The 121,896-nt window shown below is 47.4% G+C and overlaps 1 long non-coding RNA gene across 2 annotated transcripts; it reads right to left on the reverse strand.

Annotated features, from left to right (window-relative positions):
* Positions 1–23,898: 23,898 nt before the first annotated feature.
* On the reverse strand, positions 23,899–121,519 carry LOC144380884 (uncharacterized). 2 transcript variants are annotated; one of them, XR_013445186.1, is made up of 6 exons: positions 121,436–121,519; positions 106,763–106,818; positions 60,901–61,023; positions 57,913–58,111; positions 57,212–57,324; positions 23,899–24,305 (listed from the first exon to the last, which is right to left on the reverse strand). It is a non-coding gene; the product is annotated as an uncharacterized LOC144380884 (long non-coding RNA). The 2 variants fall into 2 exon arrangements; XR_013445187.1 differs by lacking the exon at positions 60,901–61,023 and having other exon boundaries at positions 121,436–121,512.
* Positions 121,520–121,896: the final 377 nt, after the last annotated feature.

Consider the following 121,896-nt stretch of genomic DNA (forward strand, 5'->3'; position numbering starts at 1 on the left):
TCTCTCCATTTCCCAATCTTCCTTGCAATTGTGTTAAACAGAAGCAGTGCCCACCACCTCTCAGCTGGACTCCTAAACCATCTTGCATATTCTTGCCCCTACAATTGGAAGTAAAAGACTCCAAGATGGCGGAACCACCAAATAAAAGGAACCAGGATCTTTGAGCCACCACTTGGAGGGCAGCTGGCCATCTTTTTGGACTGTGCAAATTGATATTTTTAAGTTTATTTGTTGCTGAAGCGTGATCTGTACTACTCGATCTTATACAAAGGTCCCATTTTAAAGAGGGTCCATGATACACTACTCCATGGAGTAATGGAGGAATCATTGAAGCAACTGGATCCACATATTACAAAGGTCCATGTCCTATACAGCCACGCAAGTGAAACTGCCCCAAAATGAGTTCAGAAGGATTGTATAAGGACAGGGAAGGCATATTATGAACTCTCTAGGGTACAGTTTTTGTGCGTCTAACCTCTTTATCTAACTTAGTACTCAGACATAATAGAATCCAGAAAATGCAGGGTAGCCTCATGTTGGGCTTGAACTTGGTGTAATAGCCTTTGGTAAATTCCTCCTAAGGTTCATGTCTCAGTTTCTTCCTTTCTTCAGTGTTAGTGGAATAAAGGCTCCCCTTCTGAAGTGTTCTTAAGGTATACGCAGAGCCGACACTCGGTCAGTCTAAAAGGAAGGAGTCCAAGAAGCCCGTGACGTCATTGGTGGAAATTATTTAAAGAGCCACAAGCAGGTACAATTTCAGTATGCTCTGACTCTTCAGGTATATATATTCCAGGCGGGGCTAAGCTCTGAGAAACCAAACTAGTGATTATCCCAAGCAAATCAACTTTTATTAAGAAGCTGTCAAAGAAAAGTAGGTGGCGAGATGGATTAGTGGACCGGGGGGGTGGGGGGGGGGGGAAGGGGTAGAGGCCATTGGTGAAAAGCAACAAAGATTTAGAGGATTTTGTATCCTTGGTCCTCCTTCTCATTATATAGCATCTCCCTGGTATGTGACTGTTGATAAATATTCATTGAAGGGGGACTGGACCTAATGTCATGCAAATCGCATGCAAAGCAACATGTAAATTGGAACCATTATATGAAGTCAATAGGTGAGGTACTATGCATATTAAAAGTACAGGACAACAGCACAGAAAGACCTAGAAGAGGCCCATAATACTAGCAGGGGACCTTCCATTCCAAAAGGAATCCCATAGTCAAAGAGAGAACATTGCTGCCAAAGAATGTCACCAAGCATGAAGCAGGGACCGGGAGGCCTAACAGAGAAAGGAAGGAGAATGCGGGCCGCTGTGTGCTCTCCCCATCCCTGTCAATGCTGGATTCCAAGCACGTTCTCCTGCATCGCCTTCCCATACTGATCAGACCTGATACTGATTGATTTGGTCAAATCCACTGAGTGACGGGGTCGGCAGTCTGATCCGCTTGTCCATTAGCCTAGCCATTCAGGATGCTTCCTTCAAGCCTTCTCACAAAAGAGCAAGGGACACCCAGCAGCCCGTGAGGCTGGTCACTTTGAACTCGCTGACACCACACGGAAGACGTTTAGAGGCTTTTGTGTCCCCTGAAAGTTCTCTCCCCATGAGTGTCTCATGCTCGCACACGATGCATGCGCGTTTGGCACCAATCTGCGGAAGGCCGTGAGGTACAAAGACGTGCCCAGAGACACTCCAATACGCACTTTTATGTGCCTCCACCCAAGTCCTCAGGGAGCTGTAGGAAAGTGGACCATCACGCCTGCTCTGGGCTACAGGAGGTCACAGGCTGTTTCTGATTGGAGCCCTCCGCTGTGTTTGCTTTCTGTGCCCCCACAGACCTCCTGACAGGACTGCAGGACATGGAAATAAGTCAGGGGTGACCCTTCTGGTGACCCATAGCCTCGCCAGCCAACTCCTGATTGCAACCTTCTGGCTCCAGTAACAGCCTTTAATGCAGGCCTTCTGGCTTCTCCGAGGCCAGAGCGGCGGCAGAGCTGGGAGGGGTGAATGCGCTCCGAGGTCCCGCGGTCTCTCTCCCCATGTGGGCCAGCCTAAGGTTGGTGGGATGGGGGTGGAGCATGCAGGGGGAGGAACAGAGGCGGGGGCGAGCTTCCGACTGCCCAGCAGGCAGGCGTTCTTCCTTGGGCTACTAACACCGTCCTGTCCCCAGTCTTACACCGCTACCAAGCTAGGACCTGCTGGTTTCAGGCACTTGATGCAAACCCAGAAGTGCACTTGGACAGCCATCAGAGATGTCCTGCCTTCCCATCCCTGCTCCTCTGACACGTGGACGTAGAAGCTAGTTCAGGAGATATAATAAAACATACATGTTTTTGCATACACAGTGCACACGCTGTTTGTGAGGAGAACACACACACACACACACACACCTGTGTATGGCATAGTCAGTGCAGTCCTGGTCACCCGGGCCACGTCGCTTTTCCAAAAAGGATCCCACATTAGACAATGGACACCAAGAGTCAAAGCGAGTCCCTGCTCTCTGCCGCCGTGTACATGGGGCTATCTGCCCGGCACAGACAGGGACAGCTCGTGGACTCTGAAATTGCTAAGTCCTCCCATCTAATTGTCTCTTTTTTTAAAGATTTTATTTATTCATCTGAGAGAGAGAGACAGAGAGAGCACAAGCAGGGGGAGAGGCAGAGGGAGATGGAGAAGCAGACTCCCTGCCGAGCTGGGAGCCTGACGCGGTGCTCGATCCCAGGATCTGGAGATCATGACCTGAGCCGAAGGCAGATGCTTAACTATCTGAGCCACCCAGGTGCCCCCTAATTGTCTCTTTTGACACATGAGAGACCTGAGACCCAGCAAGAAGAAGGGACCTGGTCAGAGTTAGTCATGTCGCTGGGTCTTAGGGACAGTGGGACTTGGAATTCCAGTGGCTGGACGCTCGGCCCTGTGCCCTTCCCACCACACACGTTCCCAGATGGCTGGCCAATGTCCAGCACCTCTGGTGGTTGCGTCCACAAGCCCTCCCCCTCAGAGCCCCTCTCTCCCGTACAGGAGTCTCACAGGTGGATTTATAGCAAGCAGATCCTAGATAAGCGCAATGACATCCTAAAGAGCACTTAGAGTAAGAAGCAGAGGTGAAGTGCGAGAGCCTGGGGGCCAAACACATTGTGTCTGTTCTAATAATTTCTGAAGGCTCTACAGAACAGACTTAGAATCCTCGCTAGACCTCCACTGGCCAAGAGGCCAGGTCTGATCCAGGATCTTCTGATAACCAAGCACCACCCCTCCCCCAGCTTCTCCAATCCAAATTCAAACATATCCTATCTCTTGGAAAATTTGCTTTTCGAACTCCAAGGTCCTTTTAGATTTAAGGAGTTGCAAGACAAATAGTATAAAAAGATGAAAGTTGCTAGAAGGAAGTCAGCCTTGATAAGCCATCCTTTACAGGGGTGTAAACCTGGCTCCTCCCTCCCTCTGGAGAAATCAGCAGGACTGCCCCCTTCCAGCCTCCCAACAGAAGAAAATTGGCTGCCTAAAACCCAGCTGCTTATATACATATTAAACACACTCTGTCAGGGTGATCCAGGCTTAACATTTGACCTGCTTTTATTTTTCTTTTCCTTTTGCAGAATTGGCGGTGCGTTTCCTTTTTTATTTAAAAAATTTTTTTTGCGTTCATTTATTTTTAAAGCTTCAAAGCAAAGTCCATGTCACATTTTCAGAAATCAAATGCCAAATTATTCTCAGCATGCCTTTCCATGAGCAGCATGGTGTTCAGCTTGAATGCTCTTCCGAATGTGTGCCTTGCTTTTAAAAACTGGACCCTCTTGCTGTACATGTGTACGTAGGAACATTGTTTACTCAGACCCACATCATCGAGGGGCTGCAGGGTAACACCTTCCCCAGAGTGCAGGACCCCCAGTTACCAAGTCTCCACAGGATTAGGTCATTCGGGTTTCTGAGGTGTCTTCTCCTTGCAGAAAAGAACTGGTAACCTTTTCAGTCCTGGTAGTTTATTGGAAAAGGACCTTTCCTTGAGCCCCAGCTTGGAAGGCTGAGCTGTTGCACATGGCGCCAACTTCAAGCTTCCCAAGTCATTCATTCACTCATTCATTCATTCATTCATTCAACCAACAAATAAACTGAGCAGATAAACATGACCCCTGACTTCACAGAGAACACAACTTAGTCAGGGAGACAGACAATAATCAAACACCCAAACTAATGGGGCATAGTGGCCGAGGAAAGGAAGGGCACAAGGTGAATCTGAGAGGTAGGCAAGGGCTGGTTCCTTATGACTAGGAAACCCTGGAGGCCATTGTAAGGGTTCTGGTTTCAGCCTAAGAACAGGGGGGATGTCACGAATCCAGCCCCCTCCCTTCTCCTGCCCCCATGCTCTCCCAGAAGGGGCACACCCTTCTGGTTTGAGTTAAAATTTTACTCCCATCCACACTAAAAGTCTCTCCCCCAAACCGGAGAGCGTCTTTCATGTTATGCCACCCACAACAGCCCCTGACACCACGCGCCCCACATGAAGAAGACAGAGTGGGCGTTCAAAGTCTGCAGATCAGCAACGGGAAGGCTCCAGAGAGTTGGGGGCCCCCAGCCTGGACCAGAATTCCAGCCCAGCCGGGAAACAAGTGCAGAGGTGATCCAACTGTTCTCTTGCTCTGTTTGGAAATTTGTCAAGATGGCACAATACGGTTAAGAGCCGAGACCGACTGTTCCAACGTGGGGCCGGCACCTATTCACTCAGGCAAGTCCATGGGTTAGCCGCCCACTCCCTGCACACCCAGACACGGGCTACCTACCCCTACCCCATGGAAAAGCAGCTTTGCTAACAGTCACCCTTCCCAGCTGAACAGCTGCACAGGAGGAAAAATGAGCCGCGGTGTCATTAGCAAAACGATGGGAAAATAGATAAGCAATTCAAGGAGCACCACAGGCCCCCTAAATGAACACATGAACAGCACTCAGTGCACAAGTGCAGAAACACAAGCATCCGGCACCACTGGGGGATTTTGCAAGTGACTTTCAGAACTCTCTAGACTGTGACAATCCTTTGGTTCGAAAACTTCTTCAAGAATTCAGCTCAGAAAACTCATTTTCCGCTATTCCTGAGCAGGCTAAAATTGTCATCAATTTTCCCTTTTCCCGCTGGTCTTCAGAACACAGGATCTGCTTAGAATGGTTTTAGAGTCAGGCTGGTGGCCAGACTGTGGGCCTCCAAACCTCTGCTGTCTGAGCAACAGAGTCCCTGTGCTTTGGGGTAGATGGTGCTATTTTCACACGTTGTCTGGATTATATTCTTTAAAGGTATAAGAGGTTTTGATTTTGTCTAGTAAGTGGTCTCCTTGACTGGAATCAAAAAGAAAAAGAGGGAGGAAAAAAATAGAAAGCAAACCAACTCACCTTTAGATCAGTCCCTAAACTCCTGACATTTGGGGTTGAAATCTTCCATCATTTTCTTAAAGGAGAATGGATATTATATGCCTTTCCCAAGATCTGGAGTGATTTATTAGGAAAAACAATGGCAAAAAAAAAAAAAAAAGGAAGAGAATCCCGGGATGTACCACCAGCCACCGAAAGACAAGGTGAAGCGTTATTTTTCTCTAAAGAAATAGTTTCTCCTCCCCACTTTCTGTCCTACTTAATGATACAGCCAGTCAGCCAGATGACCAAGCCAGAACACCAGGCCCCGTCTTGGGCCATTTCCCCTTCTTTCATTTTCTGTAGCTAGAAGTCCTTTCAATTTGACCTCCTAAAATTTTCTCTCGTCTTTCCCTATCATCACCATTTAATTTGGGCCACATTTATTCTCTCCAAAATATTGTTAGTTTCCCCCAAATATTGGTATCACCAGATCCCTCATTTTATCCAGCCCAGGCTCCAGTTGCAGGGGCTGACTCTCAATTTCAGCTCAGGTCATGATCTCAGGGTCCTGGGATAGAGCCCGGTATCGAGCTCTGTGTTCAGTGGGGAGTCTGCTTGAGATTCTCTCTCTCCCTCTCCCTCTGCCCCTCCTCCCCTGCTCACGTGTGCTCTTTCTAAAAAATATAAAATAATAAAATAAAATGTGATGCCCTATCCTATCACTCTTTATTCTTACCCACTTCTTTTTTCTTAAAAGACCCTATTCACACCTCTCAACACATCACACATGCATATGTATATATCATGTAACTATATATGATATATTTATATATTGTATATTTAGTTGTATGTGTATCATATATTTGTTGTTGGCTTTTCCTTCCAGAAAATAATGTTTTGCTCATTGCTGTGTCCCAGGACCTGGAATACAAAAGGAGCTCTGTAAATATTTGCTTAATAAACCAACAAATAGGTTTCCTTCACTCCACCCTCACGTACCCTTCCATCCATCCTCTGTATCTGTGAGACTCACTTTCTGAAGCAGATATTTGACCTCCTTCTTTGACACAAATGCTTCCGTGCCTTCTGGTCACCCACAGAGTAAGCCCCGTGTGCTGCCGTGGCGACCCCAGCGTGCCAGGGCCCAGCCCACCACTTCTGCAGCCTCCTTTCCATGCTCACCTCCAACTCCCCAGGCCTCACCAACCCAACACACCGCCATGTGCAATGACTATGGGTTCCCCCAACAGGCCATGCTCTTTCCATACTCAACACCCTCACGGGGGACATTTTCTAGGCCTGCAATGGCCCTCCTCCATTTGATTGCTGGGCAGACTCTGAAAATCCATCCCTCATCCACCCGGCGCCCTCCATCATCCCCTTCAGTATACCTGACACAATACTCCTGTTACAGGTGATAGAAACTTCGCAGAGCGTGGACTGTGCACTTATGTCTTTGTCTGCATCCTTCCTTGGCCTAGGAGCAAGGACCGTATCGTAACCATATTTCAGTAGACACTCAATGTTTGTAGTACTGGGAAATTCTTTTTTTATGTTAACATTTCTTATCACAAAATAAAGCGTAGGTTGTGAATGAGATAAAGACAAACTTTAAATCTCTCAATTCCGCTTCTCATACCCCCTCCCCCGGGACCTGTTATTTATTCAGAAAAAAATATAGGGAGAGAAATCATTAAAGGGGAAAAGCGAGGAAGATAAAGAGATCACTAAAAGATGCATTTCTCAGCCAAGTGAGGAAATAAAAAAATAACTGGCTTTTGCTTTTTTCGTTACATCAATTACATAACTGAAGCCTGAACTCAGATGACAGAGAACTTGGCAAAATGACTGCCCCCACCATGAATCCGGCGAGTGAAGCTGGCAGGAAGCCAAGACCGGACAGGAAATCACTTTGGGCTTTGACTTGTATTTCTCTGGAGTGGCAGGGAGACGGAGACCTAGAAGGGTGTTCAGGACACCTCAGACCCAGCGGCCCCTGCGCCCACACCAGCGCATGCAAACCTGATCCAGTCCTGCCCCTCTCGTCCCCAGTCCCCAGCTCTCCTATTAAGTGACTCCATCTGTCCCAAGACCCGTTTCCTTTCCTTTGCTCTGTTTTCTTTGATGAGCTCACGCTGAGCGCAGAGAGCGAGCTGGGAGTGCGGGCTGTTGGTTAGTGGCCAGGGCCACGGGCCACGGTTGTTACCTCCGCCAAGGGGCAAAAACAATATCCATGACATAAAATAGAAAAGTTTATTTCACTTCTGCACAAGGGAAAGTGGATTAAAGCTTTAAAGAAGAGAAGAGCCTGGACTGGAACATCCAGAGGCTGTGGGCTCTTCCCTGGAAGAGGGTGAAGTTTGAGAACAAGGCTCCGGTAAGGGCAGGACCAGCCAGGTGGGGGAGGGTATGCTTGGGCTGAGGGCCCCAAAACAGGACCCTGGAGGTGGGGGGAGTCCTGCCAGTCTGACTCCAGCATACTTGCTGACTTGCTGTCGCTTTGCACTTGAACAAGGAGGGCTTCTCTATCTTAGAAACTTGGAGGTGAAGACCCTGTGTTGACCTCTCTTCTAGTTCTAGGAAAGTCTGGAAATGGGGCATGTGATGTCCCTCACTCAGGCTCCAGAAAATATTTCTGCAGGATTCAGCTTCCTGTCAGCCTGGCCCAGGAGGGACACATATAAATTCTTTCATTCGAAAAATATAGTCACTGTTAGGGGCTCTGAGATATGGTAACGTACGGAAAAAAAAAAAGTTCCACAAAAATTCTTGCCCTCTAGGAACTTCGTTTCTGTTGGGGGTGGGGAAAGGGGCTAAGAAAATTTAAAAAACAAAGGAGTAGTTAAAATACATGGGAGTCCGGGCGGGGTCTGGGGAGGGGGTCGCCAAGAGAACGCTAAGGAGGAAGATACAATTGCAGGGCCGTATATGAAGGGGACTCGGTTGATTGATTTTGGTCCCAGAAGGCTGCACTGAAAAGGTGACAGCAAAGCTGGGAAGGACCACGTGAGGGCGGGTGCAAATCTATAAAGCAAAGATTTAGAATTATAACAAAGATTCCAGGGAGGTTCACATTCTGTCCTACCCTGAGGCACGAGGAGCAAATAAAAATAAGGAGGAGAAGAAACGGAAACCGCATCACCCACTGTACTTGTTGCCATCTGGTGGGCCCTGGAAATCATCAGTGTGGTTACTGTGTTTACACAGCCGGCAGGACACACAGTGTTCACTCAGGGCTCCCCAGAGCTGTCGGAACGGTCCCTGCTTCCCCGGATTCCTGAGGCCCCCGCATCCGGGTGCTCAGCTCCACCCCTCACAGGGTTCAAGAATCCCCTTGGGTTGTTCAAAGACCGGGGCCTCCAGGACCTCCTGAGACCAGGTCCAGATCTTTATCTACCGAGTCAGGGGCCTGGGTGTCGCGTCGGGGAAGGAGGGCTAGGCAAGCTCACTGCTTCAGCCAGGAACGAGGGCAAGGGGGCTGAGGGGGCTGCTGAGCTGAGGCTAGCAAGGGGATGAATCATGTAACATCCTAACCGCAGGCCTGAGCCACGGGAGGAGCTGACTGAATGTCGGCCATCGGTAATAATAAGCACCCCTAGGACTGTGTTCCAGGTTCCTGAAGCGCATACCTGCGTGCGAGGCACGTTACGTGCAGGTGGTGGTGGTGGTGGTGGTGGTTTGTCCATAGGATCCTATCTTTGGCCTCTTTTAGATCAAAGACACTGAGGTTTAGAAAGTTCAGCACCGCTCCCAGGATGGCGCAGTTAGTAAGTGGTGGCCAGAGCACGAACCCAAGCCTGTCCAAGCCTAACACGTGGGTTCTCAATCTAGAGGCTTTCGCCTCCACCTACGTTTAAGGGTAAAATAGAGGAAGCACCTTCTGGTCTTGTAGGCAAGCCTCTCTCCACTTCAGAACAGGAGGAAGAGGATAGCCTATAGCCTGAAGAACCAAGGAAGGGCAATATTCATGTAGCTAAGCCTCAGAAACTTCTGGTAGTTCTTTTGAGAGAGGCTATCTTTCTTTTGACTGCTGAACGTAGTACCTGGGCTACGTGAAGAGCGCGAGGATGGTTTGGATGGTTTGGACAAGTCCGGGCGCCATCACAGGAAGTGCCCAGTGGTCCTTAGTCACCCACATGTGGCTGTGACCCTTGACCCTCGAGACATGATCTGCAGAGTGTCTCCCATGAGCATTTGCAGCAAGGCTGGGCCTTGTTTCTCCTTTCAGTGGTACTGAAAGCCAACACAGGAAAGGCTCGGATGACTTCTGGCCTCTGTCAGAAAGTGAGGGGAAAAAGAAGCCTGGGGCTTGAGAGGGGCTGTCGGAAGGGGTTCACCACGTTAGTGCAAGAGCCCGAAGCCTGGGAGGACCCAGCTGACTCCCGGCGTCGTGGGCCATCCAGCCGAGGCATTGGGGACCAGACAGCCCTCTAACCTGCAGGCTGAAGTCATCAGGCAAGCGAATAAGGATCCATATTTAGAAGGAGAATGTTCCAGCTGACTCGAACCCTTTCCCACCACCTGCCACCCCCCCCCAAGCCCCCAGACTCAGAGCCGCATCCGAGACAGCTCCAGCAAGTATCTAAATAGACCTCTGAGGCCAGGCTGGGCCCATGCACCCACACGAGGAGGCGAAAGCAAATGCTTCCCTCCCCCCAGGACTGGCCAAGGCCAAGTCAAACAGGGACAGGGCATCCGAAGGCATTATTGACAAACTGGGTGTGTTCATGGACCCGTGAGTGGGCCAGATGGAAGCTCCAGGGCTGCACAGGGGATAGGAGAAAAGAACTTCCAAAATCTCTCTGTAGCCTTGCCCTCGGTTCCCCTGGAAGAATCCCAGGTGTCTCACTTCCCTCCCTCCCTCGCCTCCCTGCCCTTGCCGGGAGAGTTGGGCCTTCCTGCAGGCTGGCTGTTTAACGAGGCAGGTTGAGAATTTTCAGCTCTAACTCATGTGTTCTAATCCTATTAAATATGCACCGGCTTCTAAACTCAGCTTTTTAAAAACTGGCTTCCCCACCCCCACGCACTCCCCCGCCCCCACCCCCTTGTCTTACTTAGTTCGACTTGCTCCCTTCCAGCTTGAAAAGCCATTGCTCAGTTGTTGGCAGGGGTCCCACCAGCGTTTTTGCAAGGATTTGGGCTGTGATTCAGCTACCTGCAGCTGTTCCCCAGTTACCACCCACGTAAAGGAATTTCTGATATTAAAACGGGTGACAAACTTCCTCCCCCTTCCCCCAACACATTACTTTGATTGACATCCACAGTCCAAGCGGCCAAGTTCACCCTCACTGGGTTCTCCAGGTTCAGTGGATGATACATGTCATTCTACCCACTCTCCCGTGACTTACAAACACCTCCTTCTCACTCTGAAGGACACCCTCTGCCAAAGACCATTGAAATACCACTGGGGGAATATTTTTTGTAAAAGAACCTATTAAATCTCTCGAGAACTAAATTTTGGTCTCTCTGTATTTATCATCGAATGAAACCCTCTCCCCAGCATTGCAGTAAATCTTCCTAATTTCTCCCCGATGGGGGATATCTTCAGGTGTGAGTGGGAGAGGCAAAGACCCAGAGCTGAGGTTGGAGGTCCCAGCTCAGAAGGTTCCAGGGAGCCTTTCAGAGCTAATGTGGGGGTGGAGGGGGGCCTCCTGCTTCTCTCCGACAGTTCAGACTTGCCAGGGTGTTCCTTTGGACCAGATGGCATGGTCTCCAGCAGAGCACACTGAACGAATATCCACACAACTGGGCACAGGCCTGAACGTCCGGGCTCCAGCGACTTTCCTTTGTGTGCGTTGGGGTGGGGGGTGGGGGACGTGCACAGTGCAGATGGCCATGCCGTCCGCTGCCCATCCTCCTTCTGGCAGAAGTCCCATGTCAGCATGGGCTCATCAAAGGAGGACGAGACAGAGGCCAGCACGGCACCCACAGAAGCGTCAACACTCAGCATTCTGGGGACCTACCTTGGGAGTGGACACTCCAAAGGAGGCTTTTGAGCACTGAGCACGCTGGAGCCCCTGGATGCCAAGTCCTGGGCTTTCTCTGTGTTTCTTCATTCTGCTTGGCAGGCACTCTGCCTGGGAACAATGGAGTGGCCCCACCAGTCCCATAACCCCAAGGCTGTGTCCCCTTGCTTCTGGGCAGTAGCCAGTAATGCGATCCTTCAAGGCACAGCCACACCCCCTGTTGGGAATTCAGCCAATCTTGGGGCTCTTCAGGGAAGAAAAATTCCTTTCCCTGACCTCTGCAGGTGATCGGATTGAGGTCCCTGCAGCTTGAAATTTGATTTGATCTTTGATCTCTGCTTGCACAGCTGCAGTGGTTATTATAAGCCATAAAGGGTCCCAGCACCCTTTCTGGCTCACCTGCCCTCCAGAGTGAGTGCTTGGGGCCAGGTATTCCTGAACTGGGTTGGAATATTACTTCCCTGGTGTTCTCATACTGCGCTGCCCCCCAGTTCGGCCCTGCATTCTCATTCCCCTCATTCACGGGACTTAGCCCCAAATTCCAAGACCATGGACATTTTCAGGTCCTTCTAAATGAGAGCATGCAGTTTCAGGAAAGAAAAAGTGTTATGGGTTAGAACCAAATATTTAAACAAGGTCCTAGTCCCAGAAGAACACTGCATGGGTCTAAAGACATTGGTATAGAATTGTGGTCCTCAAAATGCGTTTTCCTGGATTTAGTCAACTTCTCTGTCATGTGAGATCACTCTGTGCAAAGAGATATGTCTAGGGCTGAAAGTTTAATCCAGTTCATCAGGCCTATGTCCTTCTTATTAGAAGTAAATGACATAATAACAGGGGATATTTATCAAAAGCTACTGTATTTTGGGCATGATGCTAATTCACCTGCCCAAACACTTCTAAACCTCACAAACTCTATGAAGGATATACTCTTATTGTCTCATTTTATAGACAAGGAAACGGACATTTGGAGGGGTAAGTGGCTGGTTTGAGATTACATAGGCAGGGAACAAACAGAGTTAGGGCTCCCTGGCAGATCTGTCTGATCCTGAACCCAAGTACTGAACCAAATTCATCTGCTGTCTCTCTCTGGAGTTCTTTGCCCGTGTGCTGCAAAATCACACTACCAGGAGAACCTCGATACCTTGCCTACATTTTCCACAGACCAAGGAAACCAAGATTAATTTTGTGGCTCCCTTGATTTTAATCCAAAAACAAGATCAGACTAACATATTTTCTCCTCTCATCTTTTATTTTTTTTTAAATATTTTATTTTAGAGAGAGAGGGAAGGCGTGCAAGCAGGGGAGGAGCAGAGGGAGAGGGAGACAATCTTCAACAGACTCCAAGCTGAGCACAGAGCCAGACCTGGGGTTCGATTCCAGGACCCTGAGATCATGACCTGAGCCAAAACCAAGAGTCGGATGCTTTACCAACTGAGCCACCCAGGCACCCCTCTCCTCTCATCTTTTAAAATTAAAATTGAAATTATATTCAACAGCTTAAAAGACTGATAAAAAGAGTACCACTTTTTAAGGAAACATCCAAATGGGTATAATTTGGAAACTTCTATACTAATATTGAATTCCTGGGTCCCCATGCGGATCTTACCTTTTGCATGAGAATTGATAAGAATATTTCTCTGTTTTTCTGTGACTAGCAAAGCCAAACACTTCTCTCGTGACTCTCAGATTCACTCAGCTTGATTAAATATTTTAGCTAGTATTGTCTGGGTTTTTTTAGTTCCCATTGAGTGCCAGGCATTAAAAAGCATTACAGTTGCTGGGTTTTTTGTTTGTTTTAGAGAGAGAGAGCAGGGCTGAAGGGGCAGAGGGAGAGAGACAATCTCAAGCAGACCCCACGCTGAGTGTGGAGCTGGACATGGGGGTCCATCTCATGACCCTGAGATCATGATCTGAGCCAAAATCAAGAATCAGATGCTTAACTGACACCCAAGCGCCCCCAGCCTTGCAATTGCCTTAAAGCTCTGATTATCTTTAGTTACTTCAAGGAGGGAAATTATTCTCTTGCCGGCACACCCCCCTTCCATCCCATTCCCCCTGTGATGGTTTTATTTCCCAACATTTACCTCCTTTCCCTTCTAGATCTCCTCCTTCATCTTCCATGTGGAAGAAGCAAGAAGAGAATTTTGTTGTGTTGTGTCTCATTACCCACTGAGATCCGGATCTCAGTGGATATCCACTCAGATCCGGATCTCAGGGGATATCCACCCAGATTTGGATCTCAGTGGAAATCCACCCAGATCTGGATCTCAGTGGATATCCATTGGAAGTGTCTTCTGGCATCTAAATCTTTCCACCTTCCTTCCTTTTATTTTCTTTACTGACTGGAGGTTTGTCTTAAGTTCCCCCTACTTTTGACTGATGACTGTCAGTAAGACTTTGCTAAGTAAAATATGACCATGTGCATTCTCTTGGCAGCTAACAATCTTTACAACCAAATTGTGACTAAGAGCTGAGTTACAACTTGGACAACTTATACAAGAAATTACATCTTTTAAAAGGAAATTACAGTAGCCTTTCCACTCAAAAGCTTTTTCTCAACTTTTTGGTATAAACTGACAGCAAACTTGAAAGAATAATACAGGGAGAATCTATATAGTTCCTAGACTCAGCAATTGCTAATTTTTTTTTTTACCACATTTGCTTTGTCTCAATGACGTGTGTGTGATTTTTTATTTTTGTTTTGTCGCTGGACCATTTGAAGACAAGTTGCAGACCTCAGAACCCGTCACCTCTCAAAAGCCTAGAATGTTGGCATTCTCCTCCTACGTAACCACATAACACTGGCGGACCTGAGGAAAACTCACACTGTTGCCTATCCTTTACCTGCTACCCAAACCGTACTAAAGTTCCCTAGTTGTCTTACAAATGCCTTTTAGAGCTGTTAGTTTTGGGGATGGTTTTAGTTTTTGTTTCTCCTTTTTACCTTGAATTAAAGTCCTGGTTTGCCCAGATATGTCTCAGTTTTAGGACTGAAAGTCTAGGAAACATCCCCCCTAATTCTATTCTAGGCAAACTGAGAAGGTCAGTCACCCCATTGGGGAGCCAATCAAGTTACACGCATTGCACTTGATTATTCTATTTAGTATTCGCTCTTTTTAAATTGCATGTGTAACCAGATTTTACCCAGAAAACTCAAGATGTAAAACTAGACCATCTTAAGAAATTTCTCAATACACGAGACAAACCTTGGAGAAGTCAGGTACAGCCTCACCAATACCTCTAGCCTTACAAATGAAAACAGTCACCTCCAAAGACAGTGTTTTTCTTCTGTTTTGCTTTGTTTTCTAACGGTCTGATTTGTTGTTATGCTTCAGGAGCATTCGTAGGAGAGTTGATTGGAGTCATCCGCTTAGACAACCGCAGCGTGTAAATGATCCAGCCAGACTCTGGACCTCGGCGTTAGTTACTAAAAGTGAGCTCTCCGAGGGCCGTGTGGAGGTGTGATCAAAGGGTGGCTATCGAGAGCCTGCTCATCTCCTACGTCACAGCCTTCGACAGCACCTTCCTGCTGGGCCCCACGTAGAGGAATATTGTGGGCCACCAAAGTGAGACCCAGTTCTGAGGCCCAGCCCTGCATACAACCGAACGGTATACCTCTGGTCCAAGCACAGCTCCTCTCCAGGCCCCTTCTCTTCTGCGAAGCCGTGAGTGGCTCTGGCCCAGAAGGCAAGGCCGCCTTCTTCCTGGCTGGCTTCACTTCAGGCCCTCCCAGGAACGAACACCTGGGGCACCAAGCACTCCCTCAGATTATAATTAAAATTTCCTCACTTTGTCTCCAGGAAGTCACCTCTGTGACGCAAGCCTGATAAATCCATGGAAGGTCAGGATACTGGCAGCGAGCAGGCTTTGAGAGTTTGCTCTGCCCTCTTCCTGCCCCAGAAAAGTTCAAGCGGTACACAAGGCCCTTAGCCCTCACGAGCAGCCCCACCTTGTCCAACTCTTCCAGCCTCTCCTGTCCCCCTAGGGACTGGGAAGCTCTCGCTTCACTCCATCCAGTATCTTTATGAAATGGTGGGAAGTACGTGTTTCAAGTAAGAGTTTAGATAATTGGCTCCACATCAGCTGTGTTTTGTGAGCTCGGACCGATGTGTGAGCTGCCTTCTCAGTATCTCCCGGTGGATGCCCGAGAGGCATCTCAACCTTCCTTCTGTCTGAAGCCCCACTCCTAATGCCCTTCCAACCGTTCCTCCCCCACCCGCGCCCCCCCCCCCCAGAGCCTACAGTGCATCACTACTCACCCAGCTGCTCAAGACAAGAGCCTAGGGATCATTCTTAAATCTTCTATTTCTGCCACGCCCCAAATCCAGTCCATTTACTGGGCAGGGGAGCTTGACCTTCAACGTATGGCTGAGTTTGCTCCCTATATATCAGCCCCTGGATGGTCCCCTTAATTAAAACCGCCACCGCCCCCTGCCTAAATGACTGGAACATCTGTATCTCAAGCTTCCCCTTCTGCTCTCCTGCTGCTTAATCACTGCTCAGCAACCACTGATCAAAACTATAAATCAGACCCAATCGCTCCCTTATTTGTCATCTACCAAGAGTCTCCTACTGCGTTTATGATCAATTCTCACCTCAGCCCATCCTCTTCCTCCGCCTTCCTCGACCATTTTGCTTCATTCCACTTTCTCCCCTGCTGACTGCACACCAACCACAAGGGGCTGCCCCTCAAACACATCAAGTCCGTTAGACCCTTTCCTCCTGCTTCCTGATGTCCTTGGCACCTGGGCTGCGCTTCATGTCAATGCCACCTCTGCCGCCTCCCGCCCCCCTCTGCCCACCACCACTGCCCCACATCGACCCTCTCCTGCCTCAGGCATGTTGTGTGTCTTGTGCACCTGCTGAGTGTCTGCCTGATGTGACCAATGAGAGCAGGTGCAGAGCTGGTTGTAGTCCGTAATGGATCTCCAGCGCCCAAAACACTTCCTGAGCCAAGAAGGCGCCCGATAAATCTTTATTGAATTCCTTAATTAATAGAACATAATTATTCCAATTAAGGCACAAGAGGATGCAGGTAATAAGCAAAAACGCCTCCTTCACGTTGCCATTTCTGTCACGGCTTTTAACTCCCTTAAATAGAAGATTTAACCGTTATGAAGTCTTACCAGACCAATCCATTGCACATTTCTGTCATAATTAAACATCACCTTTGTTCATTTTCTTCCTAGCCCTTATTACCATCGGTGATTATCTTGCTATTTCATTTGTTACTACCTCGTTTTGTCTGTCTCATCCGTTTCAGGACGTGAGCTCACGAGAGCAGGAAATGTCCTACGCTTGCTCTCTGTTGTATGTCCCCGGTGCCGAGCTGACAGACTGGCACAGAGTAGGTGCTCAGTACACATGGGTTGAACGAATAACTAAGTGGGAAAAATAACTGAGACTGGAAATCTCATTAAAGGAGATAGTGAGCAGTTCACGGTCAATCACTAGATTTTTTTCTTCTTCTTTGTACTCCACTAGAAGCCTAACAGAGCTTTGCACTTAGTAGGAGTTCAGTAAACATCCTTATACAGTTGAATTTCACTGAACAAGCAAAGTTTCAGAGGCTCCATGTCCTAATTAGAAAAACTCTTCTGGAGAGGATAAAGGCGGGGAGGAGGAGTTTGTCAGGAGACCCAGGTTCCCAGCTTGGCAGGACATAGACAAAGGGTTCAATGGGCTCATTTGCATTTCGTTCTGCATAAATATGCTAGCTGAGTGGTTGAGCTGGTGTCTCTAAGGATGTCAAATGGCAACGAGCTGTGTTTTCAAATAGGATACCCAGGATCTTACAAACGGTCAGATTCCCACCCTAAAGAAGATTCTTCATCTGCCTGGGTTATGGGGAGATACCCTGCCCCTGAGTAAATGTGTTTTGATCGGGACCTCCTGATGCCCTGGGCCCTGCCAGCCACTGTCCCCACGCTCACCCCCTCCCGAGACCTTGGCAAGCCTGGCTAAGGTGTGGTAACTTCCAACGAGGCCCCGTTGACAGAACTTAAAACAAACCTCCCTGTTCACACATGGGCCAGGGAGACAAAAAGAGCCAAGTTGGGAGACCAACTCTGGCCGGCTGAGGCTACCAGTGCAGGGGAGAAGTTTCTAACAGAAAACAGCCTTAAAAAAAAAAAAATCATCCTTTCTGAAGCCAACATGGAGTGCTGGGAAGGCTCAGAAAGACCATGGGATTTTTTTTCTCCCCAGTTAATCCAGTTGCCCTGATTTGCATGGGATTTGCATAAACAGCACGTTGTATTCAAGCAGCCCTCACTTCAAGGGCCAAGATTATGGTGGAGGATTTGTCCCACCCACAGTAGTTTTGTTCAACTTCCACTGTTTTGAAGCTCGGGGACACCTAAAATAGCTCTTTATATACTGGCCGAGGTGAAAAGGATACAAAATGATGATGGAGAAGTGGCCGGGACTGGAGCGGGGGATGCCGCGCTCCATCCTGGCTCCCAGGAGGGGAGGTAGAACAATAAGAACTTTCAAGTGGCTTCCAGTTCTGGAATTCTATAAATCTCTGCAGGGTGCCAGGCACTGAAGGGCAGGCCTGGCCAAACCCTGGGATGAAAGTGGGAGCAAGATGTATCGCTGCAGTCAGATCCAGGTTGAGCTAATATTTGTTGAAGGTTTTTCTGTGACAGCCAGTGACACGTGGGGAAAAGGAGGAGATGTGACTCCATTGGACAAAGAAAGGGATGGGCAAGAAGGAATGTGGAATTCTTCCATTAACCCCATCACCGTGGCCCAGGCTAGCCACGAAGCAGCGATAGGCCCTTTAGAAGAGGGTAACGTTTACAAACCTCTTTCAATTTCCAGTCATCAAGCTGGACCTTGTCCCTGAATGAGAAATGAGAACTCTCCTTGGCACTGGTCAAGAGTCGCTTTCCAATTCCCAACGTCGGGCTCTACTCAGGGCACTTCCAAATGGGCCTTTTCACCCACAGCTGGCTCTCCCGGGGCTGGTCTTTGAAATTTCCCATATTTTTTTGGCCTGAAGGAAGTTGCCTTGGCCCCAAGCTCTGTTGAGCCCACACCCAGATATTCCAAACTTAGCTTTAGCATTGTGCCAAGAAAGATCACAGAGCAAGATCATGGAGCCTACTGGGCTACCTCAGATAAAATAAACAATAGGTAATAACCTTCCAGGAGCAGATCGGTGAACCTGCAGGACACTCATGAAGAGAGACCAGAGAGCAACGTCCAAGGTCTCTGTTTCTCTCTCCCCAACTTCCTCGATATGGACACGGAGTACTAGTTGCTGATTACCTCGTGTGCAGCTGGGCACCTGATACACCCAGCTTCCAGGAGATCTGTGTGTCCCGAGAAGAGGTGAGAGGAGGCAGTGAGAGGGAAGGACTGGGGCCCTAGACCTTCCTGGCTTGGCCTCATCCAAGCACCACCCACTTTATCTTTACAGAATCATGTAGGTCGTCCCACGACTCCTGATCATCATGGTCAAGGGGAAGAAAACTGGAATAAAGTAAAACAGATGAGCAAAAGGAAAATACTGGTGTCCGATCCTAGCCCTAAGGCTTGGAAGCTATGGAATTTGCTCAGGTCATTCTAATTCTCCAGGGTTTTTACTTCTCTTCCTTACATAATGGGGATTTTAAAGTCTGCCCTACTTTAGACAGTCGAGAATCACAAGGGATATTACACAGGTGCTGATGGGGACAGCCACCTGTCACAAAGTGTGACTTCCCCAGGAAAACAGACTCGGCTAACATTTTTCCCAACAGGTCCACCAAAATGGAGTTATTTTGATCATCCTAAATCTGATTTCCCCTAAACGGTTTCTGATCAGTAGCATTTTCTTCTTTTTTTTCCCTTTGTTTGTTTCTTTCTCTCTTTCCTAGAGATAGATGTGGGAGGAAAGACACTCAGGATTCTGGAGTCTTTCTGTCCACACAGAGCTTCTTCAGCAGCGGGTAGAATACACACAGTATCAATAACTCCTTCTATCTCATTGTTACCTGACGGCTTAAGAACACACTTTGTGATTTGGTGACTGTGAAGCAGATTTTCTCAAAGGGAGGAGGATTTTGGCTTTTTAGGGTCTTCAGATGTCCAGGAACCAAAGTTGGCTTGTCAAGATGGGGAAAGGTAAGTCCTGTTCCCATTTTTGAGGCCGACCTCCTATCAGACTCAGATGCTCATGGATCACTTAGTCCAAATTTAAAGCTTCTAATAACTTCAATTATCCTGCTTCCCTTCTGCATTTTTTTCCTTTTTTTTTCCAAATTAACCCAGCGCCTCAAAAGACAGGAAAATTTCCCAATGGCTTTAAGCTGGTTTCTAGCTTAAAATCCAGTTTTCTTCTGAAATCCTTGGATTTCTACTGCAGGATGAGCAACATAGCTTAAGCCCCCTTCCGTTTACCCCCAGAGACCAATGTGCCCTGGTGATTTATTTACAAATCTTCAGGATGCTCTTCTCTCCACCCTGAATTGTTGCCAAAGTCCAGGAACTAGGGATATGGGGAGGAGAAAAAAAAACCCATATTGTTGCAATCCCCTCCTTCTCCTTGATCATTAATTGTATCCTGCTGGGAGCCCTCCTGTGCACTCTGGGTGAGCATGTGTCAAACACATTTCCCTCTTCCCTGCACTTGCCAAGGGTGTGTTAGCCTCTTGGTTTTGGAAGCCCCTCCTTGGGACCTGGAGAAAGTCAGACCAGAGGAAGGAGGGGGAGGAGAAGATCACAGGCATGCAGCAGGCCGGGGTCAGGCTCTGGGCTGGAGCCTGCAAGTCCGAACTTCCTCCCTGGACAGAGGGTGGGGGTGGTCAGCTCTTCTGTGGTGAGCAGCTGGTGACTGGGCAGGCAGAAGGGACCCACTATGGGGACCGGAAGTTAAGAGGCTGCAGACTCGGTTGGGGTTCTCCTTAAATGGTGGGGCAGCAAACCTTTCTCTAACTCCACCCCTACTCATTCTGAGGCCCCCCCAGACGATCCCCGCAGCCAAATGCGGCTGCTTCCCCTCCCAGCTGTTTTGAATTCTTCCGAGAGAGCAGAATAAGCAGACAAATCCTTCCTGGATATTTATTTGCCCCCAAGGGCAACAAGGTACATGACCAAGGGGCCAGGAACAGTCTATTGGGTTCTATCAAGGGAAGGAGCTTTCACAATCTGGGGGGCCTGGAAGCTCCGTTGGGGTTTTTGCAGTTGCTTGGGCTCACATGGAAGATTCTGACCTCTCACAGTTGCTCACCATGCTGAAGCAGGAGACTCAGATCAGCCTCAGCAGCTCCCCTGAAGGAACCGTAGGCGTGAGGTTGTCCTCTGTCACCAGGCTTAGCTCTCTCTTTCCCTCGGCCCCAACCGTGTGGAAGGACCTCAGATTATTCTTGCAGATCATGGTTGGCTCCAAGATAGAGGAGCACCGTCTCCCTTTCCCCAGGATCAGGAGAAGATGCTACTATACCGCTTTTCTTCGGCCTCACCATGACTTTGGCTCTTCGTCGTATCATGTACAATATCTTCAACCCCACCTCGGTCTCAGCCCTGCGTGGTCCTTGGATAAGCTCTGAGACTTGCCACGAAGGGGTTATCACTGTCTGGGGCAGCCTCCCAGCTAGAGTCCCAGCCAGGCTCCCAGGACTTGCCCCAGACCTCATCTCAGCTACAAGGACCATCCTATCTGAACATCTTGAGCTTTAGGATAGCCGGCCCTTATTTATCTTTAAAGAACTGAATGAGAATATGTATGTAAAACACATCACACTTCAAGGACACATGGTGTTCAAGAAATCTGATTTTATTATTGCAGACGAAGGGGAAAAAATGGCAGGCATGAGATCTGGAAGCTCCCATTAAGCCGGCCACAATTACCGGTGCCATCTCCTGGCCAGGCTGCCCCTGTCCTCGGGTTCAAGTTCATCTCGTCTTTGGGTTGAGAGCACACACAGGCCCACGAGCCACAAACACTTCACGATCCCATGAAAACTCAACCCAAATGGAGACAGGCAGAAAAAAAGAAGAAGAAGAAGAAGAAGAAGAAGAAGAAGAAAAGCCCAAGTCTGGCTCTCCTTGGACCCTTGCTTCAGTTGCATTTGGCACACCACCCACTTCTGCACTAACAGGCACAGCTGTTCTCCCCGCCACACTCAGCCCCAGCATCTCGTATGTCCCCACAGGCCAGCATCTCGAACCCAAGTCACAGCTGGCTCCTTGAGGCAGCCTGAGGCCTGACACCACCTGTAAAAAAAACTTTTCTCCCTGTTGAAAATGCACAGGGCCCCCTCTGCCCCAGTCCCCGCCACTCCCCCAACATTGTCCTACTACTGTTTCCGTGTAGCCTGTCTGGCCAAAGCAAACAGCTCTCTGGAGCTGCTCTCCAGTGAGCAGCTGCAATACAAAGTTGGCAGGCTGTTTCAGGAGGCCTCGGCCTCCCCCCTGCTCACCCTGTGAGCTCTCCTGGAAGATACAAGAAATGAGGCCTAACCTTTTAATTAGCCTTTGCACAGAGCCTGACCCCATTCTCTGGAGGAACTGGACCCCCTCCCCCCCGCCCCAACCCATCTTCCGCATGTTGGGCGCCCAAGGACTAGGAGAGCTTTCTGTCCTCTTGAGGAAAAGGAGAATGTCCTGGGCACACAGGATAGTGGGAGCTAAAGGAGCATGTGTGAGGCTCACGTGTAGGATGCTTATTACTATTCCGTACTCATGGTGCCCTGCCTGAGTTTGAGGTTTGGGGATGGATGAGGGTCTCAAATCTGGGAGTAATAAGAAGAGGAAAAGTTGGAAGAACAAAGGGAGGAGGAAAGGAGGGATGGAAAAAAGGAAGGATTTTTAACATCTTTATAGGTTAAGTACTGTGAAAAATGTTTTATATGAGTTTTCTCCTTTAAAATCCATAAGGCCATGGGTATTGATTATCCCTGTTTTATGTATAAGACTTTGGGGTCCCAAAGAGAAGTGAATTGCTCAAGGTCACAGCTGGTAAATGGTAGAGCCAAGACAAGAATCCGAGTCTTTGGGCTCCAAGGACAGAAACTTTCCATCAAGTTCTGCTGTAGCCCAGCAGTTTGGGGATTCCTCTAGAATATACTTTTTTGGTCCTCTCACCTGGAATGATGCATCCATAGGCTCAGGGGCCCCCATCTGGTCCAACAATCTGAAATGCATCATTTTGGCTAAGGTTGGCAGTCCCTAACTTTGGTGTTTTTAAGTGCGACTTGTTGGTGGCTATGGTGGTAATTGGGGTGGCAGGGGGAGTGGCAATGACCACAGTGGTGGTGGTAGTTAGGGTGGAGGTGGTGATGGTGGATTGGTAGTATTGGTAAACACAGTGTGGTAGATGGTGGGGATAGTGGTGGTATTGACGATGGTGGTGGTGATGGTGGTGATGATGATGGTGGTGGTAGTGATGATGATGATGGTGGTGGTAGTGATGATGATGATGGTGGTGGTGGTGATGTGGTGGTGGTGATAATGTTGTTGTTAATGGTGATGGTAGTGATGATGATGGTGGTGTTGGTGATAGTGATGTTGGTGGTGATGATGGTGATGGTGATGGCGATGGTGATGTGATGGTGGTGATAATGTTGTTGTCAATGGTGATGGTAGTGATGATGATGGTGGTGTTGGTGATGGTGATGGCGATGGTGATGTGGTGGTGGTGATTGTGGTGGTGATAATGTTGCTGTTAATGGTGATGGTAGTGATGATGATGGTGGTATTGGTGATGGTGATGTTGGTGGTGATCATGGTGATGGTGGTGGTGATGGTGTTGTTGGTGGTGATGATGGTGATGGCGATGGTGGTGGTGACAGTGATGATGGTGATGGTGGTGGTGATAATGCTGTTAATGGTGATGATAGTGAGGATGATGATGGTGGTGGTGATGGTGGTGGTCCTGATGGTGTTTGTGGTGGTGGTAATGATGGTGATGATAGTGATGGTGATGGTGGTGTTGGTGATGGTGATGGTGATGGTGGTGGTGATGGTGGTGTTGGTGATGGTGATGGTGGTGGTGACGGTGGTGATGGTGATGGTGGTGGTGATAATGTTGTTGTTAATGGTGATGGTAGTGAGGATGATGGTGGTGGTGGTGATGGTGATGGTAGTGAGGATGATGGTGGTGGTGATGGTGATGGTGGTGACAATGATGGTGATGGTGGTGGTGCTGATGTTATTGGTGATGGTGGTAACAGTGATGATGGTGATGGTGGTGGTGATAATGCTGTTAATGGTGATGGTAGTGAGGATGATGATGGTGTTAGTGATGGTGATGTTGGTGGTGATGATGGTGATGGTGATGGCAATGGTGATGTGGTGGTGATGGTGGTGGTGACAGTGATGGTGATGGTGGTGATGATAATGTTGTTGTTAATGGTGATGATAGTGAGGATGATGGTGGTGGTGATGGTGGTGGTCCTGATGGTGCCTGTGGTGGTGGTAATGATGGTGATGGTGGTGGTGTCGGTGGCATGCTCCTGTTGTTACTGGTGGTGGCAGTGAGAGTAACACAAGACATAAATAAACCAGGTAACTGGCTTTCTCAGAATCTAAAATCCTTCCTTGCCTCCCACTCCCACCTTTTGATCTTTTGATTTTGTAAAAAATGGTCAGAGTTCTGAACCTTTGTTTTTGGTAGCAGCATCTGTAAGATGATATGACAGCCTCTTTATTTATTTATTTTTGAAAGGATGTAAGGGAAACAGCTTCCCTTATTTAAACAAAACACAGAGTCCCCAAGGCTTTAAAACTGGAAGCCAACTCTCCAGGTGGGGCAAGGGTGCTGACCAAGCAGGGCCCACGCCTCTCCCGAGTCTCCTCCTTCCCTTGCCCTCCTCTTCCTCTGGCTCTCACAGCCAGGACCATGTCAGCCCAGCGCCGAGTCACTGTTCATCCTCCAGAGCTCTAGCCCAAGTGTGGCCAACCATCTGCTCCCTTGGTTTCCCTTCGTCCAGCTGAGAGACTGAAATTTCAATGAGGGAGGGAAAGAGAGACAGAAACACAGAGATAGAGACACAGAGAGAGAGAGAGACTGAGAAAAGAAAACCAAAGGAAAACAAACAAAGAAAACACAGGAAGTTTAGTGAGCATCCAGATTACAAAGCTTATTTTTCTGAACCTTCACAGCTAACTCATTCCCAGGCCCCCTGGCCGTGTCTCTCAGTCCACATCTTGTCTGATACGCTCAAGGTGCCTGGACTATTTAAGAGACACCTTCCGGAGTCCATGCTCCCCGCAGTTCCTGACTCGTCGCCACGTGGGGAGGGTCACAGCAGGTCCTCTTACATATTCCTCTAGTCCCCTGGTGCTGGTGGAACCCACGCAGAGATCACGAACCTCAGCCCCCCACCCACCCAGGGTGCTCCTACACAGCCCCCCTTGCCCAGCTATCCGGCAACACTGAAATGAATGGACGCACCCCTTTAGGTGATTGGCTTGGCTCTTAGAGTTGGCCTAACAGTGGAATAACCACATAAGCATAGAATCACTTTGTAATGAAATTAATTTCAGCCAGAAGGCTACCTCTCGGCCATCACCCAGGAACAGGACTGCAAAGCTTGGTGCAGGGGACTGTCTTCAGCCATCTTTCTTGTTCCCCGGTGAAGACAACATTATTGACAGAAGTCAAAAGAACAACAGACTTCAAGCTCAAAGGAGGGCAATTCAAAACTCCCTGGGGCTGCCAACGGAGTCACTTTAACGACAACTGAAACTCCTGGGGCAGCGCTGTGCAGCCCACTTTTCTCTTCCTTTCTGTTAGTGCTGCCTTCCTGGGCGGTCTGCGGGAGATGTTGGCCCTGGATGCAAACAGCCAGTCCTAGTTCTGGGGTTACCAGCAGGAGGGGTCCCCTTGGGGCAGTGCCAGGCTAAGGGGGCCGCAGGACCCCGAGCTCCCTTGCCCCGCTCCCCCCTGAGCCTCCCACGTGGACCACTCCCTTTCAGCCTCACCCAGTTGCTCCCTCTGGGGCTCTTCTAGAAACACTTTGATAAGGGACACAAGGATGAGAAGATGGAAAACAAGCCTGGGAAGAATATCTGGCATATGTTTTTCTTTGCCGTTCAAGTAACAATTTCTGCCTGGTCACTTTGGACCGCAGATTCTATTTATTTTGCTAGCCTCCTACCCTATTCCCATCCCAGGAGTGGGGTGGGCTGATAGTTTCTTTCAAGGCTGTACTAAAAATTCCAGCCTCCCTCATGATTCTAACCCCCTGGATCACCAGGGCAGGCAGCCTGTCCCTCTTTGTCACTCACAGGATGGGACGGGACGGCTCCCCAGGCCAGCCACCCCCCCCAGGGGGGGCCGTTTGGGGCGGCCTTGAAGCATTTGGAGATGCGTGAGACACAGGACATTCCCCCTTTCTCCTATCTCTCAAATGTGTTGCTGGAGGATTGCAATTGTTTCTTTTTAGCTGAAACTCCGACAAAACGCCTAAGTCTCCCCCAGGCTTATCACGCCCTGCCTCCCCATGAGTCCTAATCTTTCTGCAGAAGTAAAACTGTTTTCATGCCCCATCCCTCAGCTGGTGGTTTTCCTCCACCTCTCCCCAGTGAGGCTGGACGGAAGATGGAGCCGGACACTTGAAGGGTTAAGTTAGCCTGGCTTTGGAAGAAGAACGACGGCATTCCCCTGATCCCAGAAGGAGAATACTGAATAACTCCCTTGGGCAAGTCAGCTTGTTTGGTTATCTTGGAGTGTGTGCTGGGGCTAACTCATCCTGGCCAGTCCTTCCGGATGTAGCCTTGCTCAAAATCAAGCCTTATACAGGAGTGTTATTCCCCGGGGCTGCCTCCTCCCTGGCTGATAAAGAGTTTCATCATGGATGATTCAAGAGGTTGAGATGCAAGCTCTGGTGATAGCTAATGAGGCCTCCAGCCCCCAGCTGACCTCACTTTCGAGCTGTTGACAGGTTAAGTCAGGCTGGCCAAACAGCATCCTAACCAAGCCAAGACAAATGCTTGCACCCCTCCATGCCTCCAAGTCCTCCTCCTGCATTGCGATCCACCTCCAAGACTCCCCGTGGATCCTCTCCAGCTGCCCCTTCTTCCATAGACAAAGGAGCAGGCCAAGATGGATAAGGCTGATCCATTCTCCATGCCCACATCCCTGGCTACACAGACCTTGACATGGATCCTCATGGACCCTTCTTATTTCTTCCCAGATTCTCCCTCCCACTCCATCACTTAGGGACCTGAGCAGGTGGTTTTGAGTCTTGGGTTACTTTAAAAAGCATGCAGTAGGCCAATCTTCTTGGGGACAGAGACTTTAAACCAGGTGAGGGACACACACACACACACACACAGCAGCCCGGCCTGCCCTCCAGCCAGGGCTAGGATGGGAAATGGAGGTCTCCTTATCATCCACAGGGCCAGTGGCACTGAGGGCCCCCAGCTCCCAGGGATGGTCACCTCCTCAGATCCCGAGGACGGGACTGACCACAGACAGACAGCAAGGCAATGCTGGTCTCCGTGTGGGTGCCAGACAGACTGGCCCAGGACACAGCATTTTCTCCACAACCTCTAGAGTTAAGCATCGCTTCAGAAACCTTGGAAGGGAAGGGAAGTCCTGGGACCTGTGAGGAGGAACCCTCCCCTCCCCTCCACCCCACACAGCCAACTCTTGGGGGCCAGTGCTCAGACTAATGTGCAGCTTGGGCTGTGTCCATACTGGGCTCAAGGCTGCGACTGAAACGGCTCCAATCCTCGTGTGGCAATTCATGAAGTCCATGGAGTTAGACCACCCTCCCTGACTGCCGCACGATACTTTGTACTTCTTGAAATACTTTTCGTATGCATTGTCTCATCCTCATGCCATGTCTATGAGGTAGATATTATTATCCCTCTCTCCTTTACAGAGGAAGAAATTCGGGATAGTAGGGAGCAGAATGAGGACACTAACCTTGGACCTTTGACCCCAGATCCTTTGCTCCTCCCTTGAAGAGCGAATTTAATTGTACTTGGAAATGGATAATACTTCACTACGGCAACATGAGGAGGTGAAGACTGATAGGCACAATGATGAGATTAACAAAGACAAGGTGACAAAAGAGTGGAGGACATTTTTCATTTAGGAATTTTTTTAATTGCTTTATTTCAGGGTAGTGGAAATTTAACTTTCATTACTTTATGCAGTTAGTCTATGGTTATTGTAAAAAAAAAATTTAAGCACTGACAGGAAAAAGGAAAAAGTTAACCATTAACTACAATTCTAGCCACAGGATGTAGGTACATAAACACATACATCCATATCCTTGCAGAGCTATTCTTTATGCATATAAATATTACATATAAAGAGCATATGTTAATAAGTATTAATTATATATTCACATCTCTGCATACCTTCTTTTTTACTTGGAAACCTAGAAAAATCCTGGAACTATCTTTCCATGTCAGTAAATAGGTCTATATGATTTTTTACTGATCTCTTAGTGTTCCATTGTATTGATATTACTAGACACTGAACACTGTTTTCGTCTTTTTATAATTGCAAATCGTGCTGTAAGGAAGCTTCTTAGGCACAGATCTTTGTGCAGCTGTCTGATTATTCCCTTAAGATAAATTCCTGGAAATGGAATGACTTGGTCAAAACACACCTTCCAGGTTTTCAATGCATTTTGCCAAAAAGTGTGCCTTTTTGTAATCCCAGCAACAGTATCTAGGGGTCGGAAGGCTTAGTCAGAGAACATGTGAGGAGGAGAGAATAGCTGGAGGGTCAGAGTGCAAGGCTTGTTGGGGGGGACGTTGGTTGACATTAAGTAAAGACTGGACTTTGATTTCTAGGGATCAGAGAGTTAGGTTCTGAGCAGCGATTGAATTGGCCAGAAGTGGCAAAAACAGAAGGGGGAGAATCTGGAAGATGATAGAGCCCTGGTTGGGTGGATGGAAAGGGAGTACTGAGATGGGCTCCAACAGTGGGACAGACAGAGAGAGACAGAGCCAGACAGACAGAGTGGGGAGGGAGAGGGGGATGGAGGGGAAGAAGAAGGAGAAGAGAAAGGAAGGAAAGGAGAAAGAGGGGGAGTAAGCAGATGAAGCATGTCATATGTGGGAGTAATTAAAGATGATACAAGACTTTTGAGTCTGAGCAACGGGAGAGGAAAGAGGCTAACAACGCCCAAGGAAAATGGGGGAAAGTCAAATTTGTTTTGAATGGCTTGACTGTTCCTGTCCATGCAAAGCTGTCTCTCAGAGCTGGCTGCTTGGGAGGGTGACGTGGCTTAGAGGCGGGTTTAGAGCCTCAGAGCTCAGGGTAAAAGCTGCCGAGTAGACAGCCCTGCTAGGAGTGGAGAGCAGTATGAAGAGAGAACCAAGGACAGATCCTTGGAATATGGCAACTTCAGTTAGTGGGAAGAAATGAAAGCCAAAAAGGATGGCCAAGAAGAGCCAACAGAGAGGCAGAAAGGGGACACGGGACCTTGGGCAATGGGGCCTGAAGAGGAGAGGTTTAGAGGAGGGGTATGCTGTGTGTGATGCAGAAAGGCCACAGAGAAAAACATGGAGAAGGAGCCCTTCATCTGACCACACCGGTGAGCTCCTTATGGAATGAGAGAGAAGGCATCACCCCGCTTGCCACGAGGCTGGGAGGAGCTTGGTCTGAACCCTTGCTAAGGGCAAAGAGAGTAGTAAGACAAAACAGAGTTCACTGGGCCATGAACGGTGGCAAGAGAAGCATTCATAGGCTGGGTTCAACCAGGAATGTTTCCACCCATCGGGCCTGGCTTGAATTTTCAAAGCCCGACTGAGGGGATAGGGCTGAGGAGCAGTCTTTGTGAATTATCTAAATGAATGCCTAGCACACAGAGGATGCACAACCCATGCTCTGTTTAAGGCAGTGGTACTCTGGTAGCCCAATCACTTTTTTAAACATAAAATCCAACCCAGAAAAAGAAAGGGAGCATCTTATTCCCTGTGATGAGCAAAATTTCCTCCCTCTTCCTTCAACAAAATAGTGAAGGTCTTTGGGCTGACACAAATGCCACCCCCCTCCGAAAACAAAACACTCAGTTACAGAAAAATTATTCTCCCGGAGAGGCTGGGCATTCTGTTACAATCCCTGTACCTTGGTTCTCTCTGGAGACAGTTCCCTCCGTTATGTCCCTCCACCCCCAGTTTCAGAAGGTGGCCGGGGGGGCGGAGTGCGGGCAGCCCATCAGCTGAATCCCTCTGCTCTGCTTTGCCTCCTCCAGGACTCAATTGAGAGCACACACCAGGCAGAACAAAACAGTGGCAATTGATGACAAATGGGCTGAGCTGCCCCCACGTCCCCCTCCCCATTCCCTGTTACCATGGAGACACCAGCCAGCCGAAGCCAAGAGATCAGGAAATATCCATAAAGGACAGTCTGGTGGACACAGGTGTTTGGGGAATCAATATGAGCCAACAAGATCCTTTCGTCTGTGGAGGGTTGGAGGGGGAAAGGCAGTGAGATGGGGAACTAAGTAACACAGGTGGGCTTTGTCCTTGGGACTAGGAGGCTCTTTTCTCCGCACTGGAGTGGTGCCATTCCGATATACGTCGATGCCACACTCCAAAGCTCTGTTTTTGTTCCGTGTCCATTTCTTCTCTCTTCTACTTCACCTGCAAGTCTGAATAACCTCCGAGATGGGCAGCTGGATATATGCTCAAGAAGCCTTGAAATCGGGCGGAATGTTGAGAAGACTTGGTCACTGGAACCTGCTTCAATCACTCTGGAAAGTAGACAGGACCTGAATACCAACAGGATTCTCCCCCACTCTCTCCAGCTGGGAGAAACAGTAAACATATCCTCTAAGTGTACAGGCCAAAAGGCATCTTTTTAAAAGGGTACAGACATCCAAGTTCAAGAGCGAGAAGGAGGAGGCTTAATTTGTATTGTGGTTTACTCTCTGCTATTAGTCTTCTAACAGGAAGCTAACAGTCAAACATTAACTGGAGGTGTATCACAGCTCAATAGGTCTAGTGGACATTATTTCCCCCAAACAACTGTCATCAAACATAAACATGGGAGGAAAGAAACTTCTCAGGTACCCCTACTTTTTTTTTTTTTAATGCAAATAACATGTTCCTACTTAGGTGCTTTGAAACTCAGTCATTTGAATCATTCCAATTCTAGGTAGCTGCCATGATTCTTACAACAAGACACTCACTGCATTCACCCCAGCAGCTGGAGGATGGGTTCAGCCCATTGCTCTAGGCTTTGAGGTCATTGCTTTGTCACTGCAGTAGCTGTGAAGATCAAGATTTTTGCAGTTGGTTTTGCAGAGCACGAGTTGCCAAAAATCTAGCAAGGTTCATTTCTTGTAGAAGGCACTCAAAACATGCTGTTGATTGAACACTGGAAAATTCTAAGCCTTGCTATAGTAAAATTATAGCTGAATCCCGAGAAGCTCTTCTTTGCCCCATTGTATAACAGTTACGGGAATGAATGGAGATTGATCCCACTCAGCTGCAGGGTCGGACCAATGAGAGATTAGATTCTGATCCTCCTGCCACAATGGTTGGTTCAGGTAAATAAAATCTATGCCGTTCAGCAGGTGGCATTTTCCTGAGTCCTGAGGGAAAGCTTGCTAAGACTTTTGAGAGAATAAGTTCTTCACTTTGTCAGGGAGAGCCACCAAAGCCAAAGTCCTCACTCCTGGAGAGCATGGTTTGAAGATGACAATCCTAGAGCTTTGGACATTTGACCACCCTGAAGGAAATTGGCCTGAAGATAAAGATGGCACCAATGAAGACAGAGCAAAGAGTCAAAATGAAACCAGGCCCTTGATGACTTAATCTCTTGGATCAAACCAATCCTGAATTCCACTTTATCCATTCTTCTTCCAATGGAGTAGGCCAATAAATCCCCTCTGTTGTTTAAGCCAGTTTGAGATAGGCTGTCTTTTTGTTTACTTATTTGTTTTGTTTTCAAAACAAAGAATCCTTATAAATTGTTTAAAATTTTCTAAAAGTAATGAACAGTCCTAACCAACATACTTACCCAGACTGTTATCTGTTTGACAATTTTGCTCTTAACGACCAACAAAAGTAAGTTTTGGAGATCTGGAGACTGAGATAACAAAAGATATCTCCTGTTTGGAGACGTACAAGCTGGCGAATCCACCAAACTGTTTCAGCAGCTTATACCATCCAAGATATCGAAGCACAATCAACTCTTGATAGTTCTTGTTAAAAGGTGGGGGGAAAGTCAGGGAAGACAGTGAACATTTTGCAGTGCACTTTATGTACTGTGAAAAGCAGATCCATTTTTATATGTAGCTAAAGCTAATATTTAAATGAATTTGCATTCTCTGAGCATAAAATGTGGACCGTTGTGAAGAACAGATGTTGCAAGTATTCAAGCATTCCAGAAACTGATAAGGAATTTAAATTAGAAATGAATAATATAAAATGTAGATAATCTCAATGCCAGTTGCTGAGAAAAACTTTTTGGCATTCTACTGGAATTAAACTATCTTGGCATGTAGTTGAAAAGAACATGTTAACTGATCACTGGTCTGCAAGAAGACCCCCTAGTTACTCTGACCAGCTACACAAGTGAAAGTACTGAGAAGTTAATGCCAAATATTCTTTTTGGAGATTTAGTGATTTACTGGCTGTATTCTGCTAATCTGGGGATGAAGCTGTGCTTTGTTCTTTGACTCTCCACAACTGCAGAGTTAAGAAAATAAGAGATGTTCAAGAAATAACAGACGGATGGATGGATAGATGGATGGATGGATGGATGGATGAATGGATGGATATACAGATGACAGGTGGAGCCCTCATTGGAAAGAAAACTAATCCATACCACACCATCTAACCTGAAACATTCTTTTCAAAGGCAGGAACTCGTTTCTGATTCTGTGACTGCTAGTACAAAACACATCCTTTAATAACATTCATCACCCACCCAGGTCCTGAAATCTTCACCATTTCAGATATCTCAGCAAACCTCAGGGTGCAAGCCTACCTCTTGTGTCTTGGTCTTATGTGGCCTTAGCATCTGGCTAACACTTATATCTCTTCCTATTTTTTTTCTTCTCAAATGAGGACTTGTATGTACCTAGGAGTCATTGAATTCCAACCAAACTGTCGACTCCTCAAACTCTGTTAATAGAAACACCATTTTCTTTGCCAAGGCCCCAGCTTAGGAAATCACAATCGTTCCTCACTTCCCATTTGGCCCCCACATGCAACTTGCAAGTCCTAAAGAGTCCATCTCCTCATTGGTTCTCATCTTGCTTCCTCCTTTCCTTTTCTGCCACCACCTCCGACTGTAGGTTCTCTTTAACTTATCACTTAAAGAATATAATTGCATCTTATTGGGTCTCCTTATATCAAGTCTGAGCCATCACAAGAAAATATGATGTTGTTCCAAAGAACCTCCTTTTTGCCCCAAATTGAAGTCTTACACAGGATGGAAAAAAGCAAGGCTTCTTTGGAGAGAGCTGGGATGGGGGTGGAGGAGCAGGTGATGCACTGTCCCCTCCCATGACAGTCCCTGTGGCAATTCTGCAGCTCCCTACAGCTGGAGCCCCCCTCTGCTGCTGCCCCTGGTACTTTCCAGGGGAAGGCTGCTCTGAGCACATAAGGAGAGCACAGGACTCTGAGATGCCAGAGAGTGTGGTCTCCCTCCATCCTCAGTGGCCTATGATCCCTTCTAGAGCTCTGAAGCCATGGGAAGTATTCCCTTTTCCCCATCTCTGGATCTCATAGTGTCAACTAGATATACCCCACTTCTGAATTTCAGCTTTTGCTTGCAGCTGCTTTTTTTCTATAGGAATCGGGCTTGTGTGTGGGACCAGGCTAGGGAATGGTCACCATTCTGGTGGCAACTTAGGCTTGTCTCCTCATCTGTCTCCCAGGGACCAAAGCAATCCTATTCTACCCTTCCAGATAGTCAGACAGAAAGGGATACACACACACACACACACCTGGGAGTTTCACTGACCCACTAATTGATCAGATATTACCAGTGCTGGACTACTGCTTTAGTCCACGTCTATAAACAAGCCAGTGGAGACTTAGGGGTCATCCTCAACATTTCCCTTCTCTCTTCCAGTATCTAGTTAACTATTCTGCTGATTCTACCTCCTAAATATGTCTCATTTCTGTCACCCTCTGGCCATCCGCCAGTTTTTATCACCCTACTTTAGGCTCTCTCAGCTAATGCTTGGACTATTGCAATAGCCTTCTGGTAGGTCTCTGCACCTCTAAAATCATCCCCTCCTTTCCACTTGCTCTTCACGTTATCGTTGGAAAATCTATACATGACCATTTTTTATTCCCCAGCTTAAATTTTTCAATGGTTCCCTTTGGTCTGGAGATAGAGAGCTAACTCCATTCCTAACTCAGCCCTGCTTCTGTAGTGGTTTCCCGTACAACTGTCTCCCCAGTAACTCTTGTGAGAACTGGTTAAATCCCCCTATCCACATCTGAGGCGGTTCGGAGGAAATGGCCATGTCAGAACATGAGCCTGTCCCATGGCCAGAATTGCTCAGTCCTGAATGGGTATTTGATCATTGTTGGGTCAGTGAGTTCCCTCACGAGGAATTCTATGCAATGTTAAACTGGGGATTGCTTCCCACCTATGTTGTCCGCTATGTTTCACACTAACCTGCTGTGAGACAGAATGGTGGAGCCAGCAAACACAGGAAGTGAGAAGTCACACTAGAGAGAGGGGGCACTGATCACACTCCCCCGAATCTCTGGCAGGTGCATCGCTGTGTGACTCTTCCTTGGATCCCATGAGCTACTGTAGTATTCTTCAATTCTCTTTTGACGTATGCTAATTGGAGTTGGGTTTCTAGATTTGCAACCCAGGGTCCTCACTCTGCAACACCCTCCTTACATCTCAGCCCCTTGAGACCGGGTCTGTGTCTCCATCATCCCCGCTGTCCTCAGTGCCCATTCAGCACTGGCACTCAAGGTCTTGGAATGAAGAACTGATTTGGTGCCAAATATAAGTTTCCAGCCATCTCCTTTCGGCTGCCTCGCTGGCTCATCACCAAAGAGAAACTTAAAAATGATTTAATTTAAGAGATGTCCGCAGCATTCACCCTTCCATGCTTGCTGGGGGAACAGCACCTTCTCTCTGGAGAAAGTTTCCGGTATCACGGCAACAGCGGAGGACATCTGGTAAATGCCTCCCACCGACGTGCACGTGCACGATCTCATGCGATCCTCCCCACAGTCGAGGGGGGCTGTGCTGTCCTTACAACCACCTCCACGCTCACAGATGGACACAGGGAGGCCCGGAGGAGGAGACGACTGACGTGATGTCCCTAGCCCTGCCACACCGCGGGGTCCACCTGGCTCTACATCCACTGCTCTTCCAACTTTCCTTCCTGGCCTTCTCGTCAGATTTCCTGAGCTGATGGGCTTTGTTTTTAGATCAGAAGACTCCCCAGAGCGTGAGCATGCATGTCAGATCCCTGTTCTTTGCTTGCAGTCCCTTTTGCCAGGGTGCAAGGAAACCCACGCACGCACCTGGGGAGAGGTGAATGGTCACACTCTGTGCCAGAGTCAAAGCAGACAGCCGGTCCAGCTAGCAGAGTGGGCCTGCACGGGGGGGGGGGGGGGGGGGGGGCACTGGGTTTGCCAAGAGCATCCCCAGGGTGGGACGCCACCCGCCCCTCCCCACCATCAGCATCTCCCGCCCCCCTCCCTCCGCAGCAAGGTGACTCTAAGAGCTGACCCGCTGCAGCAGGAGTAGGCAAGAGAGGGGACCCCGAGGTGGCTAACAAAGAGTTAAGGCTGCAGCTGCCTGTGCATGCAGTGTGGAGTTATGTTCGCACTGTTCCCACTGGAGACCAAGTCAGCTGTCATCAGAGAACAAAGAATCCCCCAGAGCCGCTCAAGTTATGTCACACCCGGGAAGCCCTGAGCGCTCCCTGATTAGGATTTCTAAATCAGCCCCATCGAGGCCTGCAGCACAAAGCTGAGGAACAATGCGCCGGCCACATTCACACAGTCCCAGGCCGGCCCGGCTGCCCGCCTCCCGCCACCGCCCCTTCCACGGGGCCTCAGAGACCACTTCACCTCCACTGGGAAAATCCAGTCGCGACGAAAGCCCCCAGCCGGCTGTGTCCAGAGATCTTTGGCCGCAGTGTAGGGGCATTTGCTGCTCGGGGTCCCCGCTTGCCATCAGAGTAAGGGGCCGGAAGCTGTTGCTCAGGTGTGTGTTTGGGGGCAATAAAGAGGGATCCGGTGCAAGGATTGGGGGGGGCGGTCTTGTAGGCACAACAAAGGCTCGGTTTGGGAGCGCAGATTTGGCTGTTCCTATTTCATTCCATGTAAGTCTAGTTGATCAGAGCTTAGTGCTGGAATCCTGGGGAACTCCCCACTGAAGGCGCAGCCCCAAGCCTTAGAACCCTGCTCAGATACCACCTGAAGTTGCTAAAAGGCCAGGAGTCCTATGGCATGCGCAAGACCCCTGGCCAGGAAGATTTCTTATTATCAGCAGAGACCATGGCAAGACGAAGCACTATGTTTCCAAAATCGCCTTCAATTCAGAGTTTTGACTTAACCCCCATGGCAGGATATTCATAAAATCATGCCAGTCCTGAGGGCTACTGAAACTTCCTTTGTTCAAGGTAAATGCTTGAAAAACACCAAACTGTTACAACCTTGCATTTGCAAATATTTTAAAATTCTGGGATCCTCCAAAAAAGGGCAGGCTGAATCTCTCAAATTCTGAGGGTTCTTGCTTTTCATTCAGGCATTTTTCCTTTTTTTTCTACCAAGAGTCAAAATCTTTGCCTGGGACTGTCTTTTCAGTTCCCGGTGTCACAGGGTCCTTAATAAGGGGGTTTGGGAGGAGCTTGAGCTCAGGGGGGAAACTGTAGCTGCAGTTGGGGAGTTCTGGCTGTCCCCTCCTCTGCCCGTGTCTGCGTCAGCCTCGTAATCTGGGGTTAGTTCCCTGAGAGTCGTGGGCATTTTTGAAGCCCACTTGGAGGCAGGCCTGGGGCAGCTGGGGTCTGCCCCGTGTTCTCCCGACACGCCTTCCCCCGACCGGAGTCACAAGGAGATACACTAGCATCTTCAGGACTCTACTCCACTTTCCTGAAGGAGATCGTGGAGGAAGGCATGGGTGGACTCCCAGACCACCTCTTACAGCTCCAGCCCTGAGATCTGAAAGCCAGGGTGAAAAAGATCACAGTGCTTTGCAGCAAAGTGATTCAAATGCTTACTGGAGCTTACCGCTTCCTTGAGGAGCCCAGTGCATTCGGCAGGTGAGCGCACCAAATGCATCGTAGCTCCAAGATTTTCACAAAGGCATATGCCTAAGATGGGACGATCACAGAGGCCCATCTCGGCAAAACCCCTGCTATGAGTAACACCTGCCAACGTGGGACCCTTCTTACGTGTTAAGCATTGCTTGCAATTTATGTAATAGCATTTAGTCCGCAGAGCCCTGTTATAGAGGAAAAATAAATAGTACATGGAGCAAAATAGCGACAGAGCCAAGATTTGAGCCCCAATCTGTCTGTCTGCTCCCCAAGGCCAAATCACCAAGTTTCCTGGACTCCTGCCCTTTGATGGCATTCCCAGTCTAAATTTAAAAGTCTCCGGTGTGCCACACTTCCCCTTTCTCCTTCTGTCCTCGTGGTGCTCGTGAAGGATGGAACAAGATGGAACTGTCACCAGCAGAGGACAGCCTTCCCCGGGGTGGGCTGCAGGGCCAGGGTGCCTCAGCCAGCCCCCAGCTGCAGAGGTAGCTTTGTGGACTGCAGGCTGAGCGCCTTAGGCCTATCACCTCCCCTCCCTGAGCCTCAGTTTCTTCCTGTGTGAAAGTCTGGAGGTGGCACCAATCTCACTGATACTGGGGGATCTGAGGGACAAACCTGCACAGAGATGCCTGATCTGTCGTCTGTGTCCCGTGGGGTGTCCTCTTCCCTCCACAAGCATCCAGGTAGCTACTGACCCCGGCCTCCCATCACTCTGCTCCAGGAGAACAACCTCCCAGAAACGGTTCCACTTTCTTTGCTCTTTTTGGGGCCGTCTTTTATTCTCCCCTAACCCCTTCTTGAACGCCGGCAGGACTCACTGACAAGAAATGTTGCCTAAAGATGAGCACCTCCCCCGCCCCAAATAAAAGGAAAAAGGAAAAGAAAGAAAAAGAAAGTGGGAAAAGAAATGAATTATGATGTTGTTATGTAATGATGTAATGGATTCATGGTCAGTGTTGGAAATAAATAAGTAAATTGGGCGGGGGCGGAAGATGAACCTTCTGTCCCCTGAACATTAGGGTCAAACAGTTTTGTTTCTTTCCTAACCTGGGCTGTAAGTCTGATGTTAGCAGAAATGCCTGCAGGCTCGCCACCACTGTTTATGGATTTGAGAAAGGGCAGAGGCAGATAAATGAGAGAGGGGACATGTTAAATGCACGTTAACCTAACTCTAATGATCAAGACACTGACTACAAGATGCAGTTGGCAGGTTTCACACTTTTCTCCAAAGTCTTTTCTTTAAAAAAAAAATTATATTTATTATATTTGTTTATTTGAGAGAGAATGAGAGAGAGAGAGAGAGAAAGCACAAGCAGGAGGGAGGGGCAGAGGGAGAAGCAGACTCCCCACTGAGCAGGGAGCCCGATGCGGAACTCGATCCCAGGACCCAGAGATCATGACCTGAGCCGAAGGCACACTTAACCAACTGAGCTGCCCAGGTGCCCTCCAAAGTCCTTTCAAGTTGTTCAGTGTGTGGCATCCTACACAGGTTTGTCAGGCTGGGGTCTGGGGACCATGACCCAGGAGGGAAGCACTGCTTTCTGAAGATCTTGGTATCTTCAGCTCGGTTTAGGTATCCAGGTTCAGGTGATGCTTAATATGTCTGGTGGGTTGAATGAGTAAATGATCAATGAATGAATGATAAGCACATCCCAACTCAAGATTTTCTCTACCCCCAACTCACTATTGCCCAATGACATCAAAGTATTATCAAATCCCTTTTCCTAGATTTCATTTTAAAATGTCAGCTCAGCTCTTGAAACTAGAGAAACTTTCAAACTGGTGTTGGTGGATGCCAAGGAGAGACATTGACAATTCCTGACACACCTCAGTGACTGGCAGGAGAGCAGAGGTGTGGCCCGCCTGGCCAGGTGCTGGGCATGGAGGATGGGTCGGCCTGGAAAGAAGAACGAGTAGCAGATCTGAGTAAGACTGGATTGTTGAAGACCCACCAGCGGCCACTTCATGGTGTTAACAGAGGTCGTAGAGTTTAAGAATTCACAGGGCAAGACAGTATGCGGTGTCGTTCAAAGAGCCGGGACTTAGCCGGGACTTTACTCTCAGACTACAGAGAATCTGAATTCAAACTCAGCCACTTACTGGATTGGAAAGCTCAATTTCCTCAACTATAAAGTGTGGAAACAAGTACCTACTCTTGGGCACCTGGGTGCTTCAGTTGATTAAGCGTCTGCCTTTGGCTCAGGTCATGATACCGGGGTCCTGGGATCGAGTCCCACATCGGGCTCCCTGCTCAGCGAGGAGTCTGCTTCTCCCTCTGCTCCCTCCTCCCCACCCTGCTCGTGCATGCTCTCACTCTCAAAAATAAATAAAGTCTTAAAAAAAAAAAACAAAAAACAAGTACCTACTCTTTTCACAAAGCTGTCATGTGAAGGTGATGAAACCGAACACATGTATGGAGCCTGGCACAAGGAAAGGCTCAATAAACGGTCATACTGTGGGTGGGGGGGGGCGGCTAAGGAACAGGTTGAAGGAAGCAGGGGGCCAGCAGACCCATGCTGGGGTCCAGGGGGATAAGACCCATGGCAGTAACCACTGTGTCACAGATAAGAACACGTGGCTGAAAAGTGTGTCTTAATTATGACATTAGAGCCAATAAGGGAAAGAAAGGGAACATCTATTAATTCAGAGGAAATAGGAAATGGACAAATACCCAGGAAGGATTACCAGTGGGGCATGGGCTTAGCCCCTGGGAGAGGTGTCTCTCAAGGCCACCACGGCCCTGGGGGCTGTGGCAGTCCAGGTACAAATTGTGAAATACACCATGTTTGTCCTTGTTACTGTCTTCCTGGTTGGTACTTGTTCTCGCTCCGCATTTCCCAGAAGCCAGTGATTTCACACTATCTCCCTCTCCCTGATAGAAAGCCTGCCCTCCAAACATTTCATTCATGCATCGATGCCAATGCATGGATGATGGGTGACAATTTAGAACATAAACCCACCCCACTGTTATTTATATTTGAAAGCTAATTAAATAAGAAAGTTGACTTAGCAAATGTTTTTGGAACTCCGGTTTGCTCTGAGCACTCGGACAGGCACTGAGGATACAGAGAAGAGAGAAATGCCTAGTTCCTGCCTCACTGTCATGGTGGTTAACTGGTCCACCTCGCAGAGTCCTGACATTTGAACCCCACAGAGGCACCCACGCCTCCCAAGAGTAAAAAACACCCTGTCCGCAGTCCCCTCGGTGGGCTTCTCCAGCACACACCATCCTGAGGGAGCATGGCGCTGGTTCTTTCTTCCTGCCCATGAGTTCAGCCCACTCCATCCCACTGCAGAGGGGAAGCCCAAGGGGCAGAGGGCTGATGGATTAGGAAGCCAGAGACTGGAGGTCTAGTCCTTCTTGCTCTTACTTGCTTGTTCTGTGACCTTGGGCAAGTCATCTTTCCTCTCTCTGCCTCAATTTCTCTTTGTAAAAGCAAAGAGATCCCTTCTAGTGCCAACATTCCAGGAATTAAATGAGATGGCAAATCGTACTGGCTCAGAGAACTACTTTGCTTTTGTACAAAATTATATATTAATACAATTAATATTAAATATTACTATAATAAATTATAGTGATATATTTTATGTTAATAAATATATATTAATATAACAAAATAATTTACATGATTTAACCCAGGAGATGAAAGATCTATACACTGAAAATTACAACACATTGATAAAAAAAGTTGAAGACGACACAAATAAGGGGCACCTGGGTGGCTCAGTAGGTGAAGCATCTGCCTTCGGCTCAGGTCATGAGCCTACGGTCCTGGGATCAAGTCCCGCCTTGGGCTCCCAGCTCAGCAAGGAGTCTGCTTCTCCCTCTCCCTCTGCCCTTCTACCAGCTCATGCTCTCTCTTTCTCTCTCTCTCTCTCTGAAATAAATCAATAAAATCTTTTAAAAATAAAATAAAATTATATGTACACATATATACACAACACACACGTGCATGTATGTATATATGTATGCATATATGATCTGTGTATTTGCCATCCTATTTAATTATGTGCATATATTATGTATATATGTATATCATATATGTCCACATACATGTGGATGCATACATACACTTAAAAATAGTGTTAAGAATCAATGTTCTAAATCAGAGTATCTTTTCCATAAAAAAAGGACCCACACATTTCAGTTAGAGCCAGGAACATGTTTGCTGCTCTTTGGACAGTGTCATTATTTTAGAGCTGGGCCCCCAGGGGGCATGGGGACCTGAAATACTTTCCCTGGCTCCAATCTGAACAGGGCTCAGTGAAGACTCTTCCAGACTTACTACCCCCCTTGTGTGTACTTGAGCAGTGCTTTTTGTTTCTGGCCTGAAAGGAAATGGCACATTTAGATAAAAATGTAAAATTAGTAAGTGAATCATGAAGCTTCAGTATCAAAATTACCAATAATGATAATGGTGAATGACAATGAAGGTTTCTCCAGGCAGTAAGCAGAGTGTCCCCAAAGGACTTTCTGCTCCCCATGCCAGAAATGGATGGTGCCATCATTCTTGGGCTCACAGAATGTCTGGGTTGGAAGGGATCTCTTAGCCAACTCCACCCCACCTGATAACGCAGGCAGGTCATCTGGACCCACCACTCAAATAATAGTTGACTGCATCCCCTGACTCACAGGCAACACGTCCACTTCACCAAGTGAACACAGGAGGAGTTAGACCAAGGAGATTGCACCCTTGGGGGCTTGGAGGAGCTCTCTGTAGGACACAGAGAGCAAGAAGTGGTTCCAGTTAGCGGGTGGAGTTGAGTAAAGAAGGGAGAAAATGGAGTCTAGGCTGGGTCAGCACGGGGCCAACGACGGTCATGGGCACAATGTTATGGCAAAGCAGAAATTACAAGTACACACAGCAAAGCAACTTCGCAGAGGGGCTTGTGAAGCAGATCTATCAGCAAAGCAGAAATGAGAGAGCACTCACTGGCTCGTGAGAGGTGGGAACAGGAGGGAGAGCCCGGCCCAAGGTTCTCGTGAAGCCCAGCAGTACCGGGCTCCCAGAGCAAACCAGGTCAAGGGCAAATAAAATCCTCTAGAGTCACTGGTAGTACAAAGTATGTTACTAGTTCTAAATAAAAATTTACACGTGCAAATTGTGAGCATTTCAATAAGTTACCTTTATGTCATCATCCCGTGCTCGCTCAGTACTTCCGTATCGTCTACGTCTTTTTTCATGCTACCATTTTGCCTATTTTAGATTTATAGCCTCTGGAGATGAGGGACAATTTCTGTGTGTTTCCCATGGTGCAACATGTAAAACAATGACACATTTGCCACTTGGGAGTGCTTTTTTTTTTTTTTTAAAGCATCATATTTCAAAAATTAGATAGGACTTTATCAATTAAAAAAATGGACTCATCTTGCAAGCTTTGTCGACCTGCTTTTGACTCTTTAAACACTAAGCTTGTTTCAGTTATAATCGCCTAAACTGGAACCTATCCAAATGTCCATCCACAGCAGAACGGAAAAATAAATTGTGGTATTGTCACACAATGGAATATTTTACCACAACGAGAATAAACAGTCTCTGACTTTATGCAACAATCAGACTGGATGACAAGAAGCCTGACACAAAACCACATGTATTGTGTGATTTCATTTATATAAGTTTGGAAAATAAGCAATACAAATTGATACTGTTAAAAGTCAAGATAGGGGCTTCCCTCCATGGGAAGGCAGGGAGGAGTCACTGGAAGGAAGCATGAAGGGGTTTCTAAAGTTCTGTTTCTTAATCCAAGTGCTGGCTACAAAGGTGTGTTCAGTTCATGAAATTCATCAAGCTGCTCACCTTTGTAATTTGAACACTTTTCAATAGGTATATTTTGATACTTCAATAAAAAAGCAAAGAACTGTGTGTTTAACTGCGGTAAACACAAAATAATACCTAGGAAAATATATAGATTTTACACAGCGACTTTGAGGTTTATGGTATTTATAGTCCATACAATCGTTCTGAACCATTGAGACAAAGAATGTTATGGGAAACTGCTTCATTAAAATGCTTGCTTTTGAAAACTGTGGTTTTTGACTGTGGGTTATAAATTCTGTCCTAGAAGGTTGTCCCCGATCCACGCGCCTTACTGAGAAGATAACTCATTATGACATCACTAACTCAGCTCTAACTGGACTTTTACAAAAGGTATGCAGATTTTCTTAAAACTAGGAACAGAACTAAAGATGTTTCTTCTTATTTTATTTTATTTATTTATTTTTCAAATACATGGGGCTTGAACTCAAGACCCCAAGATAAGACCTGAGCTGAAATCAAGAGTCGGTTGGATGCTTAACTGACTGAGACACCCAGGCGCCCTGTTTCTTCTTATTTAAAAAAAAAAAATTTTAAGTATAAAATTGCTATCTAATTAAATTGAGAGAAATAATACCAATTTCAATGCTTCCTTTTTTTTTTTTTTTTTTAAAGATTTTATTTATTTATCTGAGAGAGAGAGAGAACGAGAGACAGAGAGCATGAGAGGGAGGAGGGTCAGAGGGAGAAGCAGACTCCCCGCTGAGCAGGGAGCCCGATGCGGGACTCGATCCCGGGACTCCAGGATCATGACCTGAGCCGAAGGCAGTCGCCCAACCAACTGAGCCACCCAGGCGCCCCTCAATGCTTCCTTTTGATAAACCAAAACCCGTCTGAGACTTTTTCCTAACATACCCCCTGGACTATCTCCTCCCCAACCATTCTAAGGCCAATTCAACTCAGTTTGAAACAGAGACATAAACATCCAGAGTAATGCCCGATTTTTGCAAAATTCCCTCTCAGATAAAACTGCGTCCTAATGCTTGAGTTCTTAGAAAGCTGTGAATAAATGCATTACTTGTAGACTGATGCAGGTAAGCAGATAACAGAAGCATGGAAGTTTGCATAAGCCTACTTAGAGAGAGGCACTCTTTGATGGCAACCAGGGACTTTCATTCCAGAGATGAACATTTTATCTTTAAAAAGAAACGTTTCCCAAAATTTCCATTATCCCATCACTTTTACAAAGCTACCTTTCAACCTTCTTTGCCTTGGAAGATGAATCTCCATGTTCGAACATTAACGTTTTTCTATTAAAAACCAGTCCTCTTTAAAAAAATAAGTAGGCTATTAGAGTTAATTGACTGAATTGAAAATGGGATTTTTTTTTTTTTCCATTTTAAGTGTTCATCCCCCTATGGCTGCTTAACTCCGAGCTCACGCGTCAGCTTCCCTACAGCTCAGCATCTTCTCAGGAGGACGGTGGGTACAGTAGTGAGCTCTGAGGAGCAGTGGGGGGTTTGGACTGAGCTCTTCTACTCAACCCAATTGTTCTCAAACTCCTGTGTGCCTAAGGATCACCTGGGTACTTGTTAAAATGCAGATTCCCAGGGCCCTTCCCCTTCCAAATGCCGAAGAGGCAGGTCTTGGCTGGGGACTCGCATTTTATTTGACACCCCCGGGTCACTGCTGCAAGTCCCCCTCGGCAGACACAGTGGGATGTGTGGTACATGTAAGCCCCGGGATTCTGCATCCATCAGAGGACGAGGACCAGATACACAGAGGCGGAGGTGCTTCCTCTGTGGCCCCCTGACTGACTGCAGCTCCCGGGCCCAGTCTAATGCACTGATCCCAATTTGCGAATGGATTGTATTCCAAATAGTATTTTGTCCAGCTTAATTGGAACTAAGAACTCACGTAGCTTTTTTGTTTTGTTCTTTCCTTTTGAATTGGTGCTTTCGGTTCTTAGGTCCCCTTATTTAACCTTTAAGGGAGGAATTTGCAGCAATAACTATTGTAGGCAGGGTTCTGGGGACAGAGAGGAGGAAAAGTCATATTACCCGGATAGGAATGCTCTCAGGCAAATTTTCTTTTCCGAGAGGATGGAGTTTGCTCCAAAGCCATACCCCTCCCTTTCTGCATTATTCTCCCTCCTGGGATCCTTTTTTAGAGGATCTTAGGGCTTTCTTAAGCCTTTTTTCCCACCCTTCTCACACCTATTCCTGGTAATCCAGTTCCCATTACCTAGGATAGGTGATGTCAACTAAGATTCAGAAGAAAGGCAATTTGGTCAAATCAGTTCATGCTAATGTGTAAATGCAGTGCTTAGCAGTAGAAGCATCCCTGGGCCAATCACAGTCTGCTTCTCTGGTTTCTTCTAGTCCCTTAACTGTGTACCTGAAAGATGTCCTACTTACCATCCTAAAGTCAGCCACCCCACTTAGAAGCCACACCCAAGCCCTTGCCAGGATCTCACTGACTACTCCTCACTCACATCTAGAGCCAGCCACTGTCTCATCTGAATCCTGGATAGGGCTGCTAAAATTGTGTAACTCCAACACAACCTGGTCTGCTATGACTTCTTCACTTAAAACCTGTAATGATTTGACTGGGCTTGTCCATAAGAAGGCTACAATTTCTCTCATTTTTTTCTATTTTCCCTCTTTGCCCATATTCCTGAGTATGTTGGAGGGCGTCCCATTTCCCAAAACCAATATTGATCATCATAGGAAATAGCAAAGACATTCCCAGCGGGCGACACAGAAGTACTTATTAGCCTGGTCCTACAGACAGACCGAGCCGGGAGTGGCTCAACTGAGTGTCCTGTCCCCTCAAATCTGGGCCTGGGTCTCTCCATCCTCTTTGTGTTGAGGTCTTCCTATTTCCTCCATCTTCCCTTTTCCTCTCATCTTTGGAAATGTCGAGCACCAATGCCTACTACTGCTAAAACCACGTACAGGACAGACAATTGGAAAGCTATGTTGAAGCAAACTTGTGTCACGTTACAAATGGGGAAAAAAGGCAATTGCATGCTTTCTAGACCAGTTCCAGTGCCCATGGCAGGTCTGAAAGAGAGGTCCAAGACCTGGGGTCCAGCTGCATTTGCTCATTTCATTCTCCCCGCAGGTGCAGAGTGACGCCTCCCAAGTACACACATTATGAATCAGCACTGGGTGGGGGCAGGTGAGGTGACAAAGGTAAACTGGAGACAAAGCCTGTCCTTTGGGACCCTATAGGTTCTGAGAGGAATCATGATTACTTGGTGAAGAAGGGTACACACAATAGAAGAGGTTAAAAAAAAATAGATATAGATAGATAGATAGATGATAGATGATAGATAGATAATAGATAGATAGATAGATAGATAGATAGATAGATAGATAGATGATAGATGATAGATAGATAGATAGATAGATGATAGATAGATAGATAGATAGATAGATGATAGATAGATGATAGATTAGGAGAGTCAGAGAGACAAAATCTGAGCTGGTTTTAAAGGCCTGGGATTGATTTATACAAGAAACCACAGGGAGAAATGTGATTCAGGTAGAAGCAACAGAGGGGCAAAAGGGCACAGAGAGCAGGTGGTCTCCTTCCAGTCTGGCCCGGGGAATAGGAGGCAGCTAAGAGAACCCAGAATCTCCAGGTGAGAAGTCCAGGGCAGGTAAAGGCTGGGAGCTGGGCGGTGCATAGGGCTAAGATTACAGGTGGGTTCAAAAGCCAAAGAATGATGTGAGCCAAGTAAAGAGGCAGGTCCTAAGGAATGTCCCCCACTTTCCTGGTTCCTTGGGGACTCCAGGCATTCTAACAAGAGACATGTTGCCTGCCAGCCAGCAGATGTGGCCCATGAATAAACATCCCCGCAGGGTTGGCGGGGTGGGGAGAATAATAAATATGAAGAAGGTGGTGGCCTGCCCCTCGGGGTCCCCCTCCCCTGCTCCCAGGGCAGCAGACACACTGGCCCGAAGGGGCGGACTCAGACATCCTCACTCTGGGCCGGGTCGCCCGCACATTAATCCGGGTGGATTTGGCCATCTTGTGACATAGCCAATCAGTTCGAGGGAGGGGACGGCAGGAACGCCTCTCCTTTCACGCCACAAAAGGATTTTCGTCCCTTGAGAGCACAATGGGAAAAAAAGCCAATCAAGGCGGGATCAGCTGTGGGCTGGTCGCTGCAGATCTGTCTCTCCCAGAGGGGGGTGGGGGGGACATATTGGTCCGTGTGGGAAACCCACAGCCTCAGCTTCTCACACATTGTTCTCCTCCTCTTCAACTGCACCCCTCCCCACCAGCCCGTACCCTCCCCTCTCCCCTCCCCAAAGCCGTTAATGCCACAAAAGATACTTTCCCCATTGTGCCCGGACAGCTGAGAGGTCCGAGCTAGCCCTACACAGCTCTGGGTCCTCTCCAGGGAGAAGGGGCTGGACCGTCCAAATGGAGAGCGGGATGCTTATCATACAAAGGAATTAAACCCACTTGGGCTCTCTCCTGCTAATCTGGGACTGTGGGGGGTTAAATACGGTTACATTTTCATTAGGTGCTAATAGCAAAAGGGCAGCTCTGGGCAGCAGGGACCAGACATTGTCATGCAGAAAGTTCCCCTGCAAAGGAAGGTCAAGGCAGGTGGGGTGGGGGGATAGGAGGGAACAGCCAGCCGTAAAGCTTGGTCTGGGGAAAAGGGTGGGGTGTGCTTGCAACGGGTGTATTGTTGGCCCCGGAATTCCATCAATGGGAAAAGTCATGTTTTCTCCAAAGGAAACAAGGTGAAATTGTTGGGGAGGGGAAGCGCTGGTGGGTGGCTGGGGACAGAGCAAGGCCACTTGGGACTAAGTCCACCTTCTAGGGAGCCCTCCCCACCAGCACTTCTACTCTGAGGCTCTGCCAGGGTTCATGGAAGATTCCAGGCATGTCTGGGGCGTGGTGTGGACAGGAAAGTTTTGGGAATCAGGAGAACTGATGTGAGCCCTGGTTCTGCCACTTTCTCGGTGGTCTTGTAGCCTGGAGCATCTGGGTGACTCTCTGAACCTGTGTCTTTGGAATGCAAAATGGAGATAAAACTTAGCACCAGGGATTCCTCAGCAGCCTCAGTGAATGCAAAGTGCCTGGTACAAAGGAGGTGCCAAGAAAGGGGGCAGCCTTTCTCCTCCCACCATCACCCCACTCCCAACCACCACTAAAAAGACATATAAAAAGGCGGGTGTTGATACAGTGGGCTAATGTCACTTCACTCCCTTGTGGTGTTCCAGCCTCCTTGCCCTGGGAGCACACTCCTCTTGTCTTCTTTTCGGTTTCTTCCAGAGCTCCGTCCAGAACTCAGCTCTGCCGCAGCCTCTTTTTTGCTTTAACTTCAGCCCATTCAGACGTTACCATCCCCCAGCCCTGAAAATGTGCCCACAAATAAATCAACGGGTAAGCTCGCGATCTATTTTCCGTTGTGGTTTTCTTCTCTGTGCATTCATTCACACACCAGCAAGGAAGGGCTTCATAGGGATGCAGAGAAGTGTGGGTGGGAAGATAAGAAAATGAACGCCCTGTGGGCTGGCCCTAGCTTTACGGTCATGGGTATATTGCCCTTTCGTTCAACCAGGCACGAGATCGTGGCTCTCCATCATTTCTCATTGCACTTGGGATTTCCGGAAACTCAGAATCCAATTGCAAGCTAAATAACAAAGTGGCAAATGAAGAACTGGCAATAAAAGACCCTAGTGATCTTTTCTATATAGTACACAACAAGAAGACGTACGTGTGGCCACACACATTCAGCAGAGGTAGAATTTTTGTATCGACCTTTTGCCCCGAGGGGGCAGAGTGCGCGCTGCTTCCTTCCCCACATAGGATGCCACTGTGCTGCTCCCATCTTCTCTCCAGTACCCACCTCTGCATACAGTGGTCCTGGATCTGCACGGAGTGATGGCCTCTGCCAGGTTTCAGGCTCCATAAGACTGCTTTTCAACTAGAAAGAAGTGCCAGGTCAGGCTAATGGTCTCCAAGAGCTGCTTAGTAACGCACTTCTGGGACGCAAAATGGCTTGACCAACAATGGTGCCTGTGGAGGGTCAACAAGAGTGAGTTGCTTTCTGGAGCCCACGCCTGGTTTCAGAGTCTCTCCAAAAAATTCAGTTGGGATGGATGTGTGGAGGGGGAGGGACAGGCAATTATTCCTTAAACTGGCCAAGAATGTCTTGCTCGGGCTAACACTTGTCTTACCATGACAGAGGCTCTCCAGTCCTTTCTGCATCATGGGAAGTAGTGTGGGCATCAGAGAGCACCACAGAAATAATGTTCTCATCTAGAGTACCTCTGAATGAGAGAACAGTTTATGCTCCAATCCAGGTAGCCTTCAGAAAAATTCCTTATTGCAAATTCATTACCAGGGATCTGATACCTGAAATCTTTAATAACCTCCCTCTTATCTTCCTCAAATATCAGATGTGATTTCCAGTCTCTTATCCGGAATGTCAAACCCGAAACCAAGGAATTCGGTGGAAGCTGAGCACTAAACCAAACTAAGGCAAAACGAGAAGGTTTCCAACTTCAACCTGGACTTTTTTTTTTTTCCTTTTAGTAAAAAGAGAAAATGCCTCACCCAAATGGTTAATAAAATTAGAATTCAAAAATCTTTCTAGGTGCAATGATAGGTCCCTTTAGAGGAGACTACTTCCCTGAAGCCAGCAGTGCTCAGAAATTACAACCGGTTTCAGCAATTAAGAGAAGTAAAACATTAAAGAGCAAGAGGCAAAGTACATTTGCATGCTAATAGCCCCTTCTGTAGGGGCTGGGAAGCTGTGTTGTACAACAAAGCAGATCACTTTCCCACTCTAGCAGTATTAACCCTTGGGTTCTCACTCCAGCTCCTTGTCTGGATTCTACTGTCTGGAATTCTTCTGGCTCTGGTTGGGGAAGACAGGGCTTCGCCACCCATCAATCCATCTGCCATGTCCTAATGCTCTCTGGCTTGAGGAGGAGGAGACAATAGAGACTCAAAACGTCTGAGTGTCTTTAGGGGTAGTAAGAGGAAGGTGGAAAGATGCACCGGGGTTGAAAAGAACATTTCCCTAGAGAACACGCTGGGCTGGGCTGGGCTGGGCATTGGCATGGGTGTCAAGCGAGACATGAATTTGAACCTGGCCATACACCACTTCCTATCAATGTGATGTCGGACAAGTTATTTAAGGTCTTGGAGCCCAGTTTGCTTATTGAATGGGGTGGAATGAGGATTAAATGAGGGAATGAGGGTAACACGTCTATGCAGCTGGCAACTGTTAAGGTAACTCTAACTGTGTTGTAGCAGGTGGCATTTGCGGTGTTTTAGGAGGAACTTTACAAAGAACATTCCGGTGCAATGCCATGAAAAATCACTATGATTTTGTTGGAGATGGAAGGCAGTACTTGTTGCCTCGTGTAGAAAGTTCATCTGGGAATAACAGCAGATAATGTAAAAGACTCCTTTTATTTCTTCCCAAGGTGGAGGCCAACAATGTTCTGGGTTCCATCAAAGATGGCAACTGTCAAGAATATACTGTATGCTTAAGGTAGCTCACAGAAATGAGGAGAAAATTCTCAGCTCCTATCGGAAGAAGATGGCATAACATACAGCTTGAGTTTGGGAGCTATGTACCCCTGGTTTTGAGATCCACTTGCTTTGAAACTGCAGGGCTGTATTACTTTGAACAAATTTCTTAACCTCCCCGGGACTCAGCTTCCCGCTATGAAATGAGGATGATAAAATGGCATGCATTTGGGGCAAGGGTTCTATGAGTAAGCACTCAACCAGAATCAATTATCAAGGGATATTTCTTTGTTTCTCTTTCGAAAATACGTCCTTCCCCATGACACAATGAGGAAGCAATGCACCAAAGCATGTCATGTCTTGGACTTCAAGCCAACTCATTGAAATCGAGTCAAGATGAGGATAAGAGAAGTTTCTATGTATGCACCAATGTCCTCATCCCTCACCACATAGTTCTGCTGATGGGAAAGAGAGGCTGCCGGAAGGAAACAGAAGTTCATCAAGGGCTGGCAAATATTAATCTGGAAACTCACGGATGGGCAGTGATGCGGGCTCTCCGGCAGCAGGCGTCCCCTTCATGTTCCTGCCACCTGTGGGCTGAACAGGCCCACCAGCCCACCCTTGCACCGGGGGCACTCACCATGACACGCCATGTATCCTCTATTCTAGATCTACCTCCAAATTACTTTCCGAGACGGGGCCAGGGAGGGGAACGGAAAGACAGAAGGTGAGCAGAAGAGCTCAGCAAAGAAGCACGGGTTGAGGTCTGTGTAAACAATTCCTTTCTCATCACCAGGTGCATTTCCCCCAGCTTGGTGGGGTTTGGCTCTGACCGTGCATTAGAATCACAGAGGAAGGTTTACAAAGCTGTGCTGGGGCTCTACCCCCATTGGTTATGATTCACTTTTTTTTTTTTTTCTGGGGTGAGCCTTGTACGTAGGTATTTTTACATGGCTCTTCAGTGACTCTGATGTGTAGCCAGGCTTGAGAACCATTGTCCCGCTTGGAAAATCCGCTGAAAGTATCCCTACCGCCCTCTTACTTTTCAGGATGTGTTTGATCAGCCACAAGGCTGCTCATTCTCGGGTACACATTAGGATTACCCAAGGACTTTGTAAAAATGAAGATGGCCAGGACCTGTCCCCAGAATTTCTGATTTAATTGGTTTGAAGTGGGATGTAGACATCCAAGATATCCCTCTACAAGCTTATACCTCCATCCATGCAAGATTATTCACACATGCATAATTTGTCACAGCTAAGATTGGAGACAAGCCAAATGTTTTTCTAGAAGAGGTGCGTTAAATAAAGTCTGGTACAATCTCAACCTAGAATACTATGCATTCCGTTAAAAAAGGATGAGAAAGATCTCTCTGCACTGATACTGAAAGATCTTGGGGATATATATAAAGAAAAAAAAAAAGCAACAGGCAGCGTAGCCTTCCTATAGGAAGGGAAAAAAATCAAGAATATGCTTTCATATTGTTTGCATCTGCATAAAGAAAGATGGGAAGAATACACAAGAAAATAATGAAAATGGTGCCTACAAGGAGCAGAGGGTGACAAATATTTAGGAACAAGGGTCAGATAGAGACTTTGTATACTATCTTAATTTCTGAAATATCTAAATTACATATTTTTTTAAAAAATAAAGTTCTTAAAAAGTTCCTCTAGGGATTCTAATGAGTCGCCAGGTTTGAAGACATTTTTCTAGGGCAGGAGTCAGCAAATTACAACTTGTAGGAACAGCACCCAGCCCGCTCCCTGTATTTCTTTTTTTTAAGGAAACTTTTATTTTGGGAATAATTTTCGACTTTCAAAACTATTGAGAACATAGCTCAGAAACTCCTTGTATATCTTACACCCAGTTATTCCCCTATTATTAATATCTTGCAGTAGTGTGTACATTTATCATAATTAATGAACAAGCATTGATAAATTATTATCAACTTAAGGCCATACTTCAAATCAGTTTCCCCTAATGTCCTTTTTCCTGGTCCAGGATCCTGTCTAGGATCTCACATTTTATGTAGTCATCATGTCTCCTTAAACTCCTCTAGGCTATGATAATTTCTCGGATTAACTTTCCCTGTTTTTGGTGACTGTGACAGTTTTGTTTGTTTGTTTGTTTGTTTGTTTGTTTTAAAGTAGGCTCCATGCCCAGGGTGGAGCTCAATGCAGGGCTCCAACTCACGACCTGAGATCAAGACCTGAGCTGAGATCAGGAGCTGGACGCTTAACCAACTGAGCCACCCAGGCGCCTCATTGACCTTGACAGTTTTAAGGAACACTGATCCAGCATTTTGTTGGATGTCCCTCAGTTGGGATCTGTCTGATTTTTTTTTTCATGATTAGACTGGGATAATGTGTTTTGGAGAGGAAGTGCACAGATGTGAGGTGCCGTTCTCATCAGCTCGTTTCCAGGGCACATGCAATCCATAAGATTCATCACTGTTGCTGTTCATCTGGAACACCTGATGCAGGGAAGGTTTGTCAGGTTTGTCCACTGAGAATTTACTCTTTCTCACCCTCCCTGTCTGTACTGTACTCTTTGGAAGAAAGTCACCTTGCACAGCCCACACCTAAGATGCACTGGCTACATAAGTTGTTTGGAATTCTGCCCAGGAGATTTGCCTGTTCTCCATTTATTCATTCAATTGCTTAGTAATGTCATTATGAACTCATGAGTATTTATTTGATACTTTGGGATATATATCATATTACTTGATTTTCTTGCTCAACCAGCTTTCCGGGGGTTCCTATATCCTTTTAACATACTCCCATCCCCTTGTGTGGTGTTTGCTCTGTTTTTGTTGTTGTTGCTTTATTTTTTGAACATTGTCTTACATTCTGGTGCTATACGATGTTCCAGGGTAATTTTGTATGTTTCTCATCCCTGTAGAATTAGCCATTTCTGCAAAGATCCCTGGCTCTTTTTACTGGAGAAGATCAAGGGCATTGGGTGTGCTCATTGCTCCTGAGGTGTCATGACTTTTAGGTTCTCTCAGCTGACGGAACAAGGAGACATATGGATGGACACTAACCTGTGCATGTATCTATAAATATTTCTATATGTAATCATCTGTATCTATGTTAAGCTAAATATGAGTTCACAGGGATGTTTCTAATGCATTACCACATGGATACTTCTCGCGTCCTCTCCTTATTTATTTATAATCTCCCACTCTAACAATAAGAAACCAGATCCCACCATCCTCCATCCATCAACTTAATTGTCCAATTCTGGCATTCATGCATAATGGCTTCAGAGTTCTTTTTTTTCTTAATAAAGATTTTATTTATTTATTTATTTGAGAGAAAGAGCACACGAGCAGGGGAGAGGGGCAGAGGGAGAGGGAGAAGCAGACTCCCCTCTGAGCAGGGAGCACGATGCAGGACTTGATCCCAGGACCCTGGGATCATGACCTGAGCCGAAGGCAGACGCTTAATCAACTGAGCCACCCAGGCGCCCAGCTTCAGAGTTCTTAACTCATCTGCCTGTAGTCTTACAAACTCCACTCATTTCCAAAGTTAATTAGGTCAGTACTTTGTTCCCCAACTTCATTCATTATTTGCTTACATTTGTAATATACTGAAGATTCTTTTGTCGCATTCTACATTCCACCTCAGGATTCCCCCAAATGCTTAAGTGATTTTTAAAAATTTGTATAAAGTCTACTTTCTGCACTGTAAAGTTCTATGGGTTTTGATAAATGTTTAATGTCTTGTACTCATCATTACAGTATCATCCAGAACAATCTCTCTGCCCTAAAAAATTCCCTGTGTTCCACCTCTTCAACTATCCATCCCCTCTGAACTGCTGGGAAGCACTCATCTGTTTACCATCTCTATAGTTTTGCCTTTCCCAAAAGTCATATAATTGTAATCTTATACTTTTTCAGACTGTCTTCTTTCACTTAACAATATGCATTTGATCTATCCATGTCTTTTGATGGCTTGATGGTTCAATTCTTTTTATTGCTGAATAATATTCCATTGTATGAATATGCCATGGTTTATTTATCCCTTTACCTATGAAGGATATCTTGGTTGTTTCTAGTTTGGGACAATTATGAATAAAACTGCTATGCACAGGCCGATTTCTGTGTGGACATACGTTTTCAAACCAGTTGGGTAATACCTGGAGCGTGATAGCTGAATTGTAGGGTAAGACTGTGCTCAGTTTTATCAGAAACTGCCAAATTGTCCTCCAAAGAGGCTGTATCATTTTGCAATCCCACCAGGAACATATGAGAGTCCCTGCTGATCTGCACCCTTGCCAAAAGTTGGGATTGTCCGTTTTTGGATTTTAGTTATTTTAATAGATATGAAGAAAAAGGTCATTGTTTTAATTTTTAATTCTTTAATGACATACTGAGTATCTTTTCATGTGCTGAGTTGCCATCTACATGCCTTCTTTGGTGAAGTTCTGTTCATATCGTTTACTCATTAATTGGTATGTTTTCTTATTGTTGAGGTTTTTTTGTCTTGTTTTTTGTTTTTTGAAGATTTATTTATTTATTTTAGAGAGAGAGAGAGTGAGCAGGAGCAGGGGAGGGACAGAAGAAGAGGGAGAAGAAGACTCCCCTCTGAGCAGGGAGCCTGATGAGGGGCTCAATCCTGGGACTCCGGGATCATGACCTGGGCCAAAGGCAGGTGCTATTAACCAACTGAGCCACCCAGGCTCCCCTGACTAGCCCTTTAGTAACCCTTGAAATCTGATCGTGTGAATCCTCCAACTATGCCCTTCTTCTTCAGTATAGTGTTGCCTAACTGAGGTCCTTTGCCCTTTCATATAAACTTTAGAATCAGTTTATTAATATCTACAAAATAGCTTGCTGAGATTTTGATTGGAATAGTGGTGAATCTATAGATTGAGTTAGAAGAACTGACATTTAACAATATTGAGTCTTCTAATCCATGAACGTGGTATAGCTCTCTATTTATTTAAATCTTTGATTTTTTCCCCATTGGTGTTTTTTGTTTTCCTGCCTGTTTTTATAAATAACATTTCATTGGTCTGTAGCCATGTTTATTCATTTATGTGTTATCTGTGGTTGCTTTCATGCTATACTGTCAGACTTGAGTAGCTGCAACAGAAACTACAACTGACAAAGCCTAAACTTACTACCTGGCCCATTACAGAAAAAGTTTTCTGATCCCTGATGCAGAGTTTAAATTGCTGAGCATCTTTCTTTCAACCCTGCTTTCAATGATCTCTTTCTCTTTGTTGGCTTTGGGAAAGAAGACATGATCTAAAAAGGAATAAGGGCATCCTGAACCTCAGCAATGAGTTAAAATTCTCCCTTTCAGGCAGCGAACAGAGGATCAGTAGGAACCTTCCTTATTATCAAGGTTTTGTGGGTTGAGTTTAGAAGTAGATTATTTATAGGTTTGTTTATGTTCTGAACTCAGTACTGTTGGCCTAGCAGTATCTTAATGCCCATCATAGCATGTGAAACACAGAAGGTTCTTAATAAATGTTTGATGGATGAATGAAATGAGGAATGAACAATGTATGACAAAAGAATCCTCTGGGGTCTGTTGAAGTGCAGAAGTAACATCCTCAGGAGCTATGAAATGGGATAAATGGAACAGATACATGAGCCATGTAGCTAGCAGTGGATATATAAAAAGGATGGTCCTTTGTCTCTCAGGGAAGCAAACAGATAACCTGAACACTGGTTTCTACACTTAGCAAATGCAGTCTTGAATTGAGTCTGGATCAGTACCAAAGCAACAGGGAGAAGAATGTCTATTGAGCATTACCATGCTCCAGGCATCATGCTAGGGTCTTTACACATACTATTTCCAAACCACGCAATAGTTGCAAAGTAGCTCTTAGTGATCCAATTTTGAAGATGAGCAAACTAAGAATCAGAGAGCAAAGTGACTCCTTCAAGATCTCTTCATTTTGAAGTAGCAGAGACAAAACTAACTGTGTGTGTGGGGGGGAGAGGTGTAAAGGAATCTTGATCCACATGTTACCTTTCAGCCATATTCAGTGCGAGTGCCAGCAAATAGCACAATATGCTGCAGCACTCCCTGCCATCCTCCAGTCAGTATCTATAGATGCCAACTCCAGGGATCTCACAGGCATGTCATAGACATTAAGAGACTAGAAGACATATTTCTATGTCCATGAAAGTCCATCCCTACTCCTAGTTTGTTAATCAATTGATTGGTCAGCCAAGGAAGTCACTTCCAGCTGAGAGCACAGCCCTCCATAGCAGGCACTGGAGGAACATCAGCAAAGGGAGAGACCTACTTCCTTCCCAAAGGAGCCTCATGTTCTCCTTGGGAGTCTAGCACGCATGTACATGTATGTCCACCAGGAGAGTCAATGAAGTCATTTAACAAGTGATCATAACCACATAGATTTATATATATATAAAATATATATATATATAGGCATTGACTCAGTATGACTAAACTGTGGGGACCTCAAACTCTCCAATTGTTTGTGCATTCATTTATACAACAAATCCTCAGCAGTATCTGATTGCCACTGTCCAAGTAGTCATCTAAACAACAACAACAAAAAACTAACATTTTTATAGTACTTTATAGTTTACATAGACCTTACAAATACTTTTCCTGCCTTGCAAGGTACCTAGCGCAGGAATTATTAAAGTACCCATCTCAAATCTTTGTACACTGAGCTTCAGGTAAGTGAGATGATTTGTCCAAGGTCACAGCTGGTAAGCCAAGGCCTGTCCACTAGCCTCCAGTTCCCTCCACTACCCTCAGGTCCCCAGAGCTTTGATATGCTAATCTTTTCTCTCTGTCCACATGAAATCCACAGTCCCTTCCTCACTGAGCATGCAATGATGAGAGTCTCCTCCTCTCCTGGAACTTCAAAACTGAATGGCCTCTCCTAGAAGTGCTTGGCAATTTCTACTCCTGTGACCAGCAAAATGAGATAGCTCCCAATCCAAGAACCAGAGCTGATCTAGTCTACCTCTCGCTTTTGGAGCATGGAGGCTCAGCAGACATCTTCCCAGTGTAATGGCCAGGGCTTCTCCCATGGATCTCTTAGTATGAGGCAAGTGAATCTGGCCCAATTCCAAAGCTCTATGGCCCCAACCCACTGCCTCACCCATCCCCAAGGTACACACAAATCAGCTCCCCTGTTCTCATCCTCCCACACCCCTATGGCCCTCTGGTGTCTTCCATACTGAATCCCCTACCACTTCCAGGGATAAACAAGGAAGGGGGAGATGGAAATTGGAGTAGACTCCCTAAAAGAACCATTGGAAAAATCTTTCGCTACCTTCCTTCAACACTAAGCAGCAACTAAACACCCGAGCCATATGGAACCAGAGCTTGTATTGACAGAACCATTTTGGGCATCTCATGACAGGTTGACCAGGGTCCTTCCCCAGAGGGGAATATTTTGCTATGAGCAAATCTCAAGGAACGGCCTCATCCAACTTCTCACCTCAGAGGAAGCAGAACTGACAGGCGAATTCCCAGTACCTGAGAAAAGCAGCAGTGCCGAAGGGTGACCGTGGGGTTCCTGAGCTTCTCTTGAAGGCCACAAGTGTTCACTAACTCTTCCTGCTCTTTACTCAGGATGTCTTGGATACTTTCTGAAAGGCAGGTTGAAGTGCAGGAAGATAAAATGGATTAACCGCTCTGAGGATGGGTAGTGATTATGACCCAAGCCCCCAGGATCCTGAGGCTGCCATCCAACCACCTAGCTGATGCCGCTCGTCTTGGAACCCATAGGACAGACATGCTATACAAATAACAGGTCATAAACCAGAAAAGGGCCAGCAAATGCTCTGAAATATGTTCTCAGTGGTGGGAGTGGGCTCCCCTACATCGCTGGGCTCAGCGCAGGGAGAGGCTCATTGTATCTTGTGCACTGTGGTATCCCTGACACCAAGGACAGTGCCTCGCACATAGCAGGTGACCCATCCAACCTTAATGAGTGGCAGAGACTCTCTACACCTTCTCTATCCCAGAGCTGAGTCCAGGCACCAACACCAAGCAAGACCGATCCATTTCAGTGGGCACCAAAGCGATGACCCCGGGCACTTTCTTCTGCTGCACTAACTAGGTTGTAACACATAACTTGGGCCAACGTGGTCGGAACACAGAATCGGAATGCAGGAAGGGTCTGGTGAGGACCCAAGGAGGGAAGGTGAGCCGTCACTGGGCTCAGAGCTTCACACCTTCTGGATGGAGGCACCAGCCTGCTGATGCGCAAAAGGCAGTCAAACTCAGAAGATTCTCTGCAGGAAGGAAGGAAGGGTCTCGAGCCATTTCAAAGCAGGTGATTCGTCCCGCGATTCACGATCCAAGATGAGTCGCTCTAAACATTAACTTGTGGAACACTCAGACGTAATAGAGCAGATTTTTCGTCCAGAAGGTCTGAGGGAGGAATCATTATTTTATGAGAAGTATTAGTACCACAGTTGTTGCTACTGTTCTTACTCCTACGATGTTCTTGTCTGACTCACAACGTTTCCCTTTGGCTTAAACTCCTTGGATCTCCCCCATCCCCCAGATTTGTTTGAGGAGGTATGTATGAATCTATAGAGAGAGATGGATCTCGGCCCCAAGATTGGGCAGAGCTCCTGCAGCTGCAAGGTTATAAGCCCATAAATAAAGTTTATGGTTAAACTGGCCTGACCTGGCTTTGCCCCTAGGTACAGAAGCCGTATCTTGTCATTAGTATGCAGAACACATCAGCCTAATGTCTGCTCATTTGTTCTCAAGCCACTCTGCTCTATAAATCTTTCGGCGAGGGCGGAGTGGGGGGGTGCGGGGGGTAAAGTGAAGGGTAGACGGAGAAAGGGTCAGGACGGGGCGGGGGGGTGCTGCTCTGAGTTTCACTGCTAAAATCCAACAGGCCACCACTAGTGCATGCGCTTGGTAGAGGGGAAAGTCACAAGTCACATAAAATGCAGTATTTTGTTTCTCCAGTGATCGGTGAAGCAGTAGGAGGCTGTGGGAAATTTAATTCGTAAGATGAGACCATTTTTTAATTCCACGAGTTCCAAAAACAAGTTCAAGGTTATATATCACAGGATTTTACGTAAAAAAGCAAAGCTCCCTGCTTTGGGGGTTCCTTATTTTTGTCTCTGCCTTTGTTCTGTTCTTATTTTAGTGTTTGTTTGCTTGTTTTTTGGTTTTGGGGTTTTTTTTGCATTCTAGGGAAGGACTAGATTTCGCTTGCCCACCCCACATGGGGGACTCTTAGAGAAGCAGATGGGGGAGTTTTCATATTTCCATCCTCGGCAGGCTAGCAGCTGCTGGGTGTGAGGGCTCAGCTCTGGGTCATCTCTGTTGAGGGCCACATAAGAATAAAACGAGGGTGAACAGGCATGCAGGAAAGCTGACCTTGGAAACCTCCCTGAACTAGAAGCTATTGAGAATTGATTTCATTTGCTGAAGGTAAGAGTTCTTCTTTGCTGGGGTAACTTCCAGACCAGGATAAATCCTGACTCTGGGAGTGTCCTGCCTGGGGACTCTGGTGCTGGGGAGTGGGGGCGGGGGGAGGGTTTAGCAGGGCAGGCCTGATATTTGTTGCCTCAAGACTTTCCAATTTCCCATGGGGAGCAAGCAAGGGGACATCTCACCTTCAGCCTCCATGCAGGAAGAAAGAACCTTCAATGGCTTATTGGAAAAGGGTTGCAGGAATCAGAGCAGAGCCTTAAATGGCTCATGTCCAAGAGGCCTAGTGGCCAGGTAGGGCAGGAAGCTGGAGAAAAGGGCTCAGCCCACCTTATGTAGTCTGCCCAGCCCCTAACATTGTTCTCGGCGTGGAAGATGGTTAAAGTTAACCCAGGGTAGCCTTGAAGGGGAAATCAGAAGCAGGGTCTTGTAGCCTCGGGGGTCTGAGTGGAGGAGGGGGTGGGGTCGCTGGTCCCAGTTTACCTCTCCAATCCTTGATGATGGGGCCCAGGGGCCTGAGGGTATTTTGAGGCTGAAGGTTTGTATTCAAGCCTCAAGCCCTTTATTTTATTATTATTATTATTTTTTAAAGTAGAACATGCAACTCCTGATCTCAGAGTTGTTAGTTCAAGCCCCACACTGGGCATAGAGCTTACTCAAGACCTGTATTGTATTGTATTGTATTGTATTGTATTGTATTGTATTGTATTGTATTGTATTGTATTTTTTTAAAAGATTCTATTTATTTATTTCAGAGAGAGAGAGAGAGAGAGAAAGAGCAGGGGGAGAGGCAGAGAATCTCAAGCAGACTCCCACTGAGCGCAAAGCCTGATTCCTGGCTCGATCTCACAACCCTGAGATCGTGACCTGAGCCGAAACCAAGAGTCCGTTGCTCAACTGACTGAGCCACCCAGGAGCCCCAAGCCCTTTAGTTTAAAACTAGTTCCTCAGGACACCTGGCTGGCTCAGTTGGTTAAACATCTGCCTTCAGCTCAGGTCATGATCCCAGGGTCCTGGGATCAAGTCCCGCATCCAGCTCCCTGCTCAGTGGGGAGCCTGCTTCTCCCTCTGCCTCTGCCCCCCTGCTTGTGCTCTCTCTCTCTGACAAATAAATAAATAAAATCTTAAAAAAATAAAATAAAAATAAAACTCGTTTCTCCCTCACTCTGGAGTTTCTCAACTGCAGCACTATTTACATTTGGGGCCAGATCAGTGGTATGTGTGCATCTGTGTGTGTGTGATCTTGTGTGTGTGTCCGTGCATTGCAGGGTATTCGGCAGCATCCCTGGCTTTTACCCACAAGATGTCAGCGGCATCCCCCACCCAGCTGTGACAACCAGAAGTATCCCCAGGCAAAGCCAAGTGTCCCCCCAGAGGCAAGATCCTCCCAGTTGAAAACACTGTTCTCCCTTTCACCTCCTCCAGTGAATGCCATCAACCTGACCATGCTAGCTGTCCAAGGGCCTTCTCTGGACAGGCAGGAGGAGCCGGGCCGTGGGGGACATAGGAAGGGAGGAAATACAAAGAAGGATGCCCCAGGGCCCGAATCCAGGGAATTTTTGTTGCCCCAAAGTGCTTTTAAACTCATCCTTAGAACATAGACCAAAGAGAGACAAGCCATATGGCTCTTCAGGTAGGGTTGTCAGATTTAGCAACAAGGACAACAAGGAATGCACTTTTAGTATAAGTATATCCCATGTCATATTTGGGATATACTTTTACTAAAAAAATTTACTGGTTGTTTATCTGGAATTCAAATTTACCTGGGGATTCTGTATCTTTTTTGACAATACTATCTTCAGGTGGTGGTGATCACATAAGGAAAAAACCCAGAGAGTTGTTCTCATGGTACAAAGTTATTCCATTTTCTTGGAGCAGGATTTGACCTGTAATTGAAAACAAAAAGGGCAGATCTCCCCTTAATCCTACTGAAGCGCTCTCAGAAGTCAGGCTGGACTGGAAGACCAGAGAATGCATGGTTGTCTAGATCTCTCTTCATCTAAAAAAGTAGCCCCTGTTCCCCGCTGGTGGTCCTATTTGCACACCCAACTTAGAGAATCTTTCCCTGGACCTGGCTGCAGAAAGGACACGTGACTGGGGGCAGGCAAGTTTCTGCCAGGCTTTGTCTGGAAGGGGAAGATGTGGCCACTTCATAAATCAACACACAACAGGCACATTTCCTGCTGGAGTTGAAGAAGCAGGGGGGATCTTCACTGGCCTTTTCCTCTGCCATCAATCTTTTTCCTCTTTCAAGGAGAGGCACCATTACTCATAACCCGACAAAGTGAACAGAGGGGAGGAGGGCCAGAGGGAGGAGAGGAGACCTGAGGGGCAGGTGAAGACTCTGGAAATCCAGGAGAGTGGCGGGGGCGGGGGGGGGGGGGGGCAGCTGGGTGGGAAGGGAAGTTCAACAAGGCCAGGCTCCAGAACAAGTGCAAAGCTGATGCTGAGCTGAGCAGAGAGTTTCAGGGGTGCATATGTGTGGGGAGGAGGGAATAGGAAGACACAGGTACTGATGCAGATCCTTCAGGGCCATTGAAACCTCTCTGTCTGTGTCGGAAGCATGGTGCTGTGCCCATGGCTGGGACTCAGGACCACAGTTCAGTCTTGACCTGCGTGACTCACCTTCCCATACACATCTCTGTCTCCTCATCTATCAAGTGAGGGGCTCTTACAGTCCTTCTGATTGTCGAATTCTGCCTTGACCCGCTCTGCTTTTCTTTCGATTTCCCCACATGCAAACAAGCTTGGGGGTATTCTGCTACTTACTTCCTTTCATGAAAATCTGGAGCACTGAGAAGCCGTAGGGAACCCCTGAACCCTAAGATTTTCTTTGAAGATGATACAAAGGGATACTGTGTCCAACAAGAGAACACAGTCCCTGGGAGGACTGGTGATCAGGCATCCTAAGTGGTGAGGGGAGCCCTCCTCAAGGACAGTGTAACCCGAGGGAAGCAGGTAACTTCTGAGACTCGGTTGTACCCACTTGTAAAATGGGGGAGTATTCCCTGCAATTTATCTATTGGGACAACAAATGAGGTAGGTGTTAGGGAAGCATTTTTTAAAATAGAAAGGCTTGGGGTGCCTGGGTGGCTCAGTTGGTTAAGCATCTGCGTTCAGCTCAGGTCATGATTCCAGGGTCCTGGGATTGGCCCCTGTTGGCCTCCTGGCTTAGCGGGGAGACTGCTTCTCCCTCTCCCCCCTTTTCGTGCTCTCTCTCGCTGTCTCTCAAATAAATAAATAAAGTCTTTAAAAAAATAAAAATAGAAAAGCTCTGCACATATTAGACCTAATAATACACACATGTGTGGCATACACACAGGGCAACGTGACTCATGTGGTCTCTAGACTTGAAGAGTGGAAACAGAACAGGAACGTGTCTGGGAAGGGAGGGGGCCAGGTCTTTGGGAAGAAGCTGCCAGTCTGTCTTTCCTTCAGGACAACAGCTAAATTCCAGAGCCTCATCAGACGGGTGCTCCATGTCTTAGTAAAACTAAACTGACAAGCATGACCTCCCCTTGGCGGTTCACCTTATTGAAGCTGTCTGGTAGGTGAGACATTTATTAACATGGATGGACTGCCTACCGCGAGGGCCCCACCGCTGAGCGCTCAGCGGAATGAATTCCTTCCCCAGATGCAGTAAGTCTCCACTTCAATACCGAATTTGATCATGTCCCCCTTGCTGAAGGGCCCTGACTGAAGGAAAGCTGTGCTTTGACATGGGAAGAGTCGATCCATGAGGCTGAGGAGCTCTAAATGTGAACTCCAGTCCTGGGAGGCACAGCTTCTGTTCTGTAACTCTGGATAGGCCACTCCAAACTCAGTTTCCCCCTCTGGGAACTGGATTAAAACTGTCCACAGTAAAGATGGGGATGGGGAGGTAGAGCACTACCAATATCACTGAGTCAGTCTACTCTAATGTATTCCATTCTCTATACTGGAGACCCAGTACACACACCCATATTTAAGATGAAACATTCGGGAAAAATCTCAGAACCTGCTTAAGCAGCACAGCAAATGTATTAGCTGTCTATTGCTGTATAACAAATGACCCTAAAACTCAGCAGCTTCAAACAACAAACGCTTATTATCTTACAGCTTCTGTGGGTCAGAAATTTGGGTTCAGTTCAGCCGGGTGCCCAGACACTCACACAGTGGATTCATCTCCAGCCTCGACTCCGGGAGTGGGGGTTAGGACCTGCTTCTAACCCCCTCTGCTAGGATCACACAACTCCTGAATGGAGGGCCTTGGGTCCACACCGGCCATTAGCCTGAAGCCTCCTTCAGTTCCTTGTCGTGTGGGCCTCTCCAGAGCATGGCTCACAGCCTAGCAATTGGCTTCCCTTACAACAAGGGAGGGCAAATGTGATGGCTAATTTGATGCCTCACCCTGGCCCTATCATGGCACCCAGATATTTGGTCAAACATTAATCTGGATGTTTTTGTGAAGATGCTTATTGGGTGAGATTAACATTTTAATGGGTGGATTTTGAGTCAAGCCTATTATACTCTGTGGTGCGGGTGGGCCTCATCCAATTATGGGAAGGCCTTAACAGAGCAAAGACCAAAATGCCCAGAGAAAGAAGAAGTTCTGCTAGCAGATGGGCTTTAGATTTGAACTGCATCTCTTCCCTGAGGCTCCAGCCTATTGGCCTCCTCCATCAGATTTTGAACTCACAGAGCCTCTGCAATTGCACGGACTAATTCCTTAAAATCTCTTCATCTATCATCTATCCATCTGTCATGCTGGTTGTTTCTCTAGCAAACCCTGATTAATACAGAGAGAATGAGAGAGCAAGCAAGATGGAAATCCCAGTTTTTTGGTAGCCTAATCTTGGAAAGTGAAACCCCATCCCTCCCTTTTTTTCCTAATTTAAAAAGAGAGAGAGAGCATGCGCACAAGCAAGGGGAGGGGCAGAGGGAGAGGGAGAAATAATCTCAAGCAGACTCCCCACTGATGGAGGAGGCCCACAGACTGGAGCCTTGGGAAAGAGATGCAGAAATTGGGCTGAAGTTCTGACTGCTGACCTCTTGTCTCTCTCTCCCTCCCTCTCTCTCTCTGTCGGTCTTTTGCCCCCATGGAGCTACAGATTCCAACAGGCTTCTCTCCCCACATTGAGATGTCATAAGAATCATCTCAGTTCCTCATGAAACCGTGCCCTGATGCCGTCCCTGAACACAGGTCCCTGAATCCCAGCTTCTACATATTCACAGGTGGCCTCGCTGGCTGCAGTCAGGCCCTGGGGCGCAATGTGGTCAGTGTGCAGGAGTTGGTTATGTTCTTGGGCAGGATCTGGAAGGCCCACACCTTTGTTCCTACCACCACCTCCTCTGTAGTGTTTTGCTCATGGGAATAGGACTTATGTCCAGTGCAAAGGGTGTTACTCTGGTACAGAGGCTCCCAGTCATGACGGTGCATCATTAGAACCCCTTAAAAGAACTAAACAATAATCTGATGCTTGGACCACACTCCTGAGGATTCTCGTATAGTAGGTCTGGGGTGGCCACCAGGCAGCTGATTATTATAACACGGTCGCCTGGCCTGGGAATCGTTGTTCTAGACTCTAGAATCTAGAGCAGTGATTTCCAAACATTACCATGCATCAGAATCCCCTGGAGGGCTTGTTAAAACACAGATTGCTGGGCCCCACCCTAGAGTTTCTGGGAGTTCTGGGGTGGGACCCATGAATTTGCCTTTCTAGCAAGTTCCCAGGTGTTGCTGAGGCTGCTGTGGACAAGACCGGGAGAAGCACTCTTCTAGTAGCTCAGGAGGTCAGACAGTGAAAGGGACTTGAACAGAGAGAGGAGCATGGGCTTGAGTCAGGGTATTTGAGTCCCACCGTGAGACCATTGGCAAGTGAGTCTCTCCAGATCTCTGTGTTGCTGGGTGCGGAGACCAAGTCCATCGGCGGGCCCAACGAGGTAACTTAGTATCTGCTGATCTCCAGATAATTCCCGCTGGAGGGCACCAGGGAAAGATCAAGGATGATGAGCAAGGGATGGGTAAAACAAAGCCCAGGAAAACAAAGCATTTCAAAATTGAAATTACTCAAAGCTTCTTTAAAACCCACCACCAGTGGGAACCTGAAAGTGTAATTATTACATAACCCACGAATATAATTAGGCGCTTCCCCACTGTCCCCACCCACTTCTCCCAGGCTTTAGGTAAGGGAGAAGGAGGACCGGGGTCCTGTCTCCAGACTCACAACACAACACCCTACATTCCCCTGCTCTTATAAACTTCCTCAAAAAAACAGTACTTGGATCTGGCTGAAGCCAAACCCTAGAGCTTCTTGTCCATCAATTAATATTTATTGGGCCTTCACAATGAGCTAAGCAGGCATATAAAAGACAACAGTTCCTGTAGACTGTTATTAAGCCAGAGAAGAGCAAGCACCTCGCCTTCCTTTGCACAAGGTGTTGGCAGCTGGGTGGTTGCGTCTGGGTGAAAACGAACATTCAACCACTCAGCCCACAAAAATGTACTGAGCACTCACTATGGTGCAGACACCGTTCTAGGCGCTGGGGGTGTGGCAGCGAGGGAGGGAGACAGAATCCCCTGCCCCAAGTAGAGGGCACAGGAGAGGGGCTCCAAGAAGCGTGAGGACAGAGGCTGGTGGCAGGTACATCCACGCATGTGGAACCCCAGTCCCGCCCCCGGGTCCGTCAGTCAGGCATAACCCTGTTCATTAAAAAACAAACAAACCAGGGCACCTGGGTGGCTTGGTCGGTGAAGCGTCTGCCTTTGGCTCAGGTCATGATCCCGGGGTCCCGAGATGGAGTCCCAAGTCAGGTTCCGCTACTCAAGTGGGAAGTCTGCTTGTCCCTCTGCCTCTGCCCCACCCCGCTCCACCCCGCCTGTGCTCTCTCTCTCAAATAAATAAATAATTTTTCAACAAACAAGCAAAAAACTATTCATTTTATACACTCCTTTCCCAAAACTGCTACCGGGACTTAGATGTGTGTGGTTTCAAGACCACAGGGGGCAAGAGTCTGAGTTTGGACCACGTGAAATGCATCTTTTCCACGAATGAATCCAATGCTCGTGGGATCTCCAAATCTCTGGCCCAAATGAAATAGTCACTCTAAAGCCTTTTGGAGCCCAAAACTCTCCGGAGCCTCTTCTCCTCGTGGCCCTGCTCCTCGGAACCTACGGGCCACTTCGGAGGCTGCCTTGCCCCTCACTGGAAGCTGTGGCTGCCGCAGACCCATGGTGGCTTGCTGAGCCCTCCCAAAAGGCACCTGCAGTTTTCCAGTGTGGGCAGTGCCCTTCTTGGCAGGTGGCTGGGTACCAGAGAGCCCGTACCTGAGCCTGACTGGCGGCCACAGCAGGAGAGCTCCCACTCAGGCTCCCATGAGTGGAAGCTTCACAGAGGCAGGTACCATTTGCTTTGTCCAGTGCGGCAACTCGGGCACCTAGCAGTTTGCCTGGAGTGCAATGGGTGAGTGAAAGAATGAATGAGGGCATAAACAAATCAGAAGCACTTCGTGGACCTTTGTAGTCCCATGAAGCTGGTGCCTCGAACCTTCTCCGCCCTCATGTTTGTCATATTGACCTCATGGAGGACGTTCGCTGTGTCCATGGAGCATGGAGATGAGACATGAGGCCGAGGTTGTGGTTGGAGATCCACAGAATGGGAGAAACAGCCACTGGAAGACCTAGACATTTGTCCCATGAGGGATGAATGGAGGGAAATGGCTTGTGAGCTGGAAAAAAAGCAACGAGTCTCCATACACTTCTTTCCTGCAACCCCACTCCTACACATCAAGTTAAAAGGGGGCATCGAGGTGAATTTTGAAAGAGAAGCATTTGAACTTATTACCTTCAGAGGCAGTCAATCTCGGATGAATGGGGATTGAGCCCCATATTTCAAGGCAAGGAAGAAGAAGAAACAAAGCATAAAAGCAGCTCAGTGTTGTTGCTGGGTGATATGAAAATGTGTTACAGACACATCTCACATTAGAATAAACCCATTAGCACAAGCAGAACAGGTACACAGAACGTCTGGTATAGGTTCTATGGGGAAGCAGGAATCAGAGAACCAGACAAGTCTTCAGGAAAAGCCCCACCAGGGATAAGCAGTCACCATCTGCTTATTCTCACTGTCGGAAGCATGTTTTGCTTTCTCGTACCTTGAGATCTTTGCATTTAGAGTTTTCTCTCCCTGCAATGACAAGATTTATCTTTCTAGAAAACTCCTATTCAGCCTTCAAACTTTAGTTTTCATTTCATCTCTCACCCCCAAAATGACCGCTTTTCCCAGGAATTGCCATTGCACCTTGAACTTCTACCATTGTCATATATGTGATTTAACCCTATGGTTGAACTTGTTACCCATCTGGATAAATAGATGGATACCTTGCTCGACCATGAGTTCCTGGAGGCCAGGATCCTGTCCTACTCATCTTTTGTCTCTCCAGTATCTGGCATGAAGTCATCCTCAATGCATGTTTCTCAGATTGAAGGAAATAAGAAGAAGAAAAGGAAAAACAACGATTACAGGCCTTGTCCAATTGGAACATCCAATGGGGACGTGTCTATACGGGGAAACCCGAGTTGTTGTAGGGAGTTGAAAACTATTCCCTGAGTCAGACCTTCCAGGTCATGGACAGTGGGGACGACCACAAGTCAATGCTGGGTGAGAGCTACCCCATCATTCCAGAGGCCCTCTCGGGGAGCAGGGAGGCTCACAGGCGATTGGAGACTTGTTTATATCAAATAAGCACTTGCTGGAGTATTCAAAAATCAGCAGGTTCCAACTTGAACTTTCCAGAGAAGTTACGGCCATATATCCTACATTTGGTGTAAGACTGTGGGCCGCTAGACTAGGATTCAGTCTGCCCCTTGATGAGAGACCCATTGGAACCACTGGGGCGCCCATGTCAGCAGGACCATCGGAACTTTGGGAAGACAAGCTGTCCCTCATCCCACAGCCGGGTGTCTCTGGGCTGCTACCTGAGCAGACTGGTGAGCAAAATGAAATAACAGTGGTATTTACCGCTGTTAATTAACAGCAAGGTGTTCATGAGTAATGTTGTGGTATTAAGGGCGTGGTGCAGCTTTTTCATTACTGACTCCCTCCTTTGTAGGGTTATAAACTCCAGAAGAGATGTTCCCTCCTGGCTGAAACTTGGCAGCTGGCCTGAGGTTCTTCCCTGTGGCTGGTGCTGGACCTGCCCGCTCATCAGCCTGTTGAGATCTGCTTCCACTTCCCCAGCAGTTACTGGAAAACTCACCATTGGAAGCCACTCGCACTACGACACTGGCGTATGAAGCTCCCAAAGCAAAGAATTCAATAAGGAGGTGGGCGTGCTGTAGAAATGTCCAAGTCCATCTGAAGTCACCCCTGAAGCCACTAGGAAGCAGTCCGTGTGTGCACACGGCTGTCTTTGTATAGCAGGGAGGTGCAGAAGTGTTAAATCAAGAACAAATCTGCTGTTCTCATGACCCAAGACTCAACATTTCTTTTTTTTTTTTTTAAAGATTTTATTTATTTATTTGACAGAGACAGAGATAGCGAGAGCAGGAACACAAGCAGCGGGAGTGGGAGAGGGAGAAGCAGGCTTCCCCTCAAGGAGGGAGCCTGATGTGGGACTCGATCTCAGGACCCTGGGATCATGACCTGAGCCAAAGGCAGACGCCTAATGACTGAGCCACCCAGGCGCCCAAGACTCAACATTTCTAGCAAAAGTCCTCCGAGGGTTGCCGCAGATGAGAGGAAATATTAAGGAATGAGCTGGGGGTGGTGCATCTTTTATTTGGATTACGTTTATAAGTTATAACATGCTCTGGCTTCTCATTCCCTGGGCAATTTTCACATCTCACTATGTCTTGCACTTTATGCTTTCCACTGCCTTTTCACAAACAATATTTCATCTTAATGTTCTTCCCTCTGACAACCTTCTGAAGTAGGCAACAGGAGGGATTCTTACTCTGGTTTCACAGATAAAGAAATCGAGTTCCAGAAAATCCAAATGACTTTCCCAGATGCATATGACAGTGTCCAGATTCAAACTCAAGCCTTCTGATGCCCAGCCCAGCGCTCAGACTTTCCACCCTAGCCTGGACCCTCTTCCTGCAAAGCTGACCGGCAAATGGGCTGATGGGAATGGATTATGAATTTCCTTCTGGGAAAGGAGAGTTGCTCAATGAGCTATGATTCTCTTTTGCTTAAACATAAGAGAAACATGGTTCAGCTTGGCTTGGATTTCCAATGGTTAGAGACCCAGAAGCAAAGGCCCTTCTGAATTCTCTCAGCCAGAATATGAGGCCAGAGAAAGAAAACCAAGGGCAGATGCTCTGGAGACCATGGCCAGACCCCTACACCCCAATCAGACAGGAGCTACACGAATGTAATCTTCTTAGCCCCCAAGTCCTTAAAAAGCAGTAGCACGATAAAAGAAACCAACAAATTAGTAACCCATTACCTACAGATTTTAATTAGTAATGAAAACTAGACCCAACATGAACTCCTCTCTAGAAATTCTTTCTGTTCCAACCACCTGGCAGGGACACTCACTCCGATCTGGGAATGTTTTCAAGAGGCTGGCAACAACCAGCTCAACCTGTCCCATCCTCTAAGATGAAGACAAAAAAACCCTTGGATGAGCCACCGAAGCCCAGCCAACGACTCCAGCAGAGCTCAGAGATCCGTGGAAAAGTGACAGGGCGTTGGTCACAGTTGTCTCTGATTTCTTAGCAAATCTTGGCTGAACCACACAGAAACAAACAAACAGACAAAACCAAGAACAACACCTCATGTACATACTTGGCGATTTAAAGGCTACTCTTGATTATCTACCTGAACAAAGTTTAACTAACACAGAGTCTATGAAGAGGTAGTTTTGTTGAATTTTGAGATCAACGACATATGCTTTATTTTGCAATGGCTTCTCTACCTGTTTAGAGTTGCTTTGGCTCCCATTTATACTACTGTGCATCATTCGATCATGTGTTAGCTGTGCAATGGAAACAAGGAGATGATGAGTGGGGGGAATATGGACTGAATATGAAGGATGGGGCATGGAGATTGCACACAGGAAGAATCTGCATGGTATATAGCTCTTGGCTCTTTCTCCCGGGGGTTTTCCTTTCTGAGCCAGGAGGGGAAGGAGCATCCTAAAATTAACTTTAATGCCTCCCTGGATTCAGGGAACTGTCTCAGCTGCTGCTTATCTTCTGTCCCTCCACAACTGCTCCTACCCTGAGGTGATGTGGCTGGTGATCCACAGAGGTGAGGGGTGAGGGTTGGTGCTCTCCTCACTCCCCTATCAGTTGGAGCAATCCACAAGGTAAGGGGAAGCAGACATCCCTCCCTGCCCTGGGACCCTCTGCCTTTCCGGTCTTCCCCGATCCATCTTGATCATTGACATTTTTTGAACATCCACATTTTTTCACTGAAGGGTCAGGAAGATTTCAAAGAGCGATACTGGGGACTTCGCCTTCCTTATTTCCTTGTACCATACCAAGATGAAGAGGTATTACAGAACTCAGGAAAGTAGAGATCCCACGTGGAGATTCCTCTTCTCCTGACCCATCCCTTTCCTCATGTTCCTTATTCTGCCATAGAATCCTCCAGAATGCACCCCATACCCTTTCCTCAAGAAATCCACCCTTCCCCTCCCTTCCTACTAGCGCATGTAGCATTCTACTAGATGCTAATGAGGATCTCATCTATGTGCGTTTGGAAACTCAAGGAGATGAGTCCCAAGAGCTGAGTAGAAGGTGGGAGCTCAAGTTTACATCACACTTTCTTCCATAGGAAGCGGCCACTGATATACGCACAAGTTACCTTCGAAGCCAGCAACATTGTATTTTTCTCAGAGATGCCCCATCTGGTCTTACATGAGGAATACATATCCCTCCTAATAGCATGGCTTAGATTTTTTCCTTCTGAAAATAATAATCCTGGAATTATTATATTAAAATATGCTGGATCCCAGAGACTTACTTATACAACGAGAGTATATTAGGAGCGGATAACACACATCAGGGCTGGGTGGTAACAGCTGCAGTTAGGTAGTGCTCGCTACAAAATCTTTCCTCCGTTTATCTCACTGCAAACTGATCATTGAGAGGTGGTTTTATAGGGTCTTCTTTCTAGGAACAAAGCTTGCCTTGAGCTCCTCCTCATGATGACATGAGATAGAAGTAGAAGGAACCACTAAAAGAGTTCTGGAAACTTCCCCTCTTGTGTGATATGTGTCATATAACTGCAAAATAACAGCAAACAAGAGGTGAGGGTTTTAACAGGGGAGGGCAGCTACTCACATAACTTGATGGAAAAATTGGCTTTTTCTGTGGAAGAATGGATGTGGGAGGGATGTGCATTAAAAAAAAAAAAAAATAGTCGCTCATTTAGCCAGCCAGATCATTCAGATAAACCCTGTGATCAGTGGGTGACAGATCATTCTCACATCTGTAAACAGATACAAATAGATTACACAACACAGCACAAATAAATCAAAATCAGTTGGTCTTTTCAATCAACCGCAAGAGTATAGAGCCAACGGGGAAAGCCCATGAGAATCTGATCCTCCCCTTTGAAGACTCCACCCACAAAAGCAATGCTTGTGAGAAGAGTAACTATCCGATGCAGTCGTATGATGTACGTCTTATCTCAAAGCCCTTCACTTCTTGAAAATTTTAACCTCCCAGTCTTTGTGAGGACATTGTAATCTCTAGGTTTCGAGTGATTAAATGGATGGTAAGGGTAAGTGGTCTCCTATCTAACTGAGGGTATGTCCAGGATTATAATCCTGTCACTGAGACTTGAGTTCTTCCTCTCCTCCCAGAACATAAGGTTCTGTTTAGTTCATGCCATCTCGATCATTCCTTTTCCAAGGAGAATAAGGTCCTTCCCAAACCATACAATGGGAAATACCAATCTGGAACTGCCTTGACCTCTTGACCTGTGGGTGTTGACAGGCATTTGTCAGCTGAAGGTGAAAGAGAGGGGTGCCCGTCACCCCTTCTTTGCCCTGTGGTGCGGGCATGTCAGCCTCTGCTATACCAGGGGACAGGGTTGGACAGGTTGCTTGGGCTTCAGATTTCAGACTCTTCACTTTTTCACTTTTCTTCTTAGCATGTAGGCTTGAGAACTGACAGCAAGACAGGAAGGGGTGAAGTGGTAGAGGCAACATGGAAAGTTAGAAGTTGAAAGATACCTAAGAGAGCCTGAAGGAGAGTCAGGAAGGGTGAAGGTAGAAAGCTCAAGGGGTCGGATGCAGCTAAGAGAACAGTATGGTGTCATGGCCGCGTCAGTGGTTGACCAGGGCACACACGAAGCCTTAAAAAGGAGGGAGCGCATGAGGGATTCAGATGGAAACCACACATGAGAAAAGTAAGAGAAAAAAGTAAGTCTTATCAAAAGGGGGAGAGTCAATACTGGCTATTGAAGAGTATGTGTTCTGTCTTGGATGAAAAATAGCATTTACTGAACTAATGACCTGTGTAATTAAGCTCCAATGGCTAAAAATAAGTGAAAATTTAAAACTGTCTTGAGCTCTGGAGCAGAAGAAAGTAAAGAGGTGCCAGGAAAGATGCCTCATCAATAGTGAGGCTGATTGAAAGCAAGACCAAATGATTCAGGACTACATTAGAAGAGGGAACTCTGACTCCATTTATTACTGGATAAAAGGCTGAGATGACCTCCGATGGTCCTCTTGAATTCTGGCCGCTGGTAGCTGTGTGTAGGAGACAGCTTCTTCTAGGCAGGCATTGAACCCTACAGTAAGATGATGTTAAAAGCTGAATTGTCAAGTTCAATTTTCTCAGTATAATGATGAAGAAGGGTGCAAAATTTGGAGTCAGAGACTTGGGTTTAGTTCCTGAATCTTTCACTCCCTGTGTGATCTTGGGCAAGTTACTCGAACTCTCTGAGCCTCCCTTCCCCACTGTTTATGACATAAAATGATAACACTCAACACACAGTATTGTTGTAAACATCATGCTTATAGACTATGAGTAAAAGTATTCAGTGCTAGAAAATACTTTGTAAATGATACTTTGTAAATGTCGATATTCTTTAACTCAGAACATGAGACTCAAGAGGTGAAATAATGTTCAAGCGACTAGTGAATAAAATAGTCAAGAACATAACTTGGGTCTCTTAGCTAATGCTTCTTGCTAGTTGAGAGCTAGTGATTCAAGGGTGTTTATAAATGTTATAATATGGTGAATTCATTGAGATTTTCCTTTTTTCCATCTGGATTGAGCCATGAACAAACCCCAACTCAATTTCCAAGGCACTTGTTGCCTTCCCATCAATCCTGAGAGTGGAGAAAAAGAGCGCTTTCCCCAGAAACCAATATGGCAGCTTCCCAGTGGCTGTGGGAGCTCTCCATTCATCTCGACAGTGAGGAGGTGGCAATAGGCACCATGGGGAAGGCATGCCAGCATGCTCACAGAAAGCCTATCAAGGTCAGAACAGAAATCTTCAGGGGCACAGACAGCCACCGTGGGGCCAGGAGGCTGGTACCATCTTAGGAAAGAAAATGGGACCCGTCACATCCACAGACTCTCTCCTCCGTCAGCTCCTCACGAGACTGCCTTGTGTCACCCAGAATGCCAGCTAAGCCATAAATCCACCCATTGGGTGAGCCCCAGCAACCTGTCCAACCCTGCTGGGAAACAACACATCCGGCCCTTGATGGTACTCTCATGACTGTTTGGCTGAGAAGTGGTATTTTAAATAAAGAGAGGGAAAAAAACGCCCTATTATTTTACTCTGGTAATTGACAACAAGTTTCTCCTGAGTAATTTTATAGCATTCAGGGTGTGCCAGGGGTTTGATTTCACTTCTCTTTACAGGAGCCTCAAACTTGCAGTACAAACACTATTTTGAATGGAATGAGACATGCTTCAAAAACCTATATGGACACTGTCGAGACTTTAGTTGAAATACCTTGATCCTGCGGCCCACTAAAAACTTATGTCATTGCTTCTTCTTTCAAATTCCACTTTGGGAAAGAGAAAACATCTGAAACTTGGGATCCTGGAAGATCTTAACTAAGAAAAAAAGAATCTAGATATTTTAGCACAACTCTAGTATACATATTTTTTCCTTCCAATTCTATATCCTAGCAACTAGTGAGTGATTCCCAAAGTGGAATATGCAGAAAATTAGTTCCCTGAAATATTCTTTAAAAATGGGTGGGGAGTGATTCCTGTAATCATATGTAATTGGGAAACGCTGCCTATATGATACTGGTTCTAGCAATTCACAATACATGTTCGTGTGATAAAGGCTCTGAGAAGTCCTGCAGAAAGAGAGCCTTGCTCTTTGCTATTTTGAACACAGAATTCCCAAAGGAAGTAGAACACAGTCTTCCCCTACAAGAAATTACATATACAAACACATTCCACCACTTGATAATGTCACAGTGATACTTGATCCCACAGAGTGAGAATTTTGAGGAACAGATTTTGAGAAACCCTGAGATAAAAGAGAAGGAAGGAGGTATGGTAGGGGGCTTAGGAGTAAACCATATCTTACTTGACTTTGGCCTTTGTACCCCAATACCTCGATTATTCATTCAACAAACATTTATCGAGAATTCAGCATGGATAACGGGCATGGGAGATGCAAAGATAAATCAGATACAAAGAAACAAGTAATACAGCACTGTTGAAAGAGAATGTGATGGATAGATTCCAAAGATCTAGTTCCACCTCTTTTCTAGCTAGATGAGGAAAATGAGACTCAGAGAAATTGCATGATTCATCTCTGGATGTAGAACACTGAGGCACCTCTTCTACTCTGAAGCCCCTTCTCTTAGAACATCAACATGACTAGAATAAACATTTAACCCAGAGGAGGAAAAATGGTTCTAGATACCAGTGCCACAAGTTAAAGGCATCTGCAAATGTCCTCAAAGTGGGGGGTCTCTAGCTGCGTAAGTTTTAGAGAAGGGGCAGAAATTAGGATGGCGTATTTCCAGGAGAGACATCAAGAGGAAATTTGATAAGCCAGATGTCCGGCATTGAGGAGGAAATTGGACACTCCAAATCTGGTCTCTGCATTGAGAGGAAACAGGCCTGTGGTGGCTACATTCAAGGCCACTCACTGGGTTCCTTCTCGGATTCAGTGGCCATGAGAGTTCCCCAGCGTTTATGAGAGACACTGTTCTCGTTCTGTCGTGCTGGGTACCCGGTGGGCTCACTGTGTGCTCACAATAAGAGCTCTCCGTGGGTTTGGTTTGGTTTTCTCCCCTGCTTTTAGGGATGAGTGCTCAGTGTAGAGTGTTAGTTCAGTAATGTGATCTTTCTTCTTTCCAGCCGCGGAGAGCTCATTCATTCTTAGAGCTTTGATTATAACCTGTGTGTGTGGTTCCCATGTTTGTAGGTCAAGTTCTACACTTCCACCCAAGCTTCCTGTTGGGTATTTTCATTAGTCTCTACACTTTCTCCTGTGACCCTTTACCTATCTGGATGATCTTCCCTCAAACCCTGCTCTCCTCCCAGTGTCCCTATTTCCTTCCATCCATTTTCCATGGTTCCCCATCCCCTCCCCGGCACTCAGCTTTGAAGGCACAGAACTTCTCTCTCCTCTCTACTTCCCACAGGCAATAAGTAACTAAAACGTGCCCTTTCTTCCTTGAAATGTCTCATGTATCTATCTTTTCCTTCCCTTTCTATTTGCTACCCACACAGAAGAGGTCTTGCCCGCTGTGGTTGGACCACCAGTCTCGTAACTCCCGGCCTCTGTTCTCTCCCTGCTCCGGTCCTCCCACCGTCCCAAGCGTTCCTCATACCAGCCGGGAGCACTAGTTTGTTGAAATTAAAACAAAACCACACTGAAACAAGCACGCTCAGGATGTTATATATTCTTTAAATTTATATGTTTATTTTAGAGTGGGGTAGGGAGAAAGTCAGCATGGGGCGGGGCAGAAGGAGAGGGAAAGAAAGAAATCCCCATGCAGACTCCCAGATGAGCAGGGATTCCAGGACCCTGAGATCATGACCTGAGCCGAAATCAAGAGTCGGACGCTTAACCAACTGAGCCAGCCAGGCGCCCCCGGGATGCCATATATTTAGTAAGTTCCCCAGGTAATCCTGATGTTCTGCCATGATGAAAAACCCTTTGTACCCAGTGGGCATTCAAAGGGTGGTGGTCTCTGTGGTCACGGTATCTCCTGGGACACATTCTCAGTCTCCTCATCAGCCACAAGTAGCCCCCACCTGTTCCCTGTTTACCACATGCCAGACATCTGCTCAGCACTCGATGCCAGCGCTATCGCATAGCTACCACAATACCCTATTCGTAGACGAGAAATCTTCTGCCGTCCACATCTAAAATCCTTATCAGCAAGTGATTCCCCATCCCTCCCATCAGTAGGAAGGACAAATCACATTTGTGCTCTTTAAAAATCTTAATTTGCATATACCTTGTCCCCTTTACCTATTTGAACATCCGTGGAAATAATCAAGTAATTGGGGAAAGAGGGAGACGTGAAAGAAAGGCACGCCCCTGTCAGACACAATGGGAGGTCGCAGGTGGAAAAAGCATGGAAAGGGCTGGAACAGAAGCGAAACTGCTTATTTCGGACCTGGGCGCTGCCCATCAGCACCCTGGGATGTGCTGTTAACATCAACCTCAAAGCCAACCAAATGGTTTAGCCTCCTTTTGCATTTTGAAGAAAAGTGTTAGAGACCACCACCCCCCCCACCCCAGGCTATTGCAACAGGACCTCGTTCAGACCCCACCCCAGCTCACTCCCCTAAAGGCTATCCACTCTGCGGGCCCTGCTGAGCACCTGCCTCCACCCCAACCAGCCCCCAAACGGCAAAATCAGCCGAGGGGCGGTGGGATTACTGCAAATGAAGTAAAGATAATCCCAGGCAAGGACCTTTTATCCTGGAAAAATCTCCATCTAGCCGTCATCATGGCTCTGCACAATCTCCTCTTAATAACTCCAAGGCCGGAATGTTGCAGAGATTAAACCTGGTGAGGAATTTCATGCTTTGTAGCCCTGACATGGAGTGCTCTGAGCCAGAGAGGGAGGGGCAGGTGGAGGGCAGGGGAGAGTGAAGAAGAGGAGAGGACAGCAAGACAAAAGACAACATACTCTGCAATCTTTCTGCTAAAAGCCTTTGTTCCGCCAGGACGTTATTTGGTGATCTAGACGAGGCATAATAATGTACTGTATCTGCTCGGTTTATTACGTGTGTGTGTCATGGCTGTACATGCATATTACGGACTCTAAAATATATAGACTACGTGCCAGAGAGAGAGGCTAGAATGCAAATACTTCTGACTCAGTGAGAGTTTGCTTTCTCTTGGGCAAGCCAGCCTTTGGGCACCCTGTGATGATCATCTCCAGCCAAGCAGTGATTTTGAGAAGAGGCCATTTCATAAAGTAGAAATAATTAAAACATGAGAAAATAAAGAATGACTACGTTAATTCTCGCTTTCAAGAACCCGGACAAAGAACAAGCCAAAAGATTCTCCTTGCCATCTAGTGTCAGTTTATTTTCTGGGAGGGCAGTGAGGGAGGGGTGAGGGTGGGGTGAGAAATTGACCAGCATATTACTGAAGAGAAACATTATTGCATATTCACTTCCTGTTTGCGGACCTGCTAGAGCAAACTGGCTTCGTGGCTGTTTTCTGAAACATGTTCTCTGTTAATGAAATATTCATGGGGGATCTTCCACAGTAGAATTAAAAAAAAAAAAAGCTGGGGCTTAAACAAACCAAGGTTCAAATCTTGCCTCTGCTCCCTGGGAGCTGTGTGATCTTGTGTGATCCTCAGTTAAACTCATTTGCAAGATGGAATAATGATTCCTACCTTGGAAGTTTTGTCGTGTATGCACTCGACACTGCATATGGCTTTATCACATGTCATTGACAAGTGCGCAACTGGGGAGTGGTTTTACTCCAGCCTCTAAGCCCTTCCCACCTACTGCAGAATAGATGGGACCACAGCTATGCCAAGGGAGTAAATTACTGAAGGAGATTGTCATTCTCTGACTGTCTTTGGGAGGTCATCTTAACCCCCTGCAGTGTCCATGAAAGAAAGACAATCAATTATAACCAATCAAGCTCCTGCAGACCTTTGGAGAATATATGTTAACAATACAATTCTTTTAAAAGAGGGAACTGGCATAGAAATTAGTTTGTATTTCCCTAAGGAAAATGGGGAGATTTGTCCAAAGCGTCTTCAGGACCATTTGTTGCCTCTGGGTGAGCTTACTGTTGCAGGACGTAGCTTAGAGCCCTTGACTCATGCACGGCCAGTCTGTGCTCTTTCACTGACCACCTGAGTTGCCGCCAGTCACCATATGCCGGATCTCTAGCCATTCACTCACTCGCTCACTCACTTAGCAGCTGTTTGTTTGTTTGTTTGTTTTAAGAATACTGCAGGGTGTTATGATATGTACAAGGAAGCAACAGAAGGACACATCTGCCTGTGGAAGGTGCCTTGAAAGCAATAATGGACAATTTCGATAAGTCTCAAAATCTTATCCTGTACATTCCTTGTTACCTTCAGCTGTTCAGACATCCTTGGAAATCATCAGAGACAGGAGAAGACAGGAAAAGTGAAATGCACATTTTTGTTAAGCAGCATTGGAGATACTAAAAGGATAAAAAAAAGCAAAGGATCAAAAACAAAGGAAACTTCCCGTTTAAAATAGGCATTGACTTCAAGAGATAGTTCATCTCAAGTTGAGAAAACTGGGCATGTGTGCATGAAGACGTAATACCTTAAGGTAACAATTCCAGAAAAGTCCAAGCCCTATTCTTTCAATTTTTCTGAGGGTAATAAATAAATAAGTTACAAGCAGGCTATGTTCACTTTCACCTGGGTGTCTTAAATGGTATTTCTATTATTAGAAAGAGCTGAAAGCAAGGATGGCTGTCCTGATCTGAAACGGATAAGAAATACTCTGCCAAAGAAAAAGGATTTGAGTTGAGCCTTTTGAGAAAATATGGTAAATCTCATGATTATTGATGAGACAAGTTGCCTTTCTTTCTTAACTGCATAGGCTGTGCCAGACCCAGTGTTATATGCTTAATCAAAACTGCCCCATGGGATTCTCATGTAATAACCAACATGAATTTTGTCGTCCTATTTGACAGAGGTGAAGACTGAGGCTCAGAGACATGGAGTGAGTTCAAGGTCTCATGGCAAGAGAAAGTGGTAAAACCAGGATCTGAACCCCATTCTGTGTGACTCCAGGGTCAGTGCTCATCCTCCTCAGTCAGAGTGTTTCCCTGACAAGCAGGACTTAGATAAACAGGAGAGTGTGTCAGGCGAGGGAGACCATTATACAACACAACAGGATTACCAAAATACCATGTTTTGTGAGGAAATGAAAGGGTTGGCTCTAACAAGGATTATTGGTTGTGCCCAACAGCCTTTCCCACCTTCTTGTTTTGGTAATAAAGCCCTGAGTCTTAGCCAGGCATGCACAATGCCCAGCCGTAGTAAAGCATACATTTCCTAGCTTCCTTTGTGTTCAGATGTGGTCATGTGACCAAATTCTGACCAGTAAGATTTAAATGGAAGCTGTCTCTACAACTTCCAGAAAGTGTCCTTCTTCACCCTTTCTTACTTCTTTCTGGGCAGACTGTGGATTTGACAGTGGGACCTGAAATGGCTAATCTGTATCCAGGGTGACCTTGGGAACAGAGGTCACACAAAAGAGAGCAACAAGATGGAAGGAGCCTGGATCTCTGGGCGCTTGGTGAAGCACGGCTATCATTCCTGTCCTGGGCTTTTCTTTTTTTTTTTTTTTTTTAAGGTTTTTTGTTTTGTTTTGTTTTTCTGTTGTTTTTTTTTTTTTTTGACAGAGAGATAGAGAGAGAGCACAAGCAGGGGGAGCTGCAGGCAGAGGGAGAAGCCAGGCTTCCCTGCAGAGCAGGGAGCCTGATGCGGGGCTCAATCCCAGGACTCTGGGATCATGACCTGAGCTGAAGGCAGACGCTTAACCAACTGAGCCACCCAGGTGCCCCTGTCCTGGGCTTTGAAATGAGAGAGAAATAAGCTTCTGTGTAGTTTAAGTCATGCTTATTTTAGGCTTCGGTGTTACTGGCAATTGAACTTAATCCTAATTAGAACATAGTCTAAATTGACTTGAGCCAGGTTTCTGTAGGTGATCAGGGGGAGAGCAGGTTGGGGGGGAAAAATGGAGATCATGGAGAACTTCTCAAATCAAGTTAAGGCAACTGTTGGTGATTTTGTAGGGTTTCTGGGCAGACAAGTATGGTAAAAGTGGCATTTCCCAAGGAATAAACACTCTGGCTGTGTTTTGTAGAGTGTCCCAGTCTGGAGAACTAAGGGAAGATCATGCCCATCAACCAGGAGTGAGGTGTTCAGGGCCTCACTGAGGGGACAGGGACTCACCGAGGGGTCAGGACCTGAAGCTGTAGGATTCAAACACTAAGTTAATATTGAGGGTCGGGATACAGAGTAGTCCAAAGTGACTGAGATTTCTCTGTGAATGGCCATGGTACGTTGGCCAAGAGAAGTCAGCAAGTGAATGAGAAATCAAAGAGAGAGAGGGACCTCTGTTTCGGAATTATGAAGCTGGAGATCATAGCAACACATCTAGCAAAAGACAGCTGGGGTGTCCATGCCTATAGCTCGACAGAGGACAAGTCGAAAAACAGAAGTTCGGACAATGGTAAGCATAAAGGATAGAGTTGAAATTGTGACATTAGATGAGCTTGTCAAGGAATGTGCTAGAAGAATCAGACCCAAATCATAAGTATGAACAGGGAAAAAGAGGCAGCAGAGGAAAAAAGAAGTGGTGAGGAGAGAGAGAGAAGGAGGAAGTAAATCGGTATGCTACATTGTCTTCGAGCCCAAGGACAGAGCTTCTTTCAACAGTGGAATGTGCCAGAAATGAAAACTAAAAGAGAAAAGGTAATTGAATTTGACAATGAAGAGATAGGTCATTGTTGGCCTTTGAGAGACAGTGTCACCAGAGGGCTGAGAATGAAAGCCTGCCTTAAGGGGATTGAAGAATAATTAATAGGTGAAGGGAGGTACATTTGAGAAACCTGTATATGAATTGAAAAAAGAAAAAAGGAGCTAGAAAGTCAGCCCAAGAGGACAGTGATGTCAAAGTCTTGCTTGGGATGGGGGGCCCTACATGGATTAGTTAGCAGTGTGATAGTCTTGGTATCTTCGTGTGTCAAATGAAAGTATTAATATCTACCATGTGGGATCGTGGCGAAGATAAATGAATATGTGTGAAAATACACAGCACGGAGCCTGTCAGGTCCTAGTTACCCATCAAACATCTACTTACTCCTCAGTGCCTTCACATGCGCTCTCCCATTTCATCATGCAATTTTAGGCCTAGCGAATTGCCCCTCAGATGAATGTCCCTGTGCTCGTGGAGATCAAATGCGGGCTCACTGTCAACCCAGACCAACCCTTTAAAGCAACAATCTGATTGCACCTGTGCCCTGAATCCCATGTGGCTGCAGATTTCCCAGCGGCTCTGGGGGCCTGTGGCAGGGGAGAGAACCCTCAAAAGTGTTGACTGGAACCATTCCTACAGATCTCCAGCGTAGACGAGGGCCCTCCCATACGGTAGCCAGGCCACGTGCTAAGCCCAAACAGACATTATTTCCTTTAATTCATCTTAGGATGTTGGCATAACAATCTTTTCCATTTCACACACAAGAAATAGGAGGTTCAGTAGAGTTTCTCAAACTGTGCAGGGCTCATGGGAGGCGGAAGAGGGTCTGGAGCTCATTTCAGGTCTAAAACCCATGAGCTGCGCTGTCACTCTATGGGCCTCTTTCTCCTGAGGTGTGTGGAGACCTGGAACTTTCCTTGTGCTCTCCCTGCTCCGTGAACGCCTGCCCCGGAGGAGAGAAGGCTGAAGTCAGCCGCAGGCCTGCCGTGAGAGGTGGGATGGTCACAGGATGACAGTGATGAGACTCATGTAGCTATGTTCAAGGGCAGCCAGAATGAAGAATGAACCTTTTCCCAAACAGGGAGGGGCTCAGGGGAGGTCAGTGGCCCGAGTAACAGAGACTGAGCCCAGCCCTGTCACCTCATTTCTCCGGAGGCAGAATTGGACCAGACCCACGGGCAACAGCTTGAACTTCCACACAGCCTGGCAAATCCTGACACATTCTATGCCACCAGAAGCCACTCCATCATGGCCACGGAGACAGCTCCGGCCTTCACAGCCCGCAGTCACGGTGCTGGCGGCCGGGCCCCCGGGGACCCCACCCACCTCAGACACCTCGAACCAGCTATTCTCTGAAGCAGGCCCGAGACTGTTACCTCCCAGTGAAGTAAGCGAAAAGATGAAAGACCAAGGTGATCATTTCAGTCCGGCTTATGCATAATTATGCATTCATCAGTCAGAGCTTTAATTACCCAGAGATAAAGGCACCATTAGCGTTTGGGGGAAAACTGGCTCCGGCAAAATGCATTTCCTTTGTCTCCCAGCCAGTGACAACTAACTGTTATCCTCCGAAGGGCTTAGGAGGGAGACTCCCAACCTAAACCATAAAAGGCCCTCAGCCGTTAAAAAAAGGCGATGCCACTGAGTTAGGAGCAGCATTTGTGGGAGACGTGGCCCAGCTGGGGAGCCCCCAAGGGTTTCCGTGGCAAGAACGTGCGCTTCCCTGCGCGGTGGGGAACCGAGAAGCATCAGGCCCAGGGCTGCAGAGGCGCTCTGAACAGGGTGGGGGGGAAACTCTGGAGCCTTCCTTAAAGTTTTACTTTGCTTTCCCTGCCCCGGTATGAAATGCAGAATCTCACGTTCCACCCAAGATCTACCGGATCAGAATCTGAATTCTCACATTATGCCGTCGGGGCCTTATACGCACATTGAAGCGTAGGACATGTTGCTTTGGATCCTCATACTCGGGACAACGTCCCTGTTGCTCATTCTTAAAAACAAGGAGGTGGGGCTTGCGCACCTCTCCTATTTATCTGTGTGTGTTAAAGAGGAAAACTGGAAGCAGAAATGTGTGTGTGAGTGTGTGTGTGTGGGGGGGGGGGGAGTATTTTTCTTTTCTATTTTTTTTTAACATCTGGCAGGAGAAATAGATTTTTTCCCTTCCAGGGCTGCTTTAAAAGGTAAACATAATTGAATGGGGGCAAAGTGGGGGCGGAAGTGAAGACCATAAAACACACACAATGTCAAATTGAAATGATTAATAAGGCTGAGAAGCAAGGCATCCCCTGGTGTGCTGTGAGATGCGACAGACAGGTCAGGGCAAACGCTCGCGAATCCATTTCAGTGCCTCTCGCCTAAGGGCTGGGACAGGCAGCAACAGAGAGAAAACCGTTTCACAATTTGAGAAGAGGAAACTGGCAAGAAAGAAACCTCAGGAAAAGGGGACAGGGTGAGAAGGAATCATGTGGGGAGAGAAATTGCTTGGGTGGTGAGGTTATAGGTGCGGGGGGACGTTAGGGCAGCATCTAGACCGTACCCCCAAGATCGGATTAACAGACCATAAATGCCAGGCATCCAACCCAGAGTTTTGAATAATTAGCCAAAGTTCTGAGGTCCGAAAACAGATTTGCCTTTTCATGCTAATGCAGCCACTTAGAAATGTACGTCTGGATGCAGTGCAGATTTTCTCACTGAGCCTCAACTTCTTCATCTATAAAATGGGATAGTTCTCTCAATCTCACCGAGTTGTAAAGATTAAGCGAGATGTTGCCTGTTAAACCTTAGCACAATGCCTGGTATGTATTACACTCTCAAAAACGGTACTGTTATCATTTCCTGTTTCTCCAGAAAGTATTCCCAGCATGATTAATTTCCCAGCAAATGTTTTCTCTTGGCCCTGCCCTTAATCTGCGCTCTAAAATAGGGATGGGAAGTGATTCCAGAACCTCATAGTGCTCTCAGAGTATGATCTCTTACCCCATTCATTCATTCTTTCAACAACATTGAGAGCTTACTGCATATCAAGTGTGTTAACCAATGAAACTATGCCCACTGGTGTCAAAGCATCAATGGAAAAGAGCATAATGAAGATGCACAAAAGGAGGAGAGCACCTAGCATCCTTTCAACCATGTGCACCTGCATTTTCTACGACCCAGCCCTGAAGAAGTGTGGGACAGGGTTTGAGCCAACTCCTTGGGCCCCCTAGAAGTGAATATATGCTCCGAGGAATGATTCCAGTACAAGGTGAACAGCTCCGCAATTCCTGCACCTCACGGAGCATTCCCTCCATGCCATGCCCCTCAGATGAGGGGACACAGAGCCAGTGAATCCAGACTCAGTCACTCTTCGAGTGGCTTCTTAGCACTGCAATGTCATCTGCATCCCAGACCAGATCGTCTGCCACGCAGACTCACATCTTTTGTCCCGAATGTGATGGAATGAGAAAGCAGGTGAATCTGTACGATTCCCCTTTCCAGGGACAGGGGGTATGGAGTAGGCCTTGAGAGCAATGGTCCATGGCTGGTGAGTTACTGGTGTCTTCATCAGGGGCTGCCAACACAGTAAGGGACTCCACAGTAAGGGACTCCAAGTGCGGAGCTTCAGTCACTAGACTCTGAGCTCAGACAAACCAGGATCTGAACACCTCTTATTAGGTGGGAGCCCTTGGCCTTAGTGGCTTGCTCTCTTTAAGCCTCAGTTTCCTTGCCTGTAAAATGGGGATCATATTAGTAATGACTTCTGTAGAGTCAGGGTTTTGACAGTAACAGATGACACACTCAAATTAGGTGATTTAAGGAGCATTTAATGAAGGAACTACTTACAAAGGAGTGAGCAAAGTATAGGGAAATAGGGGGGATAGTGCACTAGCCTAGGGCTAGAAAGAGCAGGGCCATCACCCAGGACTGAAGGACAAGAATGTAGAAGAAAAGAGACACGCCCTAACAGTAGTTGTGAACTCGGATGGAGGGATGCAACCAGCCAGGGTAACTCTGAAAGGTAGGGATTGGCTCACCTTCGTCTCCTGCCCTCCTTGGCTGAAACCAACTAGAAGCCAAAAGCAAGGCTGTCCTCCTGGGGTACAGAACAGGGAGGATCTGAAGAGCAAACTGAAAATACCCAGCACAATCTCATGGGGTCATCACAGGGATGAAATGAGGTCACACAGATGAGCATGGGATAAATGTTATCTCCAACAATGACCCTTTTATTTCACCAGGGAGGAAAGGGAGATTTAAGAAGTTTTCAAACTTTCCCCCAGTTATGTGGAATTGGGACAATGACTGGTTATTGGTCTTAGAATGCCACCTCCCAGGTATGGGGTCAATGACAAGGGGGTGTAGCAGGTGAATGGAACATCTAGAAGAAAGATCTCAGGCCATCAGTAAAATTGGGCACATGCCCACTCTTTGTAGCCTCTCGTATTAGGTCCAGTGGGAGGAATTAACAGGAAATCTCACCAGCTAAAATACTTATGGAATAAAGAGGGGATATGGGCTAAACATAAGAGGCTACAAGAATACAAAGACAAATATGTGCAAATTGCAGGTCTGTCTTGACATAATCTAAACAGATTTAGCACTATGTATAGTCCATCAGAACCAACACTTCCACCTACCCATGAGCTCAACACTGGTAGACTTGGGTAATATCACTAGCATTGTCCACAGAGCAGTCTGGAACTTGACCGGTCGGTGGCTGTTGGCATGAACTGTGCCATCCACCCCATTCAGGGGCATCATACTGAGTATGGCTATGGGGCCCTGCCTGCTCAGGGAGGAAGAGCTTGTTTGACCAGCCTGCTAGAATCTCAGAACCTCTGGGGTCTGCCTTGCTTTACCTCCTGGAGTTCAATCTAATGATGCCTGCCTCTTGCACTCAAGTCTTGTTTTGGAGATGATCACCTAGAAAGGACCCATGGGCACCAGGACTCCTGCCGGATCACACAGGTATCTACTACCCCTTCTGAAAACAAGAAATCACCCCACTCCTGTCCAACTAGCTCCCCCACCAAGACCCTACTGAATACCAGTGCTGTCTCAGGAACTGACAAGTTGTTTAATTCATCTCCTGTCATAAGAAACCTTCCTTCTGGACCCAGAGTGATGTGTATGGAAACTTGCTTTATATGTTTTACGTTGATTTTCTTGGGGACAACCACAGGCCACTTGTCAAATACCCCAGAGGACCCCGTTTTTGCCGTCAGCTCCCTCTGCTCTTGGCTTCTACTATGGCTGGCGGTCTATCATGGCTTTGCACCTGGCAATAAACCACAATCCACTGTAGCCCCAGAAGAATAAACATCAACGTATTGCTAAAATCTTGGCCTCATATGCAAACCCCTATAGCACTTACTCATACCCAAATTGTTTCATCCAGAGCTCATCTAATGGGCAAACATGGGAGTTGAAACAACTCCTCATTAGGGTCAACCTCAGGTAGCACCAGCACCAGTAATCCCCAGGGATGATCGCCAACATACGCTCCATTTGGACTCGCAGGGTGAGGTTGCTCAACCTTCAGACAGCCACCAGCTTGTTCGACAAGGGCTCCAGCAGTTCTCCCCCTGGGTGCCTCCAAGCCGAGCTTATCCCATGGCAACTTGGGTTTTCAATGCACTGCTAACAAGTGCAGTTTGAAAATAAGGCAACTACAGTTCGGTCATAGCAGCACATTCGAGCATGAGCGTGCATTCTGAAACGGATGCTTTGTTTCAAGATACCCTACGAGTCACACCTCCAACCATAAACATTTCTACAGACCTGAGTTTTAAATGCACTTGCCCAATTCTTTTCCTAAAGGAACAGTGGGGATGCCACTTGGTGTTTTTCCATCAACTTTTGACTTTTGAGGACACCGGGCTCTGACCAGTGTCCAAAACCACGGGAGACAGTATGCAGAGTGGGTCATCCCGGGCTGTTGGTGGGAAGACAAACATCAACCTCCAGGCCTTGAAATCTCCAATAGCTTTCCTAGCTTCCGATTCCACAGTTGTGATATGGGGCCAAAATCATGGCCTGTTCTCTAAGGAGGCTTGTGAGGAGGGGCGAGAGAATTCACAAAGCTTGAGTCCAACAGACAGTAGCCCTCAGTCAATATTAAAAACAAACAAACAAACGGGGAAAAAATGCTCATAATCCTGACCCATTTTCTTTTCCTTCTATCCCTAAATCTAGTTAAAATACCACATTAAACACTGGAATGGTTTGTTCCGGACAATGATAGGAAAGCCCTGATAGAAGAGGCATTTTCAATGAAATTGGCCATTTCACCTCATTGATAATCGATGCAGAAGGGGGGGGCAGGCACAGGCCAGTCTGACAGGGGGCTGGGATGACAAGGTGGGCAAGAGTCATTTTAGTCACTGCATGGCGATGAGATGAGATTCGGCTCAACATCTCTTAACTAGTGAGATGCTGACTCAGTTGATGAAATATGGAAAAAGTTAATAGGAAAAAATGAATCCCATTAGGGCTGCCTCCTCTTGCATGTTGGCTACGAGGCTAAATGTATCACAGGCTTCCAATAAATAGGAACTAATAATCAAATTTAAAAGCGAGGAAATCATTGTTCTCCTAGCCTGGCTGTCCGCCCAGCTGCTGCTCAGATGGTGATGAGCTGCTTTTTATCGGGGAGTGCATCTCCCCTTTGCCCGGAGAAATTGTTAGGAACCCAGTCCAACTGGAAGACTTTTCTCAGCAGTGTTTGCTTGGACCATGGCCTCCCTTTTCCAGCACAATCCTCACACCACACCCCAGGGGACCTCACCCTTGGCTTTTTTTTTTTAATAAGCAACTTGATTTGTTCCAATTTCCTTGAGGATCAAAGTATAAAGACTTTTGGCTTCCAAGTCTACATTGCCAAGAACTGAGTTATATTTAAATCAATCAGAGCCCAGGAAAGACCAAAGGAGAGATGCTACTAGCTCTTTAAATTGGAAGGGTCCTGGGGGCTCTGTATGGACTCAAACCTGGAGCCGGAAGGCACTCCACCGTCTAAGATGGATTTATGCCATCCCTGTCCGGTATCCCTGCAAGCTTCTTCTGGTTAGTTCCTATTACTTCTTCCTATTGAAGTTGTTGATTAAATAATCTGAATATTAAAATGAGGTTTATTATCAGAGATGGCAAAAAAAATTCAGGTTATTCAGAAGAGTAGATTATACATTAAAGCTGAAAATACATTAAAGATGATTCTAGAAACTCTCAGTCTGTTGGGAGTCTCCGTGCCATAGAAGCTTCTAAAATACAAACAAACAAGCCAAAAAAAAATTAAAATTGAAGAATTTTTGACCAGGGCATTTGATTTATAAAGAGGAAATGTGGGGCACCTGGGTGGCTCAGTCGGTGAAGCATCTGCCTTCCACTCAGGTCATGATCCCGGGGTCCTGGGATCGAGCCCCACATCGGGCTCCCTGCTCAGCAGGGAGCCTGCTTCTCCCTCTGCTTGTGCTCCCTCTCCTCTGACAAATAAGTAAATAAAATCTTTTTTAAAAAAAGAAGAAGAAATGTGACCCAAGCAACTGTAGAGACTGGTAGAAAAAATGTCCACACATCCCAAAAATGCTAAGTAGGTATCAAAAGGAGAGATATGTGGGTGCCAAAGACCTTTTTAGCTTACTCTGAATTTTACCCAGGCCAAGCCCATTTTTTTTGTTTGTCCAAAGCTTTGGGACACTCTAGTCCCATCTAATCTAAGGCAGAAAGATCTGTGTAATAAATATCGAAAGAAACAATGCACTTTAGGAAGGAATCACCAAAGATTTCCTCTGGTGGTTTCCTTAAATATATGTAAAATGCACCCACTTCAAATCTTCCATATCCACATGGATGTCTAAGCACCTGTCCATTGCAAATGGAAGGCGCACATCTGTAGAAGTTGTAACTTTTCAGATGTTTTGTCTTTGGGAAAAAAAATCTTTACCCCATTTGATAAGACAGTTAAAATTACCCTTCACAAACTTAAAATTAGTTACAGGGGAGATTGGGAGGAAGTAGAGTGGAGAATTGGCTTCACCAAATTCTGCCCATTGCAGCTGTGGATCTCCTCCCCAAAGCCCACGTCTGTAGGGTTTGGGGAGCCCTGGCAACGGAGATTTCTGTTCTTCCTTAAAGGTTGCCCACCCATCGCTAGAAGATGAGCTCCAGAAACCCTTTATCAGTATTTACTGGGCCAATCTTTTTACATGCAGGTAAGCTTAATGTTTTAAAGCCTGCAACCTGAAGGTCAAGGTCAGAAAAGCAATAATTTAAATAAAATAGCCAGGGAAGTCCAAGAGACTCATTGCTTTCAATATAAGCTTTTGGAGGTCTCTAGTGTCCACCCCCAGAGGGGATAAGGGGTATCAGCTTATCTCCTGCATCTTCTCGGGGCCCCTCTGGAGGAAGCTCATTTTGGTGTTCCGGGGATCCTGCTATTATATGATCATGGGGTACTAGATAGACAGTGGCTCGAATTCTGGCTAAGCAGACAAAAGACAACGTGGGTGGCACTGGACATGACCATTACAGGGGGCATCTGGGACCAGAAGATGGCATCTGAATGGAGAATGGAGACATCTGTATTAAAGTCACGCCACCATCCCCACTCCAATACACTCACACACACATGTGTGCATCCATATCCACACATGCACACATACACACACAGTTACACACACACAGATCCAAACACACACAAATACATACACACACACAAGCAGAACCACTGCACACACACGCAGTGACACACAAGCATGCAGATCCACACACGTACACAGATCCACACACACACACATGCGTACATGTGGCCCCCTCTCCCTCTAGTTTTATCATCAGTTGTGTTCAACACGACTCATCAATCACACCCGCTATTTATCAATAAAACTCAAGGACCCCCAAATGCCTTGGGCTGACACCTTAGCTGAATCTCCAACAATTCCAGAGCCAAATACAACCAGAGGTAAGAAATCTCTAAAAAGAAGTCAATTAATCCAACTCAGCTGTTCTTTACCTTAGGCTACTGTTAAGAGAGGAAAGAAAAAAAAAAGGAAAGGAAGCTATCCCATAATATCCATCCTTAGCCGGTTTGCCTAAACGTTGTCACGGTGATGTGTATAGAAGTAGGTCTTCACTCTGAACCACAATCGCTGACTTGACAGAGAACACCCATTTGGACTCCAAAGTCAGGTAATAGCCAGGGAGCAGGAAGGCATGTTTCTGCTCAGGCTGAAACTTGAGAGTTCTACCTCGCTACAGGAAGTCACGAGTTATTTTGTGTTTTGTTTTTTCTCTCTGCGTCCCTCTTCCTCTTTTCATCTGTTCCTCACCTCTGCAGTGAGGGAGGATCAGGGGGAGGCAAAAGCCCCCAGGACAAGCCTGAAGGGAGAGTGGGGCGGGCCCCACTAGGCCTGGCCTTCTGTCTTTGCCCAGAGCAGAAGGCAGAGGGAGGCTGGCCCTGGCGTCCCTGCCCTCCCTGCTTGACTGAGCAGAAACCCAGAGCCGTAGGGCGAGGCACCGCAGGGAGAAATGTGAATCCGTGGGATGGAAAGTGACTTGCTCACGGTCCCCCAGCAAAGACAGATTTCATCTCCAGACTCCCACCCAGGGCCTTTTGACCTATATGGCAAGGATGCTCCCCCAGGATGGTCTAGGAAACCGACCTAGTTCAAATGGGAAGTGCTGTGTCTGGGTCACACATGGAGGAGGGCCACAGACGTTTGATGAATGAATGAATGAATCAATGAATGACTGCGAAATCAGAGAACGGGCAGCTCTCTCTTTGCAGGGTTTCTGGATTCCAGAGTGAACTCACAGCGACAGAATAACCAGTTGGAAAGACCTTGGATCCCTAACTACCCAGTTCATAACCCACCCAGCGCCAGTCCTCGCCCAGGATCCCAGACGTGGCCACCTCTGCTGAGAATTAGAACCCCCAGGGTTCTCCTTAATGAGTCCTCCCCCCCCCCCCCACCGCCTGCCACCCATCACAGGAATATCAGTGATCGACGAACCAAATTGTAGTTCCGGTGTGCGTTTTGGGGGCGGGGAGGAGGAAAGCTACTCGCAAAGGGCATGAGTAGATTGAGAATGTAATCCTTACACATCCTTTTGTGTGAGGTCCCGTTTTGGACCGAGGTTATTCATCGATGAATGCATAAAGTGCCACTCTGGATCGGTAGTGCCTTTCATGCCTGCAGATCACAGCAAGGCTAATTAGAACTTAAAGGGGACTGAACCAACGATGGTGTCCTTACCTTAAATGAAGCCAATTAAACTAGGCAGTTGCATGCCGCGTTAACCCCCTCCCCATGGCACCTCAGCGACACTGCTCATCTATAAATAGAAAAGCAGTCGGAGAAATGCATAGCTTCTACAGAGAGAGAAGCGACATGTAGAAACAAACACACGAAATCACCTTCTTGGGATAAGCTCGCTGCTTCTTGGGCTTTTGTAGCCAAGCCCTGCTGGCTGGCAGCTTGGTTTGTCTCCCTGGTGGGAACCATGATGCATTTGGCTGGCTCTTGGCTTCCAGTCCTACTTGTAATTTGAAGCAAGGGTAGATGGCTGGGGTCAGACAGCAAGGAGCCTGCAGGCTTAGGGGGGAGCCTCCTTGCTTGATGAGACACCGCAGGGTGCCGAGGTAGGAAGTCCTAAAACTCTGCAGTACTCGGCATCCTAAGCTGGATCCTTCAAAAAGTCTAGGAGGCGGCAGAATTTAACTCGGGCTTTAGGAGCTCCCTGGGGATAAGTGCGGAACACACCTAAATACCCCAGGGCTTGACATTCCCAGGGCACGACGAGATGTCTTACTTAAGTACCAAGGATAAGACAGATGTTGCTGCCTCTTGCTGAGAATCCCCAAGGGAAAAGCAAGCACAGGGCTTGGCACCTAGTAGCAGCTCTATAAATGTGTGTTGATTTAAACCAGGAGAACCTCTGTCTGCCCCCTCTCGGGGGCTACTGCCGTACCAAAGAGGAAATAAATTGTGGTAATGGTGAGGCAAAAAATAACTTTGGATTGACTTGGAGATCTATCATAGAGTGCTTTTTAGGGCTGTTTCATCAGATTGACTTTGCTTATTGTTTTAACCGGGGTGATAAAGAAAAGGGTCTGTGCGTGAGGCCACAGGCGGATTAAATAGCAAGAGGTATCCAGAAGTGGACAGGTTGGTATCTCCGGCTGAGCAAACCATAGAAAGCAGGCTCATTCCCGTTCTACAGAGGAGACATGGTGCCGGTCAGAAGGCAGCGGATGTGTTGGGTGGGGCAATGTGTGTTCCAGAATGACTCCGTCAGCAACAGAGCTCAGAGTGGGATCCAAGTACCCAGAGTCCCCAGGGGCCAGACTTGGAAGTGGCCAAGCCCACACCAAGGTGAGACCCAATTAACTCTCACCTCTCCTGGGAGGAGTTTGATGTCTCAGGCTCACCTCTTCCTGTCACTGTCCAGCTAGGCGGACTTCAGGAGTGCAAACTCATCCTCACACCAGCCCGAAGGAAAGTGTAGAGTTGCGTGTGTGAGTTCACCTGCAAAGTTAAGTATGTGTGTTCCAAAGCTAATCACTGGTGCTGTTTTTCTGGATTCTCTGCTGGCCAGAAGGATCAGAGACAGTTCAATCTGTCAATATTGCCAAGGCAAGCCTCAGCTGTGCCCATTACAAGCTGTGCAACCTTGAGCATGTGGCTTAGCCTCAGATCGAAACTTCATGATACCATGATGCCATACCAACCCTCATGATGGTCCAGGAGCAGTGCCAGGTATTGAGGACACAATGGTAACCACCTCTCCTGGAAGAGTCTTTGGGGAAGATGAACACCTCAGCCAAGAATTTCAAGAGCACGTGGTCAGTGCTAAGATGCGCTAGGTTGCACGTGTGAACGTGAGTGCACACGCAGGTGTGCACATTGCACACTGGGACCAGAGAGTAAGATACTAAGTCGTTACCATCACTGAAGGCATTCTACGTGTTTTATGTCCACAACCTTATAGGTATCATCCCCATTTTACAGATGAGGAAATTTTACGGCTCACGGAAGCAAAATAAGATCCTATTATGATGTAGCTAGGACGTGGTGGAGCCAGAATTCAAACTCCATCCTGTCTGAGCTCATAATCCCTGCATCATGCTTGACCTTGAGGATTTATGGTCTGCTGAGGGACAACGGGCAAAACGAGGTAAGAAAGAATGACATCGATGGGAGAAACATACATAGATAGATATGTAGATTGATATTCTCATCCCAGCTTCATTTTCCAAGTTCCAGATTCAGATTCCCAGTGGCTTACTAAAAATTGCAACATGGGAACACAGGAATCCCACAGCCACCTCAAAATTGGCAAATCCAAAATCATTCTCCCTACCCTGCACCCACACACCTGGTCTACCCTTCTATATTCCTTACCTCAGCCCATCTTACAATTGTTCAAACAAGTGTCTTCGTGACCCTTCCTCTCACCCCGCACACCCCCTAATCCTGCTGAATCTACTTTCCCGCCTCTCACAGGGGTCTTTCTACCTCCCTCTTTGCTGACATTGCCTCGCCAAGGCTGCCATCAGGCCTCCCTACTTGAATCTCGCCTTCATGCTAGAGTCAGCGACTCTCCAACAAATCCATCTAATTGTGTCACTCTCCTGGACTCAATTGCCTTGCTGATGTCACCACGCTTTCAGAAGAAATTAAACCTCTCTGATGTCAGTCCTTGCATACCAATAGCCCCATTCTAATCTACGTTCTTGCCCGGTCTTCTACTCACTCACGTCTGGCCTGTGGTTCCCCCATTCCCTAAATACATCAATTTTTTTTTCCAGTTCAGCAAACATTACTAAGTTCCCTTTTATTTACCAAGCCCCGTGTTGGGCACAGGGATGCAGGGCAAGGTTTCTCAACTGTGGCACTATTGACATATTGCAGATAATTCTTTGTCGTGGGGGCCCATCCTATGCGTTATAGGATATTTAGCAGCATCCCCGGTTTCTACCCACTAGATGCCAGTAGCAACTCCCCCCAAAGTTGTGACAACCAAGAATGTCCCCAGACATTGCCAAATGTCCCTTAGCGGGAAAAAGTCATCCACAGTTGGGAACCACTGCTCTAGGATAACATATGCTCCCCGGCCTCTGAGAGCCTGCCCGTGGTTTGTGAGAAGTGATGGACACCGACTGTGCAATGCAGCATGGGGGATGCTGAAGACATGAGCTTTTCTGTGGGGTCGCCCTGAGTTAGGGTCCTGACTCCTCTGCTTCCTTCTGTGGGACTTTGGACAGTTTCCTGAACCTTTCTGAGCCTTCACTTACTCATCTGTAAAGTACGAATTCTAATTTCAACTCCAAGCCCTACCGTGTGCATGAACATAGATGCGTGTAGATGAACATCCATACATACCTGACATGCGGAGACCCTCCAGATTTATTTTCCTAAGCCTCATCATACACCTTCCACATCCCTGGATCAGGGCCCAGAAGTAGCTTCTGTGCCTTTGCCGCATGCTGCTTCTTCTACTTAGAATCCTAGCTCCCCTCCCTACTCACCCCTTGACAAATCCTTTAAAACTCAGTTCCGATGTCGCTCTGACAAACTGGTACAGCACCCCAGAGACAGAACTAGGTGCTGTCTTCTTTGTGTTCTCCATGTGCTTTCTTATATCTCTCTTAGCCTATTATTCCTATTGCTGACTAGTTCTTCCTCAAGGCCAGGGGCCAGCAAACTTTTTTTCTTAGGGGCCAAAAGTAAATATTTTATGTTTTGGGGCCACAGGGTCTGTGTTACAACTATTCAACTCAGCCACTGTAGGTGAAAGCATCCAGAAACAGTAGTAAACAAATGGGCGTGGCTGCGTGCCTATAAAGTTTTATTTATAAAACAAGATGGTGCTCAATTTGGCCAGGCCTAGGACCTCTGCTCTGAGCAGTGAGCTCTTTGAGGTCAAGGTCTCGTGTCTTATCGGATTTTGTATCTGTAGCAACTCACACAGCACCTGGTGCATTGCCAACACTGTTTAAATGATTAATAGATCAATGGATCCATAATCATCATCCCACCGGTATTAGTAAAACAGGTAGCTATAAAATCTTTTGGAGAATGTGTGCATTAAAGGAGCTGACCAAAACAATACAAACAACCCCCAATGCCAATTCAGTAATTACAGAGCCAACATACTTTGAAAGAAGAGTGGAAAACCTCTCTTCTCTGGAGCCATGAGCCAAGGTTTAGGTAGGTGTAAGATTGCCCAAGAAAGTATAGGACAACACGCTAAGTTTGAAATTCAGAGAAATAACAACGAAGTTTTCGGCATGAATATGTCCCACGCAATTTTGGGGATATACTTACACTAAAAAGTTATTGGTTCTATATCTGGAATTCAAATTTAACGGAGTGCTCTTTCTTTGTATTTATTTAATCTGGCCACCTGATTTAGGCACAGACTCTTGACAATCTCTTCTGTTTCCCTCCCTCAACCTTCCAGCAGAAAAGATTCGAGAGCCTGTCTGACCTGCTGGGCCACCTTCCCACCCTCCAGGAAGAGGGCCCCCTGTAAACCTCATGGCAGCAGCAAGAAGTTCTGTTGGAACTGGAAATTTAATTAACAAAATGCTAACATGTAATTTCAAGGAGGAGGGGGGGGAAAGCGTTATCACGAAGTTAATAAGAGAACTATTTTAATTACGGTATTTAACAAGTTATGACCATGCCACTATGTTCTCTGGGGAAGGATTTACATAGTTCAAGAATCTTGGGGCAGGGAAGGGATATGATGAGGAACGGAGGTGGAAACATTGCTATCCTGTGCTTGTCTGCAGCAGATCTTTGAGTCCTCAGGCCCAGCATGGAAAAGCCCCAAAAACTCAGCCTGAAGGAGCTCCCACTTGCCAAATCTGCGATAATTTGAACAACAAAATCAATGAAGCAATGGCTTATGACTAATGAAAATAAGAATGCATGAGTCCATACTGATAGAAATAAATTGAAATTTTGATGAGGAACAAAATTATTTGCATTGTCTCAAAATGCCTCCCCATGCAGGCAAAATATTTACTAACTACATAGGGAAAAGTGGTAATTTGCTGATGATGGGATCTGGTAGGCCCACCTTCATCAAGTGCTCAGCGTTGTGTATCATGTGTCAGGATGTAAGGAGAAGAACACAGCATTGCTTCTATGAAATGTCTGCCAAATACGTGCACCACCTAAAGGTAATCATGAAGAATCATTACACAAACTAAAACTAAGGGACATTCTAAGAATTACTAGCCTGTAGTTTTTAAAATTACAATGACACAGGGGTACCTGGGTGGCTCAGTTCGTTAAGAATCTGACTCTTAATTTCAGCTCAGGTCATGATCTCATGGATCATGAGATCGAGAACCCGTGTCGGACTCCGTGCCCAGTGTGGAGTCTGTTGGAGATTCTCTCCCTCTGTTCTTCCTCCCGCTCATTCTCTCTCTCGAAATAAATAAATAAATCTTTTTTTAAAACTGCTGATGTCACAAAGTCAAGGAAAGACTAAGAAACTGTGATGGTTCAATAGGGCCCAACGAGACACATCAATCACGACAACTGGATCCATTATTGGAACAAGTGGTGAAATATGAATGGTCCTCGGGTGCTAATGTCAGGATAGGTTGGCTGTATCCTACCTTATGCAGGATGCAGTTATGTATATGCAGCTATGTGGGAAGCTAGGCTACTTGTGGAAATTACACACTAACATTCACGATGATGGGGCATCATGTTGGCAACTAACTCTCAAGTGCTTCCTAAAACAAAAGCTGTTTGTACTGTATTTGTAATTTTTCTGTAAGCTTGAGAATGTTTCAAAATAAAAACTCAAAAATTAAAAAAAAGGCCTCATAGGGTGACAAGAAACAGATATCAAAAGGTAGTAGTGAGGGAACTGGATTTGGGATTCTAACAAGACAAAGAGGTTGAGTACAATGGAGGGGGCCCGAACTTGAACTGGGAGCTACGGGCTCGCCTGTGCAACTTCATGTCAATGAAGCACAGAGGAGATGCGCAAGATTCTCAAGTGGGTCCTGCTCAGCTCCTCCTCTCCAAAGAGCCTGTGATGATTCTATAATCAGTGAAGGTAAACCAGATGTCCTGGTGCTGGTTCGATGTGGATGTTCTGCTCCAAGACACTGAGCCTATGCCCTTGACTTTACCAGTGGGGTCCTGGGGAAGGCTTTGTTCCTTTGCTCCCCTACAGCTCGCTTCCCAGAAAACTGGCTGTGGCTGTGGGGGTGCGGTTGTGTGTCTGTCCCACCCGGACCTTCTCCCCGCTCCTCTCTGTGGAGCCCGGTGGCCCGCAGCTCATGGGGACAATGACAGAGGCGCTGGAAACACAGCCCCTACTTGTCCAATATTAACAAACCTTCTAGCAGCAGTTCTGAGATACATTCCAGGCCTCGTGTCATCTCTTTATCCTTACAACTTTGAGTCACCACAGGGGAGATCACAGGGGGACACAGTGGCCACTAGGATGGGATAGCTCATCCCCGGCAGCCGGCCGCATGTCAGGGTAGCGTGTTTGAGGAAAAGAAGTCAGATGGCTTCATCGGCACGAAATACAGATGCTCACCCACCACAGTCACAGACACTCCTAAATATCTGCCCCAAACACTTACTCAAATCACCGTCTTCTCTGATGACTGGTTAATAAGGCTTTGGGTCGCACCAATGCTCCCTCCCACCCCAGTTTATGTTTGAGAGACTGCAGATCCCACCGGAAAAGGGTGGGAAAAACGCCCTCCTAGACCAGTTCAGGTGTCTTTCCTCCTAGAATTCTCCAGGAGAAGGAAGAATGCAAACTATGCTTTTCTCTCAATAGCTGGCCTGCCATGAGGCCTGGCAGTGGGCGGGTCAGAGGGATGGCCCCGATCACATAACATGGCCCTGGCACCCGGCTCCGCGTGGCATCCTGACAAACCAAACACGAACCTGCCAGGCTCACTCTCTGCCACCCGCACTGCCAGGAATCCAACTCTGTATGAAATGAGAGTTTGTTTAAAGGTGGGGAGATCAGCCCAAGGGTCTCAGCAAATTTTATAGTTTAGCTTAAGAAATAGGTGACTGCCATCATTCCCATCATGTGTGGCTCCATTAAAGAGCATGATGGTGCTCATCCAACTGAAGCACAGAAATGTGAAATGACCAGCCCAAGCTCATATTCAGAGATTGGGTCAATTAAGATGTTTCTGGCCATGATTTAACAACAACAACAACAACAAAATAGCCCGAGAAAAGTGACTTTGAGAAATGAATACATTTAATTTGTCATAGAGTAAGAGATCTGAAGGTAGGTGGTCCCAGGGTGAGTTAATTTGGCAGCTTGAATATGTCAGGACTCTGGGTCACAGTCCCTGAAATTTTCCTCTCTTTTCCTCATGGTCACAAAATGGCCACTGCAGCTCCAAACATCAAATCCTATATTGAGCACCTGTCGTCTGCTAGGCACTGTACAAGGAGGAGCCAAACAGAGGAGATCCCTGACTTCTTGTGTCTTACAGTCTATTGTTAGTCCAGAGCATGTCCTGGAACATGCCTGACTACAGTGATTCTGATGCCTTTCAGGCCAGATTGCATAAAACAGCTTTGCACAATTCAATCTCTACTCATATATTTTAAAACTCAGAGGTAGTCTGAAAGCTTGACATATCCAGAATTCCTTCCCTCCAGAATTCCAGCTTTCCCAACGCCTTTAAAGACTGTTGTTAAATAATTAAAAGATGTTATAAATTGAAAACATCTAGCACAGAGCCTGAGACATGGTGAACACCCACAAGAAATAAGTTCCCATGTTCTTCTCCTGATAGTTGAGACTCCTGGTCACCACGGGCATGTCTCCTCATCCCTTTTAGGAAAGAGGTTCCTCTTGTTGTGTTCTTAACCAAACTACCACCTGGTTACAGGAGAGTCAGTGATTTATAGGGAACCTTCTATCCTCGGCCTCAATTCTCCCACATGGGCATCTGAGCGAATTAGTGTTCTCAGAGCATGGCGTGTCCTGGGTCCCGATCATGAAATCAGTCCCAAATTAATTCCATACAGAGCACAAAGTTCTTCCAAAGCTTCAGGAACCACCTCTTAATTAGTTCGGCATCTCAGAGAGACTTGCCCCGAGACCAAAAGACAGGTAGATGGATGTCTATACGGATGGGGGTCAAGAATCTTTTCTCAATTGATCAGTTCCGAGATTTCAGTTACCAGGCTACACATCATCACATTTAACCCTCCTAATACTCAAACGAAGGAGGTATTATTTCTTTTCGTTTTCACCCGAACGAACTTGGATTCAGAGGCTCGAAGATTTACCTGAGGCTACACAGCGAGTGGTAAAGCCAAGATTAAACCTAGCTGTCTTGAGACCAGATCCTTTTTCTTTTTACTAGAGATGTTGCCTTTACCACAGAGAACAATGAGTTAGAGACAGGAGCTGGGCAGAATGAATACTGTTGTAGCTCTTCAAGCCTCAAAACACCTGGTTAGAGCAGTGGGCAAAACCACTGTTCATTCAGTGAACATACCTTATTCACTCAACAAACACTGGCCATGTGTTCCAGACTGGAAGAGTTCAGGAGGTTCTAAAATCAATGAGACAGTAGATCCCAACCTTCAAAGACCTCAGATTGATGCAGGGGTCAGATTGGTGGGAGGTAAATGCATAAATAGATCATTATTGTTTTTAAAAAAGTGAAAGTGGAAAGAGAACCAAACATGTCTACTTTTGGAATGAAAAAATATAGGTTTTTTTTTTGTTGTTTTTTTTTGACGTTTAGTAAGAGAAGGCTCTTTCCCAGCAAAAGGTATTGTTAGGGAACCCATACATGTACATAAATAGCAACAGAGTTGGAGGGAGAAACAAGAAGTAATGATCTGATACCTCTTGTTGCTGAGCAGGAAAAACATTCCCTCCTGATTTTCACACCACTCTGCCAAGTGGGAAAATTCCCCTCCACATCCCTGTATCAACTCTCAATGCCAAATCTCTGGAGGGCGTGCATCGAGGAGGCCCGTCGGGACCAGCTCTGCTGCAGTTGGTCAAACGTGAGAGAGGAAGCCAAGCAGGGAGGAAGAGGGAGATGAAGTGACAGACTGAGGTCAGCCCTTCAGTGGTGTCATTTTGGGCAAAGTCACCCACAGTCTTGTCGAAATTTCCACTTCTCTGGATGCTGGAAATAACTAGCTTTGCCCCTTGACTGTTAAAACAAGCAGAGGTCCACAGGCTCAGGGCGATGGAACCAAGCAGAAGGGGCCCGCCTTGACCCTCATCTGTTCTGCTCAGGAGACCGTGTTGATCAAGAATTCTGACCGTAGAGTCTTTCTCACTAGCATGAGACTCGTCTCTGAGTTCTCTGAGTCCTTCAGTGTCACACCCGCTGCCCTGTGGCCTCTTCCTAAGACAGCCCCCGCGAGTGTCCCAGAGGTGGCTGAAGTCCGGGGGGCACTACAGCTTTCTGGTTCCTGGACCCCAGTTTCAATGCCTGTCACTGTCTTTGCTCTCCACTGACCCACTTTTATGGCCGAGTCTTGGACTTGCCATCATTCCAAAATAGTCCTGCCTTCTGACATTTAAAACCTGAGATCCCTGAGACAGTGTCCATCTTTCCAGTTCTTTCTGTTGCTCAATCTCACCTCATCATGCTCTCCAGACCCTGGACTCCTCCCTTTTCTCTCACTTTGTCACCTTTCCCCTCCTATCCTTTTCTTCCCAGGTAAGCCCATTCAGCCAAGGCCACACTCCTGCCAACCATTAAATCAGTGATGGTGTCCTTCTGCTTCCAGTCCCACTCATGCGCCTGGCCAACCACAGATCTGCTCTGCCCCCACATCCCGGGGGGCCCAGTACCACCGAGAATTGCTCACAGACCCCCACACGGGCAGGACCACAGCGTGCCAAGAGCCAGCCCCGGATGATTTCCTTAGTGCTGAGCCATCCTCCTGCAAGTTTCTGATCAACCTCATGCCTCGTTCTCCTCACAGCAATGCCAGGATCAAAGCCCCTTCTGCCATCTTTCCTAGTAGAAGGGACCTTATCTATTTTCACCAAAAACAAAAGGAAAGAAAAAAGAGGCAAGTGGATGTGAACTTCCTCACTCGGTGCCCAACCCTCCTTGCATCCGTGCCTCCTTCCTGCATCTCTAACACGAGTGGTACCTGCCTTCCATCCAAAGAGCACCCATGTATCATGCCCATTTCTCCCATAACTTCCCTGCATTTTTTTCCTTCTCTCTCTCCATTGACTTCTTCCTGTTGGTCTATTGACATATTCAGGAGTTTTCTATCTTGAACGGTCTATTAACTTTGCATCCCCTCTAAATATGGTTCATTGTCTACTTATCACATACCTATCCATTGATCCATCACCGTTCTGTCTCCCTGCATGCACACTACCAGGTTTTCTGCAGTGAAGCCTACATTTAGGGTAGCTACTTTCTCACTGTCAATGTCCCTCAGCTCATTGGATGTGTCCCCTCCTCCTCTGCACCAAAACAACTCGCTCCAAGGTCCCACGTGGGCTGCTGACTCCCAGACACAAGAGTGATTTTCGGTGGTCTTGTTTGCCCTTTCTGCTATGCCTTCCATGTTATCCACGCATCCTCCTTTGGATGTGCTCCTGCTTCCTTTTAGGACACTGGCCACTACGTCCGAACCAGCTCCCTTCTCCGCCCATCCTGCCCCCTTAGCTCTATGGGGATTTCGCTTTTTCTCCCCATCTTGCCAGCGTGGCTGTTTCCCAAGACTCGGTTCTCTTGCCACTACTTCTTGTCCCAGGGGTAACTCACCCACGCTGAGACGGTAACCACCACCCACATGCTAACGACTTCTAAATGGCTGTCCCCACCCACGCTCCTCCCCTGGGCTCCGTACCCCCAGAGCCAGCAGCACGCTGGACATCTACACCGAGACCTCCCGGGAGCGCCTCAGAGACCCCCCCTTAACTGCTGGCTCCCCTCATTGCTTCTCTATCTCCCTCCATGAATAGAAATCCCCACCACTGTGTGTCTGAGTAAGAAAACCAAGAGCCATGCTGAATGCTTCCCTGATTATTCACATGTAATTGGCAATTAAATCTAGTTGATCCTGAACTCTCTCAAACACCCCCCTTGTACCCCCACCTGCATATCATTACTGTCAGCTTCCCTTGCCCGGAATTTGGAAAATGTCCTTATCTGGTCTTCCTGCCTCCGGCCTAACTCCCTATATTCTAGCCTCTCATCCTTCCCGTCTGCAAACACGATCCTCTCATCCCCATGCATGTAAAGCTCTTTACTGGCTCCTTACTGACAGTAGGATGAAAGGTACTCTTCTTTTCATGGCATTGAACTTCCCGTGAGCTTGGCCCCTTCACTCCTACCTGGTTTCATCTCACCACGGCCCCTCTTGTGTGTGATTCTCCAAGCATCCGTAATTGCTCACCACCCCGTGCTCTGACTACCTCGGTGCCTTGCCATGTGGGCTTCTCATCTCTAACCCTGTCTCCCTCTGCCCTCTTGCCTGTCTTGGGCAGGGAGGGGTCTCATCTCTTGAGAAACCTCTCCTGACCACACCAGAAGATTCTGGCACTCTATCACATGGCCTCAGGGTTGTTTATCTGCCCCTTTCTTTCTTCCAAGGAAGGAGTCATGCTCCCAGGGCTTAGACTCGGGCACAGCGAGCATGCATAAAATTTCGTGGAGCGAATACATGAATAAATGAAATAAAAGAAGAAACACCGCTCCCAATGTTTCATCTCAAATATATACAACTGAGAACAAATGTGCCAGCAGAAGAAAAGAGAAGGGGACCACAGCAATAAATGCAGCTGGGTCCATATATGAAGGTCTTTATCTAGAATACTGTTTTGCAAACTGGATCATATAACTAGCACGGGATTACTGTAAGAAGGCCCTTGACTACATGTGAGTCCCTATTATTTGAGGTATGGGATTGCTGATATCAAATCATCCTCCAAATCCGTGGAGTGTTCACTGTGTGCTAAGCCTCCTTGAGCCTCTGACTCCGTTTCCCCACCACCCCAGAAATAAAGGCCTTGCCTTTGAGCATCTGGCCACTGGACCGTGGCTCCTGGAGCAAATCGGTCTGCACCCCAGAGAACAGACAGTCCCCCTACGTGCTGGGTTGCTGCTCCCACAGACTTTTTCTACCCTAACTTCAAGTTTCCTGAAGCTGAAGCTTCCTGTTGGTCATGGCAGGAGTCTGCCCCAGTCCAGCAGAGATGGGAGACGGGGCCAGGGTGCCTTAGCAAGAAGCCAAGCTGGGCTGGGGGAACAAGAGCATGCAGGGGGAGCTGGCCAGGAAGGGGTGCACCCCGATTCCAGTCTGGTTTTCCAGCATCTGAGATATTTTGCTTTTTTTCAGAACTCTGGATAAGCAAGGCTCCTGGGAACAGAGCCACATGGAAGGAGGTAGCATGAGAGAAATGGCTTCAAGAAAAAAAAAAAAAAAAAAGAATTGTATCGTGTCACCACTTATTCTAGAGCAAGGAATCCCAATGTGTTTTAGCCCATTTCATCTAATTTGGGGTGCGCCCGCAGTTAGGGAATACTGCTTTGGATGACTTCATAGGGAGGAGCCCCCCACTATCTACCTCCCAGCTCTTCACCCCCTCCCTTCTCCCCCCCTACCCTCAGACACACCAAAAGGATCTTGGAGTTCAAATATATATAAACCAAGCCTCTTCCGTTCCTTCTCCAAGTCATTGTCAAGCTACTTCTGTAGAGCAGCCGAAGACAAGTGCCACCTTCTTGGTGACTCCTCTTTCAAATCACCAAACCTGAAACCAGATTTTTCTGCAGCTCCCCAAACTCAACAGTACGTGCTTCTGTGCCGTGCAGCTTAGCACAGGCCCACCGATCCGGGACTCCAAAACCATCATTCCAGGTGAAGAAAATGTATCCGGCTATTTCCTGCTACCTCAAGCAAATGTCACCATGTGTTTGTTGGTAAGTGGGCCAGCTTCCAGTAGTGAATTTTATTATGACCTCTAAAGACTTTGGTTAACAAAATAGAATCCTAGAAGCCAACCTAATATGTTGGGCACTTGTCATGAATTGGGTCATTTGACCGCGACCAGAGACTTTTTGCCTCGCTCCATAAGGAAACTAAGGGAAAAGGGACACCTGCCCACCTGCCTCTGACACCTCCAACCAGCCCCAAGCATGCACCGCTGAAGGGAAACCTCCTAGACCTTTCCCCGGGACTGCCTAGGGCACTCTCTGCTTCATCCCCAACCGGGCGCCCTCTCAATCACTAGGGCGCTCGGAACTCTTCCAGAGTATCCTACCTCTGGCCCTCTGAGCGTGACCTCTCGGAATTTGACCTCTGACTCTTAATAGGCTTCTGATTTGCTTTTGCCTTGTGATCCTTCCACTCTGCTCCAGGCCCCTCAAAACCAGCAGAAGGGGCCACAGTGAAGGGAAGGATCTCCTGGGAAGAATTTCCCCTCCCTGCTGTCAGTCCCACACACACACACTGATGGTGCCAAGTGGGGAAGGAAGGCCGGAAAGGGAACTTGGAGAGGGACCGACACGCAGCCCAGGGTCAAAGCAATGCCACCGTGTGCCCTGTTTCTGCTGCGTCAAGCCTGAGTTTGGTCCTTCTTCAAAACCAACCCTTCAAAGAGTGGGATAATGCCCTGGCAAGAAGGGCAACCCCCTCCTACTCAGTTCCTGGAAGCATTAACTCATCAGAACTTCCTTGCTCGCATGGAAGGAGCTAAGGGGGAGGCGTGGCAGAAGCTCTCAGCCACCTTGCTGGTTTGAACAGACCTCCCTCCTGCTGCTGAGATGGTAGGTCTTTGGAAAATGAGTCTCAACTGATTAGGCTGCCGAGTTCCTCTGAGCTTGTCTGCCGGTTGGGGTCCTTTTCTTCCCCAGCCCCTCGACCTCTCCCCTCCCACATTCTCTAGGCTCTCCTCCCTCCCCTTTCCTGTTCACTAGCACTTGTCCTGCCCAGCCCCAGACCAAGGGTTAAACACTCCCAGAAGTAGAGAGGCCAGGTGGCAGGGTACAGGTGCTAACAGGGAAAGTGTGGGCTGGAATCTAGAATGATCCGTCACCGCTCCAAGAGCTTCTTTGGGTGAGGAGTGATCACAGATTTCACTAACAGTCTCCAGGTGAAAATTCCATAAATCTAGAAACTGTGAAACTCAATGGAAATTTAATTAAATGAGTTAATATATAGAGAGGGTTAGGGACAAAGCCTGGCACATAGTGAGCTATAAAAACACTTTGAAATGAGTAAGAGTTTGGGGAAATATATATTTCCACATCACAGCTGTCTGTATATTCCAGAACCCTTGCAAATGGTTATTTGGCTTTGTGTCTGGGTGCTCAAAGTCACTGCTCTGTCTCCAGTCCGAAGGTGTTTCTCTCCTCGGTTTCTTTCCTTCTTTCTCTCCTGTCTCCCTACGAACCCGTGAGTTTGCACACACGGCTAACGATCCCAGTCTTCTGTTTTCACCGGTATGCCTTCCTCTCAAATCCAGTAAAAAGTCTTGATTTCCCTGAACCTTGTGTCAATGTGGCTTATGTGGTGTCTTTCCTATCGCCTTGGCAGCAAACACATTGGTTTTATAATAATAAGCATTTCGTGCTTTAGAATCAAGCTGTAATTATCGAAAAGCCCTGGGAAGCCCATCTAAAGTAAGCTTTCCTCTCCCAAACCCACTGGCAAGGGTTCTGGTTGGGTTTTCAGCAAAGAGCGGGCCTGGAAATCTCTTGGAAAAGAGGTTGGAGGTGTGGAGGGAGGTGAGACTGCAGCAGCTCTAACTTCCAGACTCGGGCCCGAGCGGGCTCAGCGCTGCAGAGCACGGCCCGTGAAAAATGCAGAAGCCTCCACAGCAGAGCGAATCATCCGTAGTGTCCTTCAGAGTCACAGCTCAAGGAGGAGAGGGAAAAGAAGCAAGAATGCTTCCTTCTTCCTGATTCATGCTTCACGGGGAAGGGAAGAAGGTGGCTAAGAAAGCAGGAAACTTCCTTCACCCAGATGTGCACGGGGCCCACGCTAATTGCTAATAGCTCCAGGCTTCTGCCTGGTCCTGGCCGCGCTGAGTTCCAGCTGAGTCTGCGCAAGGCCCTCCTGTCCCCCAGGAGAGGGAGTGACAGATGCCGTGCTCCTGAGACGTGATGAAAGATATGAGTCAGAAGAAGTGGGAGGGAAATCGGCTCCAGGTTCGGGGGGGCCCAGGGTGCCCCCAGCTGGATGGGGCTGGTGGAAAAGGAGGGGGATCCCTAAGGAAAAAAAATATCACTGTCTCCAGCTTCCTTCTTTCTAACCTACTCCGATATTTCAGAAATATGCCAGATAAAAAGAGTGGTCAGGTCCGAGAGCCACAGAGCCATCTCTAGATATGTACTGAGTGCTTACTCTGTGTCTCACGCTGTTCTCGATAAAGGCTGATAAATGGACCGGGGCGGCTTGGATGGGAACAAGGAGGTCAGGGTGCTGACCTGGTTTTGGTGTGGTTACGCCATATAACGTCTGACTTAGAGCCGTACCCGGGTACCACTGCTTTGCAGATAAGCAAACCAAAGCTCAGAGAGAGCAAGGTTACCTAAGACACACAGCAACCCAGCTGGCTGGCAAGACTTCACCTCTTTTGGCCCCTAGGATGATACAACGTGCAAGGACAATGCAGAAGACCTGGGGCATGACCCCCACATCTCTGTCTCTGGGGGGACACTGACCTCCTCACAGCTCTCCATCCCTTGTCACCTGCATGCTTCAGGATGGCATTATCCACCTACCTTGCTGTGGCTGACATTATTCACCTACCTTGGTGTCTCAGTCCAGGTTAGAGTCCAGGATCTGTGATGAACAAGCTCCCAATCCTACAAAAATCAAAGGAATCCAAGTGACTAAACATGTATCCGTGATGGAAAATTTTTCAATCAAACACTGTAAAGCTCGAGACTCTTATGGCTCTTTATTATTAAAAAGAAAAGGGACCCACGGCTAATGTAAACACCATACCATCTACCTCGGTGTCTTTAAAAAAAAAACAACAGGAAAATATTCTGTGGTCCATCCAGACAACAGAATATTATTCAGTACTAAAAAGAAATGAGCTATCAAGCTGTGAAAAGACACGGAGAATCCTTAAATGCATATCACACAGTGAAAGAAGCCAATCTGAAAAGGATGTATATGGTATGATCCCAATTCCATGACATTCAGAGAAAGAGAAAAACTATGGAGAAAGTAAAAGGACAAGGGGTTACCAGGGGTTAAGGGAAGGGAAGGATGAGGAGGTGGAGCACAGCGGGTTTGGAGGGCAGTAAAATTATTCTGCATGAGACTGTCATGGCAGATACATGTCCTCATACCTTCGTCCCAACCCCTAGAATGTACGAGACTAAGAATGAACTCTCATGTAGGCTGGGCATGCTGGGGGATAATGGTGCATCCACGGAGGCTCATCCATTCTAACAAACGTCCTGTTCTGGTGGGGGTGTCAACAGTCAGGGAGGCTGTGCATTCGAGGGGCAGGGATATATGGGGAATCTTTGTACCTTCTTCTCAGTTTTGCTGTGAACCTAAAACTGCTCTAAAAAAAAAAAAGTCTCAAAAAAAAAATTCCTATGGTGGCAGGGATCCAACTCAACCCAACCAATATTTAATTGACTTGTTAGTTTCAGCAAAATAATTTTGTTTTCTCCCTGACAATGGCCAGTTGCACTTTTCACAGTTTTCTGTCTTCTGTTTTATTTTGTGGAAATACAAAGAAAAATAGCAAGTGGCCCCTGATCCTAGGAGAACATACTCGAACAGCGGTGCACACATTTCAACCATCACAGTCACTGGGGTGGGGGTCTTCTTGTGAAAAACGCGCATCCTTGGTCCCTCCCCCTAATCCAGGAACCATCTCCCCAGTACCCGGAGCACGAAAAGCCTCTGGGAAGAAGTATCCCCGCAGTGTGACTATGCCCTCAACATTTATAATCTAAGGTTGATGGAAACAGACACACCAAGGACCACAGGCACCAGGTGAAGAGCAGGGGACCTGGGCCCAACACTTCCGCTTCCCGAACCATCATCAGATCTGAAAATCCGCCGTCACGGTGGCTGTTCCTTCCTAGACGGATGGCGAGCAGGTCAGACTCATTCACGGTGGTCTCCCCAGCATGAGGCTGAACAGACAACTTCGGCTTGTCCCAGAGAAACACAGAGAAAGACAGCAGCAAAGATTTCCCAAACCTTGCCTCAATGATTTATTCACCTCTATGTGTGCACATCCAGATTTCCCTGGGGGCCCCACGCCGAACACCCCACGCTACGGAAGCTCGAACGGAGCTTGGACACGACCCCTTGGCCACTGAGGAGACAGTGACCCCAGGGAGCTTTTTAACCTGCTGGAACATTCTGTTTCCAGAAGTCACAGCTCTCGGGAGCCCCGTTTGCTCAAGGTGGTGGCGCTAGCCTGGCTCGGTTTCTTGGATACCAAAACGAAGCAGCTAACCAGACACCAAATTCTCAGAAGGCAATCAGGCAGTGAGTGAAAGGGAGCCCAAGGCCTGCCGAGATCTGCAACCCCCGCTCCCACCCCAGCATTTGCTTCACCACCGTTCAGAGGGCCCTGGGTGCCATCCCTGCCGATGCATTTTCTTTGACCTTTTTCTCTTTTTTGAAATTTAAAATGCTTATGAAATTGTCAGAACCCTGATGCCCTGCTGGGGTATGAATCACTTACTGCTTGAGTTTGCTGGGGCTGCAGTAAGTAAGTATCACGGACTGGGTGGTTTCACACAAGTGTATCATCTTATAGTTCTGGAAGCTGGGAGTTTGAAATCAAGGGGTCAGCAGGGTCAGCTCCTTCTGGGGGCCCTGAGGGCCTCTCTCCTAGCCTTGCAGATGGCTCTCTTCTCCCTGTGGCTCTTCACGTTGTCTTTCCACTATGTGTGTCCCTGTGTCCAAATGTCCCCTTTTTATAAGGACACCAGTCATATTGGGTTAGGGCCCATCCTATCGTGATCTCACCTTGACTTGATTTGGAGACCCCATCTCCAAATACGGTCACCTTCTGGGGGATGGGGCGTTAGGGCTCCAACATGAGAATTTTGAGGTGGGGGGACACAGTACAATTAACCCCCCCTATTAACCAATCTCCCTCCTTCGGGACAGAAGCAAAACAAAAGAGGCTTGAGGAGAAAGCAAGGCTGCTGGTCAGCAAGGGCCCTGAAAGAAGGGATCAGTAGCCCCAGGGGCGGCGGGGAGAGGGAAACACACTCAGTCTCAGCACCTGCTGGTCCTTACCTGTCTTCACTTTGCTGTTTTGTTTGCCGCTACTTCCCTCTGCACCTGCCCCTCGGGTGGCATGGGCACACCAGTGCTCTGCAACTATAGGAAGGGGTAGGATGTGGAGGTATTCATTAACTGCCCTTCTCCAAGTCCTCAGTCACCCTAATAACCTGCTCGCACACTGAACGCCCTCCAGAGCCCATCGTGCGACCTTGCTGGGCTGCCCTAGAAATGCCATCCAGTTGTGACCAGGGGGTGGATCCTGTCACCTTTAATACGTTTTTTAGTTCTTATGGCCACAAGCTAACCTGAAGTCCAACACCAGTTCCATCACTTACCACCTGTTTGGCCTGGAGCAAATTACTTAACCTCTCTGTGCCTTGGTTTCTTCATCTTCCAGTGGAAATGATGGTGAGCCTGCGTGTTATTGTAATGATTCAATAAGAGAGAATATGTAAAACATGTGTGTGTGTGTGTGTGTGTGTGTGTGTGTGTGTGTGTGGAGTGAGGCTGGGATTCCCTGCTGTTTTCTGTGTGTGTGATGGATGACCAGTGCCCCCAGCACCTGTTGTTGCTCAACACAGATGGACGTACCAGGAAATGTTCCCCTCCGAGTGCTGACCCCGAATCAGCCCCAGACTTCTTGTCCTTGTTCCTAGAAACTCACCTCTGCACCCTGTACTCTTCCTTTAAGCCCCAAATATTTTTTTTTTAAAGTTTTTATTTATTTGAGAGAGAGAGAAAGAACGTGCACAAAGGAGAAGCAGACTCCCCACTGAGCAGGGAGCCCGATGTGGGGCTCAATCCCAGGACCCTGAGATCATGACCTGAGCCGAAAGCAGACCCTTAACTGACTGAGCCAGCCAGGTACCCCAAGCCCCAAATATTCTGTTCTGAATATATCAATTCCTTGGGTCACTTTAAGGGGAAAACCCTCTAATAAACGTTGGGCAGATACAGTTGGTGGGGTGAATCGTGTCTCAGAACTTGAGGACCCCCCTCCCGCCCCCAGTCATCACACTGGGAGTTCTGGGGGATCCTGATTCCTGTGGCCCCAGATAACCCCTCCATATATTTGGCAAGCCAAGCTGGATCCTCGGCCCTTGATCTGGGGTTGCTTTTGAAATCCAGCACCCAGGTGAAAGAGTTAACATAACTTCATTGCAGGAGGATTTCTCCCTAATCTGTACACATGTCCCAGGGATCAGGACCGTGGGAGGTGGTGCTATTCTGTGGCAGTTGCTCAGGCCCTTGGCCCACAGCCCACCAAGCTCCCAAAGCCCTCTTGTTCAAGTCAATTTCAGATTTAATTAAGAACAACCGAGCAGAAGCTGAGACCTCCACAGAGCCATCACCCCGGAGCTTGGAGAAGTCCGGGGAGATAAGTATCTTATCCTGAAACAGAAAGTTGGGAAGAGGCTCCTGTCACCTCACCTGTGAAAACAGGCCAGCAATAACCAGCAGGGTGCAGAGGCGCGGAGTTTGCACTCAGAAGGAGCCAAAGTCGCGCCTGTGGGGGGCGGGGGGGGTGCAAGGGGAGCTATGAAAAGTGCCCTCCAGAGCAGCCTCGAAGGGACCACCCTCCTGCTGTCCCCACAGGCAGCAGCAGGAGGGCCCCACCTACCTCTCCTCCCCACTCCCGCCCTCTGGGGCCGAAAGACCGGGCACACCTCTCCCCTCACACAGGTGTGACTTAGGAACTGATGTCTGGGAAGGGCTTCAAGGACAAAAGCACAAAGAATACAAAAGGAAGAGAGAAGGAAGGCGACACTGACCAGGTGGTCCCTCACCTCTGGAGCGAGAGGCCTTGGCAAGGGGGAAGCTTGGAGAAAGATTAGCGCCTCCGCGGATCAGCCAGATGATTGCCGGGTAATTTCTAAGTGTGAGTCATCAGCTCCCACCTCCGAATAGTCCCCAGATGCTTCAGATCAATACTGATTGCTGGGCCTCCCTCCAGACTTCGGAGGCCATCAAAGGGGGCCAGGAAATCAGCATTTTAAAACATCCTTCTGATGATTCTGACCACACATTTTTGGAGGGTAGGATAGCCTAGAGCAGGGATTGGCAAACTATAGCCCGGGGGCCGAAGGTGGCCCACTGCCCGTTTTGATAAATAAAGTTTTATTGAAACCCAGCCACCCCCACTTGTTTATGTATTGTTTATGGCTATTTTTGCAATACAATGGCAGAATTGAGTTATTGTGACAGAGATCCCGTGACCCCCCCAAAACCTGGCCCTTCCCAGGAAATGTTTGCCGGCTTCAGGTCTAGAACAGTCACAACCTTAGCACTATATTAGAATCACCGGGGAAGTTGCAAAAATTACTGATGTGGGCCCAGCCCTAATCAGTTAAGTCAGAATGGGGGTAGCGGTAGGTAGCCTCAGGCACGGGATAGATTTTTATGCTGCTAACGTCTAGACGAAGTTGGGAGAAACCCTGTGTACTTACAGAGTGGGCAATGATTCAGAATTGGTTACTGTCCCCTCCTCTGATGGCAAATGGCGTCAACAAGTATTTAAGGAGGATCTTGTAGTGCTAAAATGTGACTCAGCCGTACCTGTCCTCTAGGGGTACACGGCTTGTTTGGCAGTCAGTGAAACTCAGCATCTTTTCTCTCTTGGACGCCAACGGCCTGCTCTATCCTTAAGGAGACCTCCTTCAGTTTGCTCCAGGCTGGTAGCCCCAGCGTCACTTGGGGGAGAAATCTGGACTCTGGATCCCGCCCAGAACTGAGGCTGGGGCCTGGGAAGAGTTCTGGTTAACGAGCATCCGGGTAGTTGTCGAAGCTTCCAGATTCGGGAACCCCTAGTCGAGGCCTCTTTGAGGCTTAGCTGGAGGAAATTTCATTTCGACTAGGTTGAAGGTGTTCTTCTAAAGCCAGTAGGCCCAAAGGAGTAATTTTTCCTGTTTATGATATGAATTGGGAAGGTAGCTGATCCGGGTCCATTTCTTGGCTCCCGGTAAGGAGAAGTCAGACCAGAAGGCCACGATCACTCTTAAAGGTGGTGTGCGTGTGTGTACGTGCGTGAATATGAGACTGTGTTTGTGGGTGAGTGTGTACGGGGGTGCGCACGTGTGAAGACAAACACGGTAGTGTGCACGTGTGCACATGTATGGGTGTGAACGTGTCGGTGTGCAAGGGGTTGTGTGAGTGAACGTGTCAGTGTTTAAGTTGGTGAGCATGTGTGAGCATGGGGGTGAGCACATGTAATTGTGTGTGAGTGTATGTGAACAATCCCTACACGGAGAGACGGTTCTATCCCACGGGGAAGAGCTCGGGTTCCGCGGGTGGGCAGCGGGGTGGGGCTGGACAAGGCGCTCACGCTCAGGGTCCCCTGCCTCCGCCGAGTGGCGGTCCCACCGCCAGCCTTCGGGTCCCCTCCACTACGCACCTGCCCTGTGCTGTCACTTCTCTAAGGCTGTTTGCTCATCCCAAAACTTGGGACCATAACCACGCCTCGCTGATAAGAGTTTGGAGAGGAAAAACAAAGAAAACGTGAGAGAATGGTTTTAGGCCCACAGCTGAGAGCTTGGCAACTGCTCATCTGTCTGTCTTTTCACGAAATGTTTAGTGAGAACCTGCTCCGGACAGGTTTGGTTCCAGGTACTGGAAATAAAGCATCGAACAAAATAAAATAAACTCCTTGTCCTCGTGGAATGTATATTCTAATGGGGACGGGAAGGGGCCAGGAGCACACACAAACCACCAAGTAACTATATCGTATCTTCAGATGGTTCTAAAAGCTATAAGGAATATAAGGAATAGTGTGCAGGGCCGGACAGCCCGTGAACACGGGCACGAACGTTGGTCATCATTCAAAAAAGGATGCAGCGGACACATCATTGCTTCCCCGATGTGGATGGTTCTTCTTCGCTCCAACATTCCCCAACTTCCTGGGACTCAAATATAGTTACTTGTGGTTAAAAATCGAGCATTCTATCGAGAAAGCTATGCAAAGCAAAACAAAAACACACACACAAAAAATAAAGTAGAAATGTAAAAACAAACAAAAAACCCTACACTTTTGCTGGAGGTTTGTTTGCGCTGGCTTCTCTGCCAAGAGGGAATATTTACCCACACGCACAAGAGGGCGGGGACTTCCAGAATGCAGCAGAAGCCGGGCGCCCGTTTCCAAGGCGGCCAAGCTGACAGCTTCAGGGACGGCAGGGACCCCGAGCCTACCCCTCCAGAACCCAAACCCTCATTTTCAGCATGTAACTCTAGATGCATCGAAGACAGAGAAACCAAGATTGTGGTAGTTTTAGCCAACCAAGCTCCCCGGGGGAGTTTTGTAATGGAGGAAGATTTTGAAATAACTCTCTTCGGGCCAGTGAGAAATAAATCTGAGTTTCTGGTCAGAGGCTGAGACTAACTGGCTCTTGGAGTCACTCAGGAGAGAAATCCACCATCTCTCCCCTGCTGAGTCCCATCTGTACCCCGTGCCACCAGGCAAAGGACAGTGTCCACACCCGAATCCAGCCGGCTTTCAAAGGACCTTCAAGGAATCGAGAAGGCAAATGCTTGGTGCTGGTTGTGATTTCTCAGCCACCATTCGTGTTGGTTCATGCAAGCTACAGCCCGCGTGCAAGTTTCATTCCCAGATTTCAACCCCACACACCCCCTACCGCACCTCCCACCTCCACCACACACTCACTCCCATTAGCAGCCGATTGGACAATGTCAGTAAAAGTCCTTTAAAAACTGGCTGGAAACGGGGGCGCCTGGGTGGCTCAGTCGGTGAAGCGTCTGCTTTCGGCTCAGGTCCTGGGATCGAGCCCTGCATTAGGGTCCTTGCTCAGCAGGGAGTCTGCTTCTCCCTCTCCTTCTGCCCCTCCCCACCCCTGCTCGTGCTCTCTCTCCCTCTCTCTCTCTCTCTGTCTCAAATAAATAAGTGAAATCATTTTAAAAAAAAAACTGCTGGAAACCGATACAAAGTGGACTGTCGTTCTTATTCTCCATCCTGATCAATGGGACTCTCTGCCCCCGGGGTCCACACAGACACACACCCCACCGGGTGCCTAGCGTGTGGAGAACACTCAGAGGGCTGTCTGTGTTTATTGCCAGTTTCAGGGAAAGAATGGTGAAGAATGGGCAGCGGTGATAGGAGATTCTGCCATATAGGCTGCATCCTAAAGACATTCTGGATTCCTCTGTTGGTGGCAGCCACACCCTTCCTCCGAGCTCATGGGCCAAAAGGAGACAAACCATGAAGAGAAGTTATTCCCACTTGGATTTTAACACTGAAGCATAAGAGACCCCTTAACATATATTTACTGAACACTCACTCTGTCCCCAGATGCCAAAAATGCAAAACAAAGAAGCCATATTCCCTTCTTTCCTCTCCAGGAGTGCAGAGTCCATACAGAAAACAGATGAACAAATGTATTTTAAAATGACAATAACATCCATCCTCCTTTCTCTGACCATTAAGACCTCATGTGATCTGGTCCCTACCTACTTTTCTGAACACATACCACATGACTTTTGCCTCATTCACTCCACTCTAGCCGGTCTTCTGGCCGATTCTTAAACATGCTAAGAATGTTCCTGCCTCAGGGACTTGGCACTTTCTATTCCCTCTGTCTGGAGTGTTCTTCTTCCTGCAGACATGCCAATGGCTTGCTCCCATACTTCATTAAGTCTCTGCCCTCTTGTGTCCCTCTGGGGAGGCTCCCCGGCCATTCTACTTGGGGCAGCCCTGTGGTTTCTTACCCTGCCTTATTTCTTTTTCTCAGTGTATCACTTTCTGACATGAATGGTTCAAATGTATTTATTATCTGTCTCCCTCACTGCACATAAACCTCATAAGGGCACCAGCTTTGCTTTTTTGTTCCCTGGTATATGCCTAATGCCTAGCATATAATAAGTACACAACAGATATTTATTAAGTGAATAAATAAATGCTATAATAAAATCAGAATGCAACACGATCTGTCCAAATCACTCCCGGGCCATGATAGGAATATCTCACTTATAGCATCTCCCTTTCCTGGAAAGGCTCCCCTAAGCACAGTCTTAAGGATCAAGTCATATTTCCCTGATGACATTTATTGTAGAAGCTGGAGATGCACTCCTCCGGAAAAAGAACTTTACACCAATGTACAGTGAAATCTCAGAAAACTGTTCCAAATCGTATAAAAATACAACATGGTGATTTTTCTAAAATATTAGCTACAGAGTTGCAGAAAACTCAGATGTGAATGCCCAGCAATGAGGCAAAACAAAGTCAAGATGGTGCCTCGGAAGTGGGAGCAGGAACCAGAGTATCTTTTATCAGTGCCCCCCTTTGTTCCCCAAAGCAGTTGCTAAGACAGATTATAGGGGCTCCAGCCATCTAGAGGCACAGTTTAAAATGTAAATTGTAAAACTTACCAAGAAAAGCTGGGAAATACAAAATGAAGTCAATGAGAGCATATTTCTCTGCTGACACCAAAGCTTCAAAGCTCAGAGAAAGCATCACCACCAGCCTGAGACACCCAGCACTCGGACTGAGCCCTCCCCAGCAGTCTACTGCAGAAGCATGAGCCTCCCTTTTGGATTGCCCCGCGCTGGGTTCAAGACACCTTGGCACAGTCGCTGGCTGTGTTATATAAAAATGTGTTATAAAGATGATATGACCAACTCAATCTGATCAGAGAAGAAAGAGTGATGATTCAAAATGCAGCAGGAAATGAGGAAATAAAGGAGACTTATGATGGACAAGTCTAGAACAAGACAGAAGCATATTTATGGAATCTGATGGGAAAGAGACGTCGTGAAGCCGGGTGGGACACGTGCAGGTGAGACCCATGAGTCCCCTGCTTGCTCTGACCCAGTCCACACCTGCCGCCGCCGCCGCCGCGGGGACCCCTCTGTGGGCGGTAGAACTGGTGTCAGAGGAAAAGTCACGGGATCTAATGTCTCACCGCCACTCTGCCTCAACAGCTACAGGACACTAGCCAGGAGAGCACAAATAACCACCACCGCAGCGATAGTAAGAATAACTCGCCACTTGGAGGGCTTTCTGGGTCAGCAAGACGCTAAGCACCTCACCTTCAAGGTCTCAGTAAAAAAAAAAAAAAAAAAAAAAAAAAAAATCTCAGTTAATCTGCCAACAACTTATGAGACCAAAAGTGGACTCATCCCTGCCTTCCATGGAAGGTCATATAGTTTCTCTTGGGCTGCACCGCCCCGGGATTCAAACTCTGGGCTGACCGACCCTTCAGACCAAGAGACCCTCTACCCATGTGCTCCTCGTCTACACAAAGGTCTTCATCCCTCCTACTGTGCACACCTCGCAGGGCCACTGTGAGGGACAAATGACATGTCCTATTGAAAGTGCCTCATAGGGGCGTCTGGGTGGCTCAGTCGGTTAAGCGTCTGCCTTCAGCTCAGGTCATGATCCCAGGGTCCTGGGATCAAGCCCCGCATCGGGCTCCCTGCTCAGCGGGGAGCCTGCTTCTCCCTCTCCCACTCCCCCGCTCTTTCTCCCTCTCTTTCTCTCAAATAAATAAATAAAATCTTAAAAAGAAAAAGAAAAAGAAAGAAAGAGCCTCATAAATGGGAGAGCGCAGTCTAGTTGTCCATTCTTCAAATCGGCACAGCGGGCCTCCTCCGGGCCAGTCCCAGTGGTGACCAGAGAGACGGAGGTCAAGGCCTCTGGGGCATGCTGCCAGCAGACAACGCGGAGAGAAGTAAGGTGAGTGGTACAAAGGGCTAGGAGGAAAAGCAGAATAGGCCACGGCAAGTGATGGTGAGCTGGTGAGATGCCATGGTGCACAAAGTCGACGGGGAGGGCCTCCCTGGGGAGAGAACATTCGAACAGACGGTGCCCAGCCCTGGGCCCTTCTAGGGGAAGAGCACTCGGGGCAGCAGAACGGTACGGGCCTGCGGCTAAAGCCCAGGGAGGGGAAGGGTGGGCATGAGGTCAGGAGGCAGCCAGGGCCAAGAGGGACTTGGGACGGTCCTCCTGAGGGGCGGGAAATGGCAGGGGCGCAGCATCCCCGGGTCACCTCGGAAGGGATGGCTCTGGATGGTCACGGAAGCAGGTTCTTGCTCTCTCGGGGGCTAGCAGCTCCTGACTTCCACGAGCTGTGCAGAAACAGCCCAGGCTGACCACACCAGGGCTCTGCCCTGGCCTTCGACTCCTCTCTTTATCCCCTTTGCCACCCGCATGGTAGCTGCTGAGCGCAGAGCCCAGGGAACAGGGAAGTTTGCCCAGGTGCCTCCCACCAGCTATCCCTCAACCTGTCCCTGCTTATTTGCATGAGATAACAGCAGTGAGTAATTCATTGCTATGGAACAACAGAAACCTGGGGATAGAGAGCAAGGGCATCCCAAAGCAGGAAATGATAAGGGTGAGAGGTACCATGTGAAAGCAAAAAGGGAGCTGGGATTAATCAGGGTGCAGACTGGACTTAACCAAATGTGATTCTCCACTTTCCGCGAGCAACACCCAATGCAAAACTATTTGCATGCCGCCACTATGTATGGCATTGGCTAACGCTGCAAAGGGAAACCTAACTCAAAGGCACAAAAGAATGGATGGATCGGCTTCTTGCCACATGCATGAGCTCCCTGGCGTGAGGTTCAGGGGTGGCAGTAAATGGGTCCACGCAGTTCTGGTTTCTCTCCTCGAGGTCAGTCTTCTGGAAGGGCTCTCTTTCCAGCACTGTTGCTTTGCTCTGGGGCTGCACTTGGCCACGGAGGGGCCAGATTCTAGGCTTCCTTCAACGCTGGACCCTCCGCGCACGCGTGTCTCAGCATGGTACAGAGAGGAATTGCATGGGCTAAAGAGGGCAGTGATTTCTGATAGAAGGTTCCCATTCATCCTCAGAAGGAACCAACCCTGCGGACAGCTGGATAGCGGATTCCCAGCCTCCAGAACTGTGAGGCATCACGTTCCTGTTGTCTCAGCCCCCTGACCTAGGGTTCGTTATGGCAGCCCAGGAACCAGAGCCGCTCACCAACAACAGCTTACACTCCACGGCAGGTCTCTAGTGATTATTATGTTTCCCCAGGTCTTCCCCGATGCCCTGCAGAGGACACTTGTGGACCTGAAGTTGTGGACGACTGCCATGTGGTTTTGAAAGGTGCTGGGCTCTCCGCTCCTGGTTCTCTGATGACAATTTCCTTTCATCCTCGTGCTATTGTTTCCTCCTCTTTACAGGTGAGCAAACAAGGACGTTAGGTAGTCTGTGATATTAGTGATAGATGGCTGGGGAATCTGGAGCATCTTGGCCAAAGGAGAGTCCTCTTGGGAAGAGTTCTGCTCATGGTTGGTGGGGGGTGGTGCTCATGGAGTTGTGAGTTCTCCTGATCCAAGGAAACATATCCCGGAGGAGGAAGAGGTAGGTGCTCAGGCCGAAGTTCCAAGCCTGGCTCTGCCGTGCCCCACCCCCCAACAGCCATTTGACCTTGGGCACGTGGATTCCGGAGCTTTCTCCATGAGGAGGGTATTGGCAGGAATGTCCATGCATCATAAGACACTCAGCATCCCTAGAACCCACCCACCTACACGTTGCAAGCAACACCCTCCCAAAGGGTCCCCCAAATCGTCCCACACATTCCAAATATCCCTTAGGGGACAGTGCCCTACCTAGTGGAGAGCCATTGGCTCCCTCTGAGTCTCAACTTCACCTCTAGAATGAGAAAGAGACCATCCTTTTGTCCAGGTCATGAGAGCCTAGGGATTTTCCTTCTACAGAGAGCAAGCTTTCTCAAGCTCAGCACCATCAACGCTGTGGACTAGATGAGTGTTTATCATGCGGGTCTGTCCTGTGCGCTGTGTGTTCAGCTATATCCCTGGCTTCTACCTGCTACATGCCAGGAGCACCCCTCCCCCAAGCTGTGACCATCAAAAATTCTCTGGACATTGTCACATGTCCCCTGGGGGGCAAAATCGCTCCCAGTTGAGAACCACTGATACAGAATACTCAGAACAGTACGAGGTTTATATAGGGCTAGAAGGATCATAACTATTACGGTGCAGACACCCAGCTTTCTTCCGATTCTCTTCAGTGACAACAACCAATCAATTCAATCGGATGATGAGGTTGGCCCACTGACCTCAGGAGCGCCTGCATTAGGTGAGCAGCCCACAGGCTTTCTTATCAATTCCAAAGATGGAGCGGATTTATTGCCATTGTCCTCCTCTTGCCAATTTTTTAAAATTTACCTTTTATTTTTTAAGTAGGATCCACGCCCAACATGGGGCTTGAACTCACGACCCTGAGATCAAGAGTCGCAGGCTCTACCAACCGAGCCAGCCAGGTGCTGCCTCCTCTTGCCAATTCTAAGAGCCTTTCGCAGAAGCCCCGGCCTCCCCTCCGGCCCCTCCCTCTCCATCAGCTCTCTGATGCTCCCTGGCCCAGTTCAATACTTAATCCCCCACTTGCCATTCCCTCTCCATGCTCACCACCACCGCCCGAAAATTGCCCAGCATCCTTCATCCACACACCCTAGAAAGACCCTGGTCTTCTCATCTTCCTCCTTCAATCCTTCCGTCTCCTCCTGTCAAGACAACATTCCCTGGACACCACGCTGATGCTACATATACCAGAATCGAGAACTTTCCCTGACTCTCAACTCCCCTTTCTCATCTTTCCCCTTCCCACACTGGCAGCCTGACTTCCCGCATCCCCCAAGGTGTGTCCTGTCCCGTTGCCTTCTGCGTCATGCCTTCTTGCTACGTCCTCCTGTGCGGTATGCATCTTTCTCCCCACTCCCTTCCCATTCCTCCCATCCCAGTGCAAACTCAGCTTTCCCCAAAGCCTTGTTGAATTTCTCCAACCCCCAATGACATTTCCCTTCATCAAATTCTATTACAGGTATGGTCATTTCCATACAGCAGAACACTTATTCATTGTTTAAATCCATTATGGCCTTTTTTTTTTTTTTATCCTGGGATGATTAGATGAACAAAAATATTATTTCTATGGTATCAAGCTCAGTCCCCCTCTTGCTACCCCACCAAAGATACCTGGCTTATTCTGTCCTTCAGATTTTTACTTAAATGTCACCTTCTTAGCACCATCTTCTCTGAACACCATATTTAAAGTTGCAGCTCCCCTGGGACTCCCAAGCAACCCATCCCCTCGCCTGCTGAGGACGTGGCAGCTAAAGAGACTGATGAGCTGTTACTTTCACGGAGCTCAGGTGAGCTGACATAGTTCCTTGGATATCAACTACATTCACTTCGTTCCCTTATTCTGTTCACAGTTCAATATCAAATCTGTTCTCAGTATTTTATGATGACTCCACATCAGTGTCCATGACCTTGAGTTTAATCTCAAAGGCAAGAATTTCCTCGGGTCTTTTTCGGGGAGTTTTATTCTAAAATCATTTTCAATTCACAGAAAAGCTGTGGGGTTGGTATGGCAAGTTCCCATATACCCCACCCCATTTCCCCTATCATGAACACCTTCCATTACTACGGTTTATTGAACCAATATTGATGCATTATTATTAATTGAAACCCATACATTTTTCAGAAGTCCTTAGTCCTTCCTGATGTCCTTTTTTCTGTGCCAATTTCTCAGCCAGGATATATCACATGTAGTCACCATGTCTCCTCACATGCTTCTTGGCTGCAACATTTTCAAGCTTCCCTTGTTTTTCCCGATGTTGGCAGTTTTGAGGAGTACCCGTCAGATATTTTGTAGAATCTCCCTGCAGTTTTATTTGTCTGACGTTGTTTTCCTGGTAAGCCCAGAGTTATGAGTTTGGGGAAAGAAGACCATGGAGGTGAAATGCCATCCTCATCATCTCATCTCAAGGCTACATGCTCTCGACATGTTTTATTGCTGCTGATACTGACCTTGACCTCCTGGCTGAGGTAGTCCATCAGGCTTCTCCACTGTGAAGTCCCCTCTCTCCTCTCCTTTCCTGACTATGCTCTTTGGAGGGAAGTCACTAGGTCCTATCTCCTTGATGGTAGAATATCTATCTAAGTTATTTGAAATTCTTCTGCACAGAGAATGGTCTTCCCCAACTACTTATTTATTCAATCATTTATTTACATCAGTATGGACTCATGGATATTTATTTTATACTTTGGTTTATAATCCAATACCACATTATTTATTTTCTTGCTCAAATTGTTTCAGCTTTGACCATTGAGAGCTCTTTCATTTTGGTTCCTGTGTTCCTTTGACATACCCTCATCACTTTGTGTATGTTTTGGTTTTTGTTTTGTTTTATTGGTTTGTAGTTTAGGCATTCCCTTACTTTCTGGCACTACACATGCTCCAGGCTCATCTTGGATATTTCCTGCCTCAGCCCCGGGATAAGCCATTTCTCTTAGGACCCTGGTTCTTCTTACTGGAGAATAGGACCAGAAACAAAGGGCGTTCAGTGTGCTCATTGGCAGTGTGGCAATGTTAATTCTAAATCCTCTCAACAGACAGAGCAAGGAAACATATGTATATTACTAAACCATGTTTGCGCGCACACACACACACAATTTATAAATGTTTCTATATATTTGTATCTATATTAAGCTAAACATGAGTTCATACTGATATTTCCAACTCTAATCCATTACCACGTGGATCATTCTACCCTCCTCCTTTTGCTTATCTGAAAAGCCCACTCCAACAGTGAGAAGCTGGGTTCCTACCATCCATGGTCCATTTACTTACTTGCTCAGTTCCAACAAACATGTATAGCAGTCTGAGAACTATTAACCC

The sequence above is a fragment of the Halichoerus grypus genome, chromosome 2, assembly GCF_964656455.1.
Source record: "Halichoerus grypus chromosome 2, mHalGry1.hap1.1, whole genome shotgun sequence".
NCBI classification, from domain to species: Eukaryota; Metazoa; Chordata; class Mammalia; order Carnivora; family Phocidae; genus Halichoerus; species Halichoerus grypus.